Genomic DNA, 144,179 nt, shown 5'->3' on the forward strand with positions numbered 1-144,179 from the left:
AGCAAGTCAGTAAGACCCTGTCTCTAAACAAAAAAAAAAAAAAAAATAGGGCTAGGGATGTGACTCAGTAGTTGAATGCCCCCGAGTTCAATCCCCGATACCCCCTACCCCCGTCCCCAGTATTTGCCATTCTAGTTATAAAGTCATTCTCATAAAAAGTGATACCTTTCTGCATTGTAAAGATATCTGTACCTGTTGTGCATACTCAACAGCTCTGGTCCTGTTCTCTTCAGGGAGCATTCTCTAAGTTTGTTCTGTGTGCGAGGTGCTTTGCCAGTTTTTGAGCTGGGATTGTGGGACAAAGATAGGTAATAAATGTCTAAATTCTACTGGGGGAAAGATACCAAAATACTTGAAATGTAAGCTCATATGGGAACCCATAAAAGGAGTACTGAGTTTAACCTGAGGATTTCAGAAAAAGGGGTGATCTTGAATTATCAGTAATCAGAGATGGGAAGAACTTTTTCAGATAGAAGAAATTGTGTAGATAAAGGTACAGAGTAATGATTTCATACAATTAAAAAAAATTTATCTAGATTTTTATTTTTAAGACCAATTAGAAAATAAGACAGGAATATACTTCGTCCTACATTCCCTATTTGTAGTCTCTGGTTTATTGCCCTTACTAATATTGTATTTTCAGTGTTGTTTTAAATAAGGCATAGATTTTTTGTGCAATCAGGAATTCAGAAGGAGATTTATTATTTTAATTGTGCATATTTATGGGGTACAGTTGATTAAATCAAGGTAATTATTATCTTTATTTCCTTCTCATTACAGCCCTATTCTTCAAGTCCCTTATTCGTGAAATGTGTAATAGGTTGTTGTGAAATGCAGTCATCCCTCTGTGCTGTGGAGCACTGGAACTTTGATGTAACTGTTTTGGTACCCATTATCCCACCGCGCTCCATCTTCCTTTCCTCCACCCTTTCTAGCCACTAGTAATCACTATTCTACATTCAGATTGACTTTTTGTTACATTCACATGTGACAGAGTATGTGTGGTATAAATTTTGAGAATCCTTGACTTCCAAAGAGGAGACCAAATACGTAAGATGTGGGCTGTCAGGATTTTATCTGCATGAGGCTCTCCTGCTTTAGTCCTTGAGTAGTGGGGACATTTTAAGCACTGGCTTCACAAGATCCAATGAGGTCTGGGGACCTTTGGACTTATTTTCAGACAAAACTTTGCCTTTAGCTAGTGTGGGTTTAAAATTAGTTGAAATAATGACCTGACTGAACAATCAGGGGCCACAGAAAGAATACACAATTGTAAAGAGAGCCAATATTGAACAATGGTTCAAAACAGCTTTCTAATTGGGCAGAGACCTAGTCTTGTTTCTTCCGAGTCTCTGTACTAGCAGTGGAACCATAAGCTCTCCAGAGCTTCACAGCTCTGCAATTACCCTCTACAGTACCTCACACTAGCAAGCTCTCTGCCCAGGAAGGACTGTTTGGGAGAAAAGGCTCATCGAAATATTTGGCTCTGAAGGAAAGGGAGATCGGGCTGAAGAGCTTTTCCTCCTTTGAAGCCCAGGTGCCACCGGAGCCCGCGCGCCTTGACGTGGGGACTCTCCAGTTGTCGAAAGAGCCCGCCAGCAATCTGCCAAAACCGGCGGGGGAGGGCGCGGGGAAGCTGGCACACAGGCGGGGAAGAGGACAGGCTGAGCCGGGGGCCCCTGAAGCTTGGTGGTGGCGAAACTTTTTGACGCCTTCTATTTAAAGTCGCGGGGCTTACCCGCCCCCAGCGCCGGGAACCCGAGCCGCCCCCGCCGGGGCAGGGACGGGCCCGGGCCAGAGGCGCAGTCAGAGGGAGAACACCAGGCGCGGCGCGGGCGGCTCCGACTCCGGCCCAGAGAGACGCGATGGCGAGCAGCGACAGCAACCACGCCACCGACAGCTTCCTCGGCTCCGATAGGGAGGAGGAGGCAGCCAAGGAGCTGGAGACTGAGGAGGAGTCGGAGGGTGAGGAGGATGAGACTGCAGTGGAGTCGGAGGAGGAGCCCGACGCCAGGTAGCGGGAGCTTCTCTCCCACAGGGGCCGTCGACAGGGCGCCCGGCCTGGAAATGCTACTGGGAGGCAGGTGCTTCGCAGGGCAGCTAGCTTCTTCCTGTCTTGTTGTTTCCTTTCCTTTTAAACCTCTGGAGTTAATTTCCCTGGAGCTAAGTACTTTGGGGTGTGCTGCCTTTTAAAGAACTTGAAGGTGAAGGTCCTCGCTGTCATCTGGAATGACAGGCACACCTGCAGCCAAGTTCACTATACTCCACCTCCCAGCTCCAGTGACTTGGGGCTCTTGTCTATTCTTGGAGATACACTTAATGTCCTGCCTAATTGCAGAATTGTGCAGGAACGCTTACATCTGTCCCAAGGCACAGGAACAATCTTGAAAGCCTGAACCAGAGAAGAGGGGGGATGGGAGCTAAGGCAGAGAGGGCTGCTCTGATACTTTTAAATAAACGGTGTTTCCTGGGTATGTAGCAGTGGACCAGCTTGCCATAAGGGGACTTGCTTTTGGTACAAAGACCTGTACATTTTTTGGAAAAAAGAAGTATGAGTTCCAGTAATCCCTGTTCTTAAATTCCTCCTGGACAGAAATATGAACTTTTAAGTGAATGAGAACCCAGTTAATAGTATATTTAAAAGATGGTCTTCCTTCACTTTGACCTCCCTAATCACCTTTATACAGGCTGTAAAATGAGAATAGTAGGAATCATCTCTTTTTGGATTTGTTTCTGCCTTTATTTGTTTTCTAAGCATAGGTGTTTTGTATTTTTCTGAGTGTCAGGCAAACGTGTTTCTTCCTAAATTTGTTCATACCAATAGAAAGACTTAGTAGGTGGATGTGTACCATTTTAGAATGTATGTTTTACCCAAAGTTATAAAGTACCGCCCAACCCAAGACCAGCAGAGCTGAAGTTGAAGAAGCAGTCCATAGAGTGACATTGATTAGGGCAACTGGTCAGTCAGATAAGCCTTGAATATTGGTCACAGGTTTCCCAAGTAACTACCAAATGGGAAGCAGGCACAACCTCTGCTCATGAGCATTGTGCAGAAAGTTAGGGAGAAAATGGGGAGTGTGAGACTCTGTACTAAATAAGTTAGTGATGGAGTGGAGGACAGACCGTGGGTAATGTGGAAGGTTAGAAGAGAGAAGATAGAGTAGTGGCTGCCTTGAAGTTGTGGGCATGAACTGGACCTTAGAAAATGGACAAGGAAATGCTTAAAGAAAGAGTGGAGGGGCTGGAGATGTGGCTCAAGCGGTGGCGTGCTCACCTGGCATGCGCGGGGCGCTGGGTTCGATCCTCAGCACCACATAACAATAAAACATAAAGATGTTGTGTCCACCAAAAAAAAACCTAAAAAATAAATATTAAAAAATATTCTCTCTCTTTAAAAAAAAAGTAAGAAAGAAAGAAACAGTGGAGGAGAAGGCACCCATGATAAAAGGAACAGGGAGTAAGGGTTCAGTGATTTCTGGGCATATTGAGAGGGGGAAGTATGTCAGCCCATCCTTTATAACATTTTTCCCTTAGTGGTACCTGGGATGCTCATCCTTGCCCAACCAAAATTTACCCCCACCCCAAGAGAATTTGAAAACTTATTTGCACTAAAATGTGAGTATCTGGCAATGTGAAGCACCATTTTGAGGTTGGATTGCACTTTGATGAAGGGCAAGACCTTCAGATAAGGATAGGATTTATCTGCAGTAAACATAGGCCTGCTCTCATTATATATAGCTGGTCAGGTAAGGCAAACACCAAAACAAAACAAAACAAAAACAAAAACAACAGCGAGAAACAAATAGGATAGATAGAACATGAAGGAATAAGATAGATGGTTATAGTGGCCTTAAAAACATCAAAGTTTTGGTTGCTAATTCAATGATCCGGGTAATAAGGAGTCAGTAAACATGAACAAGATTTAGGAGAATAGACAGAAAATCAGTGTGACAGGCAGGTTGGAAGTTATGGGTTTTAGGAGGGTTTGAATTAGGGAGATAGTCACAGAAGGAAAGGTGATATCTAAGGTTTGGACTGGGGTGGGGGCAATGGGAAAGGAGATGGTAACTGTATCTATAGCTAGACTAAGAGGTCAGTGGGGAGCGACTATTGGAACTGGGAGTCTCCAGATCACACCTGCCACAGAGTTGTCAGGAACCAAACCACTTTGGTGTGTCATGTATTTGTAAATATGTCCTAAAGTCCTCTGGTCTTTTGGTACTAGGAATATTCTCTAATAGATGGAAGTGAGAATTATGTATCATCATTTCCACTTCTTTCCTTTTGACTCTTGCACAGAAGTTTACAATTGAAAGAGGGCCTTGCTCACTCTGTGGCAGGCCTAGTGCTGTGTTTTCATATGTTGTCTCAGTAAATCCTTCCAACAACACTAGGAAGTGATTGTCCTGTTACAGACGAGGAAACAAGCTTTGTGTAATTTGCTGAGGATATAAAGCAAGAAAATGTCAGAATTACAATGTGAGCCTAGGCTTGTGTATTCCAGGCCAGTAGACTGTCATCCTCCCCCGCTTTTTTGTGAGGAGAGACCTTTCTTTATTATAGTTGAAACTTACTTTGAAAGGTAAGGAAAAAAAGGAAAAAGAAAGGACTCATCTCTGTTTACTAGAGGGGTGTTTTCCCCTCTTTTTGAATAGAAAGATTGTTTACATTTTCTCAGAGGTCAGAACCAATCTTTGAAGCTGCAATTACAAACTTATTTATTTATTTTTTTAATTCAGAAGCACATAAGGCTAGGCATGGTGGCACATGCTTGTAATCCCAGTGGCTCAGGAGTCTGAGATAGGAGGATCTTGAGTTCAAAGCCAGCCTCAGCAACTTAGCAAGGCCCTAAATAAAATATTAAAAAGGACTGGGATGTGGCTCAATGGTTATTTACCCCTTGGTTCAATCCCTGATACCAAAAAAAAAAGGCACATAAAAATTAGAAATGAAAACAATCTAAGTAATAGTAACAAAATGGTTTTTGTATCTATTTGATATAATATTACTAAGCCATTATCAAAATGCTATTTGTGAAAATTCTAACAATATGGAAAATGCTTATATTGAGTAAAAGATGTACTGGATGACTTGGGAGGATGAGGCAGGAGGATTGCAAGTTTTACACCAGCCTCGGCAATTTATTGAAACTCTGTCTCAAAAAATAAAAAAAGGGTTGGGAATGTAGCTCAGTGGTAAAATGCCCCTGGGTTCAATCCCTAGTACCAATAGTAATAATAATAATAATAGTAATAATAATAATAATTTAAAACACATGCTGGGTGTAGTGGTGCAGCCTATAATCCTAGTGACTTGGGAGGCTGAGGCAGGAAGATCAGAGTTAAAAGCCAGACTCAGCAACCTAGTGAGGCCCTAAGCAACCTAGTGAGACCCTGCCTCAAAATAAATAATAGAAAGAATGGACTATGGATGTGACTCAGTGGTTAACAGTACTCCTGCTTCAATCCCTGGTTACCATCCTCCTCAAAAAAAAAAAAAAAAAAAAGATATACTGGAAAAAGGCTTAAAATATTAACAAGGTTAAGAAAGGTTAAGTTGAAGTTAGTAAAGGTTTTATTTTAAGGTTAAAAATGTTTATATATGGTTGTTAGAATATTTTCCTTAGGGGCTTGGGTGATAGCTCAGTGGTGGAGCTCACGTGTGAGGCACTAGGTTCGATCCTCAGCATCACATAAATATTAATAAATAAATAAAATAAAGGTATTGTGTCCATCTAAAGCTAAAAATATTTTTTAAAAGAATATTTTCTTTATATTTATCTGAACTTTTTGGTTTTTCTACAATGAGCTTTTTAGTATATAAAGCTCTACCTTCTGCCTGCTATTCATCAATATATATGTAGTATATTTTGTTATGTGTAATATATTATGTTAATATAAAGACAAAAACCACTCTGCTTGTAAACCTTTTCTTTACCCTTCCAGGTATCATATGTAGATTTATCTATAGCTACCTTTCTGAATCAAGGAACCACCCCTTCTAATTATAAAAATGTAATTGATAATGCAGAAAACACATCATTACACAGACCAGTACTTATACTGGATTAGAAAATTATCCTTATGATATATCACTCAGTCATGTGAATATGATATATGGCATTCAAAGGGCTGTGTGTAAATCATATTAATTATTCTTTTATTTTTATTTATTTATTTTTGCAGTGTTGGGAATAGAACCCAGTGCTTCGTGCATCTTAGGCAAGTGCTCTACCACTGAGCCACACCCCCAATCCTCCTATTGCTGTTCTTTCATGGACAAATCTGTCCCCTTTGAACCCAATTTTCTCATTCATAAAATGATAGCAATAATCCCTAATTCATAAGGTTGTCAAAAGGATGAAAAAAACTATGTGCATATATGTAGGCTTACTTGACTTGGTAGGTTCTTAGTAAATTTTAATTTCTTATATTCCTTCAGATGAATCATTATTGGCAGCAAAGCTCTACCTTCTGCCTGCTATTCATCAGTGAGGGGTGGGTAATGGTATCCTTTTCCAATATGAGTTTTCCAATATGACATTCCACTTTGGCTTATCTGTAACATTCACTAAACATTCATAGGGTGCCATAGACTATGCAAGGTGCTGGAGATACAAAAATTACTAAGAATCCATAACCAGATTCAAGGTGTTCACATTTCTAACTAGAGAAATAGAAAAACACAATTATGCCATTAACTGTTAGAGAGATTGAAGGAGGAGAAGGTCTATATGAAGCACCTCAAAGTAGGGAGAAAGTCCTGGAATGTATAATACCTGGAAGATTTGAGAAGGCTTCATCACTGGAAAAGGGTTTTGAATCAATAATGTGCCCCAGAGGGCTTGTAGTTTGTGGATATAGAAAAAGATTTTTTTGTGTTGCTAAACCTTCATATAAGATCATTTGTAAAAAGTGGATATATAAAATCTACAGGATTCTAGAGCCAGGAGAGGCTTTAGAAATATCTATTCTTTTACAGATTCAAAACATTGTTAAGAGACATTTTTTTTCAAAGTCATACAGCTTTTTAATAGTAGGATTAGGACTAGACCTCAAGTTTGGACTCCAATCTAATGTTGGTTAATTTATTAATTCAATAGATATTTATTAAACTCTTTTGATGTGCCAGGTAATTCCTATGCCCAAGGAAGACAATGGCGAACATTTTGGACAAAGTCCCTTCCCTCCTGAAACGTTTCAACTTCCCAGTCTGGAAAGACAAACAATGAATCAATATAGAATACATTGGGTAGCCATAAGTTATATGAGGAAAATACAGAGGATAAATGGTTATGCTGTTCTGGACAGGGTGGTGAGGAAAGCCTCCCTCATGAGATGACATCTGAGCAAAGACTGAAAGAATGGGTGGTCCAGGCAAAGGGAAAAGCAGGTACAAAGGCACTGAGGTAGGAATGTGTGACTCTACTTAAAGAGCACAAGGTCAAGTTGTTGGAGCAGAGTGAGCAAGTAGGAGAGTGTTCAGAGGTGAGTTTAAGAGATAGCTGGGTTGCAGATCATGTGGGGCTTTGTAGGCCATAGTGAGGACTTGAAATTTTATTAAGTAAAATTGGAAAGCCATTTTACGTTTATATACCACTCAAAATTCAAAACAAAGCAACAATAAAAAAGTAGTGATAATGGCAGTATTGCTTTACATAATAAACACTGGCAAATAAAATTAATATTTTCATTCAATTAATATTTATTAAATATGTGCCAATGCTGTGCTAAATGTTTCAAATTCATGGTCTCTTTGTGGAGAGAGATATATAAATAGCACTTGGAGTTTTTGTGAAATTTGTTGTTCATTTTGTTTTTCTGAGTGAGGACCAATGAAGCCCAACTCTTCAGTCTTTCCAAAGGATCACCTAGAAACTTTATCATTTTTGTTTTGGATCAATCTCTGTTAATCATTTGATTTCTCTACTTAAGCATAGGGAATTTTTGCCATAGCAGTACCCAACACTTAAAATCACCTTCATGTGGCTCAGCCAGTGCCTATATAAAATGTCTGTCTAAGCTGATAGAATTAAAATTATTGGTGGAATTCACATTTAACTAGTTATTACAGGAAACAAATCTTTTGGAAGGTGAAGGGAGTTCATAAGTGGTTTTCGTTATCAGTACGGAGCATTCTGTTTCCATATATCTATTTATATGGTGTCTATCACTGATGTGCTTGCCTAGGTGTTTTGACAAGTGTGTTATTTGAGCCTGCCTTCTTCTGAGGTCAGTGGAAAGAGCTGGGAATGGGAGGGCAGGCTGACTGCTCAGGATGCCAGAAGCTGAGGGAGGAGATAGGATAAAGCAGAGGCACTTAGAGCCAGAAATTGAAGAGCTATTTAAGTGTTGGCTGCATGCATATTACATGCCCTTGGTAAGACTTTGACTCAACATAGAGATATATAGCAAGAGTTGGAATTATTATTTTTCTTTAAAACAGCAAAACACTAAAGTGCAGGATATACTGACTGATAAAAATTTTTTTAAAGTAAAATAAAATAAAATAAAGCAAAACTTTTAAAAAGTAAAATTTAAAAAATAAAATAAAGGTATTGTATCCAACTACAACTAAAAAATAAATATTTTTTTAAAAAGTGGCTTATATTCTTTGGCTATTCTGAACACAGGCTTGATGAAAGCCTTGGGTCCATTCAGACATTATAACCAAATTCCCCTTCCTATGAGGAAAACTTAGAGTATCAGGTATAAGAGACTTGAATGTGATTTATACATGAAAATAATCTTTGGCTTAATCCGCCACTATCCAATAGAAATATAATTCTAATTGATTAATTTTAAAAAAAAGAAATATAATGCTGACCATATATATAATTAAAAATTTTTAGTAGCCACATTAAAAATGTAAAAAGAAATAGATAACATTAATTTTAACAATGTATTTTATTTAACTCAGTAGCGAAAGTTCTATCATTTCAACATAAAATCAATATAAAAATTATTAATGAGGTATTTTACATTATCTTGTACTAAATATTATTTATGTTTTTATTAGTGTGGTGTGGTTATACATACAGTGGGGTTCATTTTGACATATCCACAAAGGCATATAACATAACCTACTAAATTTCGATACCCAGCACTTCCCCTTTTCCCCTTGTCCTCCCTCCTCCATCCCCTTCTTCTCTCTACTGGTCTTCCTTCTGTTTATTGCTTTTTTGATTGGTGCATTATAGTTGTATATAAAAGTAGAATTCATTGTGATGTATTCATACATGCACATAGCATAATTTGGTTAATTTCATTCCATATTTTCTTCCCATTCCCATCCCTCCTCCCTCCCCCTCAATCTCCTTCCTTCACTTAACTTTAAGTTCTCTCTTATATTTTCATGAAATCCCCCTTTTAAAATATTCTTATTTTTCTCTAGCTTCTGCATATGAAAGGAAACGTTTAACCCTCAACTTTCTTAGTCTGGCTTACTTCACTTAGCATGATGTTCAATTCCATCCATTTACCAGCAAATGACATAATTTCATTTTTCTTTCTTCTGCTACAATTTTGAAATTTCTTGTATATTTTACACATATTGCACATCTTGAATATACCCTACCTAAACACATTTCAAGGGCTCCATGGCCACATGTGCTAGTGGCTACCATACTGGACAATTCAGGTCCGATAATACCTAGAAATCTAGTAACTTCATTGAAATTCATAGAACTGTTCCATCGGTAATGATTTCTGTATACCAGGCCCTGTGCTAGATACTAGAGACAGAAAGATGATTGGATGGCACAGTTGCTTCTCTTAAGGAGCTCAGTCTGGTAAGGGGAAGCAATTAACTGCAATAAATAGTCATTTATGACACTAAGGATATTAACCAAGGAACAGGAAAATTTTTTTTTTCTAAAATGAGATTTAGAAAGGCTTTGTAGAGTGACACTGAAGCTGAGAAGAAAGGTATTCCAGGAATAATATATGGTAGACATTCCTTTAAATTTCTGGTTTCAGCTCTTGTGCTGCTAATTGCTGCTCTAAGCTTTCTTTTCATCATCCAGAATAATTGAGGATTCACCAGAGTTGAGAATATTTGTTGGCTGAATAAATGAATGGTGTGAATGAATGAGTGAGTGAATATCAAAGGTTCCAGACTTTTTCAAGAAGCAGATTTAGTTGGGATGCTGAACTTGGATCAGGTAGGATTTTGCTGGTCATTGGCCATTCGTTTACCAAGGATTGACAATGCCTGGTGAGTCTGAAACACACTAGCTTGGAGGGGACAGTGATAAGTACTGAAGGATTGTTCAATTATGATGTCTGCAGTGATTGTTCCTACCTTCTATTACTTGTGGGAAAGTCACCCCTAGACTCATCCTTGAGCCAGATCATAGATGGGAGGATAAAACTGGGCTTTCCCTTTGCCCAGACAAAAGTCCTCTCTCAAGGCAACCAGAGTGGATTCAGTTCCAAAATTCCACATTCTAATCTGATAAAATCCAAGATGTGTGAGAAGATTAATTGATGCTACTATTCAGTCTACTAAACTGTAAATGCTCAAAGCCCTCTCATGAAGCTGTTACTATGTTTTTGTCATTTAGCTATGTTTTCTTTAAGAATAATCCACATGCTAGACAGAAATTTACATTCACTGTTGTAGAACATAAATACATACAATGTTTGTCAATTTAACACATTTTAAAACATTTACATTCACCACAAATTCCTTCTTAATGGCTGATTTCACTAGGACACTTAAAATTGTTGATTGGTAAATAAAATTAATTCCCTCCCTTTTCAGAAATGTATCTACAATAGGAAATGAGCCTTATTCACTCACCAGATTTTTACCTTGTGCTTACTGTGTGCCAGGCAATGTAAACATAGAGGGAATCAAACAGGTCAAGTTCTAACTCTTTCCAGTTTAGCTTCTGAGGAGGGTCAACATTAAACAATTTCACAAGTCATTAGTAGAAGCTAATACACTGGCAAAATGAATTGGTCCCAAAGAGCTAAGGCCTCCTGCTCCTTCCCCTGGGAGTTTTTTCTCAGCCTCTCTTGGAGCCTGGCTGCTGATGACACTTACCCTTCTAGGGCACTTAGGTGTCCCCAACTCTCCTGTGTTTCTGATGAGTGACAAGGCCCACAGCAGGGAAGAGAGGCCAATACTGACTCAAGGAAACCTAATCTATTCTAAGAACTGCAGCTTGTTATTTTGAGTTATTTGAACCAGAGCTCCATGGTATATGCATTGTTTTCATTTTAATTTTAGGGAAAAGAAAATGGAGGGTTAGCAATAATGAGTGATTTACATAATTTCAGATAGTGAGTGTCCTATCCCTAATTCCAGTGCTGGAACTCTTCATGAGTTCAGTGCTTATCTTGAGATTTTATATCTCTCTTTCTCTCACTCTCTTTATATGTACACATGTATGTAGATATATATACACAATAAATATATACTTTATACATTGAACAGACATCTGTTCTTAACTGATTTACTCCTTTTATTTGAGCATTTGAGCATAATTTTATTATTTAAATTTTTTTTCATTTACTTCAAACGTTTTTAAAAGAAAACGCTTAAGAAGATCCTGAAAATCTACATAATAGTTAATCCTGATCAGCACCTTAGTTATATTAAGTTTCCTAATGTGTAATAAAGAGAGTAGATCTTATGTTTAAAAATAGACATTAGGCAATCTGGTGTGATTGCATTTTCATAAGGTCAAAGATAGCAACACCAAAATAACTTCTCTTCATACTATATGGAGTTATGTGATAAGCATTCAATAGGTATTTATTTACCATATCTATGAAATTGTGATATTCTATTTAAAAGACAGATTTTGTGTTGGTCTTTGGATGATGAACTTTGAATTTTTCAAATCTATTTGTTTTTCTTCAAGGGGACATGAGAAAAATGAGACCTGGTCTTTATTCTTCTTAGAGTTTTGGGATCTCCAAGGGTGTCACTAAATGCTCTCTTCATTCAGTACCACTTGGGGTCATAAAACAGATTATATTGCATTTTTAAAATGCCTGGTAGGATGGAGAAGACCTGGATTACCATTCCAACTGTGCCACTTCCTGGCTTTGCAGCGTGGGGCAAGAGGCTTCCCCTCTGTGCCTTTACCAGGGTTTTCAGGACCCTCCCTGACCTGGCCCCTCCTGACCTCCTGAGGCTCATTTCATGCCACTGGGCCATGTTTACAACACTCCAGCCAGGCTGGCTGCTTGCTGAACCTCCAGCAGGCTAAGCCTGTTTCTGCATCCAGGTGTTTGCACTTGCTTTTTTCCCTCCATGGAATGCTGCTTCCCCAAACCCACTATTGAGGTTCAGTGCACATGCCACTTTCTTCAAGAAGCTCTCCTCAACCCCCTGCCTAACAGGCTGAGTTCACTCCCTTTATGCCTTTCACAGTAGTCACTGTTTCACGTTGCCTTTCATAGCTCCTATCACTATCTGAAATGTTATTTTGGACTTATTTTAATTGTCTATTGCTACCACTAGAATGTAAGCTCCCTAAGGGCAGCAGCCTGCCTTTCTTCTCTGTCTGCAACTAGAATATAGCAGGTACATAGCAGGTGCCTCAGAAATGCTCACTGAACTGGGCACACTAGCAATCACCTGCAATCCCAATGACTTGGGAAGCTGAGGCAGGAGGACTGCAAGTTGAAGGTTAGTCTCAGCAATTTAGTGAAACTCTAGACAAATTACTGAAAGTAGCTAAGTGGTAAAATGTTCCTGGGGGTGGGGGGACATGATTGTTAAGTGAACAAGTTGTTGGATTTCATGATGACATTTCATCCCCAATCTCATCTCCTTCCCTCTGGTTAACATTGTTCATGTTACACCCTCCTGACAAATTACTTTGTTGTCTGGTCCTCAACATCTTAAGAGAATTGAGAAGTGGTCATTGAATTTGGTAAAACGAAACTCAATAGGAAGAAATTAATAACTTACAGAAATACAAACACCTCTAAGAGAATTAATAGTTTAAATCTTTCTCTTCTAGATTGTGTTTATTTTTGAACAAATTCTTCCACATATAAGAGGTAGGATGCTCTCATGGGGGAAGAGGGCACTAGAAAGGGAAAATGGGTGCTTAGGGGAGGAGTGAGTGGGTACACAGGGCAGGCTGGGCATGAACTTGGGCCTCAGTCTTTCTTGCTCATAGGATATCTCCTAGGATATCTCCCAGAAAGTTGCTTCCTGCAGGTCCCTGATAGAAAACTTCCAGAGGAACTGACATTTTTATTTCCTTGATTTCTTAAACAAACCAAGATACAAAGGGGGAGGGTAACATAAAAAGTTAGCAGTGTTGATGCTACAATTGCCTGATAGCCAAGTATGTGGTTAAATTGATTGTCTGATAGAATTAGGATTCCTTTTCATATATATACTTGACCTTTTGGAAAAAAACATTTTAGTGGAGTTTACATATTGGACCTTTTGGAAGAAAATTTTAGTGGAGTTCCCCACCTAGGTTGGCAGAGAGTTAAAGGACAATGTAGCCACTATGACCAGGGGACCAAAGCAGAGAGGAGACTTTTGGCATCAGAAAATCAGGGCCTTAACATTTGAACAACTGATCAGAATTAGTGGCCTACGTTAGCTCAGAGTAAAATGGCAAGAAGTGACAACCATTTCTTAGATTTTTTTCTATTTCTTTCTACTCCAGTTCATATGTAACTGCCCATTTTTTGGAGACAGAATCTCACTAAGTTGCTGAGGCTAGCCTGAACTTGCAATCTTCCTGACTCAGTCTCCCTAGTCAGTGGAATTATAGGCATGCCCCATGCCTGGCTGATGTATACCATTTTATTTAAACAAGGGAATAGTTAATATTTCCCTAAGAAATATGAAATTTAATTAAAATATAACAGAATAATGAACAAATACCATATGAAGCTGAAGTGTTTTTCCTTTTATATTTAATGGGGAAAATGTTTGTTCTAGCATGGACTTTTCATTTCACAATAAAAACAAACAACCAGAAATTCATTATCACCTGTTTTATATGCCCTGATATCCCTGTCTGGGAGTCTTAAATCTCTATTTATCTGTTTGCTATTATCAGAAACCTCATTAGTTCTGCTTCTAGTCTGTATACCCAGGCCAATATTCCAGAGAACTGTGCTCCACCTCACAGAGTGGGTTACTATGCAACCCCCACCAAGGGGAGAAGTGAGACTCAGGTAATGTTGATTCTGTTTGGTAACTTGGAAATAGAGACACAGATTCTGTTTAGTTGGCTTGAGGGATTTGGGGGACAGGTCTCAACGTTTTAGATATCTAGTCAACCTTATTGTGATCTTGCAACAATATTTTGTGATGTAGTATTGGTTTTTATTTTTGGAAATTACTGGTTAATTTTTCTATCATTTAAAAAAATTCTGAACTTATACTGTAAATTGTCCAGCATGTGGTAAAAAACAACATTAGCTAAAATTGCTGAGCATAACTGGTGTCTGAGATAGTGTTCAGGAAAAAAAGAAAAGGTATTTAATAGTAAATAAAGTTGTCAAGGCAGAGAGCCCAGAGCATAGAAGATGGATGGCCAGATGGCCTTATATGGGGAAAGATCAGGGCCACCACCAGGGGTCTGAATTCAGGCTCAGGTATGTTTCTAACACTTTAAAACAGTCCTCCCAATACAGAGTGCCTACATGACTTAGAAAACCGTGAGCAGACCCTGTTATCCAGGGTCTGAAAGCTATTTGAACTGATCCTGACACACAGGAAAGGCTCCTTCCTTCACCAAAGCAAGTCAGGCCAACATCCAGGGGTGATGTTGTATTGCTTTTCCCACCCCTGTCTTTTCCTTCTCCGGAACACAGAGATTAAAAGAGAGGAAAGCAGTGAAATACCTTTCTGAACTCTGAGAAAGTTCTGCAGCCTCTGGGGTTCAGGGTGTCCTTTGAGGATAGTGATGTTGAGCTGAGATGGTGGGAGGGTGGGGACAGAAGGGAAGAGAAAATGCTCAGAGGGAAGCAGAGAACAAAGCCACACTTATAGAGAGTAGCTCCCTTGATTCCTCATGATTTCCCTGTTTTCTCTTTCCTGAAAGGCCTGGATACACCCTGAGCCCTTGGATTGTATGAGAATTCTCTACTCCTATAATGAGCAAGTGAATGAGTGAATAATGAATCAGTGACACAGGGAAGAATGATTAGAAGGTGCATCCATTTAGCTTATTACACTTAAACTTTTCAGAGATAATCATTGTTAAAGAGGTGACTTCTGCTTTAGTTATAGCCTTATTAAAGTGGGTTTGCAGCTCTTCAAAGTTTGGACTTCACGATGGGAATTCAATAATGGAAGGGAAAAGGGAGAGAACACATGGAACATTTGTTATTTGCCCAGTACAAATGCTTCTCAATTTGTGATGAGGTTATGTCCTGACAGACCACTGAAAGTTGAAAATATCATAAGTCAGAATGCATTTAATACACCTAGCCTACTGACCATCATGGCAGCAACACAGTACACTGTAGAGTGTTGGTTGTTAACCCTCATGATGGCATGCCAGACCGGGATTGTGGCTGGCTGTCACTGTCCAGCATTGTGAGAGAGTACTGGGTCACATGTTGCTGAACCAGGAACAGATCAAAATTCAAAATTTGAAATGTGGTTTCTATTAAATGCATATTAAAAATGCATCATAAAGTTGAATCATTATAAATCAAAGACAATCTGTATTTTATGAGATATTTTGCATGTTGTTTTGACACACCTGCCTTATGAAGTAGGTGTTAGTTTTCCTTTTTAACTGATGGCCTTCAAGTTCAAGAAAGGAAGAGGAAATCATTTGCTCATACAGTATCTTGGTCTGTTTGTGTGCTGTGACAAATTACCTGAGAATGGAAAAGTTATGAAACATAAATCTATTGCTCACATTTGTGAAGTCTGGTAAGTCCAAGATGGAGGTACCATAGACGTGTCTGTGGTGGAAAGAGCAAAAAGGCCTCAGGCACTCCCTTTACCTTTCTTTCTTTCTTCCTTTCTTTCCCTCCCTCCCTCCCTCCCTCCCTCGCCCCCTCCCTCCTTTCCTTCCTTCCTTCCTTTCTTCTTTTTTGGCATCGGGGAATGAATCAGGGATGCTTAACCACTGATTTACATCCCTAGCCCTTTTTATTTTTTACATTTAGACAGGATCTTGCTAAATTGCTTAAGGCCTTGCTAAGTTGCTGAGGCTGGCTTTGAACTGGCAATCCTCGCACCTTAGTCTCCCAAATTGCTGGCATTACAGGTATGTGCCACCACACCTGGCTCTTTACCTTCTTTCTTAAGGTTGCCAACCCATTCATGAGAGCTGCATTTTATGACCTTAGCATCCCCTAAAGGCCCTGTGTCAATACTATCACATTAGTGATCACTTTTCAATGTCTGAATTCTAGGGAACACAATCAGGTTCTAACACACAGCTGGAAGTAGTGAAGCCAAGAGTTAAATCCAGGGCCTTTTTGAAGTGAAAAATGTTGTCTCCATCCCATGAGCACTGTGGTATATACTTACTTGGATAAGGAGACATTGTTTCTGTCTTAAGAAATTTAGAAGGCACAGGGTAGATAGCATTCAATAAACACTGTGGTAGACTTATCAGAGAAGTACTCTGCTAGCACTGGAAGGGTTCCAGTACATCTCAAGTCCTATAGTTCACATAAGGTGACGAGCTCACAAGAGCCAATCCAGTCACACTCTGATTTTTTTGAAAACAGCCATCAAGACAGGACTAACATGGTACCCGGTGTTGATAAGAATGTAAGGCTCTGAGAGAGAGAGAGAGAGAATTATAATATTTATTTTTTTAGTTTTCGGCAGATACAACATCTTTGTTTGTGTGTGGTGCTGAGGATCGAACCCGGGCCGCACGCATGCCTGGCGAGCACGCTACCGCTTGAGCCACATCCCCAGCCCGTAAGGCTCTTCTTTAATGAGACTAGTGTTTTAAAGCAGAGATTTGGGGGAAACCTGGTAAAAGATTTTGATCTTCCCTTGTGTCATGCAAAAAAATTCAATAAAATCATTGGATTTTTATATGGAATATTTTAAACTTCATATATCTATAATAACTTCTTAAATATGGTGGAGTTGTGTTCCAAAATTTTATTTTGTCATTACTTTTTTGGTCTTGGATGCATTTCCTCTAGCTATAATGTTAGTGGGTGATTAGCTTCCACAAAAATTCATTTACTTTATAATGGAAACAAGGTATATTACTATTAAACAGATTTCTAACCAGTGTTTATAACATGATTTTTATGAAGAAATGTCTTCTAAATTCTAGGTTGGACTGACTTAGGCATAATTATGTAACTTCAGAGAGGGAAGTTTCTGTTTGAAAAGTGAAATGATGTATTTTTCTCCTAGATCCTCATAGATTGCTAACAGGCAACATCTATATAAATAAAGATACCTCCCTACAAAAAAAGAAAATGTAAGGCTCTTGTACTCACTACTGATAGGAATGCAAGTTAACCATTTCTAGAGGGAAAATTGGAAATAGGTGTGAAAATCCTGAAAACGATTTGCTTTTTACTCTCAAATTCTACTTTCTATGGTATTATCCTGAGAAAATAAGTGTGCAGAATGATGGATCTAAGGTACCAGGGATTGAATCTGGGGTTCTCTACCACTGAGCTATATCCCCAGCCCTTCTTCTTCTTATTTTTTTTGAGACAGGGTCATGCTAAGTTGCTGAGGCTGGCCTCAAACTTGTGATCCTCCTGCCTTAGCCTCCTGAGTATCAGTGTGTATTACTGAGCCCAGCTATGAGCATTTTTTAATATAGGAATAATATAAATGTTCAACAACAGGTTATTAACTAAATAAAATGTTACATAATAAAATGCTATGTTAACAATTAAATATGAAGTTGTAGAACCGCAGTTATCAAAGTATGGTTCTAATAGGGTCCATAAGGTCAAAACTATTTTTGCAGTAGTACTAAGATCTTTATTGATTTTTTACACTTTTATCCTCTCATGAGTATATAGAATATGAAAAGCTCATTTTTTCATATTCCACATTGCAACTAATTTTTTAACAACTGCAACTTTTCTAGTTTTAGTGTGGTATAAATAAAATAAACACAGTTACCTGAAAATTACCCCTCCCTTTTCCAACTACATATCCCTGTGGGTCTAGTTTTTCTTGCAGTACTCCTGCTAATAGAACATATCTACATTTGGAACACAGAAGCAGATATAAGAATTTAATCTTTTTATTGAGCCAAATATTAACAAGATTAGCAAAACTATAAAATAATGCCACTATTCTCACTAAATGTTTTTGTTTGTGTGTTTTGGAAAGTAGAATTACTTTTTGTAAAATATATTATCAATGTTGACATGTAATAGGTTATTATTGTCATTTTTAGATGAAGTAATAAAATGTTAAAATTTCTGCTTTGATTGCTAATTCTATAAATACTGATAAATACAATCCATGTAAGCAAGAGTTTTGAGGTCCTTAATAATTTTTAAGAGTATAAAGTAGTTTGGAGACCCCCCCCACCAATATATATATATATATATATATATATATATATGTATATATATATATATATATATGTATATATATATATATATATATATGTATATATATATATATATTTAGAATAGTTGTTGTAAAAGAATGTGTCATTGGAATGGGAAAATATTTAGAATATATTTTTAAATTTTAAATAAAGCTAATATATTAAATATAATCATTTTCAAGTGTTGAGGTTACTGATTATTTTTATTTGTATGATTATCTCTTGTCATGTATTCTAGAGTGAAATATATATTTGATAATTAAGAAAAAGTCTTTATTTTAAAGATAGGACCTAAAAACCTTGAACTTTCACCTGAATCCAACCGAGGAATGCATTATTATATATATTACCTGTATTATGCTTTTAAAAACATTTCATTGGATCAAATACAGACTACTTTTATTGAATTTTAATTAATTTTGTGGGTGATTAATAAGAGAATATTATGGGAAAGTCATTGTAATTTTAGGAACTGCTACAGACATCTAAGAGCTTTAAAGATTTGTGAAAATGAGAATACAAAGTTTTGCAATAATCCCATTTTTCCCAATACAGTACTTCATAAAAATGAATTAAACTATTCAATCTATTCTGCTAACTTCCAATTTTGAGATCTTATAGGCTACTAGCAAGTTATTTCCTTATTCATCAATAGGGATTTTATTTAATGTCCTTATTTCTTTTTCCTTTTAGAAATTTGGAGACTTCCTTTAATACGCTTGGTTTTACTGTCTGTGTTGTTTGAGGAAGAGGGTTCTTGTTTCTTCTACTGGGGGCGTTTGTGTTTAATGAGGGGACCACCAGCAATGCCTTCTGGGAGCTTCTCACCCGAGAACTCTGCTCCTCTGTTTTCAACTTCATAGGCACCAGTTACCTCTGCCACCAGCCTAACATGGTAGTAATTGATTCAAGGATAATAACTACCTACCATTTTCTCAGCCTTTAAAATTCTTTCTTTGTAGAAAGAAAGAAGACTTGTTTGTTTTTTTCTTTTTCTTTTGTGCTAGAAGCCAGCTCTTTTTTGGAAACAGGGTCTTGCTATGTCGCCTAAGCTGAACTTGTGATCCTACCTCAATTTCCCGAGTGATTGTGATTACAGGTGTGGGCCACTGTGCCTGGCTAACAGAGTAAGAATTTAAAATACCTAGAAAATTTCTTTGAAAGTTGAAGAGGAGAAATGAAAAGTTTAGTGGCCAATACTAATAATAAAAATTGTGGGGTTTTTGTTGTTTTTGGTGTGTGTGTGTGTGTGTACTGGGGTATTAAACCCAGGGGTGCCATAACCACTGAGCTACATTCCCAACCCTTCTTTTCTTGTCAGGGAGGATTACTGGTGATCGAACTCAGGGCACTTGACCACTGACCCACATCCCCTGCCCTATTTTGTATTTTTATTGAGAGACAGGGTCTCACTGAGTTGCTTAGTGCCTCACTTTTGCTGAGGCTGGCTTTGAACTTGCAATTCTCCTGCCTAAGCCTCCCCAGCCGCTGGGATTACAGGCATACACCACTGCACCCGGCCTGGTGACAAATTCTTACTACTCTTTCTTTTAAAAGTCTTTCATACCTCATTCTTTTTTTTTTTTTTTGAATGGGGGTTGAACCAGGAGTGTTTTACCACTGAGATACATCCCCAGCCCTTTCCTTTTCTTTTTGTTCATACTGGGCATTGAACTCAGGGGCACTCAACTACTGAAGTCTCATCCCCAGCCCTATTTTGTATTTTATTTAGAGACAGGGTCCCACTGAGTTGCTTAGCGCCTTGCTTTTGCTGAGGCTGGCTTTGAACTCACAATCCTCCTGCCTCTGCCTCCTGAACTGTGGGGATTACAGGTGTGTGTCATTGCAGCTGGTGTGAATTGTGTTTTTGAGAAATGAATCTTTCAGGTAACAATTCTTCTTCAGTGTTAAGGCCACATTGAAGAGGGAAATTACTTTCTAAAAAAAATGAAGTTTTTAAAACATCTTTTAAGATTAAAGAAAAAAAAATGGGTGATTCAGAGATTTCTATACATTTTATATATGCCCCAAAGAATAAACTTTCTAATACTGAACTTGCAGAAAACACAAGTAAGGGTGTCAATGAGTTATCATCTAGAGTCTATCTAACAGAGATACCTGAACTGTCAGTAACTGTAAAATCAAGATTAATTTTCCTTGGTGGATTATTAGTAACACTAATTTTGGGACTAGATAAAAATTCAGTAGAACATTTGGAAATTAAAGAGAAGGGTGTGGTTGTTGATCAGTCAGAATTTTCAGCATAGCCTCCTTCTATCTGCACTCCTCTGTACACACACAGGGGGCTCTGAAGGATGTTTTCTCAGTCTCTGGAAGGTGCCTGTTGTACTTCCTGTGAAATCTCTCTGAGGTTTATCCAAACAAGCAGAGAAATTTGGGTGTCAGTGGGTTGGCTCTCCTGAGCCACTGACATCCAAATTTCTCTGCTGCCACCAGGCCAAAGGGTCCTCCTTCTTGAAGCTTCCAGAGCTGAGATGTATTTTACTCACCCTGGCTCATCTCTGTAGCATCTGCTGCAGGGAGGCCTTGGTGGGGTTTTTCACGACTTAAAATAATGACAAAGAAAAGAAAAAATGTTACCACACGTTGTACTATGTACACAGACAAACTCTGGTTCCATCTAATAGCTTGGTTTTATTTTTAAATAAATTATTATTATTTTCAAGACCACACTCTAGGAGCTCTTTGTTGCAAACTTAGCAAGAAAAATTGCTAGAGGGCTAACTAGGAAATCTCAGCAGATTTCTTCTGCTTTTTGGACCAATTAGCCTTCATACCTCATGCTCTTATGGAGTTATAATTGTAGGTTAAAAAAAAAAAAGTAAGTGGAACAGCTGGGGAGAAGTCTATCCTGGCTCACTGATTTATTTTAAAAAGATCCCAACCTGACACATTCTATTCAGATGAAGTGCTCTGTCTCTTAGTAACCACCACTCAACATTCACAGGAATTTGACAGCAGGGGCTGGTGGGTACAGTTTCTGCTCTGTGCTAATACTCAGTAGCTGTTGAAGAATTCCAGTGCTCAACAGTTAAGCCTGTGTTTAACTCCTTGGCTGGGAATCCCAGAACATGAATGTTCTTATTCTCCATGATTTTTCATTTACATCTTTAGCTAAGGTGATGTTGCCCATAGTTGATTGTCTTTTTTCACTTGGGTCTACCTGTAGCAGTGGTTCTCAGCTAATATATGCCTGAAGACATTTTTGATGTCATGATTAGGGATAGGGATACTATTGGCATCTAGTGGATAGAGATCAGGATTGCTACTAACATCCTCAGCACACAGGAGAACCCCCCAACCCAAATGAAAAAATTATATAGACCAAAATGTCCATATTGTTACTGTTGAGCAACCCCCAGCTTCTAAGATCACAAATAAATGAATTGCCCACATTTTGATCTGGTTGGTCATTAGTCTATGAACCAGCCCTGTCAAGAAACAGTTCATTTATTTGATTCTCTGGACCTGGCATCTTTTTGTCCTTAGTTTTCAATAATAGAAGAAAATTTGTTGGATGGATTTTTATACTCTATTGTGATAGATTTAAATATTTGCCCGAGGCCTAGTAACTGAGTCATGGCTCCCAACTCATGATCAGACCCTGAAGAGATACTAAGTATTTATAAATTGATCGTACATGCTAATATCCAAATTACTTTTCTTAACTCTGGATAGATAAAGAGATTTCTACAATTCTAGAATTGTGAATGGGTCGTATTAATTCTGTGTCCACTACTGGGTAAACATTTCCTACGTGAAAAAAGTGGAGAATTTATGCATGTGGCCTACATGCAGGATTTTGTTTGGGGAAAAGTGGAAGGTAGGAAAGAAGCCAGTCACTATTTTGAGACCTACTTTCAAATGGGTCACTTGTTCATCTGGTCCTGCTTCTTGGACCAATTAGCCTTTATATTTCATGCTCTATGGAGTTATAATTGGTAGTTAAAAAAAAACAGTGGAACAGCTGGGGAGAAGTCTATCTCTGGTAAAGGACAGAGATGGGTGGTGATAATTAAAGGAGTCTGTCCATGTTAGATGACTTTTTTTATAAGAAGAATGTTTTCATTTACTTGTGTAATTAAAATTTAGTGCTTTTGTTGCCAAGGTCAGGTAGATGTCTTAGACACTCAATGACTCAGGTTATCTCAGCTATTAAATATTAAGTGTATGTGTATCCCATCATTGATTAAGTATCAGGATTGCCTGAAGCTTTGGGAAACACAGGGTAATAGGTATTTTAAAGTCTGCTTGGAGGTTGGTGTAGTGTTTGGAAGCATGTGCATAATGCTAACATTTATGCCACTGGGTCTTGTGACTTATTTAAAATGGCTACAGACTTTTGCTAAGGTGTCTCAAAGCACACCCAGACACACCATATGGTTTCATGCCATCTTCCTTTTGCACATGTTTTTCCTTTTACCTGATTTGCCTCCAACCACCTGCAACCTGATCCTCCTGGAAAACTCATTTTTATCTTACAAAACCTTACATCAGCCTTTTATACTCTCATACTCTATGATTATATTCCAGACCCTTCCTCTCACACTTGTATACATATAGCCTTCCACATTTGATTCCAAAGCTAACAATTATCTTCTCTGTACCACCTAGGATGCCTTTTGCACATTCTTTTTGTTGAAGCAAGTGTTACACTGTATTATAATGATCTGTTTGCACATACATCTCTATGTGAGCCTCTAAGTTCTTGGAAGGAGGGAACTCTGCCATTCTTCTTCCTATTCCCATTACTTTGCACATTAGGGATAATTATTAGGATTTAAAAACAGAATTTCTATTTTTTATTTTTCCAGGATTCGGTTTTGGGTTCTCTTTTTTAATTTACAAAATGTTATTGATTATCTGGGGAATCTCTGGTAATAAGAGAGATAGGAGTGGTAATAAAAAAGGGGAACTTTGCCTAGCCATGTTAGATTACATTTTTCACAATAAGAATGTTTTCATTTGCTTGTGTAATTGAAATTAAAATTATGTGTGTACATATATGCAACAATATCTATAAAGAAAGTGTTTTCTATGCTGAAGAATACAGATTTTTAATGTTGTGGTGAGACATTTAATGGTGACAGATATACATGTATTAGTTAAGATTTGGATTTGATAAGGTTACATCAGTTACTATAACAAACCCACCATACCTTAGAGAGTTAGTGTAATAAGAATTTCTCTAGCTTACTTAAAAATCCAATGCAGGTATTTGTGGTTAGGCAATGACTCAGGGACCAAAGCGTCTTACCTGGTGTGACTTTGCCATCTTCAGATTGTGATGTTTAAGGTTGCCATACTTCAAGCTGAGGATGGGGAAAAGTATGGAAGATTTTGTGTGGGAGATTTTTATGATCCATGCTTAGAATAGAACACAGTACTAGTATTCATTTTCCATTGTCTTAATCTCAGTCATTTGGCCCTAACCTGACAACACCTAATTTAAGGGAGGCTGGGAAGTGTAGATGATCTGCAGGCCCAGGAAGAAGGAAAAAGAGTGTGGTGACAAGCTAGCCATCCATGGAAACAAACAAACTAACAACCCTGTGTGTACCAAACAGAAAATGGACTATATTGAAGGAACTTTAAGGAGCTCACAGAATGAAACATCAATAAACTAGAGAACCAGGTAGAAACCTGGTGAGGTTTAGGGTGCAAGAAAGACTGATTATCTGCTCAGAGTACCATGGATTTTTAGCCTTTGTATCATTCTGCTTAAGATTCAGATTTATGATTGGAGTAAGACAGAGGAAGTAAAGGCCCAGCCAGTATAGCCTGAGGGGTTGCCCATCCCTGAGCTATTACAAGATGGCAGGGCTGATGGTCCAATGGCTTCCTATTTCACTCAAAATAAAATCCAAACCCTCCTAGAAGCCAAGGTGAACTGGCTCACAGCTACCATTCTGATCTCATCTCCATTTCTTTTCTTTTCTTTCTTTCTTTGTACTGGGGATTGAACTCAAAGGCACTCGGTTTCATTAAGTTGCTTTAGGCTGGCCTTGAACATGCGATTCTCCTGCCTCTTCCTCCTGATTCTGGGATTACAGGCATGCACCACTGCACCTAGCTTTCATCTCCTTTTACTTTCTCTCCCTTGTTCACTCCTATCTTTGTGTGGCCGGCACAGTCTCATCTCAGCACCTTGAATGTCAGTGTTTGTTCTGCTGTTCATAGTTATTTCCTCAGTTCCCTCAAGGCTCTGCTCAAAATTCTCTTTGGTTGAGGTCTTCTTTGATCATTCTATATATTATCGCCCCAACTCATAGCCATCACCCTTATCCCATTTGCACCATTTCATAGTACATACCTTCTTAAATTCTACAGTATTTAAACAGCATGAGAGCTGGGGCTTTATTTTGTTTGCTGCTCTACCTTTACTGCCTAAAACAGAGTCTGGTATGTAGTAGGTGTTAAAATTTGTTGAGTAAATCAAATAGTAAATTTATGGCTAAAAGGAAATAATATATATAAAAGTCTTTTGAAAGTCATTAAGTGATGTTCAATTTTAACGTATTTTTATTGCTTTGTTTCTGAAAACCAGAGACCTGATGAGTGTCAGAGCACTGGTATCCAGATTGCCTTATTCCTGGTTGCAGAAGGTTAACAGAGGCAGCTATAGAGCTAGCATGGCCTGAGGAAAGTGGATCTAAGGCATTTGTTTTAAGAATACAAAATTTGATCTTTTTTTGCATAATTTGATTCAAATAATCAACCTTATTTCTTCCAAATCACGGACAATTTTACAGTATATATAATATTTTTCACTGACCATGGATAATGCACATTTAAAATTAATCTGTGTTGTTTATAAAGCATCATGTCAATTTCCAACTTTCTAGAGTTCTTTGAGCTTGTACAAGTAAGTAAAGACATGGGTATATGCTTCTGAGGGAGACTAGTATGTGATCAGGGCATTGTTGAGTTCTGGCTGATGGATTTCTCTAGGTCTAATTGGTTAAAAAATCAGTTTGCAAGTATGTAGAATATTTATCATACCTGTTCTTGCTGTCAAGGGATATTCCTTAGTCCCTACCAGAGGCTGTACATGTGGCCATTCATTTATATTGGAATCTGGCAAGTAGAATTGCTATACAACACCCCTTTTCTCCTTCTCTAAGTTTTGAAACAAGAGACAGATAAATGAAAGAATGGTAGAGATAAAAATATCAGGCCTATTACTGATAAAGCCAATATCAGGGAATGTGGTTTAGGTATATAGAACAACAATGTGTTTTTTAATACCAAATCTCAGAAATAGACAGATTTATATACCCAGTGGCAGGAAGAACCCCAGGCCTTTCCTCATATAATTCACTGCACAAGGAACAGAGTACACTGAGAAAGGGTGAAGCAGGGAAGCTATACCAGGACTCTTATGCTAAAAATGTCTTTCTACGTGAAAGGAAACATCTGGAATGAGAAACTAGTGTCCCAACTAATTAATTTATTATTGTTGTTGTTTTGTGATATGGAGATTGAACTTAGGGCCTTGTGCATGCTAGGAAAGCATTCAATCACTAAGTTATATCCTAAGCCCACCAACTAATTATTTTAAGTAAATTTCTATTTTATATATTTTAAGATTTTACAGACAAAATTCTCCTTTTAAAAAAGCTCAAAAGATGTGACTCTTTGTATCACATAGTTTATTCTTATACTCTTGTATAGATGAAGCAGGAAACTGTTCACACACTGAGTGTTCTCAAGCTAAGCTGGGAGATCAGTGTTGTGTCTAGCAGTGCTCTTGTACAAATGAGGGCTTAGGCAAGCACCCAGTTCGCTTTGCTGTGGAGCTGCCTCTGGTAGCATCATTCAAGTATCCAAGACTTCAGAAGAATTAAGACAAAATTAATTTATATTTCTCTCACAAATCTATAGCTCAGACACAATTGGTTAATTTGAAGTGAATTTCTACGATCTCTTAGAAAATTTGCATTAAACAATAATCTTGCTGTAAAAAAAATCATGGCTAACAGTGCCTAGTACATAATTTGAGCTTAATAAATACTTGTTGAATGAATGAATCTTTACTTTCTGCTTCAATCTGAAGTCAGTTGGAAGTCAGGTGTAGTTGGCTGGGTGTGGTGGTGCACACCTGTAATCCCGTGACTTGGGAAGCTAAGGGAGGAGGATCACAAGATTGAGATCAGCCTCTGCAATTTAGGGAGATCCTGTCTCGAAATAAACAATAAAAAGGGCTGGGGATATGGCGCAGTGGTTAATTGCCCCTGGGTTCAACCCACAGTACCCCCCGCCCCCCAAATCAATGGTGGTTTTGTCATTTCACCTGAAACAGAAACTTCATGGGTTAAACACTAATGAATGGAAACTAGAAATGTAAAGAAAGAATGATACAACTAATTAGAACAAATTAAACACGCACGCACACACACACACACAAGAATGATACAAATGCTTTTTCAAATCTACTTTCATTAAACCTAACTGGCTAAATTAACCAAAGCTCTCTATTGGTCAGTGTCTAAAGAAAGCTGACTACTTCAGTTACCACATTAATCTCTAATAATTCCCATTATTTTGAGTTGTATTTTTATGAATGATCAGTTATGATTGTTTCTGAATGTTTTATACTGGTTGCACTTGGTATTGTTACAACATAATTTAATTAAATTTTACTTAAGCTGGTGAAATTTGAGCACAAAAGTGAAAGATATGTTGCTCCTTTAAAAACAAAGTGAATGTTTTGAAAAGATTCATAAGAGAAGAATCTATAGAAAAACTCATTAAATGACATTACACTGCTCACAGTAAGTTTAGAGCCTTATAGAGAAACTAGGCTGTATGTAAAAAGAAACCCAGAGTGGCAAATGCCTTAGGGAAGGATGACATTAAGAGTCCAGAAGTTGGGAGGAAAAAAATTACTTTGGCTTGCAGAATCAGTGAGTTCCATCTGGAGAATTTGATACATGAGCTGGTCTCTATAAAGAAAGAAATGATAAGGGGCTAGGGTTGTGGCTCAGCGGTAGATCGCTCGCCTCTCATGTGTGAGACCCGGGTTCAATCCTCAGCACCACATAAAAATAAATAAACAAAATAAAGATATTGTGTCCATGTTTAACTAAAAAAAAAGAAAGAAAGAAAGAAATGATAAGATGCAAAAAGATGATTCATTCCAAGAGGAGCGAAAGATATAAGTAGAGTCATGAAGGGTAAGGCTTGTGTTTGTCTGGGTCATAGACTTTGCCATAGATGGCAAATATAACTAGGTTTCAAATGAGAAAGGGCTCTAACTTCCAGGCTTCTGAGGTATCTGGTCAGTGTGAAAACAAGATATATATTCTTTTCATTCACAGTGAACCCGAATGGTCTGTAGTATGTTTAAAAAATGAGAACTTTCTATAATTTCTAATAATGCCGTATGATGATTTCTTCATTCATAATTTCATTAATTTTTTTCTTATTTCCTTAAGGGCTTATAAACTTTTTAATCTTAGCTATTTTATATTACTTTTGTTCAACAATGTATATGTTTTTTTTGGTCTGCAAAGGACATGTATATTAAATTAATTTTTGGTGAAATATTAATTATAGAATTATTGATTATGTTTTAAAGAACTCTGATTTTTTAAAACAGATCCACAGAAAACACTAACCATTTATATTATAAATATACAGTCTTGCTTGTACAAGGTTACAAACTTGTTTGGTGTTTTATGCTTTAAAATATATTCTTCCAAGTTTGTAATATAAGTAGGATTATATGTGACTTTCCCATTGTTATGTTATAAAAGTTAATATTTATTACAATTTAAAAGATTTAGTTGGGAAAAAATTGCCTCTTATTTTCTCTTGTTTGAAATACTTCCTGTCAGTATACTGTGATTGCTTGAGAGTAGAATAAAGTATGATGCAAATCTAATGTATTGTTCATAATTATATTGCTATGAAGAACTTTAATGTTACTTTAACTACTGATCAGAGAAAGGAACTACCAGTTCTGAGGATATAAATCTTGATCCCAATAGAAATGAGTATAATAGTTACAAATCTTTACTTTTGATAAAAATAGTTTAAGTATCCATTTAGCTTCTTTCAAAAGTGTAGTTTTTTTTTAAGGAATAAATGAGAGTACAATTCAAGACAAAGATATTGATGATGAAATAAGGGGATTTATTATTTTGACAGCTCCACTTTGATAGCTAGTCATTTCTCTCTTTAGAAATTTCAATTCAAATGTATATATTTCCTCTCTCTTGTTTTCTCACTTACAAAATGAGAAAAAAATTAAAATCACACAATTTAAAAAATTTTTAAGTAACTTCAGAAAGAGATAGAAGTTGTACCTAGGAAGAGTGATCAAGGCCTGAATGGTAAACATTGAGATTTTTGACATTATCATCATATTTCAGACCTGGTCCTTCTTTTTGGAATGACTGAGAGTAGAATAAAATATGATACAAACCTAATGTATTGTTCATAATTATATTGCTATGAAGAACTTTAATGTTATTTAACTGTGGATCAGAAAAAGGATTACATTTTCAGCACATTTAATGAAATTCATATTTTGAGAACTGATTTAGACAAATACTACTCACAAAAAATAAGTGTAGAAAGTAGAGTATCAGTTTAACAGTTGAAAATAAGAATACTACCAGCAAGTATACAAGAACACCATTCAAATATCATCACACTCCCTCCCTACCATGTAAATGGGGTCATGGACACACAGTGCAAATATAAATTAGTTTATTTAGGAAAACATTGACATGGAGTAGTAGAGCACACCTAATCCTGTAAGCTCTTATCCCACAAAGAGTGATACTTATTTGGGGCATAGCTGGACTACTATGGGAAGGGAAGGGCTTCTGTAGAAGAAAGATACTTATATAATGTCCAACTTATTTATAAGAATGAGAACATGGAAATAAAGGACAAGACAATTTTTTTTAAAGAGAGAGAGAGAGAGAGAGAGAGAGAGAGAGAGAGAGAATTTTTAAATATTTATTTTTCAGTTTTCGGTGGACACATCATCTTTATTTTATGCAGTGCTGAGGATCGAACTCAGCGCCCTGCGCATGCCAGGCGAGCATGTTACTGCTTGAGCCACATCCCCAGCCCGAAGACAATTTTGTCAGAGAATACTGGAAACAAATAAAACAATGGAAATTCTAGAATTGAAGACTATAATAACAAAATAATAACACACTTCATGGCTTTATTAAGCAGTTTTGATATAGTTGAATACAGATTTAGCATACTGGATGTTAGATTGGAAGAAACAACACAATAAATGCAAATAGAATATAGTGAGAAGTTTTAATTTATGAAAAATTGGAATCTCAGAGGAAAAGAGAGGCCACAGGACAGGATCAGTATTTGAATAAGGAGTATGAGAATGTCTCAGAAATGATGAAAGACATTAATCTACAGATTCAGAAATCATACACATTGGATAAGATTCTTAAGGAAGTGAGAGTAACTTCAGAAAACTAAAACAACAACCAAATCTTAAAAATAGTTGAGGGTTAGTAGGAGGAAAGTTTAGATTACTTCAGAAAAGCAACAGTTAGACTAAAAGTTAATTAATCAATAAAAACAATGGAAGACAGAAGTCAATGGAATATTTTTAAAGTGCTGAGAGAAAATAGCTAACAATCTAGAATTTTATGCCTTAAAATATTCTTTAAGATGAGCTATGGGGCTGGGACTGTGGCTCAGTGGTAGCGCACTTGCCTTACATGTGTGAGGTTCGATTCTCAGAATTAAGTATAAATAAATACAATAAAGATCTATCAACAACTAAGAAAAAAATATTTTAAAAAAGAATGAGCTATGAAGCTGGGCATGGTGGCACCTGCCTGTAATCCCAGTGGCTTGGGAGACTGAGACAGGAGGATTGCAAATTCAAAGGCAGCCTCAGCAAAAGCAAGGCACTAAACAACTCAGTGAGACTCTGTATCTAAGTAAAATACAAAATAGGGCTGGGGATGTGGCTCAGTGGTTAAGTGCCCCTGAGTTCAATCCCCAGTACCAAAAAAAAAAAAAAAAAGAAAGAAAAAAGAAAAAGAAAAAGGGCTGGGGATATAGTTCAGTGTTAAAATGCTCCTAGGTTCAATCCCCATAAAAAAAAAGAAGAATGAGGTATGAGAGACTTTTAATAGAAAGAGTACTAAGAATTCGTCACCAGGCCAGGTGCAGTGGTGCATGTCTGTAATCCCTGCAGCTGGGGAGTCTGAGGCAGGAGAATTGCAAGTTCAAAGCCAGCCTCAGCAAAAGTGAGGCACTTAGCAACTCACTAAATAAAATACTCACTATCTCTAAATAAAAATACAAAATAGGGCAGGGGATGTGGGTCAGTGGTTGAGTGTCCCTGAGTTCAGTCCTTGTTACCACCCCTCCCCCACTCCCCCACCCCGCCAAAAAAAAAAAAAAAATTGTCACCAGAAAATTCACTCCAGAGGACATACTAAAGAGAATGCTTCAGGGTGCAGGAACATGATTCCGGATAGAATCTTAAAGAAAAAGGAAGGAATGAGGCACAATAGAAAGGTTCATTATCAAGGTAAATCTAAATCAATATAGACACTTTAAAGTAATTACATTAGAGTAAAAGTAATTATATCTTATGAAAATGAAATACATTTAAAGACAAAATATATGATTACAAGGATGTATAAGTTAATATGAAAGTAATTCATGGTACTTATATTGTCTAGAAAGAGGTAAAAATACCAGTCCATGTTGGACATTAACAAATTAAGGATGCATGTTGTAATTTCTAAGATAATCACTAAATGAACAGAAAACAGAATGTAACTGACAAGCTAACAGAGGGGGAAATGAAATAAAGTAAAATATCTAATCAAAAATAGGACAAATAGGGCTGGGATTGTGCCTCAGCAGTGGAGTGCTTGCCTAGCATGGATGGGACCCGGGTTCGATCCTCAGCACCACATAAAAATAAAGGCATTGTGTTGTGTCCATCTACACCTAAAAAATAAATAAATAAATATTTAAAAAAATATTACAAATAAGGAGAGAAGAGGAACAAACTAGAGGAGTGCAAATAGAAAACAAATAACAAGGTAGCAAATTTAACTCCAATATGTTGGTAATTATGTTTAAAAGGACTAAATGCTCCATTTGAATTGTCAGAATAAATTTTTAGAATAATTATATGCTGTCCATAAGAGACACATTTAAAATGTAAGAACATAGAAAGAATAAGAGTAAAAATGAAGAAAAGATATACAATTTAAACCTTAGTCAAAATATAGCTGGTATATCTTTGTTAATAATCATATCAAAGCTTTATTAGTATCAATACTTTGATACTTTAGGTAAGAATCATTATTTACAGGTAAAAGGAACATTATGATTAAAATTAATTTTTTCAGAATGATATAGTTTTTCTAAATTCATTTATATCTGCTAGTGTAGCTTCAAAATATATAAATCAGATGTTAATAGAACTACAAGGAGAGACAAATTCATAATTGTAGTACAAAATGATAACACATTTCAGTATTAGAACAAGCAGACAAAAAATATCACTAAGGATAAAAAAGATTTGAATAACACAACTAAAAAGCCTGACTTTCTTGACACATATAATACATTGCTGAAAAAATGGAGGATTTAGCTCTTTTCATGAATACAAAAACTGTGTGTGTGTGTGTATTTACTGGAGATCAAACTCACACATGCTGGACAAGAACTTTAACACCGAGTTATATCCCTAGTCCCACAAACACATTTTTTTTAAAAAAATGACCATTTAGCCATAAAGCAAGTCTCAATAAAGTTAGAAGCAAATCTTACTACAAAATAAACTTTCTGATCACAGCACAATTAAACTAGAACGTAAACTGAATGCTGTGGCACTCACCTATAATTCTAGCTACTCCGGAGACTGAGGCAGAAGGTTCACAATTTCAAGACCAGTCTGAGCAACTTAGCGAGACCCTGTTTCAAAATAAAAAATAAGGGCTGGGGATGTGGCTCAAGCTGTAGCGCACTCGCCTGGCATGCCTGCGGCCGGGATTGGATCCTCAGCACCACATGCAAACAAAGATGTTGTGTCCGACGAAAACTAAAAAATAAATATTAAAATTCTCTCTCTCTCTTTAAAAAAAATTAAAAAAATAAAAAATAAAAGGGGTTGAGGATATAGGTTAGTGGTAAAGGGTTGGAAAATAACAAAAACAAAAACAAAACAACCTACAAAAAAAACAAACAAACAAATTAGAACACACTAACAAAATATAAAGTATCCTCATGAGTTTTGAAATTAAGAAATATATTTTTAAATAATCTATAGGCCAAATAAGAAATCACAAAGGAAATTTAAAAACTTTTGTCATTAATAATAAATGTTGTGTATCAAATTTTATGTGACACATCTAAAATTGTATTTAAAGAGAAGTGCATAGCCTTGACTTTACATGTTAGAAAAGGAGAAAGTTTGGAAAATAATGACATAATAATCTTTCACAGGAAAGTAGAGAGATAACTGCAAATTAAACTATTAGATAAATTATTAACTAGAAAACCTTACAATGAAGAAAACTCCAGGTCCAAAGAACTTCACCAATAAATTCTACCAAATACTTAAAGGAGAAATATATAATGCAATCCATAACAAACTGCTAGAGAATAGTAAAGGAAGGAATACTTTTCAACTCATTTTATGAAGCAATATAATCTTGATACAAAAATCTGTCAAGAACACTGTAAGAAAGGAGATTTCAGAACAGTAGATCAATATCATTCATGAACATAAGAGAAAAATTCCTAAACATAGCATTAGAACCAAATCAAGAACTACATAAAGAGTACAAAATATTACAGCTTGGTGAGTTCAGTTCAGGAGTTCAAGGTTGGTTTGACATCTGCTATCAATTGCAATAGTTCTACACATTAATAGGGTAAAGAAAAATAACATGATCATCTCCATAGTTGCACAAAACCTTTTTAATGCTTAGTTTTTAAAATCATGTCTTAGCAAGAACAAATAAAAGAAAACTTCCTCATTAAGATAAAGGTTATCTTCAAAAGGAGCTTTTGATGCTCATCTCTAGTATTAGTCTATTCTTTTCTTGATCTAACTCAGACCTGCTGAACCTTCTTAACCCCTGTGAAAGGGGGATGAGGAAAGAGTCATTAGATTTGTTTCACCTTACTCCCTGAGATAAATAAATCTACTTGGGAAACCAAGTGATAAATCAGAAGGTTGCATTGTGAGAATGCAATCAGAGGGGAATGGATGTAGCCAATATTCTTTATGAAAAGCTGTTGAAAACACTGTTGTTGCGGAGTAAGAAAGTCCCTGGAGCATTTCTGAATAGTGTAGGGACCATGCCTCTTCTGTTAACTTAGTTCATTATATCTTTAGATGGAGTATAATGTGAATTCTTGGGCTTTGGATTTACATATGCTAATATAGTAATTCTGATTTCTGTTGGCTGTCATTCAACTTTGTCTCTCAGTGAGCCAGACTGTTTATTCATATGTATATTTTGCATATCCTGTGACCTTTTCCTAGAATAACCTCCCCATCTTGATTCCACCTTCTCTTCTCATCCATTTGGCAGACTCTTCAAACTAACTTAAGCACCTCTCCTGTGTGAAGTTTTCCCTTCCTTATGTCCTTATTGTAGCTGGCTTGTTTTCTGTAATAATACTTATTATACTGTAATAATATTTTCTATAATAATACTTATATACTATTGAGATGTTTAGTTATATCTCATTAGATTTGAATTTCTTAAAAGAAGATCCTGTGTCTTCATATTTGTGTTTCTACTATCTATACTTAATAAAAAGTTTACTAAATGCAGAAATAATGACCAAATATAAACTCAAAAGACAATGCCAGTGACCTACTTCCTCCTACCATGCCTGACCTACCTATAGCTAACACCTAGTTAGTTCATTAGAATTATTACTCCAATAAAAGGATGAATCCACTGATCAGATTTCAGTTATAATAATCTAATCATTTCACTTCTGAACATTGCTACATTGGATAACATGTTTTCAATACATGAGCTTTTGGGGGACACTTCATATCCAAACTACAACAGTAGTGTGCTGCCTTCTTATGACCACCCTTTGGATACTCTGCTCAGTCTTCCTGAACTCATTCTAGCTAGTAATGAAAACGTCTCTGGTTGAATACACTGAATTTACAATCAATAATGAACTCTAAATTGAATTTATAATTGCTTTTATAATGCTACTACAGTTGCCGGCATTTTAAATGCTGACTTCTCTGGTGCTAGTCATAATTTTAATTTTTATTTTCATCCTATTTCTGTTAAGTGACAGGAAAATGGGGAGGGAGTAATACGAGTTGAAAATTCTCAGGAATAATATTAATTAGGTATGGAAAAGAACTTGAAAAAACAGTTCAAAATAAGATTCAGCCGAGAACCAAGATTAATTACTAATTAAGTTCAATAGTTTATTACCAAAACAAATAAGGGAGAGTAGAGTTGCCAGGAAAATGAAGAAACTAGTTCTTCCCACTATTTCTTAATCCTTTGCACCCATGACATGTGTAGAACACACTGACATTTACCCAACACTGGGGTGAATGGATGAGGCTGCCTGTTAGAGCAAGCTAGAGGCTGGGGGTATGGCTGTCCCAGGCTCCATCTGACTGTGCTGAGAGCTGAGAGCAAGATCTCAGCATACCCCAAACCCCTTTGCAGTAGACTGTGGGGGGACTCTGAAGTTAAACAAGGGAGTATATGATATACCTGCAATGGCTGGCAGTCCTGATCCTCAGCCAAACCTCACGTACAAGGAAGGTTCAGAGCATAAAATTGTAGCACTATTCCTGGGAGGAAAGAGAGCTTGGAGTTTTCATCTCCAACTTAATGTTCATGGAATAATGGCAAACACGACCAATTAATTGATCAGGAATGATAGCAGCAGAAGGTTTGAAACTAAGCCTTGAAGGGTAGATAGTATTTAGATGTGAAAAAGAAGTGGAGTGTGACATTGGAATCATATTCTAAATGGAAGAGCCACAGGGGTATCAGAAGGGAAATCCTGATGAGGGAAGGAGCTGAATTTAATTCAGCTGTTTTTGGAGTTTGAGGGATATTGAGTTATTCTGGCCTGGGATATGTTATTAAATTTAATATCCTGACTTTAATTTTTGAACTTTATTTTGTATACATTACTATTTTTGGTGTAGATAGCAACATTGATCTCTATATATTTTAATTTCACATTAATCCTTTACCCTTTAATGCTAAAGTATATTTACTTATTATTCTATTACTATAGTAATATATAATTATTGATATTTATTATTTACTCTAGGTTATCAGACCAGGATGAAAAGGGCAAGACCAAGCAAGAGTGTATCATATCTGACCCCTCCTTTTCCATGGTGACAGTTCAACGGGAAGATAGTGGAATAACTTGGGAGACCAATTCAAGTAGATCTTCCACTCCTTGGGCCTCGGAAGAAAGACAGACATCTGGTGTATGTAGCCTGGAAGGATCAACTGTGAATTCTCCTCCAGGAAATGTTTCCTTTATTGTGGATGAAGTTAAAAAGGTTCGGAAAAGAACTCATAAGTCAAAGCATGGGTCACCATCATTGCGTCGGAAAGGCAACAAAAAAAGAAATTCTTTAGAATCTCAAGATGTTCCAGCAAGTAAAAAGGACAATCCTTTAATTTCAGAAAGCCAGGCACTAAACACCGAGAAAGAAAAGCTATCTTCTGGCATTTATGATAAGACAAGAAAAAAGAAAACCACCTCAAATACACCTCCTATTACTGGGGCAATATACAAAGAACACAAGCCCTTAGTGTTAAGGCCAGTCTACATAGGAACAGTACAATATAAAATTAAGATGTTTAATTCGGTTAAAGAAGAATTAATTCCTCTACAATTTTATGGAACATTGCCAAAGGGTTATGTAATTAAAGAAATCCATTACCGCAAAGGGAAAGATGCATCTATTAGTCTAGAGCCAGATTTTGACAATCGTGATTCTAACATAGTTTCTAAAACAGGCAAATTAGTAACCCAAAGCATAGCTGAGGATAGAGTAAAAGAACTTGCTCCACCCTGGAGAAGTGCCCTCTCTAAAGGATCAAAGTCCCTGACTTCCTTGTTCAGTTATGAAGATCAAAAGAAAATTTACAGTGATTCCCTTCAAAATGCCACATCTGTAAGGGAGCACACAGATTCCTCTTATTCAAGTAATGATACAGCAGAGAGAGAAGTACAGTGCAGGCCTCTACAATCAGTGCCACAATGGCCAAGCGATGAAGCAAAGCCCCTAGTGGAGCCTTCCTCTCTTCCACTTGGTATATCTGCAAGTATGTTCCTGGAAACAGCAAAGGAAGAATTTGAGCCTGATTCACAAGAACCCATAGTTTCAGAGAACAATGCTTCAGTTTCACCAGTTTTAGTGGATGAGGTGAAAGAGGAAAACATGGATTCTACTGACCATTCCATTTCAGTGGAGACAGTGAAGGATTCTCTGGAGACAAGCTCACTAGGTCTGGCACCATCTATCCAGGAAGGTTTTGAGCCAAACAAGGAAGATCTAGACTTGACTTCACTAGAAAGGTCAGAACCAGTCTCTGAACGACTGACCCCTCCTCTTCCCAGCTTCCAAGAAGAAAAGGAAGACCATGTGCCTGAGCCATCCATGTCAACTCCAGAACCTGTAGTGCTACAAGAACCAGAGAAAGAAGAAATAGAAACTTCTCTGCCAATAGCAGCTATCCCTGAACCTGAAGATTCTGATTTAGCAGAAGAGATTATAGAACTTGACTACCCAGAAAGTCCAGTTGTTTCTGAGAAGTCCTTCCCACCACATTTGTCCCCTGAAGTGGAGCACAAAGAAGAGGAGCACAAAGAAGAGGAGCCCATTCTACCATTACTGGTAACAGCAGCACCTGAATATGTCACTTTGTCTGAGGAAGAAAGAGAAGAACATGAGTCTGTTTCCACTGATTCTGCTTTTGTGTCGGAGTATTCAATCCCACAGGATTTGAACCATGAACTAGAGAGGCAAGGAGATGAGCCAGTTTCTCCATCCAGTGTAAAAGCCATATCTGAACATGAAGTCTTGTCAGAAGAAGAGAATGAGGCATTTCAGCCTTATTCCCCAACTTTGGACTCTGTGTCAGAGAGTTCTCTCTCGCCATCCACAGCTGGGATGACTTATGAGTGCCAGGCCCCTCTGTTTTCAACAGTTACATCAGAACACACAGTCCTATCAGGAGATGAGGCCTCAGAAAGTAGACATCATACACCAGATTCCACATCTGCTTCTGAATATTCAGTTCCATCCCATGCAACACAAGAGTCACTGAAGGAAACAGTTGACCACAAGTCTCCATTAGAATCAAAAGGTATCTCTGAGCACACCATTTTACCAGAAGAGAAGAAAGACACTGGACCATATTCCCCAGATGTGTCCTGTGCATCTGAATGCTCTCTCCCATCCCACACAGCCGAGATGGCTTCTGAAGGCCAGGCCCCATCACTTTCAGTCTCTCCATCTGTGATCCTATCAGAAGAAGAGACAATAGAAATGCAGCGGTATTCACCCTCTTCCACATCTGCTTCTGAATTTTCAGTACCCCCATATGCAACACCAGAGCCCCAGGAGGAAGAAATTATCAACATATCTCCTCTAAATCTAAAAGGTGCTTCCTCACCCATGAATTTATCAGAAAGAGAGCAAGAAGACATTGGACCTTTTTCTCCAGATTCTGCATTTGCCTCAGAATTCTCATTTTCACCCTACACAACTCAGGAAGCAGAGAAAAGACAATTCGAGCGTGATTCTCCAATGTGTTTAACATCACCATCTGAACACACTATTTTGTCAGATGAAGACACTGAAGAAACTGAACTTTTTTCTCCAGATTCAGCATCACAAGTTTCAATCCCACCATATAGAATCCCAGAAACAGAGGCAAAAGACATTGAGCCAGATTCACTATTAACTGCAATGTCTGCTTCAGGTTACTCTTCCTTTTCTGAAGCAGATGAGGAAAAGATTGGATCAACAGCTGCTACACCTGTACCTGAGAATTTTGACTCATCACAGAAGCAAAAAGATGAACCTTGCTCTTTCACATCTGCATCTGAAGAATCGAGCCTGCCACCTTCAGCAAATAGAGCAGGCGAAGCAGAAATCAATCCAGATGATCAAACAATCTCAGCATCTGTATCTGAATATCTCATTATGGCACAGCAGTGGAAAACTCAAGCATCTGTGCAGCCCGAGCTGGAAGATTTGGTTCCACCATATTTAACCAGTGGATTGGAGAGGGGAGAAATTAAGACAAATTTGTCAGCAGCTACAGTTCCTGCTTCTCCACCTGCACAGTCATCCATGGCAAAGGAAGAAACAAAACCTGTTTTGCCAGCATCTCAGTGTTCGGTTTTACCTGACTCAGTCCATGAAATTAAGAAAGAACCGGAACCTCAAGCATCACTCACTCTAAAGACTGCAGATGAACAGATGGCTTTGTCAAAAGTCAGAAAGGAAAAAACTGTGCCTGATTCTCAAGAAGCTACAGCACATGTATCAGAGGATCAAAAATTGGAGCCTCAGCCTCCAAATGTTCCAGAGTCTGGGATGAAATATTCAGTTTTTCCTGACTTGGTAGATGAGCCAAAGAAGGATGTTAAACCCAATTTAGCTTCAACTGTGACTTCTGAACTAGAACGGAGAATGTTGTCAGAGAATGAGCCTGAAGCAGTAAAACCATCTTCACCTCTAAAAGAAACATCTATATCTGGATCGGAGGTTTTATCTGGAGTGAAAACGGAAGTGAAACATGATTCCAAAATAACAAGTACCACCAGAGAGCTTCATTCAGCCTCATCAGGAGTAGAAAAGGAAACTGAACAGGGTGCTCCCGCACCAGCATTTTCAGCTTGGTCAAAAGAAATGAAGAAAGAAACTGAACCCAACTCTTCAACAACCATCACACCTATAACTAAGCTTGATTCAAAGTTGACCAAATTGGTAAAAGAAGAAATCCTGACAGATTCATCTCTTGCCACCCCTGTAGAATATCCAGTCTTAACAAAATTAGGAGAAGGTGAATTAGGAAGTGGTTTGCCACCATGTGAAACGTCTGTAGATGAGCATTCAGTTCTTAAAGAAGAAAAGGTAGCAATTAAAAGTGCTTCCTCTCTCACAGAATCTTCTTTATCCAAAGGCCTGGCTTGGTCAGAAGCAGAGAAGGAAATTAAATTAGATACACCTCTAAGTGGATCCTCTATTGCAGAGCATTCTATTTTGTCAAAAGTTGAAACTCAGGAAGATAAACCTGGGTTGCCAATATCCAAAATGTCATCTTCTCAGCTTTCAGATGTATCTAAGGAAGCGAGGGTAGAAGACTTACAAGATCTCTCGTTGTCTACAGTCCTCGACTCTGAACATTTGGTTTCATCACAGAACAAAAACTCTGTGTCTGCCTTGGATGGGTCAAGACCAGAACCTGTGCTTTCGCTGCACCTAGGTGGTGAGATCAAGAAAGAAGCCAGACTTCCTTCACCACAAAATGTGTCACCTGTGCCCAAACATATAGTCCCCAAAGGCGAAAATGAGGAGACAAGTTCTCCCAAGTTTGAAAATATAGTGCCAGTAGATGTAGCCTCAACATTACTAACTCTCAAAGAGGATGAGAACAAACAGGCAAGGGAGACATCTTCTACAGCCCAGAGAGACTTCCTGCCAGGAAAACAAGATCTGGCTCCAGCAGAGCTCCTTTTGGAGACTGAGAAGAGAGACGAGCCACACCAATTATCAGAATTACCAGATGCCAGGTCAGAATTCACAGGTGGTTTAGGTAGGCAAAGTGAATCCACAGGAACAGAACCAGTAAAATCTCTTATAACTGAATCAGAAGATTCTGTTTTCTTAGAAAAGAGTCTAGTTGAGCTTAGAAGCAGAGGAGAAGGAACTGAAAACAGGGAGCTTCATGTGTCTGCTACAGAACCATCAAAGATTGCTTCTTTTGACTTCCTTGTAGAACAAAAGAAGCCTGAGAAAGCACTTCATTCAGATCAAGCTGTTAAATTGCCTGATGTGAGCAGCTCTTCTGCAGATAAACCAGATCTGGGTGTTAAACAGTCTTCATTTATGAAAGAGAATTTGCCTTTGGAACAATCAAAATCATTTATGACAGCTGAGCCTCCTAAAAAAACAAAAATGAAAGAGGCCCTAATTTCTCCAAAGGATGATAACTGGATGCTGGAAAAGCCAGAAAAGTTGGCCAGTCAACAAGAAGAAAGAATATTAGAATCTGTGCAGCTGAATTCCTCTGGCAGCAATGATCTTATGACAGAACAGCCCAAGCCTGCCCCATTGGATAAGGATCATACATATGAAATCGGGAAGCAGGTTCTGCCACATTCTATGGAAGAACCTCATGTGTCTTCACAAGAAGGAGTATCTACTCTAGATACTTCCAGTGGTAATAGAGAGACCTTATTGACTACACCTTACTCAACTGAAGAAATAAAGTTGGCCCAAGAACCCAAATCTCTAGTTCCGGCTGAAAATGTAGAGAAAAACATAGCAGAGGGGAGACAGTTCTATTCTTTCATGGGGAGGGAAAGTTTGATATTGGAGAAAGCAAGCATAGAATTTTCCAGGTCTTGCAAAGAAGATATTCAGGAAAAAATCAAATCACCTCCTGAAAGAACCCTCCAGAAACCAGTGCCTGCCCCATCTGTGGAACAGGTGAAGACAGAAACTATCCCCTTTCCTGTCAAAGCAGACCATTTCCCAGAAGAAGTCAGGGAACCTGCACCAGGCAGTGAAAAAGAAGCACGCAAGAGCCCACCTCCTTTACTTGGAGAGAAACCATTAGAAGAATCAAAAATAGTTCAGCCAAAGATTGTAGATAATGCTAGTGAGGAAATTAAAGGAACACCTGAAGTGAAAATACCTACTCAAAGAAAACCTGTCCCTTCAATCCCAGTGAGTAAAGAAACTGAACTCCCAGAGACATCCGAGGTGACACAAAAGCTTCCTGAGAAGCCAAAGGCAGTTGAACAAGGCCTTCCGGAAGCAAAGGAAAAGAAAGGCATTTCATCTTTCAAATCATGGATGTCTAGTTTATTTTTTGGATCAAGCACTCCAGATAATAAAGTTGCTGGAAAAGATTTAGAAACTCAGCCAAGTTCCTCTGTAGAAAAAGCAGTGACTGTTTTAGAACCTCAAGGTACAATTCCTGCTGATTTCAATGCAACTGAGAAACCAACTGATGATTCATTACCAGAGGTGACACTTAAAACTGCTGAAGAATCGAGAGGTACCTTAGTTAAATCTCGTGAAGGTCAAGACCTAAAAGAAAAATCCACATTTTTACCAAAGGTAGAAGTTTTACAACAGCCAAAACCCAACTCTGAGGTGTCTACTGAAGATTACAGGAAGAAAGAGGTTTCGGACTATTCAGAGGAAATGGACATAAACTTAAATACTTCTGCTGATGGTGAGGAACATTTTGGAATTCAAGCCTATTCCCCCATGTATGAGAAATCGGTTATGGCAGAAGCCAAAAATGTTCCTCTTCATGTTACTGAGACTAAAAAAGAACAGAAGCCAGAAATCTCGCCTCCATCTAAGTGGAATATTTCTGTCCTTAGGGGAGATCCAAGCAGTGATCAAAAAGAAAAGTCACTCTTTTCATTTGATGTAGTAGATAAGATGCCACAACAGCCAAGATCTGCTTCATCTGACTTCACAAGTCAAAATATCACAAAGGAATCAGAGAAGCCAGAGCCAATAATTGTGCCAGCAGAAGAATCAAAAGGCATTTTAATTGATCTTGGTGAGGACAGACTGAAGAAAGAAATGCCAAAACCTACTTCCTTGAAATGTTCTGAAGAGGAAATGAAACTCAGGTCTGTTAGCCGATTGGAAGAGAAAGATAACTTAGAAAGCAGATCACTTACCTTGGCAGAAAAGAAGGAGTTGGCAGAAAAGCAAGAAAGCGTGGCTCCCTTAGAGCTTATAGAAAATAAAGAAACATGGGAGGTACCAATGGTGCATAAATCTAGACCTATAAAATCAGAAGAATCAAAAGCTGCTGTTAGACTAGAGCACATCTATCCAAATGAAGACCACAAGGAAAGGTCCTCTGTTATTGTTGGTTCTGAGGAGGAGAAAGGAGAAGAAAAAGTAAAGCAGGCACAAGTATTACTAGAAGAAAAGAAGCAGCAGGAAATTCAGCCTTATTCTCTGAATGTGGCCAAGTCTATGCCTGAAGAAGCAGCTATCTCTTTAGGTAATTCCTTGGCTGAAACTCAACCGTTTTCATTCATCAAAGCAACATCTGCTATTGAAAAACCAGAAAGCATACTCTCAGAGGCTCACCCAGAAATCAGGGACAGAAAGACAGTAGAAACCCAACTATGTCCATTCGAAGACAGTGAAATTTTGGTGGAGAAAACCAAGAGTTTCCGCCCCGTGGATCTTCCTTATCAGGATGAAATGGATTTTCCTCCTCAGGAAGAAAACCTGGCATTAGAAAAGTCAAGCAGGGACATGACAGGTCACAAAGAGGAAAAGGGACAGTTCTCACTGTCAGAGCTACTTAAAGGTGGCTCAGTAGATACCACAGAAGAAAGTATGGAGCAAGGCTCTTCATCTAAAGACTCTGAAAGGACTTTAGAGAGTCCTTCTGAAGAAACAAGGAGCTTAGAAAAACCGCCATATTTGCTCTCATCTGTAAAAGCACAAACTCTTGTTTCAGAAGCTTCTCCAGAAATTAGCACAGTGAAGAAACAGGAAATTCCATGGTCAGAATTGACTCCAGAGAGGCCCACAGTTCACACTATTCAAACATCTAAAGATCACCCAGCCCAGGTGCCTAAACAATCTGTTCTTGTTTCAAGGGGTCACTTGGAGACTGTGGAGGATACTCCTGTAAATGTACCACTCTCTTCACCGAGAAGTAACTATGCTCAATTTATAATGAATGCAACAACAACCAATGCTGATCAAGTGGCCTCTACTAAAGAAATGTCCAATGAACCTGAAGACATATATGCAAAAGATGAAGAATTGACAGTAACTAGTAAGCCAGCTGGGCTTTCAGAAGATCAGAAGAGTGCCTTTAGTATCATTTCCGAAGGCTGTGAGATACTGAATATCCATGCCCCTGCATTTATTCCTTCAGTGGATCAGGAAGAAAGTGAACAAATGCAAGATAGGTTAGAATATTTGGAAGAGAAGCCCTCACTCAAAACCATATCCCTCCATGATGAGAGTGAGGCAGTTGCTCACCATGAAACATTAAGGAGCAGGTTAGAAGATTCTGATGGGAAAGTTACATCATTGAAAGAAAATGAACAAAAAGAAACTCATAAAACAAAAGAGGCAATATCCACAGATTCAGAAACTGGTGATTTAGCTTTTATTCAACCCAAAATTCCCAGTGAAGAGGATTATTTTGAAAAATACACTTTGATTGATTATAACATCTCCCCAGACCCAGAAAAACAGAAAGCTCCACAGAAACTAACTGTTGAACAGAAACTGTCAAAGGAACCTACAGGAGAATCTCTCTCTTTTCCAGGAAGTTCACAGGAAAGTGCCCCAGAATATGATTTGGTGAAATTAGATGAAAGTTTTTATGGCCCGGAAAAGGACCACAGCAAATTATCTCATCCAGAAATGCAAAAGTCTTCAGTTATCCAAAAACCAGCTGGTGGGAATGTTTCAAAGGACATAAATAGAGATGTGGACTCCAGGTCACCTGGGGTTCCTTTATTTGGTGAAGAGGAAGGAGTTTTGTCAAGAACCCAGATATTTCCTACCACTGCCAAAGCCGTTAATCCTGAGCTTCTGGAGGAACCACCTGCACTTGCATTTTTATATAAGGATCTTTACGAAGAGGCAGTTGGAGAGAAAAAGAAAGAAGGGGAGACAGCTTCTGAAGGTGACAGTGTGAAGTCTGAGGCATCATTTCCAAGCAGAAATTCTGACACTGATGATGGCACAGGAATATATTTTGAGAAGTACATACTCAAAGATGACATTCTCCATGACACATCTGTAACTCCAAAGGACCAAGGCCAAGGTCTGGAAGAAAAACCAGTTGGTAAGGATGATTCATACCAACTGAGAGCTTCAGAAGGGGAAATTGGGGGAAAGTCTGGAACTATTTTAGGGGAGAAGAGTCTGGAAGAAGATAGGAAGGCTGTTTATAGGGAAGAAGAAACAGTAGACCTTGTGGTAGCCCTTGATGATGTAGCGATGCAGAGCAAAGCTCCTGTCACTGAGGAAGTCAGAGTGGTTACCCAGAAGATAAGCTATGCAGTTCCATTTGAAGATACCCATCATGTTCTGGAGAGTGTAGATGAGCTGAGCAGTCAGGGTAATGAGGCAGGAAATGCAAGTGCAGGGGTCAGTCTGAATGTTCCAATACAAGTGTCCTTCCCAGAGGAAGAATGTGCATCTGGCACAACTTATGTTCAAGAAACACTACAGGAAGAACCTAAAGTACAGGTCCCACCTGAGCCATGTGAAGAGAGACCCCGTGGTAGTCCTGTGCAGGATGAGTATGACTTTGCTGAATCCCTCAGTTATGAAGTGGTTAGTCAAGATGTTTTATCAGAAGAACTGTATGCAGAATCCACACCTGGAGATGTGTTATCTCAAGGAAAGGAATCATTAGAACACATCGGGAAATGTGAATTTGTTAGTGAGGTGGAACAAAGTATGTCTGCTGAACAGAAAGAGTTGGGCAGAGAGGGAAGAGAACAAGAACAGTTATCATCAGATTTAGTAACTGAGAAGGCACAAAAGGAAGCAAAGAAGTCCCAGATTGACTCATATTGCTACACCTGCAAAAGCCCAATTTCTGCAATGGACAAGGTTTTTGGCACCCACAAAGACCATGAGGTTTCAACTCTAGATACAGCTATAAGTGCTGTTAAAGTAAGTCAATTTCAAAGCATACAAATGATAATATATATACATTCAGTTTGTTTTCACATTTTCTTAAAAAAATGACCAATAAACTGGGCACAGTGGGCATGCCTATAATCCCAGCTACTTGGGAGGCAGAGGCAGGAGGATCACAAGTTTGAGGGCATCCTGGGCAACCTTAGTGTCTTAGTGAGATGCAACCTTAGTGTCTTAGTGAGACGCTGTTTCAAAATAAAAAATAAAATAAAAGGTCTGGGGATGCAGTTCAGTGATAAGAGTGTCACTAGGTTCAGTTCCCAGTACTGCAAAACAAAATAAAACAAACACAATACAACATTTGATATACTCATCTTTATGCAGAATAGTTAAGACTGAAAGCAAACTAAGAATACTTTTGGGCTGAGGGTGTAGATCAGTGGTAGAGCACTTGTTTAGCATGTGCAAGGCCCTGGGTTCAATCCCAGCACTGCAGGAAAAAAAATACTTCTCCAAGAATTTAGATAAGATTGATTTTTCAGATATTTTATTTGGTATATACTATGTGCCAGGCATTTTTTCTAGGTTTTAGGGACACAAAGAAATAAAATAGGGTCAGGGTCACTGCTTTTGAGAGCTTGTCATCTTAGAGCAATTATCCTAATATCATTAAAAATGCCAAACAGTTTTAAACTTAAAAAATACACCTTTGAAGAACTAGATGGATGCATACTGTAATCACAGCTACCTGGGAGTTGGAAGCAGGAGAATTGCAAGTTCAAGGCCAGCCTGGGCAATTTAGAGACTCAGTCTCAAAATAAAAATTAAAAAGGGGGCTAGGCATGTAGCTCTGTGATAAAGAGCTTGCCTAGCAAATGTGTTCAATTCCCAATATCTCAAAAAAGATATTTATACATATGTATATACCTTTAAGCATAAAACACAACTTATTTTCTATCATCTATAATATCATCCTTTAAAAATATACATACATATATATTTCATGAGCAATTTTGTTGTAAGCTTTATATAAATACTCAAGACAGATTTTAAATTCTGATTTTCTCTGTATTTCCTGTTTGATTTGAAAATTTGTGCTGGAGATGTAAAACCTTTTCATTCTTTTGGCTGTCTGTAGCACTCTAATGTTCTAGGTAAAGTCAGCCATAACACATATCCTTATGTATGTGATTATAAATACTCCATTTCCCCCGAGATGCTGTTGGAAATCAGCTTTATGTTTCAAGGCTCCCATCTACTTTTCAGCAGCCTTCTAACTGGTCTCCCTGCTCTTGCCTCTTTAATCCATTCCCACCCAGCAGCCAGAATGACCTTAAAAGCAACAAATAACAACAAAAAGTAAGAACTCACTGTGTTAAATTTTTTTATATACAGAATGCCTTTTAATCCTCATAATAACTCTATCACTGTCATTAATTTGGGGGTAATAAAATGGGCTCTGAGAATCATGATGTTGGCCCAAGGCCATGGGGCAGAAAACCAGGATTGGTACCCAGGTTTGTCTGATGCCAGAGCTTATGCTCTTGACTGTGTATTCATATTGCTTGGCTCCGTTCCTTGCTAATGGAAGTGATTCTCAAAATGACCAGTTAGGTCACTATTTAAATAATTGTCAGACTCATTTTGATTAAGTAGGATAGCATTAGAATCTTGGCATTTTTTTCCCTACCAAATTAATCCTTTTCAACTTGTCTGAGATTGGTTCCATTTATCCTGGTTGATATATTGTTGAAACTTTGCCTGTTGAAATGTAGGGATAGGGAGTGGGGCAATTTCTTTTGTGGAATCTTAGACTTTGGATGCATTGGCCCCAGTAAAAGTGTGGCGACATTGGGTTTTGTTTGCTAACAGATACTGGACACCTTCAGCAGAAAGGTGACTAGATTTTCCAGCCTTCTTAGGTATGTTTTATTGATCTCTGAATTTTAGACACTAAAAAATAATTGTCTAAATATTATCAATTTAAAATTTTTTTCAAAAATATTGAGATTTGGTGTCTCTTGACTTAAACATATTATAAATACCATGATCTTTCTAAATAGTGTGAGCAGGAGAATGTGACAACCAGTTAATAAAAGCCAGGGAGGCTTTCTTCATTTCATTTAGCCATGAAGATTAAGAGTTGGTTGGCAACTTTTTAAAAATGAAAATCAACTGGGAAGAGTTGTAACTTGAGAATTTTTTAGCATCTTATGGGTTGCATTTTGAGTCTCTTCAGGGACTGAGGGCTCCTTTGACTGATGACCCAGGTCCTTGCTTTTCCTCCCCAGTCCTTCCCCATCATTGCGGCCTACATTTTGTCCATCACTCATTTTCTTCCTTCACTCTTTTTCTTCTTTCTTAGTGTTCACTGACCTGTTATGTGTCAGGAATGGTGCTCATCAAAAATGAGGATTTTAAAAAGAGAGGAATGGGAAGGACTTGTGGATCCCTTGTATCAAGATAGGGCCATGGGACCCTGATGTGCTGAGAAACTAACCTGCTGGGTATCAAACAGTAGGGCAGAAAGGGGAGGGCTGAGGAAGGTGTCTCTAAAAGCTGATGCTTGGCTAAGCCCTAAATGAGATAGACCTCTCTTCTAGCAGTCAAGTGCAGAGAGCACATTCTAGAGCTAGAGAATACCAGAGGCAAAAGGCATACACATGAGAAAGAATTTGAGGGAAAGACGTGGCTTGTTTGACTGTAGCTTGCAAGGTAGACTGCAAGGTTGTGGAGGTAGGTACCATAGAGGAAAGTAGAAGCCAGATCCTGAAGAGGCTTCATCAGTGTAATCTTTGTCATTCTGTGGATGGTGATTCAGACAGCTGAAGTGGTTGTTCTGCTTTGTTGTTAATTTAGTTCAGCTGCTAGATGTGTATCTATAGCTGAACTGGGTACCCTCTTCCCCCATTACCCCTTACGTTTTTAGTTGGTTGTCTCTTCTTGAGTATTTCAACCCTTTGAAGCTCTTTAGAACTTTTAGGTCCTTTTAGCACATGGTTTGCATTATTTGATATGCTAGACTCTGATCACCTTTGCAGGCTCAGGACTTCTAGGCACACCTGAGGCCCTTGGTGCAGAATGTGAAGGAAACTACTCAGATATATTGGAACATTTTAGCAAAAGGGCTGCTATTTCAGAATGTATAAAATCAAGGCTTTAAGAGAAAGCATTAAGATCCAGAGTTCACTAAAACAAACATGCTTTTAAGAAGTCTGTTTAAAAATTTTTTTTTTCATTAGAAGATAAACTATCAACAGTTGCTTTGGGACTCTCCGTCACAAACCTTTTAATTGTTTTCAGACAAGATTATCTAGTCAATTTAAATAAAGCAGCACAAATAATTCAAAGATTGATTTGTTAGTGATTATGGCATAATAAATCTCTATCAAATATATTAAATTTATAAGGAAATTAGAGTCTGCTGCTTAGAGCTCTTTTTTGAAATGTTGTATATTAAAGATATTTTAATTCCTTTCTTTAGGTTCAGTTGGCAGAATTTCTTGAAAATTTACAAGAGAAGTCCTTGAGGATAGAAGCCTTTGTTAGTGAGATAGAATCCTTTTTTAATACTGTTGAGGTAAGTTAACATAATCCCTTTTACTCTATCACAAGTAAATGATCCAAAATTATCTGAATTGGGGTTTGTGTGTGTTGTTTGCCACGGTTGATTTTATTTCTTTACAAGTGAGTCTTCCCTCTGTGTGAAGTCAGACTACTTCCTGCCTGAGGATAAGATTAGTCCCTAAAAACAGGTACACATTTATTGGGCACTTACTATAATGGGGCAAATGCTTCACATGCTTTATCTAATTTAATCCTCACAGTAACCATATGAAATAGGTATTATTATTATTATTATTATTATTATTATTATTATTATTATTGTTTCCATTTTATAGAAAAGACACTGAGACCTAGAGTTAATAAAGCATTGCTCTACTTACCCTGCTGGGTTAGCCTTGCATAAATGCTCTACATCACGGTCCAAGAGCCCCATGCTGTGGCCCAATGACGGCCTCTCTGGTACAACTGTCACTGATGAGTTCACATTCTCCTGGATGCTGGCTTCTGTCCCCATACTGAAGGGGGTGGGTAGAAATGCACCATCCTTGCACTGAGATGGTCCAGGCACCCTTACTTGTCAATCAGGAGTGGCAGAGTTGGCCCAAGGCCCTTGTAGGAGAATGCTGAACACTGTTATTGTAGATCAGTGAACACTTAATACTTGATTTACTGTCTCATCCCCCATGTGTCCCTTTTAGGCAGTGAATTATATGTTTATCTTATCAGTGGCCCTGGCAGTGAGGATAGCCAGATATCTGGGGAGGATCTGGATAGACAATAAAGTCTCTCCCACTCCCTGGAGAGAGTGGGAGCTGCCCCTCCCCAGGAGAACATTTGAGAATGTAGGACCCTTTTCCATACCCTGGCAGCTCGCTCACTCATGTTATCATATTAGTAGAGTACCGAAAGTTACACTAACCCCTCTCCCCAACCTGACAGCCCGTGATCCTCCCTCACTGCCAGGCCATTTTTATTTTCAAGTTTTATCTGGAACGCAGGTAGGCAAGACTTACAGACAAGTATTTTCTTTCTCCCTCCCTCTCCCTCTTTCCCTTCTTTCTTTTCTCTCTCTCTCTTTCTTTCTTTCTCTCTTTGTATTTCAGTGTTTAAAAGTTATTACAAGTTAGGGCTGGAGTTGTGGCTCAGTGGTAGAGCACTCGCCTAGCATGTGTGAGGCACTGGGTTTGATTCTCAGCACACTTATAAATAAATAAATGGTTTATCAACGACTAAAAATATTTTTTAAAAAGTTATTACAAGTTATTTGTAAGAATAACAACAAGAACATTTCTATTGCAAAGCTAGTTATGGCAAAGGAAGTTGGTAGTTGGAAATTTAGACCGTGCCCTTAATGTTTGATTCTTTGATCAGAATGCCGGAAGTCAATTCTTGAAAAAGAAAAAAAAAATGTACTTCTTGTTTCATTCAGAAGTGGTTTTGATTTTTTTCCCCTAGGAAAACTGTAACAAGAATGAGAAAAGACTAGAAGAACAGAATGAGGAAATGATGAAGAAGGTTTTGGCACAGTATGATGAGAAAGCCCAGAGCTTTGAGGAAGTAAAGAAAAAGAAGATGGAGTTCCTGCATGACCAGATGGTCCACTTTCTGCAGAGCATGGACACTGCCAAGGACACCCTAGAGACCATTGTGAGGGAAGCAGAGGAGCTGGATGAGACTGTTTTCCTGACAGTAAGTGCCAAGTAAAACAGGCACCTGGTGCCCACTCTGACATGAGTGTGCTTTTAAAACTTCATCTTTCAGTATTCCTTTAGATCATTTATATCTTAGTGTAGGGTTTATATAATTCTGGCACTTAAAAAAATTATTTCGTATCTATAGAAAAGACTCTGCCAATCATAAAAGCCCTAATGCTTAGATATGGCCAAAATGCATGGAGTTGGACCACAGTATCATCATTCCATGCTGTCACACTAGAAGGGTCTCCATCTAAGAGGGAGAGAAAGTAGCCTTCCAACTTCTCGGAGGGCTAATACAATCTCCTGCTGTCTGACATCTTCATGCTGACCCCCAGGCCTGTCCCCATCTCTGTCTAATCTGAGGTAGCCTCTCATATGAACCATTCCCTCTGAGCCTCAGCTAATAGCTGAGAGTAACATTTTGTTACACACTTTTAAATGAAAAAGCCTGACATAAATTGTGATACCCTCTTAAATAATATGGTGGTGTTTTTCCAAGGGGCTTCCTGAAAACAGGGTTCTTTAATTCAAGCAAGCAACTGTGGACAGGGAGATTCCCTTGGGTGCTTCTCAATTTTGCACCACAGAGGTCCTCATAATTCCCTAGAATATTCAGTAAGACACTGGCTCCCCATGGGACCAGGATTAATCAGGAGTAATGGGGATGTTTTCCCAGGGGGTGGTCCCAAACCTAATTGTGGAACAGGAAAAAGCACCATTTGATGATGGACCTTTCATTTAAAAGTTCTCTCTCCTTCTAACTATCTAGTAAAAGTTTGGGGATTAAGTGAGGCAAAATGGAGAAATGTTAAGGGTTTGATTTGCCTCCAGGGACACCTCTAGCCAGGGCAAATTTGAGTCTAGTGGACATGGCCATCCTCAAAGGAGAACTGAAATCATTAGGTTGATGTATTTTTAATTAAGGCAAGTACCTTTTAGGAAGCATAACATTAATAAAGTTTTTGTGTTCCCTGAGGACCTTATCTTTGTTTGATAAGATTATTTCCTTCTCTCTAGAAGAATAAATTGGGAAAAAAGTATTTTTTTCTTGCCTATAAAAGTGATAAATATTCATTCTAGAAAAATTGGAAAATACACAAAAGCACAGAGAAGGTGTCACTCAGTGATAACTACTGATTACATTTTTGTTATGTATCCTACGTTGAGCAAATTTTAGTCATTTTTCTTGCTTCAGTGACTTCTATTCTGGAAGCCAAGCCATTTGTTAATAAATAGAAACAGAGAACAAGCAGCCCATTGCCAGCCTTGCTGACCAGAGAGAGCAGAGGCAAACTGCTGCCCCTCATCCTTGTCTCTGCCCTATCCCTGACCCCTCTTCTGAGCACTGATTTCCCTGCTGCCCAGGCTAAAGCCCAAAGAGAAATAGCATCTGAGAAGCTGAGGAGTAATGATATTCCAACAGGTGTGATCTTAATGTTCTTGCTTGCTTATTCTTTTTGTTGTTAATTAGTCTCTCTCTCTCTCTCTCTCTCTCTCTCTCTCTCTCTCTCTCCCTCCCTCCCTCCCTCCCTCCTCCCTTCTCCAAGTCATTTGAGGAAATCAATGAAAGGTATATAAAACATGGCACAATGTAGTGGCGACTGAGAATAGCATGACTGGATGCTTTACATTTAATATTTTTATGCTTTATAGGAAACAAGCTGCCAATTAAAAAGTACATTTAGTGAGCTACTGGATTCTCACTTTTAGACACAGTGCTTTTAAAAGCTAAATGACAGCTTTGAAAGAAAATTGCATGTGCTTTAGTTAAATAACAATTATCATAATGTAGATTTTTAACTGCTTCCTCAAGATGTATTCTGTATTTTCATCCCAGTCTACACCATCTTTCCTGTCACTGCATACAAAAAGTTTTGTAGCTACTTAGACTTATTGGTTAAATATGAGAATGTGAAGAAATCATCCATATCTGCCTTGAATAATTTTACGTCTTATGTAATCTTAATGGCATGTTCTCTCATTTTCTCTTCAAAAGATAGTCATGCATTTATCTTCTCTTTCTGCTCAGCTAACCTAAATGAATCTTCCTCTTTTGATTTTGTTTGGTTTTGTTGGTGTTCTTAACAATCAGTCTAAGAGATTCTTCATTCTTTTGAAAGGCAAAACACTCAACAAGAAATTTAAAAATGTCATAAAAACATAACACTGGATTTATGTTTATGCCTTACCCCCCTACACTTTTTTCCCCCAGTGCTGGGGATGGAACTCAGAGCTTCCTGCATGCTAGGCCAGCACTTTACCACTGAGCTACATCTCAGCCCTCGTGTTTCTCTTTTGCATCTGGCATTGAAATTCTCGTACTGATCTGACCCCTTTCTCTTTTTTCTCCTTGGCGAGGCCTGAGATCTTTCTAACTGGTTGAGGCTCATATTTTATTTTTTCAATATAATTTTAAATGTGCAGATGCATAGTGCCATTCCCTGCACACTGAATAGTATGGATGCACATTTGATTATTTATATTTCATCCATTCATGGAAGATGATGATTGGTAAGACAATTTGGTGAAAGTATGAAAATGAAAGTTTCAAGGTATGAAAATTTGCAAAGGCTTTTTACCTTAAAACTGCTATGGAATGTTTTCCACTTTTCTAAACATTAGAACATTGCTAATATGAATTGACAACCATTTAATACCAAACACCATTTCTTTGGTTTTGAGCTTAAATTTGTTAATCTATGTGTCATTTTAATTAATTTCTGTTTCATTGTCCCATTGACAATGAATTAATCTTTACTAAAGTTGCATGTTACCTAAGTAGTAGTATATACTTGGAATAATCATTATTTTTCTGTAGGCAAAAGACAACAAAATTCTGGACTCGGGGAAGACATATGAGCAATTCAAGTCCTGTTAACCTGTGCATACACACATGTTCTCTCTCTCTCTCTCTCTCTCTCTCTCTCACACACACACACACACACACACACACCTTCCATGTCCTCAGGACTTCTTCCCTAAGTTGGAATGTTCTGGGAGTTCCTTTCTATAAGAAGTACTAAGTATCTAGCTTATTTTACCTTGCTACTTTTTCTCCTTCCTTTCATATTATATCTCTAAAGACAGTGCTTGTATATTAAATGATTTTTCTTAACACTAAAAATGCTTAAATTAAGGAATGCTGTCAAGCATACTTAGACTCAGCATTTGCATATCTTGAAAAACACATTTGCTTAGAAAATGCTGTTCTGTTAAGGGGATGTATTTTTGTTCCACTTTGCTCTTTTGTATTATAATAATGAAAAAGAAAGAGGGTCACAGCCATTGTAGGGCCTACTTATTAAAAAAAAAAGTCTACTTGCCCTTTCATATGCTGATGTTAAAATTGAACAGTTCAGTGCATAAAGGTAAACTCAAATGCTTTACTTATGTTTCTGCAATCAGAGCTTTTGTGCTACAAAAAATTCTGCATTTTGAGAGGGCTTAGTGTGCGTACGGGTCACCGTTTTTTGTTAATTCTGTGTCTACTGTTTCTACCCTCTGTATTGCCAAAGCTTTAGTTTAGGCTTGTTTTATCTTCCCATTGTGGGGTCCTCCCAACCAATCTCATTGCCTCTTTTGTCTACTGGGGCTGGTCTTTCCTCAGTGCTTGCCAGGGTTTTCTTCTAAGCTTCCCTGGCATAAACAGTTCTGTGGCTCTTCCTGCCTTAAAAGATAAAATTGTAACTCTTGGTGGGTATGAAAGGATCCTCACAGTCAAGCCACAAGCCACCTTCCTATTTCATCTTTGTCTTTACTTCCCAACTCCCAGGGTTCCCTAAATTGCCCTCTGGCCCTCCAGTGTGCCATACTCTCTTACCTCTCCAACCATTTGTTCATGCTGCTCTATCTATCTGCAATACACTTACTCCTTTCCTGCTTGGGAAACACCTGCTGATTCTTTAACACCCAGCTTAAATGTCAGCCTCCTCTTTGAAGTCCCTACTGGAACCATCTCCCCTAAATCAAATGGTAGTAAATTTTGTGGTGTCTAGCAATCGTAAGCATACAAGACACTCTTTAAATACTTCATAATCTTTTCTCCTTATGCTGACCCCAAATCACCATCCCTGAGATCCTGATATTCTCCCCCAAATGAAATTTTCGGCCTCTTATTTATTCAAAACATATTTATTAAATGCCTACTATGTGCTAAGTAATGCATTACCGCACAGTGATAAACCATTCCTTTTCTGCATGTAATATATTCTGGTAAAGCTGACAGGTGAAAAACAAAAAGGTTGTGATAACTTTGAGGAAACAAAGAGGAGAGCTGGACAGGGTAGACCATGCCATATTAGCAGCAGTCTCTGTGGAGACATTAGAAAAGAGATCTTAATTAAGTGAAGGAAAGAGCTATGCAAGTATCTGGGAGGACAACATTCTAGAAGCAAGTGCTAAGGTCTTGAGGTACATCTGTGGTAGGGAAAACTGCAGAGTCCATGGGAATGAAACTGATGCAGCTCCTCAAAATAGACAGTTGCTGGAAGAGAGTTCCCAAGCTTGTGTGAGAGAGTACATGGAGGAGAGCTCCTACTCTATTTGAGTCCCCTCATACTAAAGACAAATTCTTTTGCAAACTCTTCATAGTTAACCTGTTTTTGTTTGTTTTTAAAATCCATATTTCACCTAGATACAAATGCTGAGTTAGCATTACATGGCTTTCCTCCTATGAGGGGCTTGAGTCCATAAAAGCCATATGTCTCTATAAACTGTGGCTCGTTTGGTCTTTGAGGAATGGTAGGCTGTATCCTCAGTTCTTAGTATAGTGTCTGGCACATAGTAGGTGAACAACATTTTTTGAATGACTTAATGACTTGAAGCTTAGTATGGAAGATGGAGGATGCAGAACAAACTTACATACAACCAGTATGAAGTTTCCAGACAGGCTCTGAACTTTGATATCCTTTAGGAAATAAGATAATCATTAAAATTAAGTAATTTTTAGGATAATTTTTATAGGAAAAAAATTAAGGATGTATATTTTGATAGACTTCTTTTTTTCAAATTTGAGGATATAGAAAGAAAATTTTCAGTATTAACAGTAGCCTAAGAACCCTAAGAGTTAGTAGATATTAGATATGTATTTTCAGACTCTAAAATGATTTACATCCTTTTTGGATACTGGGGGCTCTACCAACACCAGCTTCATTTTGAAAAATTGTTTTCTGCTGTCATCCTGTTTGTTAATACTTATCTGTCCCCTGGTAGGTTGCTTTCTGCCGTAGAGAGCACAGCTTCATTAGAGAACATTCCTGCTGCGTTTTCACTTTTTGAACATTATGATGACAGTTCAGCAAGGAGTGACCAGATGTTAAAGCAAGTGGCTGGTAAGCATTTTAATATATTAATTACCTTGATGAAATCTGGCAGCTTTTGCTTGTTTATTCTGTATAACTGGAAAAAGAAAACTGTTTATTGTAAAATTTAAAGCTAGACTCTGAAATAAAGCATGAGACCATCATCCCATTTCAGTGATAAACTGCATTTCCATTTGAAGCTTTCTGACTGTGTTGGGTTAGAGGAGGTGAGAGGAAGAAGGCCTGGAACCAGGGTCTCTCTCTCTCTCTCTCTCTCTCTCTCTCTCTCTCTCTCTCTCTTCTCTTCCTTTTGAAAATAGGATTTCTTTCCCTCTTTGTAAAATAATTATTTATTTCATACCAGTAACAGGGTATAGATGGAAAAAGGGATCAAATATTTTCATAAGCATTGAACTGATTTTTTCTTTATGAGTAGCTTCCCTGTCTTCAATTCAGTTCTTTTTCCTATTTTTTTTTTTTTTAACCCAACAGATTAGCTGAGAGAAGTAACAGCTCAGCATCGTGGTCTGTAGCCAGGAACTTCCCACTCAGCTGTCAGGAGCATCCTGCCGGCTCTTCAAAATATTTTTTAATGTGCTATTTTAACAAACAAGACAATGAAACTTATTTAGATTTCTCAAAGCTACCATGTTTTGAGTTACTGACTTTCACTTACTGTACAATGTGCTCAGGTGCTTTTCTTAAAAGATGCTATATTCTTCCAAAGCTACTTTAAAGATGGCAGTCATATTTAAATTGGCAATTCACTTTCATTCCTGTAGCAAGTTTTATCTTAGGAACTAGTAAAAGACTACTGAGTCTTTTAAAAAAACAAAATATGAAACAACCCCCCACAGCACACAGAAAAAGTCAAACCCGAACAATTCTTTATAAAGTGAAGATTTCAGTTATTTAGCCCAAAGAATTTTCTTTCAAAATGTCTCAGAACAAAAAGGGTGCTTTCTTGTAATAACTTTCAGAGGCATTAAACTAGAGTAGTGATTGCAGACTAAGAAATTCTGATTAACACAAAAGATCTTTTGCTTTTAAGTTTTTTTTTAATGCTGTTGTTCATTTAGAAAATATACTTTTGAACTTTTGATGGATATTTTAAGGCTACATTATCACAAAGGATTAATGATTAACTCAGAAAGTGCACTGTGCAGTCCCTGAGGTTCTAACCCCTCTGTGGAGGAGACTCATCTCTGAGTGATCAATGCTGCTTTGTGTGTCTGCTTCACAGAACTGGAGCCCGGGGTGACTTGCTCCTAAGTAGTGTTGTTTTGTGACCAATGACAACTCTCACCTTAAAGTCCTCACATGTACCTGAAAAGCTAATCTGATGACACCATACCCAAAGTAAGCAGATAGAATGAGGAAACATGGGGCATTCCCTTGAGAATGAGCAGATCCTAGCATGTGCTCCATAACTTGCAGGAGGCCAAGTACTATAGAGACTGTTGAGCATAATCAACTACCTAATCTCACAACAGCCCCAGGGGTTGATATCAACCTTTGTTGATATTCCCACTTGTTGGATGAGAAAGGAGAGGAATGGAACAATGTATTTTCCAAAATTATGCAATTGGTTGGGAGGATCATGGGGACTTTGGCTTCAGAGTCTTGGCTCAGTAGTACAGAGGCAGAGTGAGCGCACTGCTGTGAGAAAGGAGATAGACAGGGATTAGTGATAGCTAGGGTTCCTTGACTCTGACTCCTAGGATTTTTTTTTAAAGTCTGCAGTTAAATATACATGACATAAAATTTATCACCTCTGCCATTTTTATTTGTACAGGTCAGTGTCATTAATTACATTCGTATCACTTTTCCACCATTACCTCCCAAACTCTTCATCTTGCAAAACTTAAACTCTATACTCATTAAACATCAACTCCCTATTCCCCTCATTCCTTCAGCCCCTGGAAGTCACCTTTCTACTTTCTGTTTCTATGAATTTGATTACTCTAGGAACATCATATAGATGAAATCATACATAGTAATTTATCTCTTTATAATTTGCTTATTTCACTTAGCATATTATCCTGCTGTTCATTCATTTTGTAGCATGTGTCAGAACTTTATAAGATAGAATAACATTTTTTTTTTGTTTGTATATACCACACTTTGCTCATGGTCCATCTGTCCATTCATCTATATATCCTTCCATTGATAGACACTTGGGTGACTTCCACCTCTTGGCTATTGTGAATAGTGCTGCTCTCTTAGAGGCTTTTTGGAAGTGAGGTTGAGCAGAAATCTGTATTTGGTCACAGGTACTGAAGTCCAAATTGACTAATGCTTATTTCTCTGTGTGTGACAGCTCTTTATGGGCACATCCCATCAGACAGAAGGAATCCATGCGGTGATTCCTCTGTCCAGTACCTTATCTTCTGATAAAGAAGCCCTCTGCTTCCATTTTGTTCTGATGTTTTTGTTTTTGTCAACACACTTATTCAAGTTCATCACTACAAAAGTGTAAAGGGAATTACTAACATAAAAAAAATCTGGGTCTTTGATGTTCATTTGCCACATAGGAATTGCAAATCCAGCCATGATTAGATTACATTTATGAAATATCCATATTCCTCTTTTCATCTTATAATACTTTGAAAAGTGAAAGTATTTTCTATTTTTGAAAAAGTGTTTTCACTTTAATTATTTGGGGGGTAGGAGAACATTAGGAACAAAATAATTTCTAGTTTACATGCTTTAATTTCCTATATCTGTTTCTTTCTTAAAATTAGGTGATTTTGGAAGGACCAATTATCTGTTTTAAGTTTATTTAGTTGCCCAAGAGAGAAGTGTAAAAAGATATTACCCATTTAAAAAAGCAAATGTAGATAAATATGCAATTCATAGAAAGGACTGGAGAGCATTTTCATTGCTCATGCCTCAAGGAGTTCCCTAGAACTGCTTCAAAGACAATGGACAATATTTGTAGCATTCTGTTCATCTCTTCCGTAAATCTAGGTAACATGAGGATTTACTGAACTGTCTGTCTGGATGGGCTCCTGTAGCATGTGACGCAGATCTTCTGTGGGGAAGACAAAACAATGAAGTCAAAGATAGTATAAGTGTCTCTGAACCACTGCCAGTCTTTGGGTTGGGGCTCTGCAGGTGGGTCTCAGCAGGTCTTCCCTCTGTGGCTGCCATGATTTACCAGTTGCTGGCCCAGGTTCAACTTCCATCTTTGGGAGATTCCTGCCTCTTCTGTTCATTTGCTGTGTTTCTGCCAAGGCCATCTTGCCTTCATGAACCAGTCACCACTGGTTATGTGTTGGGCGTATTTGTTAAGCACTCCATACACAATATCCTGCTTCTTACAACAGTCCTAGGAGGTGATGTTTTCTCATTTTAAATCTGGGGAAACTGAGGCTAAGATAATGTAGTTAGTAAGTGGGGCTCTGGCCAGCCTCCGTGCTCTGAAGCCTATGAACCACACCATTTTTTCTATCCTGTTTCTCATTTTTTATAACTATGTATTCTTCAGCTCTTTATCTTGAATGAATCTTTACAATTTATCTTCTTGTTACATTCTTTAGATCCACTTATTTTTTTCTTATTTTAACCTTCTTATTGAACTGAACTTTGTTTTCCATTAGTGTCAACTTTCAATACATTTATTTTATGAAATTTGGTCCATCTTATTTCAGTAAACTTATCCCTCAGGAAATGGTTGGCTGAGGAAAAAAAAAAACACACACACACACAAAATTTAAAACATGATATATTTTTTTAAACTATGGGAATAGCCTTTTCCCCTAACTTATAAAATATGTTCAATGTTTTTGTCATAAATTTTAGAAGAGAGTTGCATAGAGCTTGATTTATAGTATTATTTATATCATTAATGCTTAATATGGATAATTATAAATTTTTAAAAATCCCTAGTAAAACACTTGAGAATATTATTGTCTTTAAATTCAGAATAACAAAATTATACTATGTCTAAAACTTATACCTGATTCAATTAATAAATGACTTTTTTTCCTATGTAATTTTTATATATAAATTTTTTTAAAAATCAGCTATTATAGCCATATTGGAAAGAAAACGTGGGATCTTAGTTTCAGAAAGTGTATTTTGATATTTTTTTCAGCCTTGAATATATTTCAACTCCTTCTACAAAGGTTTTCAATGATCTCTATATTATGAATGTAGACTCTATATTTTTGGTAGGGGAGGTACCAGGGATTGAACCCAGGGATACTCAGCCATTGAGCCACGTCCTCAGCCTTATTGTATTTTATTTAGAGACTGGGTCTCACTGAGTTGCTTAGTGTCTCGCTTTTGCTGAAGCTGGCTTTGAACTGGAGACCTTCCTGTCTCAGCCTCCCAAGCTGGTGGGTTTGAGGGCGGGGGGATTACAATCATGTGCCACCACGCCCCAGTTAGACTCTGTTTTGCTATAGAACAAAACAACATTGGTTATCTATCAAAGGAATGCTTTTTATTTTGAAGGAAATATTTCATTTGATATATCTTCTAACCTGTATTTTTATTGCTTTAAATATAGGACTACAGAAGAGTATTATCCAGTGATCCCAGTTTGGGACCCATTTTGTATATTATATGTGCACATATAAACTGCATAGAAAACATTCTGGAGGAATGCATACTCAACTGTAACAGTGATTGTTGTATAACAGTGATTATAATTGAGGTCGGGTATTGGAAACAGGAACTCCATGTATTTCTATTTTGTTTGATTTTTTTCCATAAATGTAAGTAAGGTTTGCAGAGCAGCTAATCAACAAACACATCATTAGTTACAGTAAGTTGTACCTGTATTCCAGTTCCACAGCCTCCTAGACTAGAACCTCAGGAACCAAATTCTGCCACCAGCACCACGATTGCAGTTTATTGGAGCATGAACAAGGAAGATGTCATTGATTCATTCCAGGTGTACTGCATGGAGGAGCCTCAAGATGACCAAGAAGTGAACGGTAGGATTGCAAACACAAATACACATGCAGGTGCTATTTCGGCATCTTAAGATGAAGTACTTGAATCTATATGTATTATGACTCTTTTCACAAAGCATCGGTAGCTACTTACCAAACAATACTAACAAAAACTCAATGACCAAATAATAATAGAAAGGCAAAATTTGGAAATCAGGATCAAGGAAAACAAAAAACACATAAATATCACCATAATGGTCAACATGAATTTTGTAACTGAGATTCAAATTTGACTTTAGGCTCTCAGAATAACAGAATAGTTAAGTGATTCTCATTGTCAGAAAGGTGGTAACATACCAGAGTTTCAGGGAAAACAAAGTTTTTAATCAGTACTGAAGTCTGAAAGATGGCTGCCACATGTACCATTTCATAAAGGAAAATGGACTGTGTACAGGATTCTGTGCTCCACAGTAACAGTAGTGCAGATGCAGTGTTGGATGTCATGGTTGGCAGGCTTCTCAGATCTATTTGACAAAAGACACAAACAAACCTTAGTTTGATTGAGGCTTTGAGGCATGGGATAGTCTTCCCGTGTCCCAAGTTAATGTGTGGAATGAAGTGAAAGTGCTTACTGGGGTGAGTGGATGGCATGCCTTACAAACTGAGCCTTGGGAAAGATCTCTCTGCTCAGCAGGACTTCTAGGAAGACCTGGAAACCAGGCATTTGGGGGTTGTACTTCCTGATGAATCAGAACTGCGTGTGCTGGTGTTCTGTGTTGCTTGTTGAAGACAGGCTCACATACCTTGGAAACTAGATGAGCACATGGCAGGATTGACTTACTGTTACAAAACTCAGGAGCCCAATTTGTCATAAGGAATGATTGTAACCTATTTCCCTGTTACTAATATTTAAGTCTTGTGAAATGTCATGTGATAATTTTTACAGAAAAAATCACACACAAACACACACACACACACAAGCAAACATAAACATAGTGTAAAGTAGGCTAAGTCTGTCTATAAGGACTTCCATTTAGTTGAAAACCTGTTACTATATTCCTGTCATAACACAAGGAAGTATATGTTACATCCCCTTTAGCAAATGAAAATACTGATCTGAGGTCAGGTAGTTGTGCAAGACTACACAATTTGTAAATGTCAAGGGCAGGACACAAACACATTTTATTCAGATTCATAAACAAAAGCTTGTATTTATGTTTGTCTCTGTATTTATTTTTTTACTCTATACTTCATTTCTTTTTATATGTCGCTCTATCATGAGATATCCTGGCACTTCAAGACCCCTCTTAATAACTAGTTATTGCTCAGAGTATTTTGTTTTCATCATCACCTCACCCTATCCCAAACACTTCCCTGTCCAGTGTTCAATGCCTTGAACTGTGCTGGGTGACAGTTATCTGATGATATATGTATGCTCTGATACTGTGCTATGTATGATAAGGTCTCCAGGAACTTATGTGCATAGTCAAAAGAAGGGCTTAATGGAGTGATTGCAGTGAAAACTCAGTCACAGTTTCTGGGTTATGGGGGAAATGTTTTTTAGTGTATTAGTCTTTAGAACATCTTTTTGAACTGAACCAGCTATCCTGAACTATATCACATTGGAGAGAGGCAATTGAAGAGACCTGCCAACTTGACAAGCTCCTAAATTTATTTTAAAGAAACAATCTGGATTCTTTTTTTTTTTTGTACTGGGGATTAAACTCAGGGGCACTTGACCACTGAACCACATCCCCAGCCCTATTTTGTATTTTATTTAAAGATAGGGTCTCATTGAGTTGCTTAATGCCTTGTTTTTTGCTGAGTCTGGCTTTGAACTCACAGTCCTTCTGTCTCAGCCTCCTGAGCCCCTGGGATTGTATGCATGCACCATCGCACACGGCACAATCTTTTATTTTATTTTTCTTTTCTTATCTATCTATCTGCCCTTTTTTTGTGGTGCTGAGGATAGAACTCAGGGCTTTATACATGCTAAGCAAGTGCTGTACCACTGCTACCCAAAGGCCACTTAACTGAAGGAATTTTAAAGATGTGACATTCAGGAGCAATAGGGAGGGTAACTGAAATCACCATAGGCTAATTTAAAAAAGAAAATTATACTTTTTAAAGGACAGAAAGTTTCACTAAAAATAATCAGTTTGGCCCAACAGGGCAAGTGTTCAGAATAGTATTGAGTAACATTTACTAAAAAAAATGAAAGGAAAATAGATTAAGAAATTTAAATGGGAAATATCTTGATCTAACAAAGTTACTTCTTAGAAGAGTGAAGACCCATCAAAGTTACTTACATATTAATATAAATTATAGAAAGAACTAGTTTAGAGAATTCTAGAATTCTGAGAAGAAACCAGGGTTTGAAACTTGGAAAGTCATACTGAATATCCAAAAATACTTTACAAATTCATAGAAATGCTTTGTAACATTTTAGGTTTAGAAAACACAAAGTTGTCCTTTTTTATTATCTACTCCTGTGAAATGCTGGTATTGATTCTTAGGAATTTTCTTGAGAATGTGTTACTGAGATTTAGGCTAACATAAACTTTATGCAATTTTAATATTTGCTATTGAAATAAGTTACTTTAATTGTGGTATATGAAGCTCAGAATTTTACTAAAATGCTATTATTTTCTGATAAATGTTTGCAAGTAATACTATGTCATTCTAAATGTCTCTTTTTCAAATGCCTTTGCTTTCTTATGTATTCTAAGGAGCTAATTATCACAATGATATCTATAAAGTTATAATAATAATAACGGTTTGCTTATTCTACTAAAAAATAGACACTGCTTTTTTTCAAAAACTATGTCTAGTTAACTTTGTAAGACACCTTAGAGTTTCTGATTTGTGTTTTATGCTAGAGTTGGTAGAAGAATACAGATTGACAGTGAAAGAAAGCTACTGCATTTTTGAAGATTTGGAACCTGACCGGTGCTATAAAGTCTGGGTAATGGCTGTGAACTTCACTGGATGTAGCCTACCCAGTGAAAGAGCAATTTTTAGAACAGGTAAGGAGATGCAAAGGTGTGTTAGGAAGCTTCGTAGATTATTGAGATCAACTAGTATTAATGAAGTACCTGTTACATGGGGTGTTGGGCAAAGTGCTGAATTATACAATGGTGAGTAAGATGAGTTTCTGTTTGCAAGAAGCTCAGAGTCAAGTGAGGGGGAGAGAGAAACAGAAGATCATAGGCAATGGTTTGTAAGAGGCACGATCCAGGTATGTGCAGGTTATTATGTGAGCACTACAGAGAGGTACCCAAGACAGCCAGGGGAGGGGCAGGTTAAGGAATGATTCTTAGAGCTGATGCCTGTGTAAAAGGCTTTGAAGGATCAGTAGGAAGTCATGTGTTAAGGAAGCACATTCCTCTTGAAGAAGACATATGAGGGGAGACATCAACGGAAGAAACAGAATGGAATGTGCAGGATATTATTAGAAGTTTGATGTTATTTCTTTGACTTGAAAATAAGGAAAGACATGAGGCGAGAAAGGCTAATATAATAGAGGCTCTGTTTTAAGGTCAGAAGCTTGGGTGTCATGGTATTGATGCTGGGAGACTTTGTTAACTTTTCATTGCTGTGACTAAATACTTGAGAAAAACAACTTAAAGGAGGAAAGATGTATTTTGGCTCACAGTTTCAGCGCTTACAGTCCTTGGCTTGCTGGCTCCATGTTTCTGGGCCTGTGGTAAGGCAGAAAACATCATGGTGGGAAAGGTATCACAGAGTAAAGCCACTTGCTTTATGGCAGCTGGGAAGCAGAGGAAGAGGTTGGGGACAAGATATACCTTTCTAGGGCACACTTCCAGTGACCTGCTTCTTCCAGTGAGGCCCCATCTCCTAAAGTTTTTTTTTTAATATTTATTTTTTAGATTTAGGTGGACACAACATCTTTATTTTATTTTTATGTGGTGCTGAGGATCGAACCCAGTGCCTCACGCATGCCAGGCAAGCGCGCTACTACTTGAGCCGTATCCCCAGCCCCTCTCCTAAAGTTTTTATCACTTCTAAAAACAAACAAAAAAACATCAGCTGTGAGCCCATTAGTGGACTAATCCATTGCTGACATCAAGAGCTCTCATGATCCAATCACTCTTTGAGTCTTACTTCTGAACACTGCTTCATTGGGGACAAAACCTTCAACACTTAGACCTCTGAGGGACATTCAAGATTCAAACTGTAATAGAGAATCCAAGATGTTTTAAGTGCTGCCATCCCAGCAGGAATACGATCTCATGATGAAATCTTTCCCCAGGGGGCTGCAGCAGGTCTCCACATCAGACTGTCAATAGGTTGCTCCTACCCATTAGCCCTTTACCCTGCCTTCTTTCCTTTTAAAACAAACCTTTATTGAGAACATGCTGGGAACAAGATCATGACTAACTTTTGTGTAAAAGGAGAGGGGCAAGCATTTTTACTTTCATTTGATTGTGGAGGAGATGGTATTCAGAAACTAGGGTGTGATTTATAGGCAATTAATGTCGAGGCTGTTTGGGATGGGCGAGAACTGGGAAATTTAGAAGGCAGAGGAGGGAGATTTTTCATAACATAAATTTTAATCTCTTTGAGGTTTTCAGACCAGAATAAATTTTCTGATAAAAATTTTAAAATAAAATCATGCCTAACCATTCTTCCCAGGCGACAGGGAAGCAGAGCTGGCATTGCTCCCTGAATGACCTCCTTCTCTTTCTGCAGCACCCTCAACCCCTGTTATTCGGGCTGAGGATTGCACTGTATGTTGGAACACGGCTACAATCCGATGGCGGCCTGCCAACCCAGAGGCCACGGAGACCTACACTCTGGAGTACTGCAGACAGCACTCTCCTGAAGGCGAGGGCCTCAGGTAAGGGAGCTTGCCCAGAGCCCAGGGCAGTGGCTCAGGTCCTAAGCTACCCTCTGAATTTAAGCTCACCAAGAGAGAAAAGCATCCTCAAATCCTGCTGAGCTAACTAAGCTGCTGATTTGATTTGCAGCTTCATCACTATTCATCAATGAACTCCAAGTTTGTAATAAAACACATGCTACAATGCAGAATAATAACTCCCTTGTAAGAAAAATGTATGTGAATTTTAATAAGATAGAACGTTCTGTGAGGTATATTTAACTTGAGTCATTAGATAAAATTTATGCATATTTTATGCACTTTTTACTAGCTCTATAAGAATAGGTACCACCTAACTGGAGAAACTAATACTGAACTTGTGTGTAATGTAAATCTGAATGCCTCCATGATGTATTGGTATCATAAAGGAGCTAATTACATATACATTATCACAGAGACATACCTACCTCTCCAAAGAACATGAAAAATCCACAGATTTTTCTAGTAAAAAAAAAAAAAGGGTGAAGCTCTCTCACTAAAATGATGAAGCCAAAATTTATCAATAAGGAGCCATGTATCCAGTAGGCATTTGGTAAACATTAGCTCACCTATGAAGTGATATTTCCTTAACCTCTAAAGTCCTGGCTTTAGAACAACTTCATAGACCAATATTATTATTAATAATTATATTTTGATAAGAGATATTTTTTTACCAAGTTTACTGAGATAAACTATTTTGGTAGGATATAGAAATGAGGAATAGTAGTAAGAAATTAGACAGCTTTTTAATGAAGTGTATTCTTTAAGTTCTTGATTAACTTCACGATCAATCAGCAGCTATTTATTTAGTTATGGTGTGAGATTTCCTATGACTGGGCAATAATTATAGTGCTTTCAAGTAGAAGACAGGCTTTATAAAATAGTGATCAAAGGATGGATTGGGATTGGGTGGAGTGCATAGGGGAAGGATGTAGGCGGCAGAAGTGAGATCATAGGAAATGTACAGTAGACATCTCGGGTCACGCCCTGACTGCTGGAAGGCAGGTTTCAGGAATCAACAGACAGCTGAGGAATCAACAGATAGCTGAGAGGTGACCTCTGGCCAGGAAAGAACAGTGGGTACTAAGCATTTCCTCTGTGTCCATTGCTGGTCTCAATGCTTTGTGTATGTTGTTTCGTTTAATCCTTACAAGCACCCTGGGAGAGACACTTTGAGAGACTACTTAGCTAGCAAGTGGCAATCAGGATCCAAATTTCATTTTGTCAGATTTCAAAGTTCAAGCTGTTAACTTGTTTCACATCACTCAGGGGAGTCCTAGATCTTACCTGCAAAGTCCCCTTGATACTATGAGAATCTTATTTCAGGAGTGCCTATATCTCAGGGCAGTTTTTCCCACCATCAGTGAGGAAAGCCCTTTCTCTCTGAAGCAAGATCAGATTGTTAAGGAGTACTGTGAAATGACTCATCTCTGTTATGGCACCCGTCCCCAGTTGGCATTTGCATAAATCATATCAGCACAGTTGGATATTTAAATCAGCAGAAATCTGGAAAACTTGAGACCTAGCAGCCATCTTTCTGAGGGAACTGTGATGTCATCTCATAAACATGGCTACAGGGAGAAGGAAAAGGGGAGAAGGAAGGAGAAGTGGTGTCCACTCATAGTCTTCAATGTGCCAACGATTGTACTTGCTCTCATTTAACCTCTCCATAGTCCTGTGAGGTAGGCAGTGATCTCTGTCTCATCAGAGAATGTTGATGATTTGGCCAAGGTATTAAGTGGAGAGTTTGGAGTTAGGATTCAAAACCAGATCTGTCTTATTCTTTTGTTTAGTTGTAAATTCTTTTCATTATGCAGGTTGAGTTGACACACCTCAACAGCCTGACAAATGGGAGTTACCGTACATCTTTAGTTTCCCTTATTACACAAAAAACACAGAGATGAAAAGATAATATAGCACCATTCAAATCTCATTTGATTGAAGTTTTTCCTTTGCCTGATCATCCTAAGGATCTCAAAACTATTTTAAAAGGGGTGGATCAGGCTGGGGATGTAGACTCAGTGGAAGAGCACTTGCCTAGCATACTGGGCTTAATCTTCAGTACCATGTTGGGGGAAAGGGGCAGAAATGGCCGTCCACCAATTTCATCAAAACCAAAGTAGAACTTGTTGAAACATAAAACTTGTTATTGGTTTATTCTATTTGAAAATTCTATTTGAGACTTTGCCAGTGATTTCATTTTTATTTTTCCTGTTGTTAAGAGAGCACATGAAGGGTTGGATATGTAGTTTATAGTAGTTTTGAACAATGCAAAGATCCTTTGTCAGCAAGTAGATATAATCCAGCAAATTTAGAAGTTAAGAGAAAGTTCACATGCAGAGCCCTGTTGATAGTTTGAAGTTGAGCTGGAGATGGAGTTATTTTAAAATATGTGCTCAAAGACTCTTCAGTACTAGGAGAGGCAACAGTATGCCCAACTCATGGTCCAGAGGTGGCTTTCCAGTCTTTGGATCTCTGCTACATCTGACAATAGATAGTTTTTGAAGCAAGCAAAATTTTCTTGGCCACAAATTATTACCCTGTTTGTTTGCCAAATCTATTGCTGATCCACTACATCAGAACCATTCTTCATCAATATAGGCCTTGAAGTCTTATAACAAGGCCAGCCTCAACAGACAGGAGGCAGCTCAGTGGTTTATCCTTCATCTCAGAGACATAGACCCCGGACTACAAAACTCATTTGTATCTCCTTGGTTTCCAGTTCAGGATGAAAAAAAAAATCTGCTTTTTGGAAATAAATGTGTATCTTAGATCTCCTGACTCATCTAATCCTTACAACCAACTTTAAAATATCCCTCCAGGGTCTGATGTTTCAAAACTATAAAATATGAACTAGTCAGCTAAAATCTATAGAGCTCAGTCTGAAAGATGTTAGCTATGGGGAACCAGTCATACAGTAGAATTTATAAATAAAGAACTATAAGCTGATCACTTCTAGTTGTCAAATGGAAATAATTCCTACTTTCTTTGCATGTATTAGGATCACATTCTTCTTCTTCTTCTTTTTTTTCACTCTTGGAAAGAACATCAAGACAAGGGTTGTCTGATCCCACTCATTTATTGTCTCCTTTAAGTGATCATTATGCAAAATCATAGCCTCAACTTGTGAGACAGTGTCTGGCATACTGTAGCTACTGAACGAATGTGTGTTATTTGAATGGGTAAACATTTCAATTAGTATCAAATACATAATACTGACCATAACAAAAGTTAGGTTAGCTTTGAGGATAATTTGAAAAAAAATAAATTGTGCCAACAAAGTAGAGATAGGACTAGTCTAATGTGTGGGCTACAAATATTTCTATGGATGTTTATGGAGAAAAACATTTACAATCCTACATATTCTTTGATCATATAATCTTCATACAACTTCTGGGTTCCATGGAAAATCTCTATACTAAACCGGATCCAAAAATTGATCCACAGAGGTCACTGAAGGGAGTAAGGCAGATCAAAGACTAATTCTTTTGGATGTGGCTAAGTTCAGTGGAGCCTAGACCACAAAGTAGGTGAAGATAGGCGTACAGAACAAGTAAGTGAATAAATGAATGGATGAATGGATTTACCAGTCTCCTTTTGTCCTTGTACTTTTTGTTCTTCAACTGCTGGAATCTCTAGCCAAAGAGAGAGGGAGCAAAAACGAAATGAGTTCCCATCTTTTTTCCACCCCCAATCCCTGAAAATATAGGCAGCCTTAAAAGCTCTTGTTTGGTGTAGGAAGAGCAGTTGAAAGGAAATGAAAAAGGATGAGTAATATTAAATCAGACACACACACACACATATATACACACTCACTCACTCACTCAGAGGGAGGGCATTAATTGTCCTTTAGATTGGGGACTTTAATTTTGGTTGCCAGAACAGAATCATATCCACCTTCAGATTTGCATTCATTCTGCAGGTATGATGGCCTCTAGATATTCCAATTTAAGACCAAAGGTGTTGGTTGAACTCTTACGGTAGGTGTTTGAATGGAATGAGCCTACTGTGCCCTCAAGTTCCGTGATGCAGTGTCTGAAATAGCTGAGCAGTTGCCTCCCTTCCATAATCCTCACAAAAAATTTGCATATTTTTGCATGTGGGCATTGAGGCTTGGTCCCAGCAGTTGGCCCCTGTTGGGACTGGAGGTGGGTGAGAGTGACAATCTTCTGCTTGTGTGCGGGGGCCCAGGGAGCTCCTACTCTCCCTCTTCCTGTTTTTCTTTGAATGCTCTCCTCAGGTTGGGTGGGCTCAAAACACTTTCAAAAATTTTCCACCACTCTGCTGTTTCCTCAGCTGTTCTGTCTCTCCTGTGTGGAGAGAAGTCAGCAGAAGTGTGGGTGGAGGAGGGAAAACTGAGAGAAATATAGTACAGGGATTAGCTGTGTGGGCCGTGCAGAGAGAAGCTGTGCATTGAATGACAAATCTGTGAGACTCAATACTCCACAAAGTAGTTGGGAGTGAGCTTCCTGCTCCCTGGTGCTGGCCAAGATTACGGGGGCCAGGAGGACCACCCCGCCACCCCGGGTCACCCTCCACTGTGAGCATCTCTAGAGGAGGTGGGCTCTGTGTCTGGGTTTGTGAGATCATCTTCTTCCTGCTTCCAACAGCTCGTGGGGCTATAACCTGCTCCATGTTTGCTTCACAATGACAGAAGGGCCACTGATATGATTGGACCAAAATTCATAGTGTAATTAATTGCTAGCCACAGATCTTTATATGGTATTCTTTTCTTGATCCAAATTGTAATATCCATCCGCAGGCAGTTGTTGAGAAAGTGAGTTATGTGAAGATGATTCCCCTCCCAGCGTTCTTGGCATTTGGCTTTTTCTACATGAAATCTTTTTTTTTTTTTTTTTTTTTTTTTTTTTTTTTTTTTTAATTTTTTATTGTTGGCTGTTCAAAACATTACATAGTTCTTGATATATCATATTTCACAATTTGATTCAAGTGGGTTATGAGCTCCCATTTTTACCCCATATACAGATTGCAGAATCACATCAGTTGCACATCCATTGATTTACATATTGCCATACTAGTGTCTGTTGTATTCTGCTGCCTTTCCTATCCTCTACTATCCCCCCTCCCCTCCCCTCCCCTCCCCTCTTCTCTCTCTACCCCCTCTACTGACATTCGTTTGTCCCCCTTATATTATTTTTCCCCTTCCCCTCACTTCCTCTTGTATGTACTTTTGTATAACTCTGAGGGTCTCCTTCCATTTCCATGCATTTTCCCTTCTCTCTCCCTTTCCCTCCCACCTCTCATCCCTGTTTAATGTTAATCTTCTTCTCATGTTCTTCGACCCTACTCTGTTCTTAGTTACTCTCCTTATATCAAAGAAGACATTTGGCATTTGTTTTTTAGGGATTGGCTAGCTTCACTTAGCATAATCTGCTCTAATGCCATCCATTTCCCTGTAAATTCTATGATTTTGTCATTTTTTAATGCAGAGTAATACTCCATTGTGTATAAATGCCACATTTTTTTTATCCATTCATCCATTGAAGGGCATCTAGGTTGGTTCCACAGTCTAGCTATTGTGAATTGTGCTGCTATGAACATCGATGTAGCAGTGTCCCTGTAGCATGCTCTTTTTAGGTCTTTAGGGAATAGACCGAGAAGGGGAATAGCTGGGTCAAATGGTGGCTCCATTCCCAGCTTTCCAAGAAATCTCCATACTGCTTTCCAAATTGGCTGCACCAATTTGCAGTCCCACCAGCAATGTACAAGAGTACCCTTTTCCCCACATCCTCGCCAGCACTTGTTGTTGTTTGACTTCATAATGGCTGCCAATCTAACTGGAGTGAGATGGTATCTTAGGGTGGTTTTGATTTGCATTTCTCTGACTGCTAGAGATGGTGAGCATTTTTTCATGTACTTGTTGATTGATTGTATGTCCTCCTCTGAGAAGTGTCTGTTCAGGTCCTTGGCCCATTTGTTGATTGGGTTGTTTGTTCTCTTATTGTCTAATTTTTTGAGTTCTTTGTATACTCTGGATATTAGGGCTCTATCTGAAGTGTGAGGAGTAAAGATTTGTTCCCAGGATGTAGGCTCTCTATTTACCTCTCTTATTGTATCTTTTGCTGAGAAAAAACTTTTTAGTTTGAGTAAGTCCCATTTGTTGATTCTAGTTATCAACTTTTGTGCTATGGGTGTCCTATTGAGGAATTTGGAGCCCGACCCCACAGTATGTAGATCATAGCCAACTTTTTCTTCTATCAGTCGGCGTGTCTCTGATTTGATATCAAGCTCCTTGATCCATTTTGAATTAACTTTTGTGCATGGCGAGAGAAAGGGATTCAGTTTCATTTTGTTGCATATGGATTTCCAGTTTTCCCAGCACCATTTGTTGAAGATGCTATCCTTCCTCCATTGCATGCTTTTAGCCCCTTTATCAAATATAAGGTAGTTGTAGTTTTGTGGATTGGTTTCTGTGTCCTCTATTCTGTACCATTGGTCCACCCGCCTGTTTTGGTACCAGTACCATGCTGTTTTTGTTACTATTGCTCTGTAGTATAGTTTGAAGTCTGGTATCGCTATACCGCCTGATTCACAATTCCTGCTTAGCATTGTTTTTGCTATTCTGGGTCTTTTGTTTTTCCATATGAATTTCATGATTGCTTTCTCTATTTCTACAAGAAATGCCGTTGGGATTTTGATTGGCATTGCATTAAACCTATAGAGAACTTTTGGTAATATCGCCATTTTGATGATGTTAGTTCGGCCTATCCATGAACAGGGTATATTTTTCCATCTTCTAAGATCTTCTTCTATTTCTCTCTTTAGGGTTCTGTAGTTTTCATTGTATAAGTCTTTCACCTCTTTTGTTAGGTTGATTCCCAAGTATTTTATTTTTTTTGAAGATATTGTGAATGGAGTGGTTGTCCTCATTTCCATTTCAGAGGCTTTGTCGCTGATATACAGGAATGCCTTTGATTTATGTGTGTTGATTTTATATCCTGCCACTTTGCTGAATTCATTTATTAGCTCTAATAGTTTCTTTGTAGACCCTTTTGGGTCTGCTAGGTATAGAATCATGTCCTCTGCAAATAGTGATAATTTCAGTTCTTCTTTTCCTATTTTGATGCCTTTAATTTCTTTCGTCTGTCTAATTGCTCTGGCCAGTGTTTCGAGAACTATGTTGAACAGAAGTGGTGAGAGAGGGCATCCCTGTCTTGTTCCAGATTTTAGAGGGAATGCCTTCAATTTTTCTCCATTCAGAATGATGCTGGCCTGAGGCTTAGCATAGATTGCTTTTACAATATTGAGGTATGTTCCTGTTATCCCTAGTTTTTCTAGAGTTTTGAACATAAAGGGATGCTGTACTTTGTCGAATGCTTTTTCCGCATCTATCGAGATGATCATATGATTCTTATTTTTAAGTCTATTGATGTGGTGAATAACATTTATTGATTTCCGTATATTGAACCAGCCTTGCATCCCAGGGATGAATCCTACTTGATCATGGTGCACAATTTTTTTGATAAGTTTTTGTATCCGAGTGGCCAGAATTTTATTGAGGATTTTTGCATCTAGGTTCATTAGAGATATTGGTCTGTAGTTTTCTTTCTTTGAAGTGTCTTTGTCTGGTTTAGGTATCAGGGTGATGTTGGCCTCGTAGAATGAATTTGGAAGTTCTCCCTCTTTTTCTATTTCCCGAAGTAGCTTGAAAAGTATTGGTATTAGTTCCTCTTTAAAGGTTTTGTAAAACTCTGCTGTATACCCATCCGGTCCTGGGCTTTTCTTAGTTGGTAGTCTTTTGATGGTTTCTTCTATTTCCTCAATTGATATTGGTCTGTTTAGGTTGTCTATATCCTCCTGACTCAATCTGGGCAGATCATATGACTTAAGAAATTTATCTATGCCTTCACTATCTTCTAATTTATTGGAGTATAAGGATTCAAAATAATTTTTGATTATCTTCTGTATTTCTGAAGTGTCTGTTGTGATATTGCCTCTTCCATCCCGTATGTTAGTAATTTGAGTTCTCTCTCTTCTTCTCTTCGCTAGCATGGCTAAGGGTCTGTCGATTTTGTTTATTTTTTCAAAGAACCAACTTTTAGTTTTGTCACTTTTTTCAATTGTTTCTTTTGTTTCTATTTCATTAATTTCAGCTCTGATTTTAATTATTTCTTGCCTTCTACTTCTTTTGCTGTTGTTTTGCTCTTCTTTTTCTAGGATTTTGAGATGAAGTATGAGATCATTTATTTGTTGGTTTTTTCTTTTTTTAAGGAATGAACTCCAAGCAATGAATTTTCCTCTTAGAACTGCTTTCAATGTGTCCCATAGATTCCGATATGTTGTGTCTGTGTTTTCATTAATCTCTAAGAATTTTTTAATTTCTTCCTTGATGTCTTCTATAACCCATTGATCGTTCAGTAACCTATTGTTCATTCTCCAAGTGATGTATTCTTTTCCCTTCCTTCTTTTATCATTGATTTTCAGTTCCATTCCATTATGATCAGATAGGATGCATGGTATTATCTCTACTCCTTTATATTGTCTAAGAGTTTCCCTGTGACATAATATATGATCTATTTTTGAGAAGGATCCATGTGCTGCTGAGAAAAAAGTGTAACTGCTTGATGTTGGGTGGTATATTCTATATATGTCAATTAAGTCTAGGTTATTAATTGTGTTATTAAGTTCTATAGTTTCCTTATTCAACTTTTGTTTGGAAGATCTGTCCAGTGGTGATAGAGGTGTGTTGAAGTCTCCCATGATTATTGTATGGTGGTCTATTAGACTCTTGAACTTGAGAAGAGTTTGTTTGATGAACATAGCTGCACCATTGTTTGGGGCATATATATTTATGATTGTTATGTCTTGTTGGTGTATGGTTCCCTTGAGCAGTATGTAGTGTCCCTCTTTATCCCTTTTGATTAACTTTGGCTTGAAATCTATTTTATTTGATATGAGTATGGATACTCCTGCTTGTTTCCGAAGTCCATATGAGTGATATGATTTTTCCCAACCTTTCACCTTCAGCCTATGTATGTCTTTTCCTATCAAATGCGTCTCCTGTAGGCAGCATATTGTTGGGTCTTGTTTTGTGATCCATTCTACTAGCCTGTGTCTCTTGATTGGTGAGTTTAAGCCATTAACATTTAGGGTTATTATTGAGATATGGGTTGTTGTTCCAGCCATATTTGTTTATTTATGTTACTAAACATGGTTTGTTTTCCTCTTTGATTATTTTCCCCCCTTTAGTGTCCTACCTCCCACTGTTGGTTTTCATTGTTATTTTCCATTTCCTCTTCCTGTAATGTTTTGCCAAGGATGTTTTGAAGAGATGGTTTTCTAGCTGCAAATTCTTTTAACTTTTGTTTATCGTGGAAGGTTTTAATTTCATCTTCCACCCTGAAGCTTAATTTCGCTGGAAACACAATTCTTGGTTGGAACCCATTTTCTTTCAGTGTTTGAAATATGTTATTCCAGGATCTTCTAGCTTTCAGAGTCTGTGTTGAAAGATCAGCTGTTATCCTGATTGGCTTACCCCTAAATGTGATCTGCTTCCTTTCTCTTGTAGCTTTTAAAATTCTCTCCTTATTCTGTATGTTGGGCATCTTCATTATAATGTGTCTAGGTGTGGGTCTCTTATGATTTTGCACATTCGGCGTCCTGTAGGCTTCTAGGATTTGGGGTTCTGTCTCATTCTTCAAGTCTGGGAAGTTTTCTCGTATTATTTCATTGAATAGATTGCTCATTCCTTTCGTTTGAAATTCTGTCCCTTCCTGTATCCCAATGACTCTTAAATTTGGTCTCTTGATGTTATCCCATATTTCTTGGATGTTCTGCTCATGGTTTCTTAACAGTCTTGCTGAGCTGTCTATGTTCTTTTCAAGTTGAAATACTTTGTCTTCATTGTCTGATGTTCTGTCTTCTAAGTGTTCTACTCTGCTGGTAGTATTCTCAATTGAGTTTTTAAGTTGGCTTATTGCTTCCTGCATTTCTAGGATTTCTGTTTGTTTGTTTTTTATAACCTCTATTTCCCTGTATAGTTGATCTTTTGCTTCTTGGATTTGTTTATGTAATTCATTGTTGAAGTGATCTTTCATTGTCTGATTTTGCTGTCTGATGTCTTCCTTGAGACTCCAGATCATCTGAAGCATGTATATCCTGAATTCTTTATCTGACATTCCATCTGCTGCAGCTATTACCTCTTCTAACGTTGAGTTGACCTGCAATGCTTGTGGTCCTTTCTTTCCTTGTCTCTTCATACTGTTCGCGTTCCTTTCTACTTGGTGAAACTGTTGTGCTATTGAATTTTCCCCCTATATATTTATATTGGTCTTGTATAGTTGCAAAGTCTCCCTCGCAGGCGTGGGTGGCGGCTCTGTCCCTCTGTGGGCCGCTAGGCTTGTTCTGTCGGTGGTCACAGTTCTGTCTACTTTGCAGGCGCAGGCAGCGGCACTGCCCCTCTGCAGGCCTCTGGGGCTGTACTGCCAGTGGGTCGCAGGTGTGCCTACCTTGCAGGCGCGGGGGGGGGGGGGCGGCTCTACCCTTCCTCAGGCCACTGGGCCTGTTCTGTCTCTCGGTTGCAGGTCTGGCCTGTTCTGATGGTGGTCACAGTTCCGTCTACCTTGCAGGCGCTGGGGGGAGGGGGCGGCTCTGCCTCTCAGCAGGTCGCTGCTCCTCTTCTGCTGGTGGGTCGCAGGCCCGCCTACCTTGCAGGAGTGATTGGAAGCTCTGTCCCGCCGCGGGCCCCTGGGCCTTTTCTGTCCGTGGTCACAGTTCCACCTACCTGGCAGGCGCGGGGGGTGGGGGGCAGCTCTGCCCCTCAGCAGGCCGTTGGGCCTGCTCTGTGCGTGGTCACAGTTCCACCTACCTGGCAGGCGCGGGGGGTGGGGGGCAGCTCTGCCCCTCAGCAGGCCGCTGGGCCTGCTCTGTGCGTGGTCACAGTTCCCTCTACCTTGCCGGTGCAGGGGGAGGGGGCGGCTCAGCCTCTTAGCGACATGAAATCTTTCTTTCCAAATGAATCTAATTTGACTTTGACCATTAAAAAAAATCTCATGCACCTCCTGGTTGTAAGTAAAATCTCAATCAATGGAAACTCAACCTGTCCCTTCACTTCTAACTTAGGTTGTGTCAGTTTCCAAAAGTATTCAAGTTGTTCACAGTAGAAGACCCAGACATGACAGAACCCCTAAAACAGCCCTGTAAGAACAAGAGGCAGATAATAACGCAGGGGTGAGGAGACTGTATCCAAAAGCACAGATTAAGAACAGTACCTCAATGAAACATAGAATTCAAATCTGAACTTCCTGGCAGCTCAAGTGAAAACTGGAGAGGGGGGAGAGAGCAAGAGGGAGAAGAAAGAAATTACATAACTCATCTCTTTTCTAAAAGGAAACACAACATTTCACTAAGACAATTATATTTCTTGACATTCAGCTCTAAGATGAATTTTTCATGTAGATCTTTATATAAGGGCTATTGAACAAGATAATAGCGATTGTCTTTAAGAGCAGTTTTACAAAAGATGCAAAAACATTCTCTATGTGATTTTTTTTTAAAACGAGATCTGAAAGCATTAATGGTAAATAACTGTTCTGTGTGGGCAAGTCTAGTGGGGACCTAAAGTAATTGTCCACATATGTGGCCAGGGAGTGCTAAAGGAGAGCTTAGAGAATCCAGAGGAATGAATGCTATGAGGCTCCTGGGATTCTCTGCCTGAATTATAAATGGTATCATTCAGGCTTTGGAGGAAAACTATGGAGACAACAAAACCCCAGGCTCCTTCTATTGGAACCTTTGGCTCATGTTGATTTTATGAGAGATTCTAACTACAGGGAAGATTAAGTCCCATGGCTGTAAGCATTCAGCCCCTGTTTTTTTTTTTTTTTTAATTTTCTTAATACTATTATGAACTAATATTGACATTTAGTTAACACCCAGTCTCTTAATATTCTTACTTTAACAAAGAAAAATAGTTCTGTTCAAAATTTTTTATTGACCAAGTTTTTCTTAAAAAAAAGAATAAATATATAAAATTTTTTCTTCTTGATCCTGATTTAATGAAAAATCTTCATCCTAAACAAAATTTCCACATTTATATTTAGTTAAGATTTTATGAATTGCTTCAAATAGTCAAGGCTACTGGGTTAGTTGTTCTTTATTTAACATGGCTTATGTGTGTTTTTTTTAATATTTATTTTTTGGTTGTAGTTGAACACAATACCTTTATTTTATTTATTTTTATGTGGGGCTGAGGATCGAACTCAGGGCCTTGCATGTGCTAGGTGGAGTGTCCTACCGCTGAGCCACAACCCCAGCCCACATTGCTTATGTTATCAAGTAGTTTTCTTGTTTCTCCTTTCTACCCCTTCACACCTCACACTATTGTGTTTCCCAAACCTCACTGATCATAAAAATTGAGTGGAATGATTGGTTAACATTCCGACTCACCAGCCCCTCTTAAGAGAGCCTAGTGTAGACTGCACAGGAGGCCTGGTCCCATTGGGAAGCACTGCTTCTCTAGCAGGCCCCACAGGGCCCACATGCGCTCTGTTCACAGTTCACAGTAAATGGTGTTGACTGACTGGCTGGATGTTGGTGCTGCCAATGTGAATGCCAGTAAGAGCCAACTGTGTTTTTAAAAAACAATTCATGCTTAACCATCTGCTGTGCACTGCAGTGACAGCACTATCTGTAGGCTGCTTCCAGGAGTCAAGGCACTGGCTTCCTCCATATTGTTTGTACACAGACTGCCTCCTCCCCTGGGGAGAAAGGCATTCAGACCCAGGTGTTAAACATGGCAGCACGGAGAAACAAGCTACTTTACTGTGTTTGAACAAATGCGCACATCGAGATTCTGCAAACACATTTAACCAACTCCTAAACGCCTTCCTGACCTGGCAATATAGCTCTTAAAAGTAAATTAATTAATTTTGGGTAAATTTTGGGTAGATGCCTTTGGTACAGATTCAAAAGATAGAGAAGGGAATACAGTGAAAATTAGTTTCCTTTCACCCTATTCTTACCTACTCACTTCTCATCCTAGGAGACCACTACTGTTACCTGATTCATATATGTATACTTTTAGACAGTCTGTGCATATACAAGCATCTGTAGTTTTTCAACAAATGGAAGTATACTGTGTATATTTCAACCACCTTGCTTTTCTTGCTTAAAAATTTTCGCCTTGGGAAGCATCCCATATCAATACATTTGGAACTGCCTCGATTAAAAAACAACTCCATTGCATTCTGTTTTAATGCTATAATTTAATTTATTTGACCAGTTGAGAGACATTTAAGTTGTTCCATTCTCCGGCTAGCATAAACAATGCTGCAGTGAGCAACATGGAACACATATAATTCCACACATGTGCAAATATCATTTGTGGGATAAATTTCTCAAAGGAGCATGACTGGTTAAAAGACATTTTAAATTTGGATAGATATCACCAAACTGTGTCCTTTAGAGGTCATAAAGTTGATGCTGGGCTAGCAGTGTATAAGGGTGCTTGGCTTGTACCTTTGCCTATATATATGATAAAACTTACAATCTTTGATATATAGAAAATAGAATCTTATTATAGTTAAAGCATGCATTTCTATTGTTGGATGGAACATCTTTTCTTACATTTCAGAGCTGTATACTTCCTTTTTATGAACTGTTCATTTGATTTACTTTTTTTTTTTTTCCCTGTTAGATTGGGGCATTTTTTTCTTATTGATTTGTAGAAGCTTTTTTTTTTTTTCCCTTTGAGGAAGGAAGTTGCTTTCATGTGTGATGTGAGTTGTGAAACTTTGATATTTTTTGCCATGCATTTTTAATATTAATATAGTTGAATTTATCAGTCTTTTTTGAAAATAACTTTTATTTTTTTGTGTAATATTTTAAAATGCCTTCTCTCTCTCGCACTCTCTTGCACACATAAAAACACACTCTGTGTATATATACATATATATATATTTTTCTCCCAGGCTTTGTATAATAGCTGATAATTTTATTTTTAAAACTAGATATTTTATCATTTGGAATTTATTTGAATAGGAAGTAGGATATCCAACTTTATTTATTTTAGTATGACTATCCAGCTCTTCTAACAATAAAACCTATCATTTCTCCTTTTTATTTGAAATGCTTTCATTATTATTAAGTATGTATTCAGGAGATTATGTGTTTGGCTTTATAATCTGTTCCATTCACTCATCTAGTTATTGTCCCACACTGCACTGTTTTGATTATTATGGGTTGGTCTCTGTGTCTTCTATTCTGTTATTTTGGTCTTCTTTCCTGTTTTGGTGCTACTACTATGCCTTCTTTGTTACTATAGCTCTGTAGTATAATTTAAGGTCTGGTATTGTAATGCTTCCTGCTTCATCTTTCTTTCTAAGGATTGCTTCGACTATTCTAGTTCTTTTATTCTTTCAAAAGGACACTTTTTCTATTTCTATGAAGAACATCATTGGAATTTTAATGGGAATTGTATTGAATCTGTACAGCACTTTTGGTAGTATGGCCATTTTGACAATATTAATTCTGCCTATCCAAGAACATGGAAGGTCTTTCCATCTTCTAATGTCTCCCTCAATTTCTTTCTTTGGTGGTCTTTAGTTTTCATTCTAGAGTTCTTCACCTCTTAGATTGTTAATTGATTCTCAAGGTTTTTTTTTTTTTTTTTTTTTTTTGAGGCTGTTGTGAATAGGATGGTTTCCCTAATTTCTCTTCCAGCTGATTTGTCTTTGGAGTATAGGAACCCAATTCTTATTTTTAAAAAATATTTATTTTGGGTGTAGATGGACACAATACCTTTATTTTATTTATTTATTTTTTTGTGGTGCGAGGATTGAACCCAGTGCCTCACACATGTGAGATGAGCACTCTACGACTGAGCCACAATCCCAGCTACCCCGTTTTTCTTTTAATTTCATGTCTCTGACTTAATGCATTCAGTAATTCCCAACCCATATGCATTGTGTCCCTAATGATTTCTTATTTTCTGAAGCTCCTTTTTAGTTCTTACTTTACATGATTCTTGCCCTATTATCCATGGTCAGTGGTGGTAAATTTCCCAGTTATTCCTTGCAAAAACTAAAGAGTGAAAGGACTCGAGCTATGAAGACCTTCTTTCTTTCTTCTTCTTCTTTTTAGTTATAACATAACATTAGGATTCACTTTGACATAATTATAAAATCAAGGAATATAATTTGCTCTAATTCAATCCCCAGTACTTCCCCTTTGCCTCCCCTCATCCCAATCCCTGTTCCCTTCCCTCTACTTTACTGATATTTGAAAGCCCTTTCTTACATTGAGCATCTATCAGCCTTCTAGTGGCTTCCAGTGTTTGCCCTCTGAAACAATGGCCAAGGAGACCAGTGTCTCACCCACAAGACAGTCCTCTGGGTTTCTGAGGAGACAGCAGGTCTCCTGTAAGTCTTGTTTTTCTGCTTTACAGTGTTGGAGCTTAACAAAGGTCCTTTGTCCCATTGATGGAGAGATTTGGGGACTTATAAACTTATACTTTGGGTATCCTGTGAACTTGAATTCTAATGCAAACTAGGTATAAAGTTCATTATGAGCCATGTGGATTGAGTTGCAATTATGAGTTTTTTTGTTTTTGAAATAAGAAAGTCATACTCTATGGAAGGGCACCACTCTTCAGATTACAAATTCCAAAAGTGTTTGTTTTCATTTGACTAAAAGCAGGGACAGCTGACACGAAAACTTGGATGACATCTGAGTGGATTCAGATGGGATGAACAGACATGGCAATGAGCCGTTGAATCTGATCTTTTTCACTTTGTTCTCGGTGCTTGAGCATGACATGGCAACTTGTGAACAATTAAACATCACCACACTTCATAGTACTTTTGTTTTTGTGCCTGGTGCTTTTATTTTACGGATTCAATGAGTGTCTTATTCATGTTTGTTGAACCTACACGACCTGTTTCAAACACTGAAAACACAACGTCATCCCATATTTTACTTCAGTGTCATGTAAACCTTTCTTTTTTCACCTGAGTAATGAGACACAGCATGTGGTCAATGATGAATATGGAATTTCCTCCTTGGCAGACTTTATATAACTGGAAAGCAAATACTTCCCTAAAAAGCAGCATACTTGGTATGTAACAGCTGCATTGTCACAAAATGAAGCCAGTGTATTCTGTGTGGTATCTAGAGCTAAAATTTCCTTATCTGTCCTTGCCACTTCCCCTTCAGGCATCAGGGTGACAGGCAGAGATAGGGCCTGGAAACATTGCAAGTGATCCGTAAATATTTATTTAATGAGTCAATGAAGTCTGAAATTCAGTTCAGGCTGAGTATGCTTATTGAGACAATAACTTTATTACTAATTATAATTAATGTTCATTTAAAACATATTTTAATCATCAATTTAAATAAGATAAGCAGTACATGTACCCTAGAATAATATTGTAGATATTAGTCAGGAATTACATTCCCAGTCATAGAACATGGTTTTCCATTAACTAACTGCAGATAGTTAGTTGTCAGTGGTCACGGGGATCATGCTCATCCATCCATCCTCAGTGCATCTAAAGATAATTCTCTATGGAGGGCCTGGTCAGGTGACAGGTCAGAAATAGCAACCAGTATAATTTGAAGAGTTTGTACAGACATTTTCCAGGCACAGGCACCAAAAAGCAGATACACAGATAGGTCCAGCCTGCTCTCCTCCCCTTCCTTGTTAGGACTAAATTGTGGATTTTGTACTTTTAGACATGGGGCAGGGGCAGGAATGTTATTCCATACAGATTGTTTGCTTTTAAGAAGTTTTTGATTAGTTTTCTGAGTCAATGATATGTTTTTCTAATTCTCCATGTTACTCTCTAAGGTGGGTTTTGAGACATGAAGAAATAAACAAACAAACAAACAAAACCCCCTCCAACCCTCCTGAAGATGAATGTGAAAGCAATCGTGCTGTTATTTTCATTGACTACCATCCAGTGCACATCTCCTAGGAACAGGGCTCTGGCTCCCTAGCAGCTAGGCTAGGAATTCTTCCATTAGCAAGAAGCCTAACTTGTAGCTCTTCTTAGGCTTTTCTAAACGGAGGCTTAAAGAAAGAGGCTTGTGTGCTTTTTTTGTATCTATGCTCTAGGCCATGTTATCAAGCAGATTAAAGAGAATGGAAAAGAAGCTCAAAACTATTCCAGCTCATTGGCAACTCCAGAGAGTGCCTTCTTCAAATTCAGCAGTACTACTTATATTTAAGTGGTATACTTGCCTACTTCACTGCCAACTAGATACCACTACCAGCAATTTTCTTTTAATTTAAACGAATGATGTAGGAATAACTTTAAGAGGAAGACATTTTTGGGAAAACTTTGAGGGGCCTCCCCCACCCTCTGCCCAGAATTGTTGGCTTTAAAAGATTTTGTTGGGCTGGAGATGCGTCTGAGTGGTAGGAGGCTTGCCTAGCATGTGTGAGGCCCAGAGTTTGATCCCCAGCACCTCAAAAAGTAAATAAATAATATATATATTTTTTCTTAAAGATTTGCAGTTTCTATTAACTTTGATGACTTTGGCATAATGACAATATACAAGATCATCATTACTTAAACTAAGCTTCCACATTTGGGATATGTTAATGAGATAATTAGGCTCCTTCATATTATAAATTGGTTTAACATCATCTTAATCCCAAAGTGTCCTCTCAGCCAAAAATTAATAAATAAAATAAATATATTCCTAGAGATTCGTTAACCACAAAATTATGTCTTTCTTCAGATTTTTTTTTTTAAAGCTGTCTGGTTCTGTTCCAAAGAGCATTCTGGAAGACACATACTTGTCAAAAGCTGACAAAAATAGAAGTAATTTGATAAAATAATCTTAGTGGACAATGGCCATTTTATAGAATCTGTCTTGATAACAATGGTCACATCTATGGTAATAAAAAGAAGAAAATAAGTTATTTGTTATTAATAAAAATGTTATTTTATTGCAGAAATGAAATGAGTCATTAAATTTAAAATTATTTTCCCTCTGTATTTAGATCCTTCTCTGGAATTAAAGGACTGCAGTTAAAGGTTAACCTCCAACCCAATGACAATTACTTTTTCTACGTGAGAGCCATCAATGCATTTGGGACAAGTGAACAGAGTGAAGCTGCTCTCGTCTCCACCAGAGGTACTTTTTCCTTTATACATAGTAAGCCATATCTGTATTTTCTTCTCTTCCTTTCTACCACCCAGAGAAGAGATCCTTGAGGGAAACTTCATAAAGGTACCAACCTACTGTCAGTGCTAGGTTTCTGTCCTAAGGTCCCAAGGTCAGGGGTCTAGATGTTTCTTTTATTTTCTGGTTCAGAGGTTTTCAAAGTTGGCTGCTATTAGCAATCAGTCAGGGTGCTTAAAAAATATTGATGCCCTGGCCCCACTCCCAGAGAAATTGATTTAATTCATCTGGGGATAGGCTTGAATATTTGTGGTTTTAGAAATCTCTCCAGATGATTTGTGTCTCACAATGTATGTAATTTGTAGATGTGTGTGTGTGTGTGTGTGTGTGTGTGTGTGAGAGAGAGAGAGAGAGAGAGAGAGAGAGAGAGAGAGAGAGAGAGAGAGAGAGAGAGAAACTCTGTGAAGAAGTTTCCAGTATTTTTTTTTCTTTTTTGTACCAGGAACTGAACCCAAGTGCAGTTAACCATTAAGCCACATTCCCCAGCTCTTTTTATTTTATATTTTGAGACGGTCTTGCTAAGTTGCTTAGGGCCTCACTAAATTGCAGAGGCTAACTTAGAACTTATGATCTTCCTGCCTCAGCCTCCCGAGTTGCTGGGATTACAGGCCTGGCAAGTTTCCAGTCTTGTTCTGCTTATTCTCATTTGTGCTCATTAATATTTGTTGAATGAATGAATGAATAGATGCGTAACTCAAGTCATAAAATTGTTCAATGACATTTTGGGAAAAATACCCAGAAGATGCCAACAATAAAATGTTTAGTCATTCTCAGTTATTGTGAAAAGGAAGTGAAGAATGGAAAAGTGATCATTTTATTACCTTATTCTAGATTTAGAGATGGCACAGGATTGAGGGGGCCACATTAAGTCATTTGCTTAACCAGCAAAAGCTTGTGCATGGTGATTGCTTGTTTTCCTAGGGAGGGCCAGCTTGGAGTTCAGGAAGAGAAGATGTGAGGGTTTTACCCAGGAATGGTGTCTCTGTCGCTACAATATGGTGCCTGTACCATCCCTCATTAGGACCTTTCTTATAGGTTATACCAGTGCACCCCTAATTTTAATATGCACCCAAATCTTCTGAAGAGCTTGTTAAAGTACAAATTCTGATTCAGGAGGTCTGGGAGGGGGCCAGAAATTCTGCATTTTTAACTAGTTTCCAGGAATGTGAACGCTGCTGGTCCAAGGAGCATAGCAGAGTGAGCTCTAGCACAGGATACACCGAGGAGGATATCCCTGCAGCACCAGCCAGAGGTAACCAGCCAGGCATCCACTAATGCCTGAAATGACATTTCAGCTGTGTATCTGAAACCCTGAGCAAGGGATTTTGACATCAGGGGAAAGGAAGCCTAGGTCTGAAATGTGGAGCTTGGGGTAGCCCTTGCCATTGTGGTAATATTGTCATTCTGTTTTCTTAATTGCCACAGGAACCAGATTTCTCTTGTTGAGAGAAACAGCTCATCCTGCCCTGCAGATTTCCTCCAATGGGACAGTGATCAGCTTCACTGAGAGGAGACGGCTAAGAGAGTAAGTAGAGGAAGAAAGTACAAGCGGCTGACACTCAGCAGTGGTGTTGGAGTGAGTTGCCTTGGCGTGGCCTCACCTGAGTGTATCCTTGGTTTAATTAACTTGCCTGGATGCAATTTGAATATTAATATGTGCACACCCTTCTAGCTGTCGGGGTTTATCAGGAAGGGGAACGTGGCAGTGAGCGTTCATAACTTGGAGCAAGTCTCAATATTGTTATTCGGAATATAAACTCAGATGGTTTGGGTTAAAACACTGGCTGTTTTAAGGTATTATCTCTGTTTCAATGAAAACTAGAGTCCAGTTAATAATTCTATCATTTCAATAGCAAACTAGATTTTATATCAACCACTTGAAAAAGAAGAGAATAGAGAGCACTTTCTTGAGTTCCTAGTTCTGGCCACAGAATCTTGCCCCTATAGTGGCTCCCACAAATAGAAGCATCAAAGAAAACAAGAACCAAAAACAGGGTAGGGTGAGGTGACTGGCCTGCAGTTTTTCTGCAACCTCTCATGATTATTTTGAGGGTCAGGATGGCCAAATGGGAGAAAGTAAGTGCACATCTTTCGAAACAAGCTGCTGGGGGCTGATGTGCCCAGCTGTTGGCTGCCATCGAGAGCTCACACTAAAGTCCCCAGCAGCCAGTTGACTATTTCCCCATGAGGCTGTTTCTTGCCCGTCTGTGGCACAGCTCAGGTGTCACCTGCTCCTGGAAATGGTCAAGCCTTCTCTGGGCCCTGGTAACTTCTGATCTTAATATGTGTAAAAGGAGTAAGAACTTGTGAAGTCTTTTGCCAACCACTCAATCATAAATAACTGTTGGACAGCAGCCCTGCTTCATGCATCTTTGAATCCCCACAATCTAACATGGGACCTGGAATATCATAGGTGCTAAAAATATACACGAGTGAATTCAGAGGGGAAAAAAAAAGATTTGAGAAATAGACTGAACTTTTCTGACTTTTTTGGATTTCTCAAAAAAAAAAAAGAAAAAAGAATGTACTGGAGATTGGTAAGGGTTCATAGATAATAACTGATGAAAACTGTAAAATGTATTTTATAGAATTTTATTTATTTATTATTAACCTGAAAATTAGCTCATAAATATCAGGCAGCAGAGCTTTGCTCCAGGGAGTGAGGGCTTGTCAGTAGCCACTTCTCTCAAATGAGGTTGTTGGGTAAAGACATGAGAAAGTGAAATACATTGCCTTGCATTCATCATTTTCTCATCTGTTAAAGGGAGAGGGAGAGGTGCTGACTGAATATTAACGCTGCTGAAATTAAAAATGCCTCCTTGCTGTCTCAGCCATTTCTAAGCAAAACTGAGCAATTCATGCAAACAAGGTCACACATCAGCAGCAGAAAGTGCTTTGGTCCATTTCTCTGTGCCTCTTATAAAAATAGGATGAGACAAAAAGAGGCCTTTAACCAACCTCTCAGGGATACCTACTCCAATCCAAGAGATCAGAGTCATGAAGACTGGGGACCAAAGCCTTTGCAAAGCCCCCTAATCAGACTTGGCCAATTCCACACCCTGCTCTGCTCTGGCTTCCCAGCTGTCTTGCCATTTAAGAGCCTCCACTCTTTTGGTTGTTGTGTCCAAGGAAGTCAGTGGAAACTGGAACTCATTGCTAAAGATATTGGAGATTCCCTTTTTTGCAAGTTTTAGAAGAAAACCTTGCAAGTCATAGTCCTCACCTTCTCCTCCTTGTATTTCCTGTCTCTTTGTAAAAGCAGAGATTGTGCCGTTTCTTTTCTTCCCACCATTATTCTAGTTATTTCCTGCTCTCCAGCTCTCTTAAGAGATGCAAGGTGCCATATGTGCGTATTGTATGAGACAGGGGACATATGTCAGAAGCATGGTGAGAGTTTGGGGAATTTCTGGGGCAGTCTGACTATTGGTAGGAGCACAATGAACACAGAATGTCCTCAAATTCCGGCAGTTTCCAAAGACAGAATTCTGGCAAAGGGTGTGTGAAGTTGATTGTTGATACTCATAGATAAAGGCTGCTGATTCCTGTGCTAAGCTCAATCTTATCAATTTGCCTGCAGAGTCCCCTCAGTGCTGGGTGAGGAGCTGCCTGCCTGTGGTCAACATTACTGGGAAACCACAGTCACAGACTGCCCAGCATATCGACTTGGCATCTGTTCCAGTTCAGCTGTGCGGGCTGGGGCTCTGGGACAAGGGGAGACCTCATGGTACATGCACTGCTCTGAGCCACAGAGGTAAGCCAGAGCCTTGCCTCTCCTCACTAAATCCAAATGTCAGGCATAGATGTGTTGGCAGGACTCCCTGAGGGATGTAACAAAGAGCATCCCACTTTTCTACCCAAGTTCTGGGCCAGCTGAGAAGCACAACAAGAGTCAAATAAGTATATAGAGACTAAAATATTTCTCTGCTTACTGAGGAAGTTGGTTTTAGAGAATGTAGAGCATCTTCATAATCATAATGTGGGCAAGAGGGTTCCTTATATTGAGTTCTATTATTAAGAAGACTTACCCAACTGTTAGAGCCCTGGCTGGGCCAGCCTCCCTGCCATGCAGAGCAGACTGGAGGGGGAGGGAAGGATATGTGTCTCCCCAGTTAGCTCATGACCAAGAGATAGGGAAGAGAAAGGAACTGCTAGATTATGCATGGGCAGATTTTCCTTCTAAAGTCACCCCAGGTGGATGGAGACCACAGGATGATGCTAAAAGGAAGAAGTAGTAGATCCCCAGCACTCCCCAGGCATTCATCCATATCAGGGTTTGGCAAACTATGGTCCATTGGCCAAATAGGACCCTCTGCCTGTTTTTGTAAATAAAGTTTTATTGGAACACAGTCATGCTCATTTACTGTGTATCTGTGACTACTTTTGCAGATCTGTCAGAGACTGAATGACCTGCAAATGCTTAGATATTTATTATCTGTCCCTTTACGGAAAGTTTGTCTAGCCCTGGTCTACATTATTCGTATTGTTTGGTTGGTTGATGTGAAAAAGCTGTGAACCTGTGTTGGTTGCAGAGAGATAAGGCAAGCATGTTGTGATCTGGATATGCTCACGGAAGGGTCCAATAGAAAGAGCACTGAACTGGGAGCCGAAACCCTGATTTTAGTCCTGGCTCCATCCTTGATTAGATTCCTTTTGGTGCTCACCATAATCTGGTTAACCCTTTAAGCGGGCCTCATATGATTTGCCTGTCTCAGCAGGGAACAGTAATAGCTGGTCTACTATCTTTGGGGTTATGAGGATCACATGAAATCAGGGACAGGGGAGAGTTTTGACATTGTAAAGTGTACAAATGGGAGACATTATTCAAATGTAAGACTTTAAAAAGGAAGTCTTCAGTGCTTGCAAGTTCCCAGAAAAGGCCCACAGATTGAGATTTTGCATATCTTTGGCTGCACATTTCTCCCTGCATCCTACTTGACAGTTTGAGTCTCTGAGAAGGTTCATAAGGACACCATCTCCAAGTGCTATTTAAAGTCACATTTCATCAAGTCAGAGCAATTAAGATTAATTGATATTCAGTGCTGTGCCATACTTAAGGACTCAGCCCCTGCCCAGAATTTGAAATCACTCAAATCCAGAATTTACAATCAGATCTGGAGCCAAAACTAGGTATTTATTTCACAATAATCCATAAGAACCCAAACCAAAGACTAGCCTCCAATAAAAAAATTTCTAGGATATAGAAAATATATTGTGTATTTTGTTGACAAGTTCAAACCTACAAATTTGGTCTTTGGCTCTTTCAGGCCTAGAGGGGGGATACTGCAAGGAAGAGGACAGGGACCTCTTTGGCCACAGCACAGTGAGGTCAGCCTCAGGCACCTTCATTTCTTGCTCTGAGGTCTCAGCATAGAGAACCTGGGGACTTAAGGTTCAGGGAGAGCAGCTGCCATAGACCCTCCTATATTTTTCACTTTTTCTGGCTTAATGATTTTAACTCAAGCTATATTAATCTTGATTCTGCTCACATGGAATCTGAGCTTTAATGTGTCACAGTTGGAAAGGAGATCTGAGGATAGTCTCAGGAGCATTCACTGGCTGTCTTCCTATCTGTTCCTCTTTGCCAGCCTAGCCCAAGCCTCCCTCACCTCCTTTACTGGTTTTACCACAGCCACCCTGCCTATTTGTTGGCTGCTATTCTTTGCCCACTCCAAGTTGTTCTACATGCCACAGATGAAAAGTGTTTCTAAACATCGTTTTCATTGTATCCCTTCCTTTTATGTTCAAAAATCTACAAACATCTTCAGTAATGTCAGAACTCAGGTGGGACTACCTTCAGGGTACAGGAAGCCCAAAAGAATGGGACCAGGTTGAGGGATGGGGAGCCCACGGGGTAGCAGCCCCAATGTTGAAATTCAGGGTCTCAGTTGCTACCTGAAACACACGTCTGCCCTCCAGATTCTAGAACTCCATAATTGGTTGTGTCTCTCATTAACAAGGCTTTGAAAAGGCCTTTGGTCAACACATGCATCTTACTTATCTCCCCATCTCCTGTCATCTCTGCCTTCCCACTTGAGCTTTTCTCTGCAGTGAAGCTGTCAACTTGCCATTTCCTAAGTACTTGCCCTTGAACTTCTGGGCTTTAAGGCATACATTATAGGTCTAGAGGTCTTTTGACTCTCCTTGCCTGACCAGTCACCTCTTTACTCACATACTGCTGCATAAAGTCAAAGTGTTCCTGTGTTCTCACGTGCTGATTGCTGTGCATGTAGTTATCATTAATGTGAATGTGTGGGATAATTTGCAATAATGTGTAGCACCCAAGAGAAAGAACAACAGACCCCCTCCCTAGTCACACCTGAAACCCCAGTCACCACATAGCTCTACTTCATACATAGATTTTTCTCTCATGTCTTTTCTTCTCTTCCATCTCTCATTCCTTCCCTTCTCCGGCTGTCAGGGACTCACTCTTAGTTTCTAGGACTGGTAGGGCAAACCTCCAAACTTGTGGGGTTTTTTTGCATGGGGAAATTATGCTTTTCTGGTCAGCAATTTCTCCCGCCTTTTCCGTCACAACTAAACAGGTGCATTAAATGTGTTGAGTAAACAATTGAACGTTCTATGCCCTGACATAGTTTCTCAGCCCTACTCTTATTTAAGTTAGTAACAGTTTTTTCCTGCCTGTGTTATATTATATGGGCTCCCAGAGGGCAAGGACATCCTTCTGTAGTCATTCATGTCCCACAGAGTTCCTAGGGAAGTGCTGGATACACATATATGCCCAAGGAACACTTGTTGAACTGACTGTATTTGAATTAAAGAGAGAAAGGAAGGCAACTGCTTCTAGCTGCAAGAATGCCAAAAACATCAAGATGAAATGGAAAGTTGGTTTAGGGCTGGGAGAACATGAAGTTGGCAAAAATGATGAAATTTTTCTTAAACTTCATAAAGGCCCTTATGTAAGTTTCCTATAAGTTGGTAAAACTGTAAAAATTAATGCATTGTATGGAAGGCAAGCATGCAGTACTTTTAAAAATACATGGCAGCCTCAAAGGAGTCTTATTCAAAAGAATGACACACCATGAATGCGGCAGTTAAAACATGTGGGCAGCGGGGAAAGAATTAGAATGTTGAGAAAAATCACAAGGGAGGCATATGTTGGCTATTCTGGGACTGCCTCCTAATGCAAAAGGAGCAAAATTATTAAAAATGCTTGTCTGTTGAGATGAGCCATGCATTTTAGCATCTTGGAGGAATCTGGTTAAAGTATTGGGGATCACATTATTGCAACTCATTATTTTTTAATTGAAGTCTGTAACTGAAAAAAATTGGTCATCTACCAATGATTCTCCTTATCAAATCCTTCAAGTTTTTCCAAGTTTTAAAATGTCCCATTCTGTTTCATTTCAGGTACACATTTTTCTACAGTGGAATTGTGAGTGATGTTCATGTGACAGAACATCCAGCCAGAGTGGGCATTCTGCTAGACTACAACAACCAGAGACTTCTATTCATAAATGCTGAGAGTGGACAGTTGCTTTTTATTGTGAGGCACAGGTTTAATGAGGGTGTTCACCCTGCCTTTGCCCTGGAGAAACCTGGAAAATGTACTTTGCATCTGGGGATAGAGCCCCCGGATTCTGTAAGGCATAAGTGATCCTTGGCTTTCAGAATTTGCAAGAGCAAGAATTCAAATGAGGGGGGGGGCTGTTGTTCTTTCTCTTGGGTGCTACACATTATTGCAAATTCTCCCACACATTCACATTAATGATATCTACATGCACAGCAATCAGCATGTGAGAACACTCACCAGGAACACCTTGACTTTATACAGCAGTATGTGAGTAAAGAGGATGAATTAAAACAACCCCCAACCTTTTGTTCACAGGTTTGAGTTTTTCCTAACTTAAAAGGGTTTTCACTAGACCTGGGAACCAAAATAGAGAAGTGGAATTCCACTTGTGTTATTGGTGAAAGTAATGCTCTGACAGACAGGTCAAATCAGAGATAAGGTTGTGCTATTGACACGTCTCTGACAAAAGTATGGCTTTTTCCACAAGAAAATGTCACCTTGCTTCACTAAAGGATGATGAATCCTAATCATTAGAAAAGGTGTTATAGCTGTTCTAAATTTATAATGAACTCTTTTTTTTTTGTAATATTGTATACAGTAGAATGTGAGTCTCATTTCCCTGGAATTTTAAGTGTAGAAAAGTGCAAGATATTAGAAAATTTCATTTTGTTAAATAAATGTTTAGACTCTTATAAAGCAAAACATGTGTGGACTTACTGTGTAAAACTTCTCAGTCCGGCATCTTTGGACCAGAACATAATGCAGACAAAATACCCATCACTTTTCAGTTGGTTGTGCTATTATTGACCTCCATGAGAGAATTTTATACACATATATTTTAAAATTGGGAATGGAACCACCATTTGACCCAGCTATCCCTCTCTTCAGTCTATACCCAAAGGACTTAAAAACAGCATACTACAGGGACACAAGCACATCAATGTTTATAGCAGCACAATTCTCTATAGCTAAACTGTGGAACCAACCTAGATGCCTTTCAATAGACGAATGGATAAAAAAAATGTGGCATATATACACAATGGAATATTACTCAGCAATAAAATAAAATAAAATCATGGCATTTTCAGCCAAATGGATGGAGTTAGAGAAGATAATGCTAAGTGAAGTTAACCAAATCCCCAAAAAACCAAATGACAAATGTTTTCTTTGATATAAGAAGGCTGATTCATAGTGAGATAGGGAGAGGGAGCATGAGAGGAATAGACAAACTCTAGATAGGGCAGAGGGGTGGGAGGGGAATGGAGGAGGCATGGGGTTATTAATGATGGTGGAATGTGATGATCATTATTATCCAAAGTACAATGAAGACATAAATTAGTGTGAATATACTTTGTATACAACCAGAGATATGAAAAATTGTGCTCTATATGTGTAATAAGAATTGTAATGCATCCTGCTGTCATATTTTTAAAAATGGAAACATTTTCAGCCCATAGAGCCTACACGGTTAACTATAAAGTCAAATACCAGAATCTGGGAATCTTCTCATTTTTTACTAAAAAAGATGACTGGTCATTATTAAAATATAATATTAAAATCTCTCAAAACCTTTCCAAAATATGTGTGCAAAGCTGATAAATCTAGAATGCACATTGAGACCACTTGTTCTCCATAATGTAAATGCTTTGATCATATACATAGTTTCTCTTAATATTATGAATTATATATTATGACTATATATGATTATTATACAAATCTTAATATTATTTTCATAAATTGAGAAACAACATCCTACTTTTTGGATGTATTCTAAAATCTGTTGTTTAATAGCCAGAAAATCCAAGCTGGATTCGTATCAGCAGAGCCCCTTCGCCACTCTGCCTTCAAATCAGAGTGGTGGTTGGCAAGACTGATTCTTCATGAAATTGGAGGAGTTACTGGCTGCTTGGTGGAGGATGGTATCTTTACTTTTTCAAATCTGGAAAGTATTATTTTCAGGTTATGACTGATCAGCCACTGCTAGTCATTATTACATTTTTGTGGGGGTTTTGGTGGGACTGTAAAGTCATTTAAAAAAGTAACAATGGTAGCAGCAACCACATGGATTTTAGAGTCTTTCTCTAAAAGTAGACCCCTTAAAGACTTGGTGCTGGTTGTTTATATAGGAGGTGGTTCCAGGAGGGACACTTGAGAAAGTGGGAAAAATGAGAGAAGAAGGTGGGAAGCCAGTGAAGTACTTGTTCTATGAGGGTTATTACCACTGTGGGCACCTGGGGCTCATTTTGCTGGGGTCCCCTCTGGAAACCACATGGAACATTGCCAGAGGTTGACATGAAGGGTTTCCTGGAAAGGTCAATACATTCCTCTTCCCTACCCTCCCAGGTTGAATTTCTTGCAAGCTGCAAGCTCCTTGTTCTTGAGAAAGCACTCAGAGGGTTGAGAAGCACAGATACCTGACATGGAACATGCAAGTGCTGAAAACCATGCATTGTTGACACTGGGGCATCCAGTCAGCTGGGGCAAATGGGCAGGGCAGCAGCAGTGGCAGCATCCATCGTCATGTTGGAAGCAGCATAAACAGAGAAAACCACAGTAATAACAAGAGCTAGTTCCTAGATGATCCCTTTGAGCAACTCAGATTTGGTTGATACAACTCACGGCCTCAAGCATGCTAGGCAAGCTTTCTGCCACTGAGCTACAATCTTTGAGCTGTGGGCGTAGCTCAGTGGATTCTTAGTTATGCTTTTATTTATCCTTTATTTAGGATAATTTTAAACATGAAATCAAATAAGTAAAACGGCACAGCATTTTGTAGTGTATAAAACACCATGGCAAGGGACTTAGAGATGCTCTAAGTCCAACCCCCCCCACACCCCCAGTGAGTGACCCTCCTATCTCTGACTCTCTGAGTTCCTGGGTAGTCTTTAGGGAATTATTCTAGAGCAGACAAGTAGCGCTAAAGTAAGTTCCTTACATGGTCAAGAAGTTCTTTTCTCCTTGACCCTTCTCTGCCTTCCATCTTCCCTTCATATTGTCCTTCCCATTCATACAACATGGACCTTCAGAAGGAGGAAAGGAAGTCAACCAATTTTGGTCAAAATGAATCCTCTGGAAGTGATGTTTATTGGTTTAATATCATGCACAGCACATCCACTCTCTCTCTGAATCCTCATCAGAACCTTGCACCCTAAAATTGTTGCCATTTGTAGTCATCAAGAATACAAACAATAAAGTGCTGGGGAGTGATATCAGCCAAATTATGTTGTTATATTGTGTGCAAGTATGAATATATGACAACAAATCCCATCACTATGTACAACTATAACACACCATTTTATAGATGAGGAAACTAGTCTCAGAGCAGTTAAATGACTTGTTCACAGTCACAGCCAGCAGGAGGCAGAGTGTGGATTTAAACATAGCTCAAATCCTAGCTAAGAATGAGCCTATTTTGATTCATATTTTTATGCTAGATTTTTTCTACACATATGTGGTATGTGAGAATTAATTTAGGTACACATGCACACACATACGTTCATACACACACAACATACATTCATACACATTGTCTTCCCCTTGAACTGACTTCCTTCCTAAATCTTTGTGTTGATGCTATAGTAGCTCCTGGCCTACATCAGGTTTCATTGGTTCTTCAATCCAGTGACCTTAATTCATTTATGCCTAGCATTATTTGCATGTGGCAATTTGAGATTCAAAAGAGTCTATAACATCCATTTGTGAAGCAAAGACCTTACATATGTGAAACTACAATGCTTCTTCTAAGAGGTAGGGGGTCAAAATAAAAGTTTGTGAAAAAAGTAAAAGAAATGGGAATCAGTGCTGTAGTCCTTCTCTATCTCTTTGCATACACACCTGACAAGCTTGGACAGAAAAATACATATTTTTGGACTGGGGTTTGACTCTAGGGGCACTGCACTACTATGCTATCCCCCCAGCCCTTTTTATTTTGAGACAGAGTCTCACTAAGTTGCTGAGGCTGGTCTGGAACTTGCCATCCTCCTGCCTCAGCCTCCCAAGTTGCTGGGATTACAGGCATGCGTCACCTTGCCCAGCTGGACAGACGTATTCTTTATAAAAGTTGGAAGTGTTCTAATGGAGCAAACCAGAACACACATTGTTGTTGTTTTCCTTGAAATCCAACAGAATGCAAGTATGATACTTTATCACCCTCCCCTTACAAACAATAGGAGCACGTTAAGGGCTAAACACCAATACGCTTTGACTGGATATAGCCTTTAGGCCCCAGGACCCTGTATCTGAAATCTCTTCCCATTTGCACTCCATAAGTTACCCATGAATCAGCCCATGTTCAGTTTCTGAAAGAACCCATAGGCTTCAAACAGCCTTATCACAGGCCAAGGATGGAGTACGGTCACACTGAAGGAAGGTGGGCATTGCAAGGGGCCTGGTATCTCAAGTGCAAGCCTCTTTGTCCTCCCACTATTGGGTTGCACAGCATGCACAGTCTTCAGGTCTCAAACCACCCCGGTGTGCATGTGGTACCAGGGACCTCAAATCTTATGTGCAGTGGTGGTGGGGAGGTGCAGTTATGTGACTAGCCCTAATCTCCGAAACTCACCTTTCTGATCACACAGGCTCTACCCAAAACAGGTGCAAATCAGAAATCAAGTGACTATTACTCAATGATGCTGACAGGCCAACACATCCTGCTCTGCAACATCTAATGGATCCATAGTTATAAAATATCACTTATATTTTAGGTCCGCAACTCTGTAGGTATGCATGTGGTTGGTTAAGATCAGCTGAAATAAATCCATGGCAGGCACTTACTGTCCTGAAGTCCCTAGCTCAGCTACTGAGGGGCATTTTGAGATCCTACTAGTAAGATCTGAGTGCCTCCACTGCTGATAACCACCCTCTTCATGTTCCTGATTTGGTGACTGCTAAGATCAGGGAGTGATCCCAGGCACATTCCTGAGTTGAGTGAAGCTGGACTGAACCTCCAGCCACTTCACAGGAGACTCGGGAAAGAGGACATATTCTGGGCTATTTTTAGAGTAGGAGATAATAAGTCTCATTTTCTTTTACTGCCTTCTAAGTATCTGTGGTTATGCCTCTGTTTTATCTAAAGTGGATGTCCTTTCTAGCCTATGTTTTCTATTGATGTTAGTATTTTAGATCCTCAAGTAATATATGAAACTTAAGAACAGTTTAAGAGTAGTGAGAGGCTGAAGAACGTTTAACTTAGAGCAAATACAACTTGGAGGAGAAGATAAGAGGTCTTCTAAGATTTGTAGAGATGTTGCATGGAAGAAATTGGCTTACTTTGATTTTCTCATGAGGACCAGTGGGTACAAGTCCCACCAGTGGGTTGAAGCTGAGAAATTCCGTCCAAGAGAAAGAACACCCTTGAGTGATAGCTGGCTAAGGGGCATGCTACCTAGCAGGTAATGAGCTCTCAGAGCCAGGCAGAATGACCCACAGTCTGGAAAATAAAGATCAGATTCCTGCCTTGGGTTCTCGACCTGTGCTTTTGGTGTTCCTGGGGTACTGAGGGTCAACATGGGGTCCAAGGGGAAGGCCAAGTGGGCATAAATTCAAACCCTCTCCCATTTCATCACGGCCGCTCAATTATTGTTTTACACATTGGGTTCCATATAATAGTTCATTTAATAAAAATATTTCTGTAGTTTAATAAAGTTTGGACTGGGATTCCTGTCTGAAAGAACCCATAGGCTTCAAACAGCCTTATCACAGGCCAAGGATGGAGTACGGTCACACTGAAGGAAGATGGGCATTGCAAGGGGCCTGGTATCTCAAGTGCAAGCTTCTTTGTCCTCAAGGTGACTCAAATGCCTCTAAATTTTCCATTCTTACAGGATTTCTTTCCTTTATTATCCAAATACTGATATAATATTGATTGCAATAAATTCTATTTCTTATCCCAAATTTCTTGAATAGATGATTACATTTTCTTGGTTAACACTTCTGACCTCCGGCCTCTGTATCCTCCACTCTAGCCCTCTCACCACTACTTCCCAAGGCTCACCTGGTCCCCTCTGCAACCTCCCAAGCACAAGGCACAGCACTCTTTTGATTGCTGAAGGAAGCACTAGCATAGGGCCGACGTTGCTAGGGGCTAACAAGGTTTTGTTGGAGACTTGGGACTCATGAGGGGCATTTTTCAAAGAACATGAAGCCTAAAGATAAATGTAAAACATCCAACTTTGTGAGAAACCACTTCTGATCTCATCCTCAGCCCTGTCTTCCTTCCATATTGAACTGACTAACCTCTCCGTTTTACTTTATTCTTTACATTTCTAGCTTCGACTTAGACTGGTTTTCAGATCAGGCAGTGGAACTAGAAAACACAAAGCATCAAAACCACTCTTATGAGTATAGACATCTTTTATAATAGTCTGAGAGTAAAATTTCACCCTCCTTATCTCTGCCCCTTTTAAACGGCACAAGTTCTAGGCCTCTCTTTGCAGAACTAAAAGACACATTAAAGCAATTCCTCAAAGCAAAGAACATGCTTCTCTCCCCAAGATGAATTTAGCTATTACTTCTTATAATGGTTTTAGAATCTGCTTAGCATCTTCCTGTTAGTGGTTTTCTGTAGAACTAGCTGATGATTGAGAATCCTTTCTCAGCCCACGTGGACCTCCTAGATGGTGTTGGACTGTCCCAATACCATGGAGCACTTTACTCTTTGAAAGATTTCAAGCATAAATGACACTCTACTAAAGTCAATATATTATTTGAAGATTTTGTAAAATAGGGGGAAGTGAGTGAAATAATTAAGAAGAAAGAAATGGAAAGGAGAGCCACAATTCATTTGTTTAGCATGTATTTATTGGGATATGCACTATTGAGGCCCCCGGGTAAATGGCAGTCATTCAATCGGGCAAAATCCCTGCCTTCAGAAAGCCTGTATTCTGGTGGAGAAAGACAGATGGTAAATATATGTATAGCATGTTGGAAGAATATAATTGTGAAGAAAAACAGATCAGGGGGAGAGAATAGAGTAATAGGAGATAGGGGTTGCTGTGTTTTAATTACAGTGGGAAGGTATCTCTGCTAAGATGATATATGAATGAAGACCTAACTGAAGTGAGGGAGTTAGCTATGTGGGTATCAGAGAGCGAAGAGTATTCCACTTAGAAGGAATAGAAAATGTGGAGGTCTAGAGGTAGCTGCATTGGAAAGGAACAAGCATGGAAGGAAGTGGTAGTGGGCACAACCAGAGAGTGCTAGGGCCCAGGTCATAATGACCTTGAAGGCCAAGGAAGAGCTTCAGTTACCTTCTGAGTGAAGTGGCAAGAAGTAATAGGTGTGCAGAAGAGAGGCAGGAGTACACAAAAAAACTGGCTTCTTAGGTGTTTAGTTATTAAACAGGATCTTTTCTAAAGGCTCCCTGCAGTTCTCAGCTCCTGCAAAGAAAGGGCTCAAAGGGCCTGTGTAGGTGGGAGAGAAGAAAAGTTTCTCTTCATCTGCTCAGTTCTGTCTAGGAACCCTGTGCCCCTGCTCACTTCCTGCTTCAGGGGAGCAGACCCTGATGCCAGGTTACCATTAGGAACAGCCTAGGGCAAAACCGTAGGGATAAAACTGCTCTTGTATCCAGGCTGAATTTTGTTCTGAACTGAGTCTGCCTGCTCGCTATAAAAAGTCAGCAACCAGCAAAGACAAAGAAATACAAGCACATTTGAAGGAAATGTTGGCTCTCTTGTCAATTGTATGATTTTGTGCATGAAGATGAGATAATTATGTCATCCAGGGACACTGCTGGCTATGTAGGGGATCATAGGGTATATATATATACAAATATGTGCATATTTCATACGTGTCAGTATGTGTGACTATGTATATCTATATAAGAATAATTCTGAATGTCAATTGCTTAATTTGTCATGAGAAATCAAATTGCCAATGGGGCTGGAGAATACATATATATTTTTTGGGGGGTCAGAGGATTCTCTCTCTCTCTCTTTCTAGGCCACAGAGCTCTGAGAACTTTAGGTCCCCAGTTTGGTGCTGGGCTGCACACACTGCCTGAGGCTGCTGACCTCTCAAATTCCACCCACCCAGGAAAACTGACATATTTTTCACACAGGAAGCCCCATGCCAGTCAAAAGGTGAGAATGCAGGATAGGTGGAGGCTCTTCGTGGCCAGCATTATTGAACTGCTATGGCTAGCCATGGGGCCAGGTACTATCTCTGGATTTGCCAGTCTAAGTACTTTTTCTTGCATGGGTGCTAAACTTCCCTGAGCAACCCTGGGGCTTTGGGAATTCCTATGTCTTTTAGTTCAACTGTTTTAAAATTCACAATTCTGACTTTGTTATTATTATTTTTTTAAAGATGGCTTAGAAAAAGAGAGACCATTCCCCAAGCCATAGCTTTCTTCTTCTTCATTTAGTGAATGCTTGGTTAGATTTCTATGCCCTGTCCTTCCTAATTTTGATCTGAAAAATTTTGTGCCTGTTATGGTGACTATTTCAGTTGACATCATCTATTATGAAGAACTTCCTACTTTATTTACCCCTAATTAAACCCTACCTGTGAGTTCTTAGGGTCTTGCAGCTTTCCCTTGGATTGTCTGCAGGTGGGTTGCGGTTGATAAACCAGAGTGGTTCAGAACACAGCTCCCAAGCCACAGGGATCTGGAGCCGCGGTTCTGCTTCAGAATGGTGTGGCTTTGGGCAACTTTAGCCTCATTGTAAAATAGGCATAGTACTGGCTCTCATGCTATAAGTTTCTCATTCATTCATACAACAAACATTTAATGAGTACCAAGATGCCAGGCACTGCTCTAAGTATCAGGAACACAGCAGTGATCAAAACAGCAAATACCCCTGCCTCCAGGCAGTCTGTGTTCAAGTGAGATGAAAGATATACAGAAAAGGAGATGAACAAGTAAACTGTTTAATATCAGAAAGTGATATATACTATAAAGAAAAAAATAAAAGAGGGATGGGTTGTTGTGACAAATGGGAAAATTAGCATATATCTAAAATTCTTAGCAAAATTCCCAGCATAAAAAGCAAGTTATAAACTCAACTATAATTATAGAACATAGTGTACCCCTAGAATAGCCCAAGGTCTTCAGATGTATTTTGGTACACAGTTGTGTTGCCCATGACCAGTGTATCCCCAGTAAAAATTTACTATTTTTCTGGTTTCATTCATTGCAAAATTTCAGGAAAAGCATTTAGAAGAGAACAAAAATTATCCTTAATTATCACTCAGAGATAACTAGTGTTCACACTTGTTATGTGTTCTCTCAGCCTCTCCTTTACACACACACACAAACATATACACATTTTTAAAAATGCAAATAAAATCATTATATGACCTGCTTTTTTGTCACTTTAAGTCAGGAACATCTCATACCAACAAGCAAAGATTTATACAACTATTTTAATGCCCAGTTGCCATCCACTGAAAAGATAGACCTTCCAACTGGTCCCTTATTGGTACACATACTATTGACACCCAAGGTTTCATTTTCTAAAAAGCGCTTCAGTTTTAAAGGCATCAACTTCTCTATCTGGCCTAGAGTTTCTCTTGGGTTTGTCACGGAAAAGTATATATTGTTTCCATATTTATTATGTACTTCTTATAAACCTGACTGGGAAGGCCTCAATAGAACTCTTTCATGGGGCAAGTGTGGTTCCCACGTTAATTTACGGTCAATTCAATGTAATTATTGTTAAATCAGACACACATTTTAACATATACCATGTCAGGCCACCGCACTGGTTTCCAATGGGAATGAAGAAAAGTAAGATGTAATCTGTACTTCTCAGGAGGCCAGGGCATGCACACGAGTATCTGTCGCACAACATATAGGTCAAATAATCATGGAGTTTCAAAGTGGGAAGAGGACATATCTCTTTGGTATGACCATAAAATGTTGTGCAGAGGACAGGGCATTTGGGACGTGCCACGCTGCGTGTGTGGGATTGTAATTGGGGGTGGTGGAGAGGATCAGGGAAGTCTAGGCAGAAGCAATAGCATGAGACAAACAGGGGAGGCCAGAAGGGCTTGGGGAACCATCCTAACGGCACTGGGAACATGTAAGGAAGTGAGACAACACACCTGAAGGGGGCTTTTGGCCCTGGGGATAATAATCGCTGAGCTAAAATGCAGGAGTGTTTTAGTACAGGACCTAATGGAGACTTATTAAATGCCTTTGACATCTGGGTAGAGTGGATGGGTTAGGAGTGATTGCAGATGTGGTTTGCCAACTGCCAGTGTAAACATGCAGTAATGAGTTTCTGAAGTAGACTCTTGGCAAAGGAAAGCAGGGGAGATTCCAGAGTGTTCTGATGTAGGATCTATAGCTACAAGAGGTAGGTAAAAGCAAAGACCACAAACTATACAGGCTTTTGAACTTGGATTCTTGGGAGCATAACTATGCTATTAGCAAAAGAAGCAGTAAAAACAACATAATACCATTGTGTGGGTGGAGAGATCAGTTAGCCGGATCCTGTTGAGTTTGGGGTCATCCAAAAGGAGCTATCCATCAAATTGCAAGCTCATGGAAGTGCTCAAGGCCAGAGGTACATATTTGGGAGCTGCCTGCTTTGGTGCAGGCTCTGTCAGTAGCTGTGTGAACTTGGGGGAAGTAATTTAACCTCTTTGTACTTTAGTTTCTTCAACTGTAAAATTGGGACAATAGGTTTTGGCTCAACCTACTCTTAGGGATGTGGTGAGGAATAAATGATTTGATATACATCATGAACTTAGAACAGCGTCTGGCATGTAGTAAGTGCTTAAGAAATGTTAACTGTATGTCAACATAATGTGAAAGGCAAGATTCCTAAGAAAGAGTCACAAAACACGCTGCATTTTTGTCTCCTTTTTGAGTTTATTCAGGGAAGAACTTCTAAATGAAAATGTAGGAAGAGGAGCTTGGGAGGATTTAGATGGTCTTTCTTAGTAGAAATGTCAGAACAAAAGCCTGATGGCTGAGAGGTGGTCATGGTTACAGGAGGAGGGAAGAAAAGAAGGAGGTGAGCAGCATCTGGTGCCACAAAGGGGGACAAGGCAGATTGGGTCCTGGTGGGAGGTCTGGCGAGGGGCTATGGGATGGCTGTAGGATGGCTGTGGGATGCCTGGGTGATTGTGTTTATGGGTGGTTATGGAGGTTCCAGGGGTGAGTTCTTATCTGGATATGCCAGTGTTAGCTCCAGGCCTCATACAGAGTGAGCTGGAAATAAATGTTATTGAAAGCAAATTCTGAGAATTATATAGGTTTTTGTTTCTTTTCAAACACAATTTCTTCTCTCACAATTTAAAACCTCTACACATCAACTTCTGGCTTCACCTCACTGGAAGGTTTTGGGGCTGTCTTCTGGTGGCTCTTGGATTGTAAATCAGAGGGAGATAACCATCTCTTTGTGTTCTCCTAGCAGAATCTCTGTGGAATTTGTTTGCTGGTTGCCAGGTTGTCTCAGAGAGTAAGGACTGGAGGAGAGGGAAGGATGAAAGGCTCAGGGTCAAGAATTTTCCCTCAGATAGGATGAATAAACTCACACAAGCTATTTCAAAGGTCATTTGCTTAAGAAAAAGATGTTGATCACTGATATCTTTTGGGAAATCAATTCTGTGTTGAAATATAATTTATACCGCTCTTTACTTTGTGTTCTTTCAGTGAATTAAACTATAACCAAGCTTATTTCTTGATTTGCATTTCTCCTTAATTATTCTGAGCTAAGCTCTACCCTGCAGAACTCCAGAAAATGGATAAAATATGCATTCTTGAGTGTTGAACAGCAGCGGCAGACACCTACACACCAAACCCTGGCTGTGTGGGATGCTGCCATTTCCCCCAAGTCATTTCAGGTCAGAAACACCTCTGCTCCTGAAGAACTCTATTTAGGGGCCCACACTCAAGGTCTCTCTATGCATCTTGGAAGAATCGAGGAGCAGTACATTGTTCTGCATCCTCCCAAGAATAGGACTGAGGCTAATTTTCTGCCCCTTGTAGGCATAGAAAGGATTGTCCAATTATTCAGCTCAATGGGAAACCCCATGAATTACTTCTATAGAACCTGAAGTTCAAAATCAAAGAATGATTTTGCTTCATTGCCATCCAATTAACAAAGCTTTCTTTTAAAAATAGCATTAATATATATTATTGTGGAACATTGGGAAACCATAAAGAATCACAATGACTAAAATAAAAAGTATTTCTAATTTCATAGGCTCAGCACCCTCAGAGGCCTTTTCCTCCCTGTTTCCATAATGCAAATGCAAGGCCTATAAGTGTCACAGGCATCTTGCAAACTTGAGGATGAAATCCACGTGCTGAGCAGGAAGGAGCATGAGGCTTCCAAGTGACATTGTGGAGACACCATTTTGGTTCTTTATGGCCTGCCTCTGAACTTCTTGTTGCTTGAGTTTGGAGATGCTTAAGAGGAACTGGGGTACAAATTGACTAAGAAGCAGGATTTATTTGGACTAATCAGAGTTGCAACTTGAGACACAAATTTCAGGCAGGCTGAAAGTTTATGTTTTTGGGTCTTAAAGACTTCAAACATGTTTTAAAGGCAACAACCATAATGGGGAAGGGACTCACATCAGTTGTTTGTCAAGAATTTGAATTGGCACAGGCAGAATTGCAAGCTGTCTTGTAAGAAAGGGATTGGGTAATTTAAAGAACATATGTAAAGCAATTTTCAGAGAGGAAGAGGGAAAGAACAAGAACAAAGAAAATTAGGGGAAAGTAAGGAAGTGAGATGACCCTGGTGGCTATTGGAGGATTGCAATGCTCCAGTCTAGTGAAAAACTGCAGCTCTCCGCATGTGAAGTATAGGGTGCAGCCAGGTGCACAGGGTCAAAAGTTTATTTGGAGGTAGATTGAAGCCTGGTCTCTCATGTCCACTTGGCCTAGTATTTTGGGGACTCCTCAGTCAATGTTTGATTTGATTTTTTTCATGAGTTAAATAAATCTATGATTTTAAGCCATTCAAATAGCTTTCTGTTGAAATATACATTCAGAAAAGTGCAACACAAGTTAACACACAATGATTTTTTTTTCATATCTGTATGATACCAGTTTTCAAACCAAGAAAAAGAATATTATTGGCACCAAGAAGTGACTCTCCAGTCACTGCCACTTTTGAAAGTAAGCAGTATTACAGTTACAGTAACTACAGGTTCATTTTGCCTGGTTTTGAAGTTTATATGAAAGGAATTGTGAAGGATTTTTTTTTTTTTTACTTCATATCTAGTTTCTTCTGTTCGATATTACATTTGTGAGATTTGCCTATACTGCTATGTATAGAATTATTTATTCCTTCTCCTGATTGTATAATTGTGTGTGTGTGTGTGTGTGTGTATGTTTTGGTACTGGGGATTGAACTCAGGGGCACTGAGCCACATCCCCAGCCTTATTTTATATTTTATTTAGAGACAGGGTCTCACTGAGTTGTTTAGTGTCTCGCTTTTGCCGAGGCTGGCTTTGAACTCGTGATCCTCCTGCCTTTGCTTCCCCAGCTGCTGGGATTACAGGCATGCGCCACTGTACCCAGCTAGTTGTATAACTTATGAGTGTACTACAACTTATTTGTTCATTCTAATTGATGGACATTTGAGTTGTTTCCAGTTTGGGGCTATTTATAAGTATTACTGCTATAAGCATTCTTGTACTTATCCTTTTATGATATATGTACACATTCTGTTGGGTCAATAACTAGAAATAGAATTGCTGGATCATGGTGTGCATATGCTCATCTTCATAGACTCTGTGGAAGAGTTTCCAAAGTTGTATCAATTTACACTCTAACCAGAAATATATGGGGTTCCAGATGATTCATATCCTTGCTACTAAATAGCAATATTTGTCTATCTCATTTTAACCATGCAGATGGGTATGTAGTAGTGTTACAATGTAGTTTAAATTTGCATTTTTCTCATGTTGTAGAAGTTGAACACCTTTGCATATATTATTGGTCATTGGATTCTTAAAGAAATCTCGTATTCAGATATTTTGTTCATTTTCCATTACATTATCTTTTTTTCTTTTTTTTTGGTAGGATTTCTATATATTCTAAATATGAGGGTTTTCTATTACTAGATATATGTCTTGCAAATATTTCCCCCTTTCTGTAGCTTAATTTTTTCACTATCTTAATGATATATTTTTGATAAACATAAGTTTCTTATTTTAGTAAAAGTTAATTTATCTTTTAAGAAAAAAAATGGTTAGAAGTTTTTATGTTCAATTTAAGAAAGTTTTGCCTGTCCTAAGATGCTGGAGATATTTTCACATATTTTCTTTTAAAACTTAAATTGTTTTACTTGGGAGGCTGAAGCAGGAGGATCATAATTTCAAGGCCAGCCTGAGTAACTTATGAAGGCCCCAAGCAACTTAGTGAGACCCTGTCTCAGAAAATAAAACTTTTATTGTTTAGTTTCTACATTTGGGTTATGTGTGTCTCTCTCTCTCTCTCTCTCTCTCTCTCTCTCTCTCTCTATATATATATATATATATATATATATATATATAGATAGATAGATAGTAGGTTTGTATTATATATCTCTTTTATATTTATATAACATATGTATAAATGCTTAAGGCATTTGAATTTATTTACTTATTTGTTGATTTTGTGGTGCTGGGAATTAAACCCAGAGCCCATTTCTGCCACTGAACTATACCACTGAACCCTGAATTGTTTTCTTGTTGTTGATGACAGCTAGAGAATCACATTTGGTATAAAGATATACATGTGTATACAGATAATATTTTCCTTCATATCCTTAAATATTCTTTAAGAATATAGTTTTTAATATGTGCCTAATATTTTATTCAATAATACATCATCATTTACTTAATACTGGACATTTGTTCCTAACTTTTTGTTCTTATAAATGATTCAAAAGTAAATACTGTTCATCATAAATATTTGCACATTAGTGTCTTTAAGTAAGTTCATAAAAATGGAATTATGGTTTAAAATGTACATAATTTTAAAGGCTTTGATACTGCCAAATCAGCATAGAGTTAAACATTCCCTGAAAAAAATCATTTAAAGAGTGCACATTGGAAGCATCTCATTCTGCAGCCAAAAAGCCAATAACACCACTTTAAAAATCCAAATATACTTATTTAACTTCTTTCCAATAAACCTCACTGAATTTTTCTACCATTTACCTTTCTAATGACAATAGAACTCAGCAGATTGGAAATTACTTGACCTAAATGTGAGATTGGTTGTCCAGGGATATAATAAAAAATTCCAACCTAAAAGCCTGTATATTTCTTATGCTTGAAGCCCAAAATGCAAAAGAGCAGGTAATTCTTATATTTAACACATTCCTGCTTTCTCATTTGGTTCATAGATTCTTTTTTACCCTTACTTTTGCAATTGCCATTTTCTTTCCTTTCCTGGATGATACAGGACCCTGGAACAAAATGGAAATAGTGTGGCATTTTGGAGGGATCTGGTACTTGACTGGTGGTGGGAAGAGGGGAGGTGTTGGTAGGGAACGGCTCCTAAATATTCTACTCTGTAATTTTTTTTTTCTGTTCATCCAATGAGGGAAAGAAGAGATGAAGACCAGGAGCAGGAGGGCTGTGGGGAGGTATAATCTCCTCTGAAAAGGCCTCTGCTCACTCAGGAAGGCTGCATAGTGACTGCAGAGGAACTGTCATCACCTCTTTTAAGTCAGAATCCACTGAGCCAAAGAACCCTCAGGGGCTATTCTGCCGAATTTCAGAATACAGACCCTTCTGAGTTAAAGAATGCGACCCTCTCAGTTGCTATGGTGATGAAGGGTTTAGTGGGAAGGCACTGATTTAACTTTCTGGAGATTGATTCTTTAGTGCAAAGTCAAAATTACATCCTTTAAAGCTCAGTCAGGCAAAGGAAGCTTTGGGAGTAGGTTTGACATGCTGGAACCTAGACTATGGTGACCTGAACTGCACGGCCCTAATGCTTTCTGTCTGCTATCACCACCTGGGAGAGCCTAGAGAAATCTGACTGCTCTCAAAGGAGGAACCACAAATGGTCTGTGCTGGATTGAAAACTATGGAGCTCGGGAAATAATTATAAGCATCTGGGGAGAAACTTTCCTCTCGTCCTTTTGACTGAGGAAGGCAGTGGGGTACCTGTGATTCCCTAGAGAAAAGTGGAGGTTTGTATTCTTTAGGAATAGCCCATTCACCACTACTAACCTTTTAGGCAGGTGCCTGGGGCTGCCAGCCCTAGTTGGAAGAGACTGAAATGGATGCTTTGGAACAGGGTTTCCCAGGGGAACTTTATGAGCTTCTGCAGGCAAGTCCCACTGTGCCAGGACCCTGGCAATCAATAAATCAACATCTCCAGTTTCATGATTTTGTATTTTCTATTGTTTTGTTATTGTTGCTTATTAGTTTTCACTTTCCTTAGAATGTTCCTTTGGAAAATTTCCAAGTTTTGTGTTGCCCAAACAAACTTGAAAGAAAAGAAAAAGTGAGAGCTATAGATTGGATCGTGTTTCGCAAAAAAAAAAAAAAAAAAAAAAAAGATACATTGAAGTTCTGGCCACCAGTACCTGGGAATATGACCTTATTTGGTACTAGGATCTTCATAGGTGATATCAAGTTAAGAAGAGGTCATGCTGGAATAGATAGGTCCTAAATTCAATGATTGGGGTCCATGATTTGGAGACACAGGCATACAAAGAAGCCCATGTGAACATGGAGACAGAAGTTGGGTGGTGCATCTATTAACCGAGAGATACCAAGGATCACTATCAACTGCCAGGAACAAGAGAGAGACACGAAAGAATTTTCCCAAATGGCCTTTGCAGGGAGCATGGTCCTGGTGACATCTTGATTTCAGACTTCCAACCTCTAGAACTATGAGACAATAAATTTTTGTTGCTTTAAGTCACCCAGTGCATGGCCATTTGTTTCAGTAGCTCCAGGAAACAATGCACTCACTGTGGGGCTCAGATCACTCCTAGTGCAGCAAGTGGTTCCAGCAGAGATCTAAGTGAAGGTATGGATGCAACAAAGACAGAATCACACTTGGCTATAGGAGGCTTCCAGCCCTAGCCTTCTGTTATGGCATGTCTTAAACAGTTACGGGGCAGGGTGGTGGTTCAGAGTCCCCTGACGTGGCATGTTGTAGGTCTGGCTGGACCTGACCTCTTTCCAAAAAATCATGGTAAAAAGCATATACAATAAATTTTACCATCTTTACCATTTTTAATGTATAGTTCAATAATGCTAAGCATATTAATACTACCATGGGACCTACATGTTTTAGTGTCAGAAGATGCTCTACTTTCTTAAGGTGCTTTCCATGTAATTATTCTTCCTCTTCACTCCCTAAATACAGAGTACAAGCTCTTTAGTCTTAGTGAATGATTCTCCTTTCTTAAGGGTACAGAATTTATATGTCAAGGAGGTTAATATGAGCATTTGGGTTTTAGAATTATAATGAGATCATCTTAGCAACAAAGCTCAAAGCTAATGTCATGCTTCATTTGAAACTTCATTTTAAATTGGCTTTGGTCAATGGATGCTAGGTTTAAAAATTAAGAGGGAACACGTGGGCTGTTCTTGCTCCATCATGATGAATGTTGTGACTATTCAAGGATATTGGTGTGGACAAAGGGATAGAAAATTCAGTGAATCCAGCACAGTGCCAGCTGCTTTTCAGAATGAGGAGAAAGTTGACAGTCAGTGAGAAAAGCCTTTGTGGGGGAAGTGCATTTAGACTTGACCTTCGGGAATGAAGGAATTGTAGGCAATTTGGGTTGGTTAGTGCACACAGTGCAGAGGAGGTTGCTGGATCAGATGACATAGATGAAAAGAACAAGTGGGCCCTTCTAGGAAGCTGACAGGTAAGCTCAACTACTTCACATTCAAGAGGAGTCTTCCAGTCTGTTCTGAGCTTAATCCCAGGCCAGGTACAGCACTCATAAACCAGCATAGGAATGCTGGGGGGAAGGGAAAGGTCTCTGGTGCCCTGGCTTTTGCTTGGCATGCTAAGTCTGATCACCCAGAAGGGGTGTATTGGCACAGGGTGAAGCAGCATCACCCACCAGCTTCTGCCCTGAGTCCAGTTGCATTGAGTTCTTGATACTGAGGCTGCTCAAGTGAGAGTCTGTTGGAAGTAAGGAGCACACTCAGTGCTGCAGCCTTCTACCCTCCCTCCTGGCAAGACAGTCTCATTGATGGCGCTCACCTCCTAGATGTGGCAATGGTGGGTGGGATGGGCTAGACTGTGGCCCAGCTGGGGCGGGGAGTTTCCCTGTGGTCACTTGCCTCAGGGAGGGCCTCAGACATCTCAAGTCAAGCATCTTCTCATCACATGGGACATACTCATCCTGTTAACCAGTCCTGCTGCTTTTCATCCCAGTGATATTGACAGAGGCTATTGGTTGCATTTAAAGTATATTTTTTAAAAATCCCCATTTTTTTTTTGGCTAGATAGGATGGCAATACTTCAATAAGAAAGCCCAAAGTGGTATGGGGTTGTGGCTCAGTGGTAGGGGGCTTGCTTAGCAGTGTGTGTTGCTGGGTTGGATCCTCAGCACCAAATGAAAAAAATAAACAAATGAAATAAAGTTATATATAAAAAAGAAAGCCCTAGGCAGCTCAATTGCTAAAAACCAAAGATTTATTTCTTAGTTTTAATCTATGTCTATTGCGGGTTGACTGTGGCTCTGTCCCACATCGTCTTTATTTTAGGACCTCAGCTGAATGAAGTAGTTCTAGAAGGACATTGCTGTTTCTTACCAGGGGGTAGAATGAGGTGAATACAATGAACACCCTTTGGCTCTTACAGTGACACAAGTCTCTTCTGCTCAGATTCTAGTGGCAAAGTAAATTATATGGCCAAATCTGTTGTCAGTGGAGCAGGAAAAGATAATCCTCCCCCAGGGAGCAGGATGAAATATTTACAAAAAATATATATACTATTTACAATAGACTACACTTAGCCACCAGAGGTTTAGGCATACTCTCCATGCTGAAGACCCTTAGGCCAGAGGTTTTCAGATGTTAGTTCATCAAGATGACCTGGAGGGCTTCTTAAGGCACAGATTGCTGGGGTCTACCCCAGAGTTTCTGAGTCTGGATTTTGCCCTGAGAAGTTATATTTCTAATGTGTTCCTGCACAATGCTAATATCAGGAGACCAGACTTTGAGAACCACTTCTTTAGGCCATTAGGGGGCCTCTAAAGTAGGTTCCATATCCATGTACTTGGGCACATCAGCTCCTATGTGGAAGAGACTCTCATACTTTTCCTGTTCACATACTCCTGTTATTGGTGAGCACTATTTTAACTGGGAGCTACCAGTTATTTCTTTCCAAAGATTCTGAGAAAAGAATTCTGGTTTTTTATTTCCAACCACAGAATGTCCTGAAAGGGGTCAGGAACTAAGCGATGGGGAAGCTACAATCAAGAAATCTACAAGCAGAGCCCAAACTCATGCTTCCTCATCAGTGAGTGTGTAGAGCACAAAGGCCACAAAAAATAGCAGCAAGCTTGTGTGTGTGTGTGTGTGTGTGTGTGTAAGAGGGAGGGGCCAGCAGTCTCTTGGTGTTTGGCATATAAGATATAAAAGGGAGCAATTTTGAGACCTGGTAGCTCTATTATGTTTTTAATTATGAGTGACTTTGAATTTTTCTTATATCAAAATGTTTTTCAGAAAAAATTAAAATTTTCTTATAGCTCAGGGACAGACAGTCCAATGAAATGGAATTAAATGCTTGAAATTGACCCAATATACACAGCAAGTTGTTATTCATTGAAGAAGCATTGATGTTGTTAAAGAAAGGAGGGCTTGTTCGATAAATGGTACTGGGACATTTATCTACCTATCAGGGAAAAAAATTAGATTCTACAAAATTTCCATTTATACTTAATACAAGCAAGAGTATTTTCCTATATATCCATAATACAGCAGTCAAAATCAGAAAATTAATGTTGATATGTTGCTATTACCTAATTCTCATGACTCCTGTCTAAGTTTCATTGTCCCAATAATACCATTAAAGCAAAACTATCTAGTTCTGAACAATACATTGCATTTAGTTACATCTCCTTAGTTTTCCTCCATCTGAAAACAATTCCTCAGTCTTTTCTTGACTTTCATAATCTGGACTCCTTTGAAAATTAAAGACAGGTTGTTTTGTAGAGCATCCCTTAGTTGGGGTTTCCCTGATGTTTCCTTATGATGAGATTTAGGTGATTATATTTTGGTAGTATATTTCAGAAGTGATGCTATATTCTTCCCAGTGCATACTCTAAGGCCACATGATTTGACCTTTGTCTCGCTATTGATGTTAACGTTGATCACTTGATCACTTAAGGTGAGATACTATTTTAAACCCACTTATTTGACAGACTTAGAAGTCTGATAATGCCAAATATTTATAAGAATTTGGAGCCATAGGAGTTGTTTTACCTTGCCAATGGGAGTGTGAATTGGTGTAACTTTTCAACAGAATTTGGCAATCTGCAGAAAATTTGAGAATGTACATATTATGTAACTTGCAATTCCACCCATAGATGCATCCTCAGAGAAACTAGTGTACATATGCCAAGAAGGATGCATCTAAGAGCATTCATGGGAACAGCCTCAGTGTCATCAGTGGGACGATGATACAGAAGTTACGGGATACCTTTATAACTATACAGTATTAAAAAGGAGAGAAACTGAACAAGAATGCAGCTAACAGTCAACGTGGTTGAGCTTTGAAAAATAAATAGGCAAAAAAAGTCATAAAATAATACATATTGAATGATTGTATTTCCATATTGTTAAAACACATACCAGGGCTGGAGATGTAGCTCAGTGAAACGTGCCTGCCAAGCACGTGCCTGGGTTCAGTCTGTACCACTGCAAAAACAAAACAGAATACCCAAACTATACAGTGTATTTTAGAGAATCATGCATGTCTAGGGCTGCTATGAAAAAACTTTGGGATAACTAAACACTCTGGGGAAGTGGTTGGGAAGGAGCTCATGGGGGCTTTGATTATTATTTTATTCTTTATAATGGAAGATGAGGGGAACTCAGTGATTTTTATGAAGCTTTTAATTGGTATTTTTTATTTATGCCTTGTACATAATTTGTAAATCTTCATTTGTTTGCATGAAATATTTCATAATATAAACTAATTTCCCACCTTCATTTTTCTGAAGTTCTGATAGAACTTTCTTCTGGTCTTTGAGTGAGCATTTGGAAATCATGTGGAGGCTCATGATGATGGAGAAAATCATGTATGTGTCCATTCCTAATCTCATACAAGTCTTCATCTCATATATACTGATCATCTGTTCTGGTTTGCCCAAGATAGTCTTTGGGTGTATCTGTTGCCCTAACCTAATTATTAATAGTGCATTCAAAAATTTTCTGGTTGGGAGGGTGAATTATATCTGGTTCTATCTATGTGTGAATGACACCTTCATTCTCAAGAGTTCAGAGTGCTCAAAGGACTCAGAACTGGTCAGTTCTATTGATAATGGGAAAGCAAAGTTTGCTCTGCATTCGCAGCCCCCAGAGCTGAAGTTGGAATCTGGGTCTCTTCAGTTTCTCCAAATACTTTGTTTTGTGCTGCTTCTGTCTCAGATGAGTCTTAGAGTAGAACTGAAAAATGCTGACTTCACAAACAGGAGTGATTGCATTAACATCATTGATTCTTGCGTCTAGAACAAGATTTAGGGAGATGGCCTTTTGAGAGTATATAGCAGATTGCTGGAACGTTGGCAGCAATTCAACATGGCAAGAGTAGTATATTTCTTGATTTGTAATATCCCTGGGTTATAATTCACAGAACAATAAGTCTTTGGCCTATGAACCTTATGCAAGAGATTTTGTCTACTACAACGAGCCAGGCTGTCCACAAATCCACAAGAAATGGCTTTTGTGTAAGGACCTTTGTCCACCTCATTCAATGTTCCATCTTTGGTAGCTGTCACTGTCACAGAGGGCATCAATGTCTGTCATGGCATCAGTGGGGAGGAGAGGTAAAGATGGAGGGAGCAATAGTCCCAAGTTCCCCTTAACAACAAAGAATGTATTAATTCAGGCCCTAAAGTATTTGCAGTTTTAGCCTAGATAGAAAGAATTCTCTTAGTTTATTATCAACTATGTAGTATGTAGTAATTCTTTCATATGTCCAAAGAACGACCTGGTAGAAGTTTCAAAAGTTTCCCTCTTTTTTTCTGCATTTGATAACAATATGAGGTCTACATTATAAACTGTACTTACTTAAGGTATAGTTGGATGGATTTTGACATATCCATACCCATACAACCACCATCACAATTAGATAACAAGCATATACCTTTCCCTAAATGTTTCCTTATGTCTCTTTGTAATCAATTCCCACTCCCCACACAACCCTGTCCCTCAGCCACCACTGATCTGTTCGTCACTACAGATGAGTTTACATTCCTTAGAGTTTAATATAGATGAACCATACAATATACTTTAAAAAGTTTTCATCTAGCTTGTCCATTCAAAGTATTTTTTGACAATTTTTTTGTTCTAATTAGTTATACATGACAATAGAGCATTCAAAGTATTTTGAGATTCATATAGGTTGTTGTGTGTATCAATAATTCATTCTTGTTTTTTGCTGAATAATATTTCATTGTATGGATATACCACAATTTATGTTTCCACCTACTGATGGGGCCCTTAGGTGGTTTATAGTTTATGGCTTTTACAAATAAAGCTGCTATGAATATTCAGCTACAAACTCATATATGGACAAATCCTTTCATTTCTCTTGGGTAAACACCTAGGAGCAGAACATCTGGATCGAGTCATAGATTTATGTTTACAGTTTTAAGAGAACTGTGATGCTTTCCAAAGTGGTGGAATTATTTAAGATCCCCCAGCCCCCAGCAGTATACAAATTCTAGTTTTTACACATTCTTACCAACATTTGGTTTGATCAGTCTTTTTCATTTTGGTCATTCTAGTGGATGTATAAGAGTATCTCATTCTCATTGTTGTTTTTATTTGCATTTCTCTGATGATTGATGAAGTCGATCATCTTTTCTTGCATACTTGTTATTCGTATATATTTTTTGTAAAGCATTTAAAAAAATTAGATGGAATATTGCTAAATTGCCCAGGCTGACCTCAAAATCCTAATAGCAGGGACTACAGGTATTCACCACCATGTCTGCCTACGGGTCCATTTTAAAATTGGATAGTTTGGCTTTTTATTATTGAGTTTTAAGAGTTTTTTTAAATCTCTCTATATTTTTATAAAATATATAAACACATTGAACACAAGTCCTTTGTTCAATGTGTTTTTCAAAAACTGTTTTCCTGATCTGTGACTTGTCCTTTTCATTTTCATACAGTGTCTTTTAAAGGACAAAAGTTTTTTTTTGTTGTTGTTTTGATGAAATCCAATTGATTTTTTTCTTTCAGTTTCTATTTGTGTCCCATTTAGTAATCCAAAGTTATCAAGATTTTCTTCTAGAACTGTGCGGTTTTGTTTCTCACATTTAAGTCTATGATCCCTTCTGAGTTAATCTTTGTATATGGTGTGAGGTAAAGGGGAAGCTTTTTTTTTTTTAACATACAAGAATCTGGTTGTTGAGTATCATTTGTTGGAAAGATTATCCTTTCTCCATTGAAATGCTTCACCATCTTTGCTGAAAGACACTTGATTCTCCATCCTGTTTTAATGCTCAATATTTTCTTTCTACAATTTTACCAATTACCAAAAGTAATCATACCTTTTTACATATATATTTTACATAATTATAATATTTTGAAATCAGTTTTTCTAATTACTTTTTATATGAAGGCTATTGAACTCTTCAGAGTTTTACAAACTTTTACATTTTTTTTATTTGTTCTTTTTAGATATACATGACACTAGATTGTATTTTGACTTATTATACATACATGGAGTATAACTTATTTTAGTTAGGATCCCATTCTTGAGATTGTACACCATGTGGAGTTTCACTGGTTGTGTATTCATATATGAACATAGCAAAGTTATTTCCAATTCATTCCACTGTTTTTCCTATTTGCATCCCCCTCCCTTCCCTTCATTCCCCTTTGTCTAATCCAATGAACTTCTATTACCCTCCCCCTTGTTGTGTGTTAGCATTAGCATATCAGAGAGAACATCTAGCCTGTGGTTTTCTGGGATTGGCTTATTTCACCTATTATGATAGTGTCCAGATCCATCCATTTACCAACAAAAGTCATAATTTCATTCTTTATGGTTAAGTAATATTCCATTGTGCATATATACCACATTTTCTTTATCCATTCATCTGTTGAAGCGTACCTGGTTTGATTCCATAGCTTGGCTATTGTGAATTGAATTGCTATAAGCATTGATATGGCTGCATCACTGTAGTATGCTGATTATAAGTCCTTTGGGTATAAACCAACGAGTGGGATAGCAGGATCAAATGGTGGTTCCATTCCAAGTTTTCTGAGGGATCTCCATACTGCTTTCCAGAGTGATTTTACCAGTTTGCAGCGAGTTTTATAAGCTTTGATCAAATCACATCTAGCCTTTGTCTCTATAGACTGAGAGGTCTTAATTTTTCTCTTCTTTTTTCTTATCCAGGAACTTGATAATAACTATTTTTGTGGTTCTTTATCCGATTGCTTCTGTTACTGTTGTTCTTTATTTGGGTGTGAAATGCACAGAATGAGCACATGCACATTCACACAAAAACGTAGGAATGTAAAGCATAGTGCTTGGCACATGAGTATGCATAATAAAGAGTAGACTCTCTTCCTCTATTGCTACTGTAACTGTCACCATTATTGTTATTATCATCAATGCAAATTTACTTCATTTCCAATATCCCTTCAAAATATTCAAAACCATTCACTCTAGTTTTTTCCCAGCCATTGACCCAAGTTAATTTCTTCAATAAATTTGCAATGACATCCAGGTCCCATATTAGCTTATTCTAGTGGATGCGCTCAGGTAGCTTCTTGTGGTTTTAATTTTTATTTCCCTGTCAGTTAATGATGTTGACCGTAATGATGTTGTACACTTCTTGAGACACAATATAAAACTCCCATGTTGTTACTTTATGATTATAATTTAAATTCCTTCTCCCCCAATATATCTAAACACTTTTTCACACTGATCCCTTTTCAAGAATCTTACCCATTCACCTGTCCTTGAGAGAACATTCTGTGATTTGCTCTGATCAAATTAGCATTTAATTGCCCAAACAGATTTCTGAAAACTGGAGATATCATTGAGCACTTTCTCCTCTAGCTTTAATTTTTAAAATTGTAAATAGGAGTGACCCTGCAGTGATCCCAGGGATCTCCATTATTTCTTCTCCATGGAGAGATCAGTTTGTCCCTATTCTTGGTTTTCAGTTGTATACCAGTGTTTTATTCATAACAACACTTCCTAATCCCTGACCACAATCCCTAAAAATACTGTTTTTAAGAGTGGTGGTGGGGGCTGGGGTTGTGGCTCAGTGCTAGAGGGCTTGCCTAGCATGTGTGAGGCACTGGGTTCGAGTCTCAGCACCACATATAAATAAATAAAGGGCCATCAACAACTAATAAAGTATTTTAAAAAACCAAAGTGGTGGTGGGGTGGTGGTGTTGGGAGAGAAGATGTCTGGGAAAGTACAAATACTGAACTCGGCAGCATCTGGCTTATATCCCTGCCTCCCTTTCTTGATGAAACCAGTCAAATTTTTGTTCAAATTTCAGCAAAATTCCACTCTAAGTGATGTTATAACTTTAAGTGGGGGAAACTCCTTGCAACTCTCTTGCAGCAGTTTGGAGGAAAAGGAAGGGAGGCTGACAGGCAAAGTTGTTAAATGTTAAATCAAAAGCTGAAAAGTCCTTGAATGCAAAATAACTCAAACTCCAAGAGAGAGAGTTCAGGAGGGACTTCTCGGAATGAAGGGGGGAAATGTCAAACCAGCTGCAATTGAGGGAAAAAATCAAATGGAAGGTGGAAGTCTCTCTCTTCTCGGAAGCAAAGGACTGCTGGGTCATTGGCACCTCCCCCGCGCTCCCCTCTCACAGTTAGGAGGAGGAAGGTGACTGGCCCCATGGAGACAGAGCAGGAGAAATGCTGGCTGAGCAAGAAGTGCCGGGACAGAGGGTGAGAGGCCCCACCTTGGGCTAAAAAGGATCTGGGAACTGGGCGAAAAGCTGCCAACAGTAGGAATATGAATCAAGGAAGGTGACCTTTCAGAAATAGAAAAAAACGACCTCTCTGAAAATTCTAGAGAGGAAGGATGAGGATATTAACTAGTTAGGGCAAAGAAAAGTCATTGCAGTTTGGGATATGAAAAGACCTCAGAGATCAGGGACCTAATCCTCACATCATATAGATTGGCCAAGAGCCGGAAATATCACTGGTCTAAATTGGACCAGAATATAACATGTTTGCATTTGAACAAAAAAGAAACAATGCTCCCAATCTTTGAAGAAATTGCAAACTCCTAAAACATGCTTTTTCTTTTTTAATTTCTTGGTTTTTATGTAACTCAGCACCGTCACACCCCTTTTTGAAAAGCACCAGGTTCATTGACTTGCCTGAGAGCCATAGCTTGTTTCACGGGTTTATGTTAAATGTTGTTTTAAAGTTCTTTAAAAGAAAGATCATCATCATATTTGGAGCTTCATCAGAAGTTTCATACATTTAATATTTAAAAACAAGGTGGTATGCTATTTGAAGTGTTGTAGCGTACAAACTGGAGACCATATAATAGACCAGAGTGGTTCTGAGTCAAAGAAAGACCTCATTGCTGCCATCATTCTTTCTAACCTTGGCCTAGCCTCCTTCTTGCCCTCTTCAAACCCACCTGGGCCTCCCCTGGGCCTAGCCTCCTGTCTTACCCTCTTCCAACCCACCTGGGCCTCCCCTGGGACTAGCCTCCTGTCTTGTCCTCTTCCAAACCACCTGGGCTTCACCTGGGCCTAGACTGGGCTTAGCCTCTGGTCTTGCCTTCTTCCAACCCACCTGGGCCTCCCCTGGGCCTAGCCTCCTGTCTTGCCCTCTTCAAACCCACCTGGGCCTCCCCTGGGCCTAGCCTCCTGTCTTGTCTTCTTCCAACCCACCTGGACCTCCCCTGGGCCTAGCCTCCAGTCTTGCCTTCTTCCAACCCACCTGGGCCTCCCCTGGGCCTAGCCTGGGCCTAGCCTCCTGTCATGCCCTCTTCCAAACCACCTGGGCCTTGCCACCTGTCTTGCTCTCTTCAACCCACCTGGGCCTACCCTCCTGTCTTGGCCTCTTCCAAACCATCTTTGCCTCACCTGGGCCTCGCCTGGCGCTAGCCTTCTGTCTTTCCTTCTTCCAACCTACCTGGGCCTCCCCTGGGCCTAGCATGGGCCTAGCCTCCTGTCTTGCCCTCTTCCAACCCACCTGGGCCTCACCTGGGCCTTGTCTGGGCCTAGCCTCCTGTCTTGCTCTCTTCAACCCACCTGGGCCTCACCTGGGCCTCATCTGGGCCTAGCCTCCTGTCTTGCTCTCTTCAACCCACCTGGGCCTCACCTGGGCCTCGTCTGGGCCTAGCCTCCTGTTTTGCCTTCTTCCAACGCACCTGTGCCTCCCCTGGGCCTAGGCTGGGCCTAGCCTCCTGTCTTGCCTTCTTCCAAACCACCTGGGCCTCCCCTGGGCCTAGCCTGGGCCTAGCCTCCTGTTTTGCCTTCTCCCAACCCACCTGGACCTCCCCTGGGCCTAGCCTCCTGTCTTTTCCTCTTCCAACCCACCTTGGCTTTGCCTGGGCCTAGTCTGGGCCTATCCTTCTGTCTTGCCCTCTTCCAAACCACCTGGACCTTGCCTGGGCCTAGCCAGAGCCTACCCTCCTATCTTGCCCTCTTCCAACCCACCTGGGCCTCCCCTGGGCCTAGCCTCCTGTCTTGCCCTCTTCCAACCCACCTGGGCCTTGCCTGGGCCTTGCCTGGGCCTAGCCTGAGCCTACCCTCCTATCTTGCCCTCTTCCAACCCACCTGGGCCTCATCTGGGCCTAGCATGGGCCTAGTCTCCTGTCTTGCCCTCTTTAACCCACCTGGGCCTTGCCTGGGCCTAGCCTCCTGTTCACCCTCTTCCAACCCACCTCTGCACTACCTCTGGGTGACCTGTCTTAAATGCAAAGCTGGTATGGCCCTCTCTTGGCAAGCACTCTTAATAGAAACTCACTGAGCACAGCACAGATTCTAAATTCCTTGGCTTCCCTGTCCTCCCCTTCTCTGCCCTCCTCACTTGTGATTCCCCTAACACTGTACACCCAAGCTCTTAAAGATCTCCATTACTTCTAGCTCATCAGGCCGAGGTCACCTCTGTGTCTTTGTTGGCATTTCTCTTTTGCCAACGTGTCCCTTTCCACATCCTCCTCTACACAGAGAACACCTGCCCACTGCTCAGGACTCAAAGCTGCACCTTTCTTATATTTCTAGTTAAAATTAACTCCCTGCACATTTATTCCAACACCTGTGATATTTCATAGCATTTATTTGTATACATATCTGTGTCAGAGAAGTCAATAGTTTTCAAACCTTAATGTACATAGAGCTTATAGGACTCATCCAAGAAGTTTCTTTAAAATTCAGAAGTCTTTGGCCTCACCCACAGAGATACTGATTCAGTAGATTGGCATCTGAGGAGCCCACAGACACCCCTGAGCCCAAGGAGAGCTTATCCTAAAGCAAGTTAAGTCTTCACCTGCTTGAGGCACCTATTTGCCAAGGGCAGAAGGCAAACTGGTCTGTTCCACCCACATCACTGGTTCCCAAGAGTATCAGCACCAGAGGTCCCAACACCCCCTCCCTCCCCTCCCACTCTCTTGGGGGTAAAATATCAAAACTCATTTATATTCCCGCAAGTAGGTGAGAATAACATTCTGGCCCATCACCATTCAATAATGGAAGCTTTGTGCAAAGTAGTGACAGGTGAGAGGAATGATTTCATTTTTCACTTTGACAATTGGGTGAAGCAGATTCCTGGCAGTTCTGCAAAGGTTTTATGCCCACATAGTTACCCAAGGGATCTGCTTAGCAACCAAGAGTTGCTGCAAAGAGAGGAAAAATCAGACACTTCTCTCAGTGGCATCTTGGAACTGAGAAGCTGGAGAACAGGGAGGAGAGAGAGAGAGGGCAGCCCCATTTAGGGGTTCATGCTTGTTCCCTGGTCTCTAGGGAGGCTGGTGCTGAATCCTCTAATCCCTGATGCCCACCCCACCCCCATCTCCAGAGCCTGTGTGGAGTTCACCATGCCAGTATCTTTCTCCAAGGGGCGTGGCTGTGCTTTACCACCTTTGTGTGTGTATGTGCGTGCAACTATTTTTTCTGACTATAAAATTTAACCAATTTGTTGGCAGTTTTGGATGAGTCTAATGAATAGCAACTTTCTCCCATGCTTTCTTTTTTTTCAGTGAGAAATTAGTCCAAAAGTAGGTACTTGGCATACTATGACCTGTTCTCTGATAAAGCAGATGTTGCATAATTGATTATATCTGCAGGCAAGTGGGCTTCCAAATAGTGAACCCAGAACTGAACTTATTCCCTCCACCCCCATGGATAATGGCCCCTCCAACCCTCTTCTCCTCCCACAAATCAGGGTCCCTATCTCTAATGAACTGGAATAATACAGAGGACTTGCTCATAGGCTGTGTCCCTAGAGGAAGGGGAGTGGCAGAGGCTGGGCAATCCCAGTGTCTCTTCTAAACCATCAGTCTGGGGACTCCTTCAGCCTCTCTGGGCAGAGTGAATCTAGGGCAGAGAAACCTCAGTGATTCTGGGTTTCGCAAGGTAGAACTCATCCCCCATGGATCCAGAACACACCCAACCCAATCAGTTTTACTATTAACATCTGGAAGATACATAAAAACAAAAGAACAAAATAAAACATTAAATAACTCCAGAGATATACCATATTTCTTCCATTCTATGGCATATATTTCTTGCCCTCTAATGTTTCTTAAGTTGGGATAGATTTTGCAGTCAATGCCTGTTTAATGTGTTCTTATTATTTCCTACTAAAAGATTTTTTAATTAAGCCTTTGGTGCTTATTTCAGTGGTTAGTATCTTATAAATGAAGAAATATGGCCAATTTGAATTGTTTTATTTTTAAGATAGCTATTGTATCAGAGCATCTTTGTGTCAATAAGTAGTGAAGACTTAACATATAATAACTACATCATCCAAACATACTAGAATGTAATCAACTAAACTCTTCTCTTGGCATTTAATTTATTTTTGTTTGCTTCTGTGGTTGTTTTGTCTGGTTTTAGTATTATAGATGATGCTGTGATAAACTTCCTTGTACCTAATTGGCTCCAAATAGTTTTTTTTTTTCCTTTTAAGACCTGGTCCTTGAAGTTAAGATACTTTTTAAAAAAAAGCTCTTGGCTCATATGACTGCATTGTCCCTCAGAATAGTTATCCAACTTCACTTCCTGTCAGTATTGCCTAAAATGACTTGTCTTTTGGCACAGTCAGCAGCACTAAACATCACAGGTCACTGTCATAAGGTGGGTAGTTATTTTCCAGATGTGAAGATTGTCCATCCTTAATGCTTATCCTGTAGCTCACTGTCGATTCTCCTTCTCACACAGTCCTGTTCAGAGTGTCCTGGGAAAAAGACAAAAACCACATGCATGCTCACTGGCGCCCTCCAACCCTCACTGCCAAACCCAACACTGTACTCTGATGGTTAGGCTGACTGTTGTGGGGGAGGGGTTGCCTAGGTAAGCAGCAACCCTAAATGGTCTCTAGCCAAAGCAGGCAAACAGGCATCCACACTGTCCCCTGTGTTTACCTCTACAGAAACACAGCTAGGAAATGGCAGGCAGAGCATTTGCCTGGCTGCCTGGTGCATGCTGGCTTCATTCCTTCCTTTACCTCCTCTCTCCTTTCTATCCCAGTGCTCAGGATTGAAGAACTTCGAGCTTCCTCTAGAAGCCAAGAAGCCTCCCTGATGTGGGTGCCACATGGTGTCCGGATCTCCATCTGGCCTCCTAGAGGCACAAGGGAGGGTGTAATCCTGGTTTGTGGGATGCTGTATAGCACTTTTTAATGAACATCTGCCACAGGAAGGGCAGGAGTGAGTCCTTTAGGAAAGACAAGTGTTCATTTCTGTTGAGAGATATTTACAGCACTGGTTCCATGGATCCCATTCCCATTCCAACCCATCTGCTGGCTCCTCAGGTGTAGGCAGGGAACTTTTCTGGGGAGGAGTCCCATGTGCTTGCTCCTAAGAACCATGGGCAAGAGAAGACTGTACTGTGGCAAATGCAAACCTGCTTTATGTACTGAAAAAAAAAGTGTTCTTGGTTCCCCAAAGAATAATGTATCAAAACAAAACTGGTCCAATGGACATGCCTCAGCTTGATGGTTCCTACCCAGGTTAAGGAGAGAATCTTCGAGGTTATATGTGCCCAACTCACACATTATTCATTCCTTGCTTTTTTTAGTGGATGTGAATTCTCTTGAGACTCAGATATTTGGGGCTTTAGGTCAAGTTTTTTAGAGTGATCTTGGTTGGGCTTTCCTAGTGAGATGGCTCAACAGATGTGGTGGGCTAATCTTGTTTTAGTATTATTCAAGCCATAAAATTTTTTTTTAATATTTATTTTTTACTTGTAGTTGGACAGAATACCTTTATTTTATTTATTTATTTTTATGTGGGTGCTAAGGATCAAACCCAGGGCTTTGCACGTGCTAGATGAGTGCTCTATCACTGAGCCACAAGCCCAGCGCCCATGCCATAATATTTTATAGAATTGAAAAGTTTCTAGAATTAAGGGGCTCATAGAATTTCTTAACCAAGTAAGCTGCACTAGGGTAGTTCTTACTGGTAAAGAGATGTAGGAGGGTTTAGACAAAAGAGAAGGGAAGTTTGAATGACCAATCTCTTGGTCAGGGAAGGTCTAAGGAAGATGTTCTTTCCAAAATAGGGCAGAAGAATAAAGTGCTGGATTAGGTTATAGTGGGGCAGTTCCCTTCAGGGAGAAGGCAGTCTCCCTTGGGACTTCCTCCAAAGGGACCTGAAGGCAATTTGGAGCAAAATCACCTAGAGCTGACATCTCATCCATCCAACAGGCTCTGAGAGTTGATCCAAGCATCCTCAGCAGTCATCTCCTCCAAAGAGCATCCTGTTCTTCCCAGGCAGAGTGGGCAGAGCAGAGCACACTGTGGAAGTTTAGAGTCAGTCACAACCCTGTGCCCCAAGATCCTCACGGCACAGGAGGAGGCAGATAGAAGGCTCCTGGGCTTATTTCCCCCAAAGCTCCTCAGTGCAGGATACTTACTCCCTGGGGGTGGGTGGGGATTACCCTCAGGTTCTCTTCAGCCAGGTGAGAAAAGGGCCTTTACAAACCACACTGAACTGGGGACGTCTCTCTGTTAGAGAATAAGGAGGAGCCTGCAGGAGCAGCTGGCAGAAAGGTGACCTCCAACCTGTCTGGAGTGGGGCTTCCTCATATTCATACTTCATGGGCTACCCCTTCTGCTGCCACTTGAAGAATGAATCATAGAAAACAGAAAAGTGTCAGAAGAATTGAAAGGTAATAAAGAAGATTTAAGGCCAATAATAAAAGAAGACTAAAATTAAGATTGGCTTGCAGCCAAGTATTTTGTAAGAAAAGACATTTAAAACTAAGCAGCTTCACTTAAAATTTCAATATAAATAAAAGGACAAATAACTAGAATCAGTTTTTAAAATAAGAGGAATAAAAGACCTCAAATTCAAAAAATACAATTTTAAGAAACTTGTGCTCAGGGAGTTGGAAGAAAAGTTACAATTCCAGTAAAAGAATGTTGAGATTTTCTTTTTTAAAGACAGACAAGATACAACTAGATAAGATTTAAAATGAGACAAATGGCTGAATTCCAGCAGAAATTAAAAACCTAAAAATGAAGCTATACGTGATTGAAGTAAAAACCAAGAGCCATGAGGTGGAAAGTAAATACATGTTAGGAAGTGAAGCTAATAATAGCATAAGAATCATAGACACTATTGTGTTAGTCAGCTTTCTGTCACTGTAAAAATCACCTGAGATAATGGACTTATAAAGAAAAAAGGTTTATTTTGGCTTGTAGTTTGGAGACTTTCAGTCCACGATATATTGGCCCCATTGCTTTGGGCGAAGCAGCACAGCATGCAGGAGTGCAGAACAGAGAAAAAAATACTCACCCTAAGGCTGGGGAGTGAAAGAGAAAGAAAGAGGAAGGGATTAGGGGTCCCATTATCCCCTTTGAGGGCATGTCCCCAATGACCTGAAAACCTCCCACTAGGCCCCACCTCTTAAAGTCCACTACCTCCCAATCACTGGAAGCCAAGGACCAAGATTTCAACATAGGGGTCTCTGGGGAACATTTAAGATCCAAACTATGGAAAAGATAAAATAAAAGGAAAAATATATAGGATAAAGTGAAAAGAAAGAGTTTTTTAAATTTAGAGAGATGGGTGAAAGAAAAAGAGTCTGAGGAAACAGTGAGCAGTAAATTCCAGGGAGTCCCAGAATTCCTGAAACTGTTCCTTCCTCTCCCAGGGAGTGGCTTCTGTTCAAGGGACACCATTTTTTTTTTTTTTGGTAAGGAGCTAAGTGAGTGGTCCTCTTTCCCTCCTGTCCTCTTGCCCCAGATGCATAGATACACATTGCTTGGTCTGACCCTGACAGTAATTCCCCTTGCTCCTTCATTCATCCTGAAGGAAAGGAATTTCTAGAGCCACCGCAGTCATGGATCTGGGGAAATAGTCCTATATCCAGTTATCCTGTAGCCCTATAGGAAAAAGGACAAGATGTAGAAATGGGGGGAGAGAAAAATCAAATCAGGATTGAGGGTAAAACGTCTAGAACTGTTCACTAATACCTCCTTTTCATGTCTTCTGCATTGGAACATAAATACCAGCGGCAGGAAGTTCAACTCCTGTAAAGTTGCTAAAATGAACCCATATGTAATTACATATTCTTACTGTATTGGCTCAAAATTGTGCAGAATAAAGTGTAACCTAAAGAGAAACCAGAAATAGTTTCTTGATTTCCTTTGCCAAATTTCCTTGAAAAATGTAAATGAGTGAGAACTTAAAATTAGATATAATCAGCTAACAAGTATTTGCTGAGTATCCTATGTTGGGGGCCTGGCAAGCTTCCCTGGAAGCAATGAGGATGGACACCCTGGCCTTGGGTGATACCAGAGGGTCCCGGAGGCTGGTTCATTGCTGGGGCCTATGTCTCAGCCAGACAACGTATTTTGGAGATGCTTGTTCTCCTAAGATCTCTCTGTGGCCCTCTACTGACGCTCAGGTTGTTTCTTTTTGATTGGTTGGTTGGTTTCTCTTTGAGAAGATTTCTGTGGGCGAATGGGCATTTTGGAAAAGTGCTGTGCTTTGTTTCTAACTCTTAACCCAGTGTCTTAGGTCTCAGACCAGGCAACATGTCCGACTACCCAGCCTAGACAATAGCAGGCAGGATGCTCTGGGAAAAGTTTGGATGACTTTTGAAGATTAATTTCAGACTTTCACTTATTTTTGTTTATTACCATGTAGCTTAGTCTGTTCAGGCAGCTGTAAAGAAATTCCTTAGACTGGGTAAATTTATAAACAACAGAAATGTATTACTCACAGTCCCGGAGGCCGGAAGTCCAAGGTCAAGGCACCAGCAGATTTGATGTCTGGTCAGGGCTGCTCTTGGTTTGTAGCTGGCATCTTCTTGCTGAGTCTGCACCTGGGCAAACAAGCTCCCACAGACCTCTTTCACAGAACATTCATCCTATTTGAGGGCAGAGCCTTCATGAGCTAATCATTTCCCAAAGGCTCCACTCCTAAATACCATTATGGAGGTTAGATTTAAGCATCTGAATTTTGGGGAGATGCAAACATTTAGACCGTGGAACTGGATGACTCACTTTTTTCAAGCTTCGCCAGCCTGCTGGTAACAAAGAAGTCCTATGAACAAAAATAACCCAAGTGCCACTACCTGTCCCCCACCCTAACTAAGGTAGGACATTGAATCCCATACACACTTCCATGTCTCATCCTGTGATTTCGGGGTGTGTCTGTGGCATTTCATACCATGTCACCAAAGTCCTTATGTTTTCTCTTCTGGGCCCCTTTTGGTCACCCTGACTCAGAAAGAGTGTGCAGAGCCCTTCTTGAGTTTCTTCCTAGAACCCATAAGACTTGGACTCCAAACTGCAGGGTTACCATCAGGTCTACCATGTGTCACAGATACCAGGCTCTCCTCCCAAAGGATGTAAGCCCTTTTGCCATTCTTTAAAAAAGAAAAAAGATCCTCATGCATGTCATCCCCTTGCAGAAACTCCCTCCACTCAATCAAACTTGATCCTAGTGTTTGATCCCACCCTGGCTTCAATCTTGAAATCCTACTCCAAGGAAAAAATGAATCAGCAAGACATTTGTCCACCCTGAGCCTCTGTTTCTTCATCTATAAAAGGTGACCTGCTTTTTTTTTCATGTCAGTTTATAGATATCAAATGAGATAACTAATTCCTATATGGTACTGAATCAGAGAAAAATAGAAGTTGATCACTTTGTTGTGTTTCAGTCCTGTGTGGCAAATTTGAGCAAAGGTTGCTTTCCTTTTCTCTAATTAAAACTCATTGCTTATCTTAATCTTTTACATCAATCGTTTATATATTTCAGTAGTAGTGTCTTGCCAAGAGTCTAGAACGTCACAGTGTCACTGATACTAGGAAAAGAAAGAGAAAACAGAGGCTGTCTGTTGTAAAATAAATTAAAATGTATAGAGGCTATATAGTTGCCTATATAACTAGACAGGGTAAGTGAAGTCAATTAGCACACTAGTTCTTGACGAAGGCAGACTATGGGGTTGGCTAACGGGAGAACCCAGGCCACCATTTCACCTGGGCCGGCTTCCTGTGAAGACCTTGCTGTGAATTGTGGCATGCTTTCTGCCTGAGCTGAAACTTGACCCACATTCCTTCTCTAAATGCTTAATGGTAAGGATTGGAGTTAGCATCCTAGATGAAATAATTTTTTTTTTTATGCTAGAAGACTTAAAGAGTATAGTTAGATCAGGAGAGCCCACATAACAACAACAGTAGCTGGAAGCTACAATCATAAAAAAAAAAAAAAAAGAAAAAGAAAAAGCTATGTGGCCATATGCTGGAGGAAACTGATTCTTTAAGAGCTGTTCAGGCAGTTAGCAGTGGTTTGTGGAAAGACCGTGTACCAGAAGAAGGCCAAGAGAGGAGGGAGGGGATCAGAACCTGCTACGATAGGATCCCAGCTCTGCCTCCTTTCTCTGAAGTCTCTCCAAACACACACACACACACACACACAAACACACATACATTCTCTCTCTCTCTCCCCCCACCTAAGCTGTGTTGCATGTATAAATTTTGGATATTTAAATTTAGAGTTAGATTTAAGTTAATTAAAGTGAAATAAATCTTCAATTGCACTAGCCACATTTCAAGTGCTCAGTAGCCACATGTGGCTGGTGGCTACTGCACTGGACAGCACAGATACAGAGCATTTCCATCACCAAGGAAAGGTCTCTTGGCAACCTAAAGCAAACCCTGTTGTATATCTTCTCATGTTGTTAATAGACAGGAATTACAGGGCTCATCCTGTGCTGGGGAGTTAGTCACACAGATGAAGAAGTAGAAACTGACCTCTTGACTCTCTCCCTCACCTATGCAGACAGAAGGATCAGGCTAGGGCAAGAGAGAGAGAGAGAAAACACACAATTTTAAAAATCAAAATTATTTTTCTTCAACACAAAAGTTACAGGAAGAACAGATGGCACTTTTTTAAAAATGAAAATCTGGGATCAAAGAGAAGAAAAGAGCCAAGAATGAGTCTCAGGGTTGCTGTTGATTTTTCCTGACCACCCAGCCAACTCCACATGATCACTGTTGTTTCTGTTAAATACACAAATGTTCTTAGTTTGAAGATTTGGGCTGCAGAGAGAACTCTTACTTTTACATTTAATTTAAATGAAGATGTTTGCTTTTGCCCAAACTTCTTATGATCCTATGATTTCCCACCCTGCTTTGCCTGTCAACTGCTTTGTGTATGAGGCAGAACAGATAGCTTTGACCTTGGAGCTGCTCCACGGGATTTTCTGCAGATGGTTCTCAACAATAAGGTGTTTGCTCATTTGTTTCTAGGTTCTTTTATTTCAAAATAAAAGTGCAGCCAAACTGACCCATGGGGAGAAAACAGATTAGGCGGAAAATGGTATCTCCTTAGATTTCTTACTTTAATGCACTGATTCCATCTCTCCGTGAAATTGTCCCAACAGGATGCTGGCAATTAAAGAATAGGGCAGGCCAGGGGAAGGTTAAGCAGAGACCATAGTCTGGGAAGGAAAGTGAGCTGAGGCTAAGACCACAGAGAGAAAGTCCAGGAGGGCAGCAAGAGGGTAAGCCTGAGCTGTCCCAGTGAGTTGGGCAGGGGCCTCAGAGGCAGGAGCTGACCATTTCTCTACCAGTCCAGTTCTGGTTGCCACCAGCCCAGCCCATTGAAGTCATCAGGGAGGGATGCTGCCCCTGACCGAGGCAGACAGATATGGAATCTGGGTGTATCACAACTAAATGGACTTCCAGAAGCATTTTCCAATGTCTCTTCAAAGTGTTTGGAGACACGACACCTTGTGTGCTTGTGCAGACCCTTGACACCTGAACAGTACTGTCAATGCCTAATCACCTAGAGATTCAATAAGCACCTCATAAGCCTCTGGTCTCAGCAATGTTTAGCAAATACTTATCTCCCTGGTAGTGTTAAAGCTGGGCCCCACAGAGCCCTGATTCTCCAGGGCTATGGAAAGAATAGACTTAAGAATGAGAAGAAAGACTACGTGTATGAGAATCAAGGTCCCCACTCTAGCTGCAAGCTGATGATGGTGAATGACAGTAGTGAACACTTACTGAACCCTTCTGTACTGAGTGCTACATGCAGATTATTTTATTTATCTTTATTATAACTATGAAGTGGATATTATTATAATCCCTGTTTTATGGATAAGAAAAGTGAGGCTCAATGGACAAGCAACTTCTCCAAGGTCACACAACTAATAATTGGAAGCTCTGAAATATAAATTATAAAACTCCATACCAGTGTGCTACACCAAGCTCAAATTTATATTTGAGCTCCATTTATATTTGCTTTACGTGTTATTGGGTGCCTTGTAGGATTTAGCCTGCCAAATGGCCTCCACTACTAATAAAAGTTTAAAAAACACATATCTAGTTCGACCTCTACCTCTTATATAAGAAGAATCAAAGGCCTAGACAAGATTATATAACTTTCGGCCACAAGGTCACAGAATGGGGCTTGATGTCTTCCTCCAGAGAAGCTGACTCGGAACCAGGCACTGTCCTGATCCGACAGAGTGCTCTGGGCCAATGTGGTCTATGACATTCCCACCTGCTGACTGGAGGGCCTCCACCCAATTTCCTAAGGCTGGCGGACACCATCTGCTGAGAAAGAGTTATGGCCCCTGCTGAGGGTTGGATCTGCTACTAGGCACATTTAGCCAAAGGAGAAAACAGAGGTCACAGTTTAGTGTAAATAAATTCCTCATCTTATTACAGGGACCATGATCCTTCATGAGCCTGACTCAAGTTCCTACCTCTGCAATTGAATCTGATCTCTTTCAATCCTTTTCTTTTATTTATTTTTTGGTCTTTATTAACTTTATTCTGAATTTGAGATGCCCTGTGTGATAGATTTCTTAATAATAATTTCAGTTCCTTCCACCCTTGTCCTCACCCCAGGTCTTACATTTTCGGTGATATAATGAGAGCAAGGTCAGTTGTTCTACACAAGTAGCCAAACTACCCAAATGTGAAGAAAGAGAAAACAAGTTTTTAAAATTATTAAAGATCAAAGAGGCAGTCATCCCCCTGTCTTCTTTAAAGGGCCTCCTTAGACCTTTTTGTTATCATGGATGTTATGTTAGCTTTTATTTTTGTTGTTCTTTTCAGTTATACATGACAGTAGGATCTATTTTGATATATTTATACAAACATGGAATAGATCTTATTCTAATTAGGATCCCAGTCTTGTGGATGTAAAGATGTTGAGGTTCACTGGGGAGTATTTATATATGAACATAGGAAAGTTATGTCCCCTGTTGTTCCTATTCCCATCCCCCTTCCTTCTCTTCATTCCCCTTCAATTCTCTTCTTATATACTCAGATGGCTTGGGGCTTCCTGAAAGAGAGAAATATTTTCTTCTAGAGGTGGCTGTATTTCAGAGGCTGGTGACATTCCTTTCTTGCCTGGGATGGGTTCATCAATCACTTGGAGATGTTTTGCAACCAAAGGGCAAATGCATTTCTCAGAGGAGCAGCTTCAACCCTGGTCCCCAGAGCCACGGCCAGATCAGGAAAGGGCTTGGGGAGCAGCCAGTTACTTTTTCCAAAACCAGCCATCTGGGAAGTGAATCTGCTTGCCTTCCGCTCCCACTGGGGGATGGACACGCCTCGATATGTCTGATTCGCACTCCTGGAACATGAGGGTTTCTACCAGCCTACTGTCCTTCTGAGGACGAGAAGAGAAGTTTTATAAGCAGCACAATCTTCACTTGGGGAATCCAGCTCTGGCTCCAAGGTGATTTATTTGATGGAGTATCCAAGACCCAGTGTTTTTTCCAGGGCTACTGTCAAAACTATTCTTCCATGTTGAAGATTCAATTTTCTTCACTTGGCTAAAATGGACTCACATAATGCACATTTGAGAGAGGCCCTTCTGTTGGGTACTTGTTGAATGACATGCCTCTTGACACTGCTCTATTTTAGGGAGGCTTAGATTAAATGGGGAGTCTTGTCTCCTTTTGTGGAGGCTCCTGGTCCTCTCAGGTTTCCAAAGTAGGCGGTTCCACTGGGTAGCCTTTATGCATCCCTTCGCATTTTGTGGCAGATGGATTGTAGAGAATTTCTGTCTGCATTTTTCATAGTACTTACATCCCTGATATATCTAAGCAGAAAATCGTACACTAAGCAAATCTGACCAAGGAAATCTGACATTTGCATCAAGAGCAATACTGCAACACCACACATTTGTAGGAAAGTCTGGGAAGATAGATGAGTAGATAAAATGAAGGTGGAAAACGAAGGGCGTATTTGGAAGGAAGCAGTACTCTATGAACAGATCTAGTATAGGGTGGTAGATAAGAGTTTCAGACTTCCAACCCACTTGGGTTTTGGTTTGTATCCTGACTCTGCCACTTTCCAGCTGTGTCTTGGTGCTTGATCTGAAAATAAAATCTATTTCATAGAGTTACTGGAACTAAATGAGTTAATGAATACAAAACATTCAGCATGATGCTTGCCACATAGTATGTGCTCAGGAAGTATTTGCTGTAATTTTTTTACTCCTTATTGAGAAACAGTAGTAGAATCACTTGTTTAGTGTGGGAACCTGACCAGTGAGGTTCCTTCTCCCCTGACCCTGATTTCTCCACCAATTTGGTGGCCATGTTTCCAGGGACATCGGCCAGTGGGTGGACAATGCTAACCCGCCTTGAAAGAGGGAGTTCAGCTTCCTCCTAAAAGTGAGGCTGGGCTGGGCACAGTGGCATTACACCTGTAATTCCAGGGGCTCTGGAGGCTGAGGCAGGAGGATTGTGAGTTCAACGTCAGCCTCAGCAAAAGTGAGGTGCTAAGCAACTCAATGAGACCCTGTCTCTAAATAAAATACAAAATGGGGGGTTGGGACATGGCTCAGTGGTTAGTGCCCCTGAGTTCAATCCCTGGTGCCAAAAAAAAAAAAAATGATGCTGGAAGGCAGGTGATTTTTCTCAGGGTTGAAGTGTTTCTCAGACTCCTGCCCATTTAATTCCTTTTTAGAAGGGATTTTTTAAATTGATTAAAGAGAAGAGAGACATTGAGCCCTATCTTATGGAGAGACCTGTGAGGTCTTCCCAGGCCCTGCCTCAACCCAGTCCCTCTTTCCCTCTCCTCCCCACCCCCAGGGCAGAATACCTCTGCCTCTTGGGGTTCTGCTCCTCAAAAGGAGGCTGAATGACTCTCAAATACACCGGTGGAAAGGATAATTAAGTCTGGCAGTGTTTGAAGTAAAGGCGTGGCCTGTGACTGTCCTTCTCCACCCTGCCACAGGCCACTCATGGCTGGCCTGTGCAGACTGCTCAAGCAGAAAGAAGTAAGTCTTGGCACCATGTGGCACTGTGTGGCACCGTGCAGTCAACCATGTTGATGAACTGCAGGGAACATTTCCGCTGGAGCCTCAAGGGCTGTCCTAGGGGTCCTTAGGGCTGTCTAATAAAAGGCCACCTCTGTAATCAGTGTTCAGTGAAAACGAACCATTTTCATTTATAGAAACAGCGAAGCCACCTGCTATTTAAAGACCCTCCTCCTCTTCTTCCTCACCCCAGGGCTGAATCTTCCAGCTCACCGCCTCAGCCAGCTGTGTCCTGTCAAAGTTCCAGTCTCCTCCCTGGGAAACATGAATCTCTCTGGCCATCCATGCCCCGTGGACTGCTTTTTATACTCTGCCTGGAGTCTCAGCTATGGCCTCACCCACAAAAATAGCTTCAGTGAGAGTGGTCAGCTGAGGAGGAACGAGGTGTACCCGCTCAAGGGAGGAGGAAAGCGATGATGAGCCTCCTTCAGGGTCTCAACGCACTGAATCACTCTGCACGGTTCCCACACAGCCCTGGCTGAGTCAGGCACTGACAGCTGAGAGGGCGGAGAGGAGAGCAGAGGAGAGGAAAATGCTTCAGCAGACACGGGAGCACAGGAACCCAGAGAGAAAGGAGGGCCTCCGAGTAACAGAAGAGGCGGTGAACCAAACCCAGATGCAGCAAAACCTCAATTAGCCAGCCAGCTTGAGGAATGGGGCATTTTGGTTAATGGAAATTTCTAGTTAACTGTAAATGAAGCCAAAGTCTTTTTTTTTTTTTGCCTTAGAATTTAGAAAAGCTTTCCACAAAAAAGTTCATTTTCTCATCTCCATTACAGATGGGGAACATGGGGTCTTACAGCATCTCAAGGGCAGCAATCTCAACGTGAATACAAATTTTGCATGGTGGTAGAAAGTCTCCCAGTCTGGCTGATATATATATATCAAATTCCTCTGATGATCCTAAAGCCAAACCCCTGATATAAACTTGCTTTTTCATATTTTTGACCTGTCTTAATCATGGGTTACAAAACAAGTTGTGGAAGTTTCATTGCATTGTATACTCCTAATTCATACTTCAAAATTTCAACTCAATATCTCCTCCTCCATGAAGCCTTCCTGATTACTCCTTTCGTATTCCTGCCAGGCCTCCCAGTTATTTCCCTGTCCACTTAGCATGCTGTGTTTAAATAATTTGTTAACATGGGAGGTAGTGGGCAGATGGTTGAGGGAGGCTTCAGCTATGAGTCTGCTTGTTAAGAAGCTGAGCTCCAAGTCTTTGCTTGTAATAGCAATCCATCCCAATGACTTGCAAATTCTCAGAAGAAAACAAGTCATGTTTCACTGCCATACCTTCACATCATGGCCAGAAACAAGGAAATGAAGGAGGGAAGGAAAAAGGGAGGAGAAATTCTATGAATGAGTTAAAATATTTAATAACTATATTAAAGGAAATATAGTTTATAGGCATGGTGACCATTTAAATTCTGAGACTTAATCCATGTCTGTTTTTCTCTGATCCACAAAACAATGTGCTTCCTACAATATTTCTGAGTTTTGAAACAACTCGGGAATGAGCTACTTCTCTTTGCCATAAAATAATAATATTCCCTAAATGTGCCCTGGAAGGTAGGGATTCAGTGGAAGTTTTAGTGAGAAAATCAGCCAAAAATTATTGAGTCAAACTGACAAAGTGTCAGATCTATGAAAATTGAACCTCATGATAGGTTCAAGATCAACCAAGGCAGAGGGTCTGTCTATTCCACTCAATGTGTGCAGAGTCTGTATTCAATGGTTCATCATAAAAAGTCACCAACACAATTCTCTCGAGGCCGTGATCTGTTGCTAAGAGTGGAGAATAAGTAGTAGAATAAAATGGGGGCAGGACGCCGGCCTTGTTTCCAGTTGCACAGCCCATGTCTCTGGGCTATGAGACAGCTGCCTGGCCACTGGTCCTTGGGGCATTTGAAATGGAGAGTTTCGGAAGGAGTAGGCAGATTATCAACTGGGAGATTAGCTCCATCTGCCCTGAGCTCAGTGAAAACCTTGTGTCCTTCCTCTTCTCTGGACCTCCTGCTGGTGTCTGGCCAATAGCAGTCTCATGTCCACCTGGACATGATGTCAAATCTAATTTAAGCCACGGGCCTGGTGATCCTTTCAGTGGCCCTCTGGGAAGGCTGTTGCTTAAAAATGGGCAAATAGCCCTCTTACTCTGTGGGTTTTACAGATACAGGGATGCATGGTGAAGGCCTGCTCTAAGGGGTTGCAACACTTTGTGCTTTAGGATTCCCAGGATAGTGCTGGTGCCAATGCAGCAGACAACTGTCCACTCTGTGCATCAGCTGTGTGTGCAGTCCTTCACCCACATGCATGAAACAGGATGCATGTGGGATACTTCCTTGATGTGTCCTGCTTCCTCTGGACTCTGGGAAGGCAGGGCCTGTTCTTTTTTTCTGTTGAGTTCTCAGCATTTAGAATAGAACCTGACAAAGGGTAGGTTCTCAACATATGCCTTCAAAATGAACATCACAGTTCTATTTCCAGGATTCAGTTATGACTGGATAGTCTGGCCCAATGCCCCTTTGCTTTTTTATAGCGATGAGATCATTGAGTGTCCCCACAGTTTGCAGTAACTCACCTGTTACTCAGCTGCTACCTCCTTGGTGGGAAGGTAGGATCCTTCTCATGCCAGCAAATTAGAGCAAATGAAGGTTCAGCTTAGGCCCATTTGGACTTAATTTAATTACTCTTTTCTCCCTCTTTATTTTCTTATGCTTTCTTATGCCTCCCTCTGTCTTCTGGGTGAGGTGTCCAATCGCTTTGGTTCATCCAAGTCTGAAGAATTTTCCAGGTTGCAGGACTTTCAATGCTAAAACCAGAAAAGTCCTAGACAAATCTGGATGGGTATCATTCTGTACTCTTTTTGCTTTCCAGAAACATTTAAGGAACCATGGTATGAACCTTGCTCCGAACTAGACCTGGGGCCATATCAGGAACTAAATACAATCCTGCCCTCAGCAATCTCACAGTGTATTGATGGACACACAATAGGCAAGTCATTAGGAAGTACCAAGGAGAGGCACCAAACTCAGATGGAAGATGAGAGAGAGGATGAGATCAAATTAGAAGAGTCTTCCTTCAGGAAGTGGCATCAAAGGACATCAGAATCAAAAAGTTTTTTCAGATTAGTCAAACCCATCCAATCCTGGTCAGGGAGACTGAGAAGACTATTTTCTTAAGGAGTGGGAGGCTATTCTATGACAGCATTTACTTATTGGGGTGCCGTAGTACTCCTGAGGAGTCAGAGAAGATCCTTGGGGGCTGTCTATGCTGTATGTGGTGCGGTATCACCCAGACCAGGCTGGCGTGTGTCGACTGGTTGTACTTGGGAAAGCAGAACTAATTCCAGGGCCAATCTCCTTTGTTCAGGAGCAGAAAGGCTAATTGAATTTCCATCCCTCCTCATCAGTGTCATCCCTTCATGCTGCACCTATGTCCACCTTCTCTATTTCCAAAACATAAATATAAATAAGGATCTTAGCCAGACCACAAGAGAGATCACTTAGATTCCTTTCTTCTTGCACCTCAGGTCTTGATTTCCATCCCTTCTAGAACATAAAGACCGCTGAAGCTGGGGTTGGAGTCACTAGTGCCATTTGGGCTAGAATTTCAGATTTTGTGTTCCACATCACCATGCAGGTAGATCTTGAGAGCAAACTTGGGTGTTCAAGACCCCCATTCCATCCTAGGTGGGGTTCTACTCCCAGCCTACTTCTCGGGTCAGTCTTCTCATTCTTCTGTTAAAATTGGGATAATATTTGGTGTCTTTGATTTTGCTGGCTTTAGAGACACCCTGCCTGGTAATCTCTGTTGACCACAGTGGTTGCTGAGATGGGCACTAACATATCAATCTGAATTTGAGTCTTGAAGTATTCATTCAGTTTCATATTGGACCAAGCTACTATCATACACATACCAACAGTGCAAGCATAGGGCAGCCATCATGGTTCCACTCTAGGTTGGCTTGGCTGCCCGGTGAGAACTGGACAGAGTGCTGCCTGGGAAGTTTGCTTAATTCCATGGAGCAATCCGTGCTTAGTGATGGATCAGGCCTGTTGGGTTTCTCCAATTTTACTGGGTCCACTATTCTTTGTAGCACAGAGTTCAGGGGAATAATTAGAAACGATGGTTTGTAATCAAATTTAGAATTTTTATTTCATTCATTCATTTATTCATTTATTTTTTATTGTTTCTCCTTGCACCACATCTATCTACCATCTACCTACACCTTAACAACCTATTCTCTTCTGACTTGCACAATGGAGAGGGCTTGATATGAGCAGAGGGTGGGATGTCTCTGTCAGGCAGGGAGAAGGCTTCCCAAGAATCTTCTTCAAGAGGACGAGTGGTCACATCTCTGGCCCCCCAGCTTGGATGGCTGTATTATCTAGAACCTGCTAAGCTATCTTAGAAAAGCCCAACACTACAGGAGGTGGGTCTGAGTTTCACTGTTTCAAGGACAGAAAGCCCTTCACAGCCTACTCTTTTTATCTGCACAGTAGCTACTGACTCTGCGGAGTGGCCCAACTTCCCAGGACTGAGGCCACCAAGCCAAGAGGAAGAGGAAGAGGAAGAGGTGGAAGAGGAGGAGAACAACTTGGACAACTGGTTAGTTGCTCCTTTCCAAGCTACTGCATCAAGAGGATAAATCAAAATATGGTGAACTCCTTTTTGCTATTGAATACATTTTACCTTCAGTAAGAAATGCCATTCTCTCTGCAGGAACATCCCCTTGATTCTTTGAATTTCTTGTAGAACTGCCTATCAGATGCTTTCCCCTAGAGTCTGCCTCAATGTCAGTAGTCTGTGCCCATGGATTCAATAATCCATCAAGATATTGAACTGGATGTGTGGCATCACGCTCCTATTATCGGGGAGGGACGAGAGGGGCAATGCACAGAGCATCCCTGTACTTGAAATATGTTCAGTTGTGACTGAGGCTGGAGGATAAATGAAAAGAGTAGGCTGAAGTCATTAGGAGAAAGGTTTAGCCGCTGAAACAAAGCACAAACTCATGGAGCAAAGGGCCCCACAACCCTGGCAGAGTCCTGTATCAAAATTAAAGTGCCTTTCAATGAAAATAACTCAAATCTGTGTCATGATGCCATGTCCATGGACAGCATTGATGTGGAAGGGGAGAAGGAATATGCCAACAGTAATGATGTGGTCTGAGCATTTGCCCAAATGCCATGCAGACATTGATTAGGTTACTGAAACCTTTGTTCTGGGAAGGTCTGACAGTTTTGTGGCCACTGGCATCTTGGGTTGATTGGTAGCAGCTGCATAAGCGAGGTCAAGAATTCTGGAGTTTCATTCCAGAATCATCAGCAAATTATGCAATGATCATTTGCGGGGTGAGACGTACCCTAGAAAGAAGTGGGGAGCAAGGATTTCATGTGTTTACCATCCATGCAGCTTAAACTATGGTTTGTTTGTGTCTCTCCTCATTCCACAAGGAGCTGAGTCATCTTAGCAGTTGTATTTTGTGTAACGTTATTGATGAGAGCACTGTGGCTGGTGGGTTCCTTTATTGCTCTCCTACCCAACGCCGGGGACCGCCTCATATTCTGACTACATTATCTCTAATACTTCAGGAGGGCCAGGAAAGCGGCCTTTCTCACCTCCTGCCACATTGCCCACCCTTCTCCATGCTTCCCGTGGGTGCATAGTCAGTCAGTGACAGGGCTGATGTCATGATTTCAAGTGATTTGGCCCAAAGACAACACCTACTCCCTGAATAACATCCATGAAAACTTAACACAGTAACTCGGGTGAGTCACATTTTCCCTCTGGATGTGATTTGCAGATGTCGGGATGGAACCTCACCAGGGCTTCCTTCTGAAATGGAACTTCCAGAAACAGCAGACGAATGGCAGAATATCCTTCCCAACAAAAGAAAAACTTCCTTTAGCCTGGCAAGCGCTCCTATCCCATGAGTGTAAGCAAAGCTTCCAAAGAGATCAAAAGGAAAACTCAGAGAATGAGGATGGAAAAATTCTGTTATGGAAAGATTAAAATGTACATGTTTTCCCAGACCACATTAACAAATACTGGCTTATTTGATTCTCACAGTAACCTGTGGATAACTGAGAGAAGGGAGAAGGGGCATCAGTGGCTTTTGTACCAGGGCATGTAGCTAGCAAATGACTAGGAGAGGCCCAGGTCACTGGTCACTCCTAGCACAGCACTCTCCACCTCTGTCTGCCTCTAGCATCTGGAAGTGGGCCATCTAGAGCAATTCATTTCTTTTTTCAGACAGAAAGGCATCTTTAAAAGAATGACTAACAAAAATTGTATCAAATAAACATGAAAAATAAAGTATTTTTTATGATATATTTGAAGCTTTTTTTCTTTAAGTTTAAAAAAAAAACCCGCTGAGGATCAGGGAAAGAAGACTAAAATAAATGGAACAAGACACATCCGGAGTGTCACACATGCCCAAGACTTACATGGAGTAACAGCCCCATTGTGTGGCTTGTTAGAATACAAGAGTGTGGTTATGTCTTCACAGCATTAAGTAGAATTAAGGGTAGCATTTCTCCTGGTGCCTGGTGACACTAAGGATAAAATTTGGGCCAGGAACCAGGTCCCCGAGCACTGCTTAAATCAGGGAAAGACATGGTTTTGAAGTTGTCCTGGCCTTGGTTCTGAGCCATAGTGACTGGACAGCACATAGAAGCCAAAGAGGGAGAGGAAGCAAAGTATACAGAGAGGAAACCCAAGCCTCAGCCCTACAACAGGGGCTTTTGGCCTCCCTGCACATTCCATCACCAGAAGCTTCATACAAGCAGTGCCTGGGCTCACCCCAAACCAATGGAATCTGAATTCTGGCATGGGACCCAGGTATTGGTCTGTAAAACTCTCAGGGTGATTCTAAGGTACAGTCAAGGTTTAACAGCTTGGTTTAAAATCTTTGTACAAAAAGACTGGTTGAAGAAAGGAAATAGGTCTGAAGTTAGCAAACACTGAAGCCGAGACTGGGGAGACCACTAAAACCTTCCCCTGGAGAAGAGGTTGAGAACAAAGAGGGAGAGGACTCCTGCAGTCAAGACATAGGACCCGTGTGGCCAAAGATGATCTCTCTTTGATAGCACTTCTGTGGACAAAGATAAAGCAGAGCTGAGGGGCTTCACTGGAAAGTTTAGTGCAAGAACCTCTGTAGATTCTTCTCCTTCACCCTCTGCATAAGTCAGCTCAAAATGGATCAAAGACCTGGGGATTAGACCAGAAACTGCAACTCCTAGAATAAAATATACAGTTAATACTCTAACATATGGGCACAGGCAACAACTTTCTCAATAAAACCTCTAAAGCTCAGGAAAGTAATGACTAGAGTTAATAAATGGGATGGCATCGAATTAAAAAGCTTCTGCACAGCAAAGGAAACACTGAAGAATGTGAAGAGAGAACATATAGAATGGAAGAAAATCTTTTCTGGCTACTCTTCTGGCAGCCAGAATATATAAAGAACTCGAAAACCTAATACCAAAAACAAAAACCAAACCAAAACAAACAAACAAAAAACCCCCCAAAATCCAAATAAATGGGCAGAGGAACTAAGTAGACACTTTCCAAAAGAAGAAATACAAATGGCCAAAACATATATGAAAAATATTCACACCTTTAGCAGTTAGGGAAATACATATCAAAGCTACACTAAGATTTCATCTCACTCTAGTTAGAATGGTAGCCATCATGGATACAAATAATAATAAACACTGTGGTGGGGTGGTAAATTAGTAAACTAGTACAAGCACTACGGAAATCAGTAGGGAAGTTTCTCAAAAGACTAGGAAGGGAAATACCATATTACCCAGGTATACCACTCCTCAATATTTAGCCTAAAGAATTAAAACCAGCATACTATAATGATATATGCATTCCTATGTTTATAGCAGCACAATTCATAAGAGCCAAACTATGGAACCAGCCTAGGTATCTAGTAATGGGTGAGTGGATAAACAAAGTGTGATACATATACACAATGGCATTATCTTTAGTCATAAAGAATAATAAAATTATGTTATTTGCAGGAAAATGGATGGAACTTGAGAACATTATGTTAAGCAAAATAAGCCAAACTCAGAAAGTCAAGGATAGTATGTTTTCTCTCATATGTGGAAGGTATAGAGGAAAAAGGAAAAGAAAGTTGTTGAGAGCATCTCATGAAATTCAAAGGGAGGTCAGTAGAGTAGAGGAAAGAGACCGGGGGAGGGAGGAAGAGAGGGAAATGGGAAATACTATGGAATGATATTGGTCAAATTATATATTTATATTATGTACATGTATAAATATGTAACAACAAATCCCACTATTACATGCAACTGTAAGGCACCAATAAAAAATAGAAAAAGTCTTACTTATATTTCTCTAATCCTTTTTAATGAAATCTAGAATGGTTTTCCATATTTCTTTGTGTTCATGTAAATTTTTTGGTGCTTTATAAATTATAAGATGTTTTTATGGCACTTGCTGGTAAATGGATGAATCTGGAGACTCTCATGCTAAGTGAAATAAGCCAATCCCCCCAAACCAAAGGCTGAATGTTTTGTCTGATATATGGTTGCTAACACACAAAAGGGCAGGGGGTGGGTGATGGATTGGAAGTTCAGTGGATTAGACAAAGGGGAATGAAGGGAAGGGAAGGGGATGAGAAAAGACAGTGGAATGAATCTGACATGACTTTCCCGTGTACATATATGAATATACCACAGTGAATCTCACCATCATGTACATCCATAAGAAAATAATTTAGAAAGTAACTATGAGTAAATGGCAGAAAGATCAATAAAAGGAAGAGAGCAGAGGGTGGGGGGAGCAAAGGGGAGGTGGAGGTACTGGGATCTGAATTAGAACGAGATGCATTCCATGTTTCCATAATTATGTCACAATGGATTGTTCTGTCATGTATAAAAAGAACCAATAAAAAAATAAATAAATTGTAAGACTTTTATTATTCTGCCCAACTGCTTTCAATTAACAAAAGAACATCTTTTGCCCTTCTGCCTTAGCTCATCTTTATTCCAAATGATACATCTGGAGAGCTGGGAGAAGGGCTCTGAGTCTCCCTTTATTTAGGTCTCGGCCTCGCTTTGCCTTCTACAGTCGCAGTGAAGGAGAAATTCTCACACTCTTGCATAAAACTCCTAGGATTCTCTTAAAGAAGAAAAACACCCTGGCCCTGAGTGGTCTAGCCAGGCACAAAATCCAGCAGAGGGGACCAGACAAGCCCAGAGAAAGTGGACAGGAAGAGGGTCAGATTGGAAGGGCTGCTCTCAGAGAAGACAAGCAGCAAAAGTGGGGAAGAAAAGTCCATTTTCCGGATTCGTTCTGAGACTGAATTAGAAGGAGGAATTTCTCCTTTTGTAATTGCTGGAGTTGAAGGTTTGAGATTTCTTTTTAGGTCAATGTTGACATCAATGTCCTGCTGCTGATACACAAGCCCAGTAGCCATGGGCATTATGACCTTCTACACACAGTCTGCCCCTGAGGTGCCCCACAGGAGCCCCTGAGGTGGGTAGGCTTGCTGCTTACTCAGATTTTTTTTCTTTTAATATATATTTTTTTAGTTGTCAATGGATCTTTATTTTATGTATTTGTATGTGGTGCTGAGAATGGAGCCCAGTGCCTCACACACACTAGGCGAGCGCTCTACCACTGAGCTACAACCCAGCCCCCTTACTCGGCTTTTATTCCTTAAAGTGTAGAGTCCAGTACCTACTCTGGTAAGAACTGAAGTGGAGTAGAAACTTGGTGACCCAGGTGGAATGAGCAAGAAGACATCCCTAGCGTCGTCCACAGGGACTTTATGGGCCATATTCCCTGCCTCTGCCAGGAAAGCAGCTCCCTGCTCCTGCCACTGAGGCACGTGGGAACGCTCTCTGTAAGCACGGGTTCAAGGGGTGGCATTTCCACACCCCTTCTAAGCTCATTCAAAAAGAGGGCAAAGAAGGGCAAAATCTACTAGAGGAGTTATTTTTTACTGGAAGTAGGTCATATTGAGGGGCATGAGGAAGGAAGAGAGTGCTGTGGAAGCCCTCAGGAGAACAGGGCCTCCTACTGGTTCAGGGCTATGATGGAGGATGTATCTGACCCCATAGCCACCAAGATGAGCCATTTCATAGCCACCATGTCTTAAAATTCATCCACTTTAAACTTGATAAAGATCTTGATCAGAGGTTCCTTGTTCTGCAGCTTGGTGCCAATGCTCATGGGAACCTGGCTCATGGGAATCCTGGACACTTGCTCCAGAACTCTCTAAAGACACAGTGCATGCCTGTCTGGTGTCTAGGTTGGGGACAGCACAAGTTTGGAGACATGCACACCCACTGGAAAGATCTGTCTTAAAGGTCCCCTATGGTAGCCCATAACAATAGCAGCCTGTGTATAATTCTGAAAAGGCTGATGTTTGCGGTCATCGCATATCATGTTCCCCATGAAGAAAGGAGAATGGTAGGTTTAATTGGCAGTAGAATTTGGAAGAGTTCTTGACACTTAAAATCATATGCCTTGGAGTTACATGACAGGAGAACCGAGAACAGAAGGTGATCTCATGGTCTGATCGCGCCCCTTAGGCCCAGGGCTGACACATTCTGGAGGCAGTCAAAGAACTAAAGTACCAGGTGTCACTGCTTCTCAGAAAACATAACTTGGGATCCAGGGAGAAGCTTTTGTGATGCTGAAACCCTTTGGGGAAGGCCTGTATCACTCTGAAATTTGGTGTCTAAGTGGGCTTGAGGACAGGAATTTTCTGTTGCGAGGAAACAGTAGGCCCTGAATCAGGTTTTGGACAGCCTCTAGAGCCGCAGAGAGTTTGCTAGCTTCTGAACAAAGCATCCTGCATGTACCCTTAGGAACAATGATTTGGAAGCTTACGTCTCTCTTGCTCAGAGTTGGCTTTATCTCCCCCCTAGCAATATAAAAAGTTTCCAGTCTGCGTCTCCCCTGCTCTGATGTTCTTGATTAATCGCCTTCTGAGGGACAGCTTGGAGCCTGGCCTGGCCTGAGCTGTCAGTGAGAGGAGGCAGATATATTGGTCAGAACAATTACAAAGATGGGTCAGGGCATTAGAGGCTTTGGCTGCAAGTGCTGGCGATTAGGTTAGAGTCCTTTGGACAAGTGGATTAGTGCTGGCCGAATGGGCTCACCCAGACAAAGGGAAATAAAAGACAACTTTAATCAAGACAGCCTCATCTCCCAGCCAGGAGGAGAGTCAGTGCCTAAGAATGTCTGTTCTGGGACACAGTGGTCCAGCTCGCCTCCTGAGACAGGGCTCCGCACCTGTACTAGATGGAAACATGGTCAAAAGAGGGAAGCCTAGGAGGCGAAAATCTAGGACAGCCTCTGTGGCTTCTGGAAGATTCCAGGTCTGTGAAGTGAAATGTACTTCTCATTTGGGTCCAGATAACTACTGGATCCCATGTTTAGGAACAGAGATACTTTCAAGCAATTCATGGGGCTGCCAGGAAATACATGGTTAGTCTGAAGGTTGAGTTGTATTTGGATTGACCATGACTTTTAAGCTCCCTCATGTAAGGCCTGGCTGATTGGCCCTTGTCTTTCCATACTGGGTAAAGAAACTTCCAGGTGTGGGCAGGGGCTGCAATGTGTTGCCTATCCTGTCATGTTCTCCTCCTCCTTGATGTTTCTGGAAAGAGGA

At 39.6% G+C, this 144,179-nt stretch overlaps 1 protein-coding gene and 1 non-coding gene across 2 annotated transcripts; one reads left to right on the forward strand and one right to left on the reverse strand.

Annotated features, from left to right (window-relative positions):
- The first annotated feature begins 1,773 nt into the window (after nucleotides 1–1,773).
- Nucleotides 1,774–92,141, forward strand: Cmya5 (cardiomyopathy associated 5). Its single transcript, XM_046427744.2, has 13 exons — nucleotides 1,774–2,014; nucleotides 35,834–45,452; nucleotides 48,904–48,999; nucleotides 50,442–50,675; nucleotides 52,231–52,253; nucleotides 55,895–56,013; nucleotides 60,780–60,929; nucleotides 63,767–63,913; nucleotides 65,601–65,748; nucleotides 83,735–83,868; nucleotides 85,342–85,441; nucleotides 87,494–87,667; nucleotides 91,285–92,141. Exons 1-13 carry the CDS (start codon nucleotides 1,866–1,868, stop codon nucleotides 91,529–91,531), a joined length of 11,340 nt encoding a protein of 3,779 aa, XP_046283700.1. The 5' UTR covers nucleotides 1,774–1,865; the 3' UTR covers nucleotides 91,532–92,141.
- Nucleotides 92,142–142,856: 50,715 nt separating this feature from the next.
- On the reverse strand, nucleotides 142,857–142,992 carry LOC124082858 (small nucleolar RNA SNORA70). The gene has a single exon (XR_006848519.1). It is a non-coding gene; the product is annotated as a small nucleolar RNA SNORA70 (small nucleolar RNA).
- Between the last annotated feature and the right edge of the window lie 1,187 nt (nucleotides 142,993–144,179).

This window comes from Marmota monax, unplaced genomic scaffold (assembly GCF_021218885.2).
Source record: "Marmota monax isolate L192 unplaced genomic scaffold, Marmota_monax_Labrador192_F-V1.1 WCK01_AAM20220418_F8-fsc00018, whole genome shotgun sequence".
Taxonomy (NCBI): domain Eukaryota; kingdom Metazoa; phylum Chordata; class Mammalia; order Rodentia; family Sciuridae; genus Marmota; species Marmota monax.

Bases quoted from the DNA above. Each gene is read 5' to 3' on its own strand.
- Cmya5 (XM_046427744.2), top strand. From the start codon at position 1,866: ATGGCGAGCAGCGACAGCAACCACGCCACCGACAGCTTCCTCGGCTCC. The intron at 65,749-83,734 runs GTAAGGGAGCTT...CTCTGTATTTAG, and splicing joins CCTGAAGGCGAGGGCCTCAG to ATCCTTCTCTGGAATTAAAG. The intron at 85,442-87,493 runs GTAAGTAGAGGA...ATTTGCCTGCAG, and splicing joins GAGAGGAGACGGCTAAGAGA to AGTCCCCTCAGTGCTGGGTG.